Source organism: Mercenaria mercenaria, chromosome 11 (genome assembly GCF_021730395.1).
Source record: "Mercenaria mercenaria strain notata chromosome 11, MADL_Memer_1, whole genome shotgun sequence".
NCBI lineage: Eukaryota > Metazoa > Mollusca > Bivalvia > Venerida > Veneridae > Mercenaria > Mercenaria mercenaria.
Window position 1 is genome coordinate 8619470 of NC_069371.1, and position 142868 is coordinate 8762337.

The 142868-nt window shown below is 34.6% G+C and overlaps 2 protein-coding genes across 11 annotated transcripts; both read right to left on the minus strand.

Annotated features, from left to right (window-relative positions):
* Positions 1 to 5078: 5078 nt before the first annotated feature.
* On the minus strand, positions 5079 to 99677 carry LOC123531429 (rho GTPase-activating protein 21-like). 10 transcript variants are annotated; one of them, XM_053518499.1, is made up of 22 exons: positions 99585 to 99677; positions 91174 to 91234; positions 58550 to 58693; positions 41723 to 41759; positions 36623 to 36864; positions 28756 to 30475; positions 26995 to 27159; positions 25969 to 26082; positions 25462 to 25585; positions 24592 to 24655; positions 23643 to 23756; positions 23241 to 23330; positions 22081 to 22128; positions 19061 to 19264; positions 17598 to 17787; positions 16160 to 16326; positions 15569 to 15694; positions 14151 to 14259; positions 13754 to 13917; positions 12976 to 13101; positions 11048 to 11162; positions 5079 to 10358 (listed from the first exon to the last, which is right to left on the minus strand). In XM_053518499.1, the coding sequence occupies exons 2-22, from the start codon at positions 91183 to 91185 to the stop codon at positions 8149 to 8151; spliced, it is 6285 nt and encodes a 2094-aa protein (XP_053374474.1). In that variant the 5' UTR covers positions 91186 to 91234; positions 99585 to 99677; the 3' UTR covers positions 5079 to 8148. The 10 variants fall into 10 exon arrangements, with proteins under 10 accessions (XP_053374474.1, XP_045168315.2, XP_053374473.1 ...); XM_045312380.2 differs by lacking the exons at positions 91174 to 91234; positions 99585 to 99677 and adding an exon at positions 88400 to 88543; XM_053518498.1 differs by lacking the exons at positions 91174 to 91234; positions 99585 to 99677 and adding an exon at positions 68034 to 68087 and having other exon boundaries at positions 19061 to 19261.
* A 32937-nt stretch (positions 99678 to 132614) lies between these two features.
* LOC123532313 (plasminogen-like) lies at positions 132615 to 140877 on the minus strand. The gene is made up of 3 exons (XM_053518506.1): positions 140230 to 140877; positions 138756 to 139010; positions 132615 to 133718 (listed from the first exon to the last, which is right to left on the minus strand). Exons 1-3 carry the CDS (start codon positions 140516 to 140518, stop codon positions 133456 to 133458), a joined length of 807 nt encoding a protein of 268 aa, XP_053374481.1. The 5' UTR covers positions 140519 to 140877; the 3' UTR covers positions 132615 to 133455.
* Positions 140878 to 142868: the final 1991 nt, after the last annotated feature.

The following is a 142868-nucleotide window of genomic DNA, read 5'->3' on the forward strand; positions in this document are numbered from 1 at the left end:
CAGACCTTTGGATTATTTTCAACAACTATTATCTCATTGAAGCCAGCACTTTGAACTATTTTAGCTGACCATTATTTCATGTAGGCTAGAGATTTTAACTATTTTAGTGTACCATAATCTTGTTGAGGCAAAGGCTTTGAACTATTTTAACATTTCATGATTTCATTGAGGTCAGAGATCTTACTGAAGCCATTGCTTTAAACTGTTTTAGCTGACCATGATCTACTTGATGCCAGAGATACAAAATAGTTCAGCTCACCATTTCAGAGATTTGAACTACTTTAGCCAAACATAATCTTATTGAGGCACAAGATTTCTTTTTCAGCTGACGTCAGAAATCTGAACTCATTCAGCTCTCCATGATCTCAATAAAAAAATAAAAATGAAAAATACCGTATTTTCCCGTATTAACGCCCCCGGGGGCGTTACATTTTCCAAAGAGGGGGCGTTTATTTGAGGTAAAAAAATAAAAAATGAAAATTTTTTACAAAACTTAAAAACATCGTTCAAACTAGCTGTAAAGTGTTTCTGTGTTGTTTAATCCCCCCAAAACGTAATTATTTGGCATCCAATTTAATGCAGTGTGTCTTTTATGCATTTAAATACGGTACCTCGTGTATTCCATGTCTGGCTTTTTTGACACGCTCGCGACACTACACATTACGTCATGACCCAAACAGCTGTGTACTCCGATAACATTTTCCTTAGTACATGCGGGTAGCTAATTGCTCAATACACAATGTCAATGGTTTGACACGCTGCTGTGCCTGCTTTTAAATTAAACGTTCTTAAAACTGCCGAAGAAAAGGGTATATCGTAAACACATTGCTGCAAGTTTGTTTAAAGTCGGCAGGAAGCGTGTGCGCGAGTGGTGTAAAAACAAATCAAAAATGTATTTACCGTTTAATTTTCTGTTAAGTACCGTACTTAGTACAAATGTTTTGGACTTACGGTACATGGACTGTTTAAAAGTGTGTTTAATTTTTAATACATTGGACTTCAGTACTGTAAATTACTTATTATGTGGACTTATAAAAATGAGGTAGGTGATTTTTTCCCGTTCTTGTTGACTTTTTTCCCCTCCAAAATGGGTGGGGGCGTTAATTAGAGGGGGGGGCCTTAATTCGGGAAAATACGGTATGTAAGCTGAAGAACACCAGATAGATTTGATTCAGATCTGTTGAGAGCTGAGGTAATTAGATTTGATGGACAGGACTTAGAAGATCCGTGAACTGAAAGGAGAAAAGCATATAATATACAGTTTTGAGTCGAATGCTTTTCTACAGTGATACAAAGACCAGTTATTATCAAATGTCAAATAAATGAATGTACCCGTTAGTATGGTAAATACAGAAATTTGAGAGGAAGTAGTTGCCCCTTTATTCTTCCCAGTGCATGAGGTTTGAATTCACATGTAGCTGGAGTATATTTCTATTCTGTGTGATAAGTTGCAGGCGACTCGAGACATTTTTTGGTACTGAACCTTGCAAAGTTCTGTCTGCAGGGTACATACTAAAGCAGTTCAACATAAGTGAACAAGGATTTTGACCCATGATTCATCAATATTATTAAAATACTAAATTTACAACTTCTGAAGCAATTGTTAGTTAAAGGTATGCCGTGCTGAAGTACTGCAGTATTCATCTTGTGTGCAGTTTCATTTCAATCATTTCATTAAAATCAAAGACGAGGATCAAAAATTTCAATATTTGTCTTATTAACACTGTATTACAGACCAAGAAGTAGTAACTAATCTATCTGGTTGTGAAAAATGACAGATGTCCAAGTTCAAAACTTACAAAACTGAGCTTGAAAGACCAGTTTGAGAATGTAACCTTACCACTTGTGACCAATGATTGGTCTGTTTCCAAACTGTGGTTAAAATAAACAGAGATTGTTCTGTAAACTAAAGTGTTCTGACTTCAGATTTATAAAACCGATCTTTGAGATCCTCGAGAGCAATCTTACGATAAATCATATTAAACTAGATTTATGTAGCACCCTTTTCGTGGCAAACCATTCAGATGTGCTTTATATACAAAGGCAGCCCTGTCAGTGTGCCAAATTCAACCTTTAAAGAACTATATGACCAGATAGATAAAGCGAGAGGAAGTCCCCAGTACAGCGAGAAATCTTTTAGATACAGGCAATATTGTCTAGCTAATTTAGCCTAGCTTAATGCAAATAGACTGTCTAGTTCTTTAACATGCCAACTGTGTAGGACCTATATAGGCGAAGCAGTCTTTCCTTGGAAGAACCAGTTAGACAAGAGACTTGATAGGTCTCAGAATTTTCCAGCGCCTGTACCAGGATTATACTAAACAAGAGGGCCAAGATGGCCCTAGGTCGCTCACCTGAGAAACACACCATAACAGTGTAAACATGTTTGACCTAGTGATTTCATGGAAATAAATATTCCGACCAATTATCATTAAAATTGGAGCAAAAATCTTGAGTATAAACAAGTATTTTCTTTGATTTGACCTAGTGACCTAGTTTTTAACCCCAGACTACCCATATTCGAACTTGACCTAGATTTCATCAAGGCAACCAATCTGACCCAAATTGTATGAAAACCCAGTGTAAAATGCTGCCCCTACTGCATATACAAGGTTTTTCCTTGATTTGACCTAGTGACCTAGATTTTGAACCCAGATGACCCGTATTTGAACTTGACCTAGATTTCATCAAGGCTATCATTCTGACAAAATTTCATGAAGATCAGTTGAAAAATACAGCCTCTATCGCATACACAAGGTTTTTCTTTGATTTAACCTAGTAACCTACTTTTTGACCCTAGATGACCCATATTCCAATTCTATCTAGATTACATCAAGGCAATCATTCTAACTTAATTTCATGAAGATCAATTGAAAATTACAGCCTCTATCGCATACACAAGGTTTTTTCTTTGATTTGACCTAGTGACCTACTTCTTGACCTCAGATGACCCATTTTCAAACTCAGCCTAAATTTCATCAAGGTTATCATTCCGACTTAACTCCATGAAGATCAATTGAAAAATACAGCCTCTATCGCATACAGAAGGTTTTTCTTTGATTTGACCTAGTGACCTACTTTTTGACCCCAGATGACCCATTTTCGAACTTGGCCTAGATTTCATCAAGATAATCATTCTGACCAAAATTCATGAAGACTAATTGAACAAGAGCTGTCACTAATGGTGACAAATGCCCCCCGCAGCGCCTTGATCTTTGACCTGGTGACCCCAAATCAGTAGGGGTCGTGTACTCAATAAGTACTATCAGCATGTGAAGTTTGAAGGTCCTGGGTGCAGTGGTTCACGAGTAAAATGCCTTCATGCAAAAGGTTAACGTGACGAACGAACTAACTAACGAACAGACGGACAATTGAAAACTAATATGCCTCCCTTCGGGGGCATAAAATTACAGCCTCTATTGCATACACAAGGTTTTTCTTTGATCTGACCTAGTGACCTAGTTTTTGACCCCAGATGACCCATTTTAAAACTTTGCCTAGATTTCATCAAGGTTATCATTCTGACCAAATTTCATAAAGATCAGTTGAAAAATACAGCCTCTATCGCAAACACAAGCTAAATGTTGACAAGACGACAGACGCCGGACATCAAGCGATCACAAAAACCCACCCCGAGCATTGCTCAGGTGAGCTGAAAACAACTAATCAGATGTTAGATTTTAGTATGCCTCTCCAAACTTTTTTTTTTGACTGCACACTTCTCAAACGGCTTCGACACCCTCGAGAGCAGTTGTGATTGGTTTATTTTAACATTGTACACAAAAACGACCAAATGCTGAATTTTAATACTGGCCTCCCGACCTAGAGCTAATCAGGGAGAGCTCAGACCTACAGATTGCAGGGTTACCTTCTGATATCATTCATCCTCCGTCCTAAGTCATGTGGAGAAGTTGCCAATTACTTGTAGAGAACAGGTAAGTACTGGTGTAGAGAACGTACTGGTGTAGAGAACAGGTAAGTACTGGTGTATAGAACGTACTGGTGTAGAGAACAGGTAAGTACTGGTGAAACATAGGAACATTATTTAGGTGAACTCCATGCCATTGAAGAAGTACTGTTAAAAAACGATGCTAAACCTAAAAGATTCCAGAACTTTAAAAGGCTTTGTGTACCATCTCTGACATTAAGTATTCAGAAAAGGCTTTGTGTACCATCTCTGACATTAAGTACTCAGAAAAGGCTTTGTGTACCATCTCTTGACATTAAGTACTCAGAAAAGGCTTTGTGTACCATCTCTGACATTAAGTATTCAGAAAAGGCTTTGTGTACCATCTCTTGACATTAAGTACTCAGAAAAGGCTTTGTGTACCATCTCTGACATTAAGTATTCAGAAAAGGCTTTGTGTACCATTTCTGACATTAAGTACTCAGAAAAGGCTTTGTGTACCATCTCTGACATTAAGTACTCAGAAAAGGCTTTGTGTACCATCTCTTGACATTAAGTACTCAGAAAAGGCTTTGTGTACCATCTCTGACATTAAGTATTCAGAAAAGGCTTTGTGTACCATCTCTTGACATTAAGTACTCAGAAAAGGCTTTGTGTACCATTTCTGACATCAAGTATTCAGAAAAGGCTTTGTGTACCATTTCTGACATCAAGTATTCAGAAAAGGCTTTGTGTACCATCTCTGACAGTAAGAACTCAGAAAATGCTTCGTGTACCATCTCCGACATTAAGTATTCAGAAAAGGCTTTGAAAAGAATAACAAGAGTACCGTCTCACCTGCTGATACCAATGCACTTCTTAAATGGCAATGTGCAAGAAAAGTGAATGGTTCTTAGTATTGATCATGAAAAGTTTCTTGGTTCAAAGTTATAGTATGTAAGGGAAGTGGACCTAAACAAAACAAGAGGGCATAGAAGGCCCTGTGGCACTCACTTGACTTAGTTCTTGCCCCATACAACCTAGTATTTAATTTGGCATTGATTTCATTAAAACAAAAAATGTTATGTAAGGTTTTACTACGATTGACCTTGTAACCTAGTTTCTGATCTTAGATCATTCAGTTACAAACTAACTACACTTCACAGAAACAAACAAGAGCTCAAAACAAAGATACTTGTAACAGTGTAAGTCTTTTATTCCACATGAATTAGCACAATCAGTACTTTTACTAACAACAATCTGTAAAAAATGCCTTCTTGCAGGACTATTTGGATCTACAATAACACCCATTTCTTAACTTAATGCAAAATGGAAATCTAATCCACAACTTGCCAAAAACTGTAGATTTGCATTTTAAATGGAGACAAATTGATACGAAAAATTTGAGTTTATCATCCAGTTCCCAACTTAAATTCCGCCACTAGAAATGGGTGTTACAGTGGATCCTAAACCCTCGACCAAATGAGGAAATATCTAACGTACAATTTCATTCAATTGCAGGGACCAATTTTGCTGCAGGCAGTTACCAGTAATGTTGTCCCTGCACTTGAAATACAAATAGGACATTGCGGGTTGTAACGAATATGTGCAATACAACCAGAATCTTTTCAAAAAGTTATTTAAATATTACTTACTTTAGATGACCAAGTAGTTAACATTAATGCATGTAAAAATTCAAAAAAAAAAATAATAATAATAAAAATAAAATAAAAAACGCCAAATTTGAAAAAAAAATTCCGATATGTATCAGAAGTAAAATGTTCTTTGCAATATATTTCTTTCAACCATTTTTAGGTAAAACCAGATCTCAAGTAATCTTAAAATTTTTTTTACAGGTAAGCAGATTTTCTGGACAAATGGAATAAAACAAGGTATTATATGTATGTGCATATGGAAAAAGCTATTTGGTGTCAACTTATTAAATCTGCCAGGTAGGGTTTCTTTATGCTAAATATACTCTGTTGCATACCACTGCAAATTGACATGCAGACATGTAGATAAATATAACAATACAATCAAAGTGTCATGTCTTTAATACTATTAACATTATTTACATTTTGGCATTTAGACATGATAAATATACAGTATAAAATCGGCAAATTAATCCTGACGAATGCTTTACCACATACAAGGTTCATGTACAAAACTCAACATTATACATGATAATCCTTTTTTTCAAGAAAAATACATCATTCACAATAAATACTGCAGCAAGAAAATTGGCATCTGATAAAAGCTCCCTGATAGGCTGGTTTCATTTATGTTTCCTTGCAACATAACCAAATCTCAGATCAAGCTGTCTCTAAGCTGGTAATTTAGATGCTGTTGGGATGGATTTTTTTTTTCAATCAGTTTTAGTTTATTTGTTATGATGAATTTACATGAAATATCTTTTAAAAACTGTTATTCATAAATATAAACTGTTGTTAAAAACTACTGAACATTTACTTACAATGGTGATGAACTTAATGGAGTATAAATTATAACTTATATGAAACATTTATCTTTAATATCACACATGGAATTCCCAATGTTATATCCAACATGTGTTCTTACCAACAGGGTACATTTTCTGTATATGTGTCATGCTCTCTGTCTATGACATGTTCAAACATATGTTGCTATAAATATTGAAAAGTGTAAACTTCCTTACACTAATAACTAGAATATTGTACAATATAATGAAGATATGACGTTACTGTTGCCTAGCCTTACTATGGTTCGAAAATAAATCGCTTAAAATCAAGTAATACAATTACTTGATTTAAAGCTGTACGAAATAAGTGTGCAGTAAGGCTAGAATTAACTAAAATATTCATAAAACACTTCTACACATATGGTTAACAAGTCTATAAAAAGTTCTAACACATATTTCCATATGAAATAGCCTTAAAACTTTAAATGATTCGTCTAATGCATTTAGGTAGAAGTGAGAGGTTGTTTTGAAATCAACAAACTGATAAAAAATATCAATAAAAATAAACTGTCCATAAAACTATTAAGCCTAGGGAAAAATGGTTAAAAATCCAATGTTAAAACACAAGTGGAAATGGGAGAGAAGTTTGCAGTTATGAGAACTGCAAAATCCCTGACAAATTGTATTCCAGCAATCAACAGGTTTCTCTGCCATCTTCACAACCCCAGATACCTGTAATGGAATCTTCCAAACTTCTAATAAATGCTGTAGGGGAGATATGGTTCATCTACAATTGTATAATGGAATTTTCCTAACTCATGGAAATTTAACAAAATGAAATTTGCAATGGAATCATCATAGGATACTTTTAACTTTAGATGATGAACATATTAAAAAAAACCTACATAATTTGTTTATGGGAGTATTCATCTGTATCATTAATGTTCTTTTTTTCTTAGGTAAAAAAAAGGATGAAAATGTTAAACTAGTGCTGTGAAATCTTCAATCCAACATTCTAGGATCATCTAATGACTGTCTGGAAAATAATTCCAACCTAGCAGACTTTTAATATTTCAGTCAAAGCAGAGTGTTCTAAAGGAGGATGTACAATTTGTGTCATAAAATCTAAAGACTAGACTGAAAGTTCGCTGTTGTAATAATAAACTGACACACAGAATGCCCTATTGGTTGATACATTAGAAAAAATTAATATTATAACAAATTATCTAATTAATCATAAAAAATCATGTTAACTTTAAAAGGCTTGGCATATAAAACATACGTAAAAAAAGTTAATCTCTGTGTTTGGTAAAATAAATTGCAAGTGTGAAAGGCATATATTCCATGTCATATCATAGTATACTAAATCATTAACTATCAACTAAAAAATTACAAAAATGGTTTACAACCATGTGAATGGAGGTGGTTAAGTTATTTTGATTGTCAATGTATTCAATAAAATACTACTTTAAAATACTCTGGAACCATTTCCTTGGCAGGAACTTATGTGGGTTCAGCCAGAATGGCTATTTTAAGGGGATATAACTCTTGTTACTACTTGTTAATTCAGGTTCCATGAACCATGAAATCCACTAAAAAGTCCCCACAAATATTAATGGTTTCAGTGGGTGAAATTATATGAAAACTTGAAACATAGATCTCAAAGTAAACTGACAGTGGGTAAGACATGGTTATATCTGCTAAAAACAAAATTACTGCAACCTCTGGTATGATAAATCACCTTAATACAACAAAAATACATTTTCTTAAAAAACTATAAGCTAAAATATTCACGAAACAAGTAAAAATAATATAAATATAATGTTTAATTTCTGTTGCCATTGCCTTTCTCCCTCCTTGACATAGAGAGATCTGGGGAGCTGCCGCGGAGACGTTCATTTCGAAGCCATGTCAGCATACTACTGTTTGGTCCGATATTGCTATGCTGGCCAACATTCGGCCTCAGCTGCTCCCATGCAGACCTTCTCTGCTCTTCTTTTGGAAGAGCATCAGATATAGCTTTAATGTGTTCACCATCATTTGTCCCACCTACTGTATGACGCCTACGCTTCTTTTTCTCACTTCTTTTACGATTTGAAGGTGGCGGGGAAGCTGACCTAGACTTTGAACTTTGGGGAATGTCTGCACTATTTGAAATTTTGTTTTTATCTACAACAGTCTGAGACAGTTTGACATTAACCTCTGTTTTTTCAGCCTTTGATATTGGTCTATATTCAGTACTATTTGAAGTATTAGGTATATACGATTCCCATTTTGGAATAATGTTCGACTGCGATGACATGACAGGTTTAGAGACATACTGCGGGCTAGAATATCCAGCACTGTGTCGACTGTCCGCAGACATCACAGACGGGCTTGAAATTACAACCATTACCGACGAAACACGAGAATCACCATCTTGTCTATCTAAAACTCTATTACTTCCACTAAATATAGCACTATCAACTGAATATGTTACATCACTTTGTAAGCTCTCTCCATAGTTACTTCCACTCCTTGAAAGAGCATTTAAATTTGGTTCACTATTCCCTTCATATAACGGATTATGAGTAGTAGATCTTTCGAATCGTGTCGCCAGACCAATTTTTGTATCAGGTTTTGGTGGAGTTCTATGTAAACTGGGATCTCTATACTGTTTAGATGGGAAATCAGCAGCAATATTTTGCCGATTTATGACAGACGATAACGGCACTTGTGGTGGGAGTCTATGCTGTGCTATTTGTGACGGGGAATCCCCAGAATCTCCGGTGTTGGTAGTACTTAAACTAGAGTTGCTAGAATAATTTGGCATTCTCCTTGGAGGGGGAGGGGGTACTGTAGGTGACTGGGATAGTTTTGGACTAGATAATGTTTGTAATTTCTGATCAAATGTTGAGGTAAGGGTAGTTAGTAAATCAAGCCCTTCATCAGAATCTGTCGAAGCCCATGACATTCTACTGTCTCTTTTCTCAATAAGATCAATTAAAGAGTCTAAAGATCCTCTTCTAACAGAACTACTTCTACTGAAGCCATTGCTTCTATGTTTGATTTCTGCAGAATCTCTCTTAGCTCGATCTTCCCCTTTTCTGGCCCTGACCTGTGCCAATGGTCTGCCCTGACCCTTCTTTTGTCCATTAACCATGTTTTCTAAGGAGCCTGTCCGTTTTGACTGTGCAACCAAAGATTCAACACTAGTTTGTTTAGGAGGACGCGAAGGCCTTGAGCTGGGAGAGTTCCCTTTTATTACAAAGTATTTACCACCGCTTGGTGACTCTCTTAAATATCTACCACTATTTGATTTATTTTTATCACGAGAATTTCTGTATTCACTAGAATCAATTTTACGTTTATGTGAATAATCTTTACTGACACCAAATTTTGTATAATCTGGTGCATTTAACAAATCTTCGATACTATGCCTTTCCTCAATTTCTAACTCTTGCCGAGTTTGTAAGATATCCTGCTCAATCCTCTGTTTTTCTAATTTTCTTTTCTCCAAATCTCGTTGTCTACGTTCTTCGCGTTCCCTCAATGCCCGCGCCTCCATTTCGATACGTTTCAGGCTATCAATAGTTTCTTTACTTAGCCTACTATAACTGCCACTCAATGTACTATGAGACAATTCTAACTCATCATTTCTATCTAATAACGATTCATCGGAAAAATATCTCGTTGTTGGAGTCAAATAAGCACAAGAACTTTCTTTGTCTGAATCAATGTAATCGAAATCTTTAAACTCCCTGTCACCAAACTCTTGTGATTTTGCCATACGTCTGTCTGTTGATATATCAGATGAAGATGTTTTCAAGACCTCGGCAGATCGTTGCATTGCTGCTAGATTTGGACTACTCCTTGATGTGTTGTCAATTTTTCTGGTTCTCAGAAGTATCTCTTGATCAATGTTTCTTTCATTGAACTTTGGTGATACTTCCGACACAGAAACACTCCGTTTTTCTACAGTTGGCGGATGCTCTCCACGTAACTTTCTATTAGCTGCCTCCACTATACTGCTAACAATCTCTTGTGGATTTACTTCTGAAATTGAATATATAGACTTGGGAAGTCAATATATATAATATAAAAGTCAAGGTCAACTAAATGTCAGCTTGTTTGGACATACAAATATAAAATCAAACAGTGCATTCAAATACTTTTTCTATAAGTATTTATACTCATACTTCAAACATAAATTCTTATCAATTAACTTTCTATTTATCTTGACATGAAAAAGTGTAATTTTAAATATAATAACTTAAAGATCATTTCAACTTCACAACTAAAACAGAGTCCAAGGTTATGATACAAAATTTAGTAGAGACTAGTGTCAGACTGCAGGGTCCCATTGGTCAATCTCAAGATGGTGCTCAACCAATGGGATGCTTGAGTGGTCTCCAGCATTGTTTTATAACTCTGAACCATCCATGCTCTGAAAGGCTGAAATTCAAACTCCTACAGGCATTATTTCATCACCTTGGTAGAACTGTCAACCTTCCATAAGACAGCTAGACTGATTCCTTATATGGAAGAATTCTACACCCAAAACAGGGTTTTGAACCAAAATTATTGGTCAGTAACCTTAATGTTTCAGCCACAGAGATCCTTTGATAGGATTAAATTTTATGGATTGTTTCAACTACAAAATCTATGAAAATGAATCCCCTTGAATAATAGTAACTTTACAGCAATTGTTAGAATTTGTAGAATTCAATAGAAGACATGAATACCTGTATCATCTTTAGTACTGGATGTGACAGCGGACATCAAGGACACACACTCTGTAGCATCATCATCGGTTGGAACGTAACTGTCATTCTCCCAAGAACCAAAGAACCATTCATACTGCAAAATTGATAAAATTTACTAAATAAAAGATTTAAAATAATGTATTTCAGTAAGCTGAAATCATGTCACAGAAGAATAATTCAATATGAATTTCATAAATTTCCCTTCGAACTGATTGTTTACAAAGCACAAAGTTTTGAAGAATGTCAATATATACCTACAAAGCATAAATGTCTTTCTTAAATAACTGGTAACTCCTAAACGCACTCCTTCACCCACCGCATGTGTAAGAGGTAAAGGACAAATGACAGTAGGTTAATGACTGTAACCCCAATGTCTTTAATCAATCATCACAGAAATATATGCCTTGCCTGGGATTCAAACCGTAAGAAAGAACATACAGCTGCAAGCCAAATCTTCAGCCTCCTGAATGAAAGTACCCTACCTACTGAACTAACTTGGCAAGCTAGAGAACATATAATAACCTGTACAAGCTCTGTACCAGCATTCTCCAATGTTTCAAGTCTGAAATTTAGACTTGAACTGCTAATTTTTCATTTTGCCCCGTTACTGTTAAATTCAGCACAAAATGAAATGAAATTTTGCAAGGAGTGTGTCTTCTACAAAGTTCTAGTGGTATCAATTCACTATAAACAAAGTTATGGCAAATTGAATATTTGGCATTTATGAGTCTGCTTTAACGTTAAGACTTTAAACTACCCGTAGATACCCATGTATAATGCGCAGTTTTTTGACCCCCGGGACCACCCCCGAATCGTGGGTGCGCATAATATACAGGTATAGACAATTTTCCTACTTCAAAACAAGTTTGTTACCGATGTTCGCCATTTTGGTAAAGGGAAACTACTCCCCGCGCTTACTGTCTCCGCTAAAATCTAAGATTGCCGTTACGTTCCGTAAAAGATCGAATTGTTTATTTTTCTTTGAAACAAAATTAATTTCATATAAATTTAAAAGTATTTTGACGAAAGAAATGTTTATAAATCACAAAAATTATGATACTAATTAAAGATCGAGAATTATCTTTAACCGAGATCAAACTGTGAACAACATAATTGACACGAGGTGACACGTTAATTGCCGGTAATTACTGGCTTTATGATCGTGACAAAAAGACTATCACACCTTTTGTTATCAAATTGAATTGAGAAGCTCATGTCATTATGAAAGATACCATTCCCAAATATTGAATCAGCTGCTATTTATTTATTCAAAATAGTGAATTAAAAAAGGTAAAACAACAAATATAACAATAATTTACTGGTTTTATTTTCGAGAAAACAAAAATCGATAGTACCGTGAGACTGATGCTGCTCTCCGCCGTGGAGATAAAATTTATTACCGGTGTCGATGTAAACTCTACTTTTGTTTTCCATCCACCTCAAAAATTGACCCAAAATTTTTTTTTTTCCCCCAGGATTTTGGACTAAGATCAGGGGTGCGCATTATACACGGGTGCGCATTATACATGGGTATCTACGGTATTTAAGAAATAACACTATTTATGCACGATGGGTGGTTATACGTCGGGTGTAATAATTTCACAAGGGCGCAGCTTGAGTGAAATATTTTGTACGACGTATTACCGCCCTAGTGTATAAATTGTGTTAAAACACTCTTTTGCTATAAATTATTTCGATTCTAATATGCCCTTAATCTAAAACAGTAGATAAAATATAGAAGCGCTCTTTCTTGGTCGCAACAAAAACATTGATGTCACCGCATGTTAACATGATGTCATTCTAGCGTAAGTGTTTTAACAGAGAAAAACAAGTAAGAATGATGAATACATACTCCAGTGTACAGGTTTTAGCAAATATTTTAACTTGTAAGTGTATGGAATACTTACATGAAGTATAATGCTCTCTATGATCTTACAATGGTCAGACATGTCTGTTACCATGGCAACCATATTGTCGTCTGCTTTACGTATCAATGTTGGTCCAAATACAATGGCAAGATTTTTGGCTTCCATCTGAAATTTTATCAATTCAATTATCATAAGTTGACAATTTTCATCTAAAAAGTCTTGTCATAATGTTTGAAAACACATCTCACAAATTTTCATTATTAAATTTGAAAACTGTAATCTGTTAATTTGTTTTGCCACATGGTACCAGGGTACTGCTGCCGACTGAATTACTTAAACCTTGCCTCTAGCAGGTTCCTTTGGTCATCATGTTAAGAAGTCATCCAGGTGGCTAGCAGAAGGTCGGTAGTTCTACCCAGGTACCTTCCTATGCCTGAAATAATGCTCAAAATGGGCACCTTGGATCTCCCTCCATCAGTACCGGCACCTTGGATCTCCCTCCATCAGTACCGGCACCTTGGGTCTCCCTCCATCAGTACAGGCACCTTGGGTCTTCTTCCATCAGTACCGGCACCTTGGATCTCCCTCCATCAGTACCGGCACCTTGGGTCTCCCTCCATCAGTACAGGCACCTTGGATCTCCCTCCATCAGTACCGGCACCTTGGATCTCCCTCCATCAGTACCGGCACCTTGGATCTCCCTCCATCAGTACAGGCACCTTGGGTCTTCTTCCATCAGTAACAGCTAAAAACTGTCATATCACTGAATGGCATTGGTGTAACTTATAAACAACACAATCTGATTGTTAAGACTTACTCTGTTGATATCTCCGTACTGGGCAACTTTATTGAGATGTTTAGCCAGGTGTTTGAATGTTTCAAAGTGGTGTTCTGGCAGTTCGTGTATGAGACGCTTCAATTTCAACATACGTCTCTCTGGATCCTCAATTCTGTTAGCATCAATAAACGGTTGGTACAAATCTGAAAAAAAATACCATAAAACATTTACCCAATTTCGTTTTAATAGATTCAGCTGAGGAAAAATTTAATATTTTAATTAAGATGGCCAAATAGGATAAAATTATCTACTAGTTTCTATGCGAGAAGGACCAAAATTCAAAGTGAAGAAAATGCTATTATTTTCTGGTACTGTGTACCCATTTTGTACTCATTTATGGCTAAACTCTATTTTATAAATAAACTTAAATATGTACCATCAGGTATGAGAGGCTCTGGCAGTTGTCTGAAGAAAGATTTCAGTAGACTGCTGATCACGTTCACATCCGACCATTTCTCATGGTCCAAGTTCATTGCTTCTATACCCTGAATGAATAAACAAATATATCCAGTGATTTTATGTACAGTCACTCTGATCAATGAAAACAAATGTTTGACTTATGTGGTATGTTTAACTACTGTTCAGTAATAAAAAATTCCAATACCTATTAACTAAAACAAGAGGACCATGATGGTCCTGAATCGCTCACCTCTTCCCACATGACCCAGTTTTGAGTATGACGTCGTTTTTTCCATTATTTAGAGAGGTCACAAGGTTTTTCTATTATTTCACCTACTGACCTAGTTTTTGAAGGCACGTGACCCACTTTCGAACTTGACCTAGATATCATCAAGATGAACATTCAGACCAACTTTCATACAGATCCCATAAAAAATATGGCCTCTAGAGAGGTCACAAGGTTTTTCTATTATTTGACCTACTGACCTAGTTTTTGATGGCACGTGACCCATTTTCAAACTTGACCTAGATATCATCAAGGTGAACAATCTGACCAATTTTCATGAAGATCTCATGAAATATATGGCCTCTTGAGAGGTCACAAGGTTTTTCTATTTTTAGACATACTGAACTAGTTTTTGACGGCACGGGACCCAGTTTCGAACTTGACCTAGATATCATCAAGATGAACATTCTGACCAACTTTCATAAAGATCCCATGAAAAATGTGACCTCTAGAGTGGTCACAAGCAAAAGTTTACGGACGCACGCACGGACGGACGACGGACACCGCGCGATCACAAAAGCTCACCTTGTCACTTTGTGACAGGTGAGCTAATAATTTGATTGATTTAGCTGAGAGGTTCACAAACCAATGAACTATTTTTATCATTTCTGTATTCATGTGCATCAGACACTGATAGCAGTAAAATTTGAAAAACAGCAATGACTTTTTTCATTTCTAAACGAAACATGTAAGCGTTTACACTCTTTCTTAGTAAGACCCTTTCCTATCCAACGAACATGGCATCAACTCAAAATTTTTGATGCAGAGCAAAATCATAAAATTTGAAAAATTGGTTTGGAAACATGTTAACTTGGAATTATAAAGGATTAAAGTTATTTTTCTGGTGTTCATGTATCTGCAAAGCGTGGATTTAACACAAAATTTAACAAAAAGCCCTTTGAACTTTATTAAATGTGTACATTTTTCAGAATGTTATTTGGTATATTTACCCAAGAATATAGTATAAACCTAATTTACTGAAGAGGAATGGCTGCTTTTCTACCAGAAATAAGGTAAAGACTTACATTTTTTACATTGAGATATGGTATAGACTGAACCTGTAGAACAGTAATGGCAGCTTTGTTACAATGGATACAGTTTAGACTTACTTTGTTGAATTCTTCTTGTAGAAGAGTGACAGCAGCCTTGTTACCAGGGATACGGAAAACACCAATCATCTCCAGCCCCCTCGCTTCAACAATCTGAATACACAGGTCAACAACAAGGGGGACGAACTGCAGAAAATAGCATAACATGTAAGTATATAGGGAAAACAAAGACTGTGTTGCTGTTGAAAATTCATGGTATCACAGCAGAGTGTAAAGATACAGAGTCATTATTCTGTCAACTTTGTGCTACTGTTTGTGCTTTAAATGAAACAACATAATGCTTTGCTGATTACTATAAAAGTAATGTATGTCAAGCAATCAAATCAAGAAAGTGTTTGACAATTTCAATGGGACAAAATTCCATGTTCTCACACTTTTACCAAGTATGGCTCTATCAATGTTGAAAAAATACTAATATTAATAGGACAGTAATTGTACATCACAAATAACTTCCACCAAGTAACTGTTTTTCATCAAGCTATTCAAAATCAAAACAGAACTAACTGTATGGCTTAGTACCAGCGCTCACCATTATAAAACAGCTTACAAAGCTAAACAAATGATGACTTTTACATTTAATGCACAACATACCTCGTTGTTAGGTGATGGTGTGCAGTCTTCAAGCGGAGAGCCAAACATGCCTGCAGACTCTGGGACAGGTGTAATTCTGTCCACGTTGGATGGACTAGGTGCAAACTGTTTCTTAAAACTCTTTCCTAACTTCCCCTTCCATGTCTTTGGTTTTCCTGACTCATCAACTGTAGTGAGTACAACAGCATTTAGTCTTAAACACCCAAAACAATTGTTTACATAATACAGACTGTTAAGGTATATACTGGGTAATTTTTGCATAGGATTTACTTACGGATTTCATGGTAAGCAGCCTTGTGAAGTTAATCATTCACAAAACAGGAGTATTTCAGTTCCAGGACATGCTGCCAATTAATACTCACAAATATTTAGAAATCAGCCAGTGACATTATTTGCAAATTTAAGCAAAAAAAAAAATAAAATCATCTCATATATCACCCTATCTACAGTAACATTCAAGTACAGTGTAAATGATATATCTAATGAGCAGAAACATCCATACATAATACAGTCAAACCTGTATACACTGACCAAGCCTGGGAAGGTCACAGTGTACACTTTATTTGTATGTGGTGTGTATCTGTGTGTTAAATTGGAAACAGAACTAGTGGTCTATACAACTTGGTGGTTTTTGTTCCCAGGTGGTCTTCGGAATAATTGCATGCACTAACTTAACTAACTGTAAGAAAAATGTTTTCAGTTTGGGAAACAGATTTTAGTTTTGCGTGCTTTGTTGGTAAATAAAACAAGGTTTTGAGTTCAGATGCGTAGTAATATAATCATGAAGGCCAAATCTTTTTCTAACACATTCGAATTACACCAGGAAGGGATACTAATCTGGATTAAAATGCGGTTTTAAATACGAGGGAGTAAACCGGAATAGCCAAAAGTAGGTCATTTTGCGAAACCTGTTCTAATCGACAAGACAATACACGGTAAAATCCTTCTTTGTTTATATAAAAGAAAATCATAAAATTGTTAGAATAGCTTACAATACTTAATATAAATTCATTTTTTCTCTTCCTGTTAAAACCCAACACAAGAGGAGTCTTACTGAGAAAGAGTGGTTATGACCACAATAGGGTTTGAACCCATTACAGCCATGTCTAGACGTCTACATTATTATGTACCCATATAAAATGTTATTGTTGTGGCCTAACACAGGACCTCTGCTGTCAAGGAACTTGATAAGGATTTGTGAGACAGCTTATATCCCATATCCCATATAACAAACAAACCATGTACTGATTTAATCCCGCTGACTACTGTTTACTTCCATTTTTGTCTAAACTTGCATATTTCTAAAGCAGCAACAAAATCAAAATCACACCTGAGATGAAACAACTAATCAGATATGAAATATATCAGATATGAATGAGACATCTCTTGACCAACAGATATGGCTAAAACTTGTAGAAAGTGAAATAAACAGCAATACCTTTCTCTCCTGAGGTAGTTTTTCTGCGTTTCAGACTAGGTGAGTGTGGTATCTTCTGTTTTATAGATAATACTGACAGTTTCTTTCCCATTTTTTGTGTCTGCGGTGGGGACGTCTTGGTGGATACTGATGTCTCCACAAGCTCTTGACTCTTGCGTATAATCAGTTCTGAGCTTGTCACTCCACTTGACTGAAAGTAAAGAAAAATTTACATTTAATTGTCCGAACAAATTTTATGTCTTATCAAGTGAGTATTGATTTTTGTTTGTCTTACATTTGTATTTGTTTGAGTTCTAAAAATTACTTCACTCATTATCATTTTAAGATCAAGTATCTTGAAATCATAATTATTTTTGTGGATTTTGTGGTTTTGGGAATCTACGAACAATAGACAACATTCTATTCCCATTTACTAATATATTATCTTTAAAATTTGGTATCCATTAATTCATTTCCCCTTGAATCTATATTCATGGGACTAATTTTTATGGATTCCATTGTCCATCAACCCTCAAAATGAAATCCCAATGAACAAGAAAAATTGCTATTCATTGTAAAAGAAAAGCTATAATGCATAAATTCACTCCAAACAAATATCCGTTTTGGACTGAATGATGAAACTTCATGTCTAGGAAATGAAATGATTTTACAGCAGTCATATTTAACTGAAACCACAAAGTATAATGTTCATATAAACAAATGGGTTCATGAGTTCACAGTCTTGTTTCAAATCAATAGGAAACAACTATTAAAAGTATGTATCAATTAAAAATAAAAAGGACCAGTTTAGCACCAAGTAGTCCCTATCCTTATGGACAGCTGTTTTATTTGTGTAACCAGTTCTGATGTATCAAATGCTATGATCTGACCAATGACTCAATATGGTATATAAAATTAACTTTTCAATAATCATGGTTACCTAGCTTTGAAGCTACTAATATACCCTGTGAGTACTAAACTGCACAAGTTTGTTCAGAGTGATATGAAACATTGTAACCTTTCTAATCCATAGAAGGGAACCTCTCTTACCCATACTGGGAACCTCTCTTAATCCTTACAGGGAACCTCATCTAAACCATACAGGGAACCTCTCTAATCCTTACAGGGAACCTCATCTAAACCATACAAAAACCCCTCTTAACCACACAAGAGAACCTCTCTAAAGCATCACCATTACTTAACCATACAGGGAATCTCTATAGTTCATACAAGGAACCCCTCTAAATAACACAATGGAACCTCTATAAACCATTCAGGGAATCTCTAAAACATTTTCTATAGCTAACAAAGAACCTCTCTATTTCACACAGGGAAGCTCTCTAACCCAACCAGGGAATCTCTCTCAACCATTTCCAAACTATACAAGGAACCTCTCTTATCCATATAGGGAACTTCTATAAAACATACTGGGAATCTCTTTATCCTGATATAACAAAGCTAAGAGTAAGCTGTATTACACTCACATCAGAGTCTGGGTTATTGTTTGACTTGATTTTCTCGATCCACGAGATCATCTCCTCATGGTCTTCTGCCTGCAGCAGATATTCCGAACCATTGTACGTCTTCATGCGAAACACGTTCTTCCGCTTTGTGTAACTGTGAGCTATGTCCACGATACAAGACTTGATTGATATTGGCTGCTCATCATAAGAGAATATGTTCGTCTGCTGAAACAGAAATAACACAGTCTGACACAAGGTAAGCATTCAGGGTAAATTAACTACCTAACATGATTTTACCCAAAGAAGATGAATTTGACAGAAATATAATGCATTCATTTTATTCAACACATCCTGTTCAAACAGTTTTAACTACTATTTCAAAATCTTGTAAATATAATTTTAAAGTTTTACCTGCTTTTTTTATTTAAATTACTTTTTCTGTATCTGAATAAATATACTTTTGATGAGAAACAAAGCTGACATATTATATTTTTAAAACACAAAAGAACAGCAAGCTCCACTATTCAAAAAAACCTTGTTACTCAAAACTACTGAAATAACACAAACATAGTCATAACCAGGTAGGTTTTGAGTCATAAATCTTTCCCTTTTATGCTGCTTAATAAGATAATAGACTCCACCAAGAAAATTGGTAAGTTGAAAAACTGGTGTAACTTTGTAAAAAAAGAAAACAGAGTTATGGGATCTCTTCTTGCATGTCTTATCATCACTGTGAACAAGGTGTAAAGTTTCAATCCATTCTCATTAGCGGATACTGAGATACTAGCTTACACTCAAAACTTTACTAAAAACATTATTAGTTGAAAAAGGGGCATAACTTCATAAACATGCTAAAGTGAGTTATGAGACCTGCACATCTCATGTCACTGAACATGTGTGTGGAGTTTAAATCCTTTCTTATAAGTGGTTACTGATATACCAGCATACATAGTTACAACTTTAACCAAAATGCGACATGGACACAAACAAATGGGTGAGTGCAATAACTCAACCTAGTTTTCAAAAAGTAAAGCTTAATATTCTGTTTATCATTACTAACTAGTTTAAATTTGCTTTCTCTATTTATTCTGTTCCTGAAAACAAGCAAAAAGCAAGCACAAATTGCTATCATCAACCCATCACCAGTGTATACCTCATGTCAAAATTAGATATACCTTATAGATACATAAGAGAAATTCAGTCAATATAAATAAACTGAAAGAACAAAGAAACACAATATGCATTGCTGTATACCATTATTCATATTGATGTGTCTTTCCATATTTAAAATGTCATCCTAGAGATTTCATCAAAAAAAGTAGAAATCACAATGTCTTTACAGAAAACTGACCTTTACTAACAGTAGCTTAAAATACACTGAAAAAGGTAACATTTAAACGGGAGCCTTTATAAATAATGTGTAATTATTAATATTTCTAGGGGACTCATTTTCATGGACCCCATGGTTGAACCAGTTCAAAGACTCAAGCCCAACAAGCAAGTGAATTCCAATTAACCCTAATCATGCTGGATACGATTAGTTCTGCCTTTGCGACCAGTGTAGATCTTGATCAGCCCGCACATCCATGCAGTCTGATCAAGATCTGCACTGTTCACTATTCAGTCTGTTTTTTTGTTGTTTTTTTTTTTTTGGTAAGCAGCCCTTTTAACAGTCAATGGTACTGTCCAAACTGAAAGATGGATAAGTTCATTGTAGAACTTTAGCAGGGTAAGGGTTAATTTTATGTTCAAAAGCTGAAATCCTCAAATTCATATCCTCAAGAAATTACTATTTTGACCCAAATCATGAAATTTTGTGTCCAAGAAATAAAACAACTTTGCAGTATGTGACATGTTTGTAAAAAAAAAAAAGACTGAAATACACACCATGTTTATTAAGTACTAATAACTTTCTAAGAGAATTGTTGGGTTCATTTTCAAGACAAAGCAAGAATTTTTTATGAAAACTTGGTGCAATATCTCAATGACGACATTTAAAATACAACACATGTAATATAAAATACACAGCACAATAATGCATCTATTCTCATTCCGTATATAAACAAGTAGAATCTTTACTCAGAAACTTTGAAAACACATATACAAGAAGAGTACATTTTTCTCTCAAATAGTCTGGAAGTAACTGTATGCAAAAATTATGATACAATTGAGAACATCATATTGAGAACTTGCAAATAAAATGAAACCATGACAGTTCACTCAGAGATAGCCACACACAAATGCCAACATATTCAAAGTGTCTTATATGCAGTACCCCTTTTTTATACAACAACAGATAAGCACATTTGATTTGTTTTGCTGAGTTCAACACTATTTTTCAACAGTATTTCACTTCTATATATCAGTCATAACACCTGACCGACTTCCTAACAAGTATTAACCTGGTCTCTTCAAGTAACAGACAACTTCCCCACAAGAATCAGATGTAGGGGACAAATAACCTTAGTCACATTGCCTTCACTGATTTCAGTCAATCAGCAACATAAACATGTTCATCACACGGGTTTCAAACCTACAACCTCCTGACTGGACAGCTTGTGTTTTAACAACTCATCTAACTAAAAAGCAGCCTTTTCAAAACATCATTTGCATTAATTTGTATCCATCTAGCTTGCTCAATAGCTTTTTTATATACAGGTACACCTATCTTTGTACTTGTTAAGTCTAATAAAGGTAAAATGGTGGACTTTACAATGGGATAAATTGTAAATTGCAAAATTTTCTATAAATCTAGCAAACTAGCTACAGTTAATAAAAATTATATTCAATTTTTCTACACTGTAAACATCATTGAAGCATAAAAAAGCAGACTGGATCTAGCAAGCTTGCGAGTTTTCTTGAAATTCCTACAGTATATTAGTTCAGCTTTAAATTATTTTTACTTTCAGTTTGAAATCTTGATTATGACTTTTCAAAAATGCAAGCAAAAGAGTATAATAAGCGAAAAATGGAAAAAAGCTCTGAAATCAGGGGTCACAACTCTGCAAAAAAGGGACACCACTCTTGATTACTATACACACCTGTGAAGACCCTGCACGCACTTTGACTGATAGTGCATGCACAACATACTGTAAAAAGATTTAATTTAAGATAATTTACAGAAATCTAAATATTAAGATTCCAAGCATGTAGTAGTTGTCAACTTGGTAAATTCTTCCTATGATTAAGACATCTAACAGTTCCAATGGGCACGAAGACATTATTTTGGAATTACTTCAAGTGTAAACATTTTCATCATTTTTTGATCTTCAGAAAGAAACTTGTGTTGCATTTTTTTATAAATGTACACATGATGATATTTGCATGCTTTCAGTATACCAAGTTCAGGCTTTATTCTTACACATCTGGAAAAACAATGTTACACCTGTGACCAGGACTTCCTGTTTTTCAGATATGCAGAACTACCTAACTTAAGACGTTTTTTGTTTGTTTTTGTAGCAACATAAAATTGTTTACAGAAGATACTAAAAAACTACTTCATGATAAATATTCAAAATAAAGAGAACAACATCAATACTATATAATGAGAGAAAAATAAACAACAGTAATATAAATTACAACACCATTAGCATACCAGTATGAGTACATAGATCCTTTTAACCCTTACCCTGCTAAATATCTAAAATGGACTGGTCCATCATTCAATTTGGGCCATACCACTTATTATTCAAAGGGGTGTTCACTGAAAAATTACTGAATGAATAGCGAACAGTGCAGACCATGATCAGACTGCACGGATGTGCAGGCTGATCTTGGTCTGCACTGGTCGCAAAGGCAGAATCACTTGCCGCCAGCAGGCTAAGGGTTAATTAATACCACCACACAATATATATAAAACTGCAAATTTTGATCAATGTTCAAGATTTATCCAAAACTTTTACTTTACTGGGAAATTATGACAAATTTTCCTTATGAAACTTGGTATATCTCTGTCCTTTTTTGATAACAATTTATTGACCCTGATGTAGTTGAACTGTGGGTTACAGGAAGTTAACTATTAACATACTTACAGAGTATCTCCAATGAAACAGCAAAAAAATAAATCTTACCGAAAAAACTTCAGGCTTAACAACACTTAAACAGAGGAATATTCCAGTTTATCAAAACTTGGTGTGATCAAATTTTGCAAACATTAATTTAATAAGGTCATTAGAGTTATCTATCTTGAGAAACAACATACATTGGCTGGATCCCTTCTCTCCTTGCACAGGTACAGGGCATGGCCTCTCAAAACAGCCCAGACCGGGCGCCATGATCTGTCACTAGCCCTCTGTAACAGACATGAAATGGTGATGAAATTGTTCTTAAAATATTAAGCAAATCAGTTAGAATCTTATATAAACAGGTTCCTGGAGTTCATCTACCAAAATCAAATATAGTATGAATGTTCTCTTAAAAGGTACGCAAGGTTTGTTGCCCGATAGAATTCTATAAATTGTAATTGTAACCCTGCCCTTGTCTCCAAGAAAGATCATTCATATTTCACAAGAGATTTTTGCGTTAAGATTAAATTCAAAATAACATTATTATAATATAAAAAGAATTTCCTGTGTATTTCTATGCTTTTGGTTTTTGTTCGTACCTTTCCATCAATCATGTCAACCTTCACCCCCAAACTTCCTTCCTTTGTCACCTGCTGTATAGGGCTGGCAGGGTCAGGGAAACGTCTTTCTGTTGCTTCCACTATCTTTGGGGTCTGAAATTTGTACTGTTTATTAGAAACACCAGATTTTTAAGCATAAAACTATGCAGTTCTGGAAAGTTCTACACAGTGGTTAAAATCAGCCAAAATAATTATATGTACAGTTGAAACTCGATCTCCAACTTGCTTACTGGTATCTTAAAACTTTGGCTACCTCAAAGGTATTTTCAAGTTCTGTCCCAAAAACATGTGCACAAAATATCACTTTAAGTCGAATTTCAGTTATATCAAAGCAAAATGTTCGATCCCTCGGAATTCAAGATACTGAGTTTCAACTGTATACATGTATGTTCAGAATGGACATTCATTAACGGAACAAAATAATGAACAGATTTACCCATGGAAGCTGCAGTTACTATTTGCAGCCCCCAAGGAAAAGGTTAGAGGCATAAAACGAAAATATTAATCCTCTGGTCAATTTTAACAAGGGAAAATCACACTTTTGATGACGTTTTCACATACAGATAAAGCTCCAAAATGTAGATTTTAATGAAACTTTTCATAGCTGTAGATTTACCTAGTTTCAGTTGCTGCTAAATAAAATGTATAGGTCCATGCGCTTAATTTTTCACACTTCGCCAAATATCATTAGGTGCCCTTACATTGCTGCTTATTTCATGTTAAAACTTGAAATACATAAAACCTTTTTAACACCTCACACACTGGGACAAGATAGATTTCCAGAAACATTTGTGCTACCCTTATAACAGCTACCATTATCCTTGGTTTTCCTGACTAATCATTCTACACCTTCACTTCCGGCTAATAAAGCATACAGAACTACCTTAAGACCAATCATCTCAAAAAAAAACATGACAATTCTGCCTACCTTTTCCCCAAAGAAGTCTTTCAGTTTTCTCATACTCTTGTGTTTGCTCAGTGTTGCAGGAGTGCTGAAAAGACAACAAACACCTCAATTGTTTCATGTACAATAATCTGAAAAGCAAAAAAAATCAAATTTCGGAGGAAAAAATATCATTATTTATAAGAGTGGACTAATTTCCAGTGGTTTTCAATGGTGTGACAATCTACAATATCAAATCTCATTAAATAATTCAATTCCCATTTATTTTATCATTCAAATTTGAAATAAACTAATACTTTTATTAATGGAAATCTTAATTTTGATCAAAACCGTGAAATTATATGCCATTTTACAGTATTTAGCAATAAACTTGGTCAAATTAACATTAATGCCTTTACAGTACTGGTAAAACACAATCAAATCTTCACCAACTGTGCTGACTTCCTGAATAGCAAACATTGAGCAATCTCAAATTTTGTTACTATGATAACGCACTTTCTAATTGTAGTGTGATGGCTTAAGATGTACTTCACCCACAGTGACTGTATGAGAAAGCCCAAGGACAAAATTAAGAAAGACCATACCAGATGCTCACCCCAACCACCTTCCCACCAGTAACCAGTCATTATTATTCAGCTATCTTGGCTTGATATATTTTACATGTGCTGAGACAACAGTCAGCTTAAAAGCTATCATTTTGATCAATATCTTTTTTTTAAGTTTTAATATGACATTGTGTTAAATATCTATATATTTCAGACTGCACCGTTTGAATAGTGGCCAAAATTTTTAATGGGGGGCATATCCTAGTACCCCCCATATAAACTGTAACCCTCTAAACCAAAATCCTGATCTGCTCTTGAAGCCAGTTTATATCATCAATATACTACTTACTTTGGATCAAGAGGTACAGAAACTGTTGGAGACATTTTCAGACTAGCAGCTGATCTGTCTGGAGCTGTTGCCATTAGATACGATGTTCTTCGATGTAACTTTGTCTCAAAGTCTTCTGCTGAAACTAAAATGTCAGGAAATCCGTTGTTATATACTTGGAAATTTTACATTCAAATGCTTGACTGAAAATGTCTAGTAAAATAATATGCATGAATGTTAGTAAATTTTTAACTGAAAAATTACAAGGGGGGAGATAAAACAATTTAAACTGGATAAAGGATTTGAAATGCTTTCCTGCTTGGTTAGGCAAGAACAAATAGATTCTGTGCCTTTAAGGAAAAATCTCATGAATTACATGTACTTCCCTTGAAGCAAAAGAGTTGCTATTTTGTTTCTTTCATCTGTTATCCAACAACTTTAATTTAAGACCAAGAGATGCATTCTTTCAGGTTTATGAAGGGAGATCACTCTGGTGTATTTGGTTTATATATAGCTGTAAGAACTTACTGTCTGGTTTGTTGCGCAGTCTCACAGTTGATGTTGTTACAGGAGACACTGTTATTGAGGAGGAGGACATACTAACAGCACTATTCAAGGCACTGGTATTGGTCGGCGACATTGCTGCAATATATATATAATTTTTAAGATCCTTCTGCAATGATAAATATTACTTAAATACTTTTATGTGTTTTTGTTTGTATTTTTTGGGTTTAGCAAAGTTTTTTTAATGGTATTTCAATTATGTAATGGCCGGCAGTTAACCTAAGCAGTGTTCCTGGATTCTGTACCAGTATTTACCTGTTCATCACAACGAACTACCAACTTCTCTATCAGGTGTATAACGAAAGGAAATATGATGCTTTTTTATTAAATTGTTATGGAGAACACATGCTTCACCTGGGGATCAAACTCCCTATCCCATGATCTTTAGATCCATGCTCTTCCTATTGAGCTAAGTTGGCAGGCTCCATTTTACTTCATGTTCTGCATATCTCAACTCAGTTTTCCCCAACTTCTATCAGCCTAACCAATTTCTTTTATCAAGTAAATCACTGAGCTGTCTTCTACTGACCAAAATTATTATGGTTCTTTAACGTTAAGTAAATACTGATGAAATTATTACAATATTTTGGCTGAAGTTATACAATTTTAATTTTGAGAGGATGAAACTGAAATATTGCTAACTTCATATCAAAATGTTCAATCTGTTTTTAAAACATAAAAATATTTTCACAACACTAAATTTTATGATTAAAAGAAATTTCATACACGATACCATGTAGATTGGGTACTATTCACATCACTTTTCAACATTTAATTAAATACAAACATTCTAAACATGTTCTAAGGCACTTTCACACTTTCATATTCTTTAGGGGAAAATGTTGGTTCACATTCACAAGTGTTTTGAACTCTTGTTTCACTGTTTCTGAATGTCTGCAGAAATAAAACCATCATGAAAATTACCAAATCTACATTACACATGTATGTGTTACTAAAAATAGACAACAATCATGCAAATACAACAAGTACCCCGTGCTGGGCTGGGAGTTCGACCGGACCACTGGAAATTAGTCGGAGTTGCACTTCCTTCCCGCAAGTCTCGAGAAACACTCTGTTTCGCTGAAAATGTACGCGACGATTTTGGCGTGACATCACATTCTGGGGTCTCGTTATCATACCCTGTTTGAGGCAGGTCTAAAAATAGCACAACATCATCACAACACCAAATCACAACAGTAACAAAGGAAAACTGGGTACATTTCTGACTCTTGCAGGTCTAGTAATCAACCATATCGCCAATTAATGAACAATTCAATGTTTCAAAGACTTTTGAACAAAAAGACTGAGATATAAAATATACGGTCTGACACTTTATGAAATAAACAGCAGAACCTTGTTTTCTACACACTTTTTTTGTTCCATCACGGACTTCTCCAAAAGTACATAGACATGGCAAGGTCAGGATATACAACTTAAATTAGATACATAAATTATACAATATATACACACAATATATCCATAGAAGAGGATAACAGAAATATACACCCCAAATTAATTTATGGACCAAACAAGAGCTGTCAGTGGACAGCACGCTCGACTATTCTCAGTGCTTGATAGTATAATATAAGCAATGAGTAAAACTTTAACATTACAATAAGCATATATTCTAAGTCGAAAAGGGGCCATAATTCAGTCAAAATGCTTGTTAGAGTTGCCTCCTCCTTTTTACAGACTGAGGTCATGATGGTTAACAAGTATGCAAAATATGAAAGCAATATCTCAATGGACTTTGAAAATGTTTGGGGTGGTACGCAAACTTTAACATTTATTCTAAGTATAAAAGGGGCCATAATTCAGTCAAAATGCTTGATAGAGTTGCCTCCTCCTTTTAACAGAATGGGGTCATGATGGTAAACAAGTATGCAAATTATGAAAGCAATATCTCAATGGACTTTGAAAATATTTGGGGTCGTATGCAAACTTTAACATTTGCGTGACGCTCACACTCACGCTGACGCCGGGGCGAGAAGGATAGCTCCCTTATTCTTCGAATAGTCGAGCTAAAAAGGAAACTGTGACCGATTCAACATCTTTAATAGTATTTTACATTAATACTGTAGAGAAAGGTGTTAAATGAAATAGGTTATAACTTATAATGAGAATGTATGAGTACTACCAGCAACAGCAATAAAGCCAGAGACTGTGTTCAAATTTCACTCCTTTCAGGAACTTAAGTATTCAGATGCTCTACCTCTACACCCTTGTGCCCCACTTATCTGGGGAATTGGAATTTTGCCTGCCATTCAGTTTCATTGTATCTGTTTCATCAATACTGCTGAAGTTATTCTGTCTTATCATAGTAGATTTTAAGTGATGCAATGATAAGTCAGGTAAAACACGCCCATATATCTAACTACAATGTCCTTTATTGTTCACCAAAGAGTTATCATGCTTTTTAAATAAACTTGCAATACAAACAACATTAGGTGTTTCCATCCAGTAACATGCACCACTTCAAAAGTAATTAAGAGCAGAAAGTGTTTTTACAAGATAATTTTTGCGAAGTTTTTGTAAAGTTTGTAAAGGTGGTATTTAAAAACCAAGGAGATTTGATAATGTCTGAAGAGCTATTTATTCACAACCAATATTTCACCCATTAGTAAAAAGTTGCAGTGTGTCTTCTAGACAGGAGTAGGGATTGTATTAAGGAGTATTTTACTTATACATCTGCTGTATGATGCATTCACTGCAGACAGGAGTAAGGATTGTATTAAGGAGTATTTTACTTACATCTGCTGTATGGTGCATTCACTGCAGACAGGAAGGAAGCTTTCCTCACTGGTTTCTGACCAGACTCAGAGTCTGTCTGATCCCTTAATTCTCTCGGAGAATCTGTCTGACCGACATATTGACCTTGATTTCTAGATTCCGGTATCTCATGCACAATTTCCACAATTGGAGACCCTGAGGTGTTTGAATTTCCTTGAGAGACATAGATTCTGATTGGCGCAGAATCGGGGAAATTTGATTGGCTGCTTCCCTGAGTGTACTGAGTATTAGAATTTTGATGAGGCTCTGGTGACCTCACACGCTCCTGTGACATAGGTCTTGATTTACTGATTGGTTGAGCAGACACTGGTGTCTGAGATCTTGATCGCACTATATTTTCTACATTACTATTGTTTTTTTCATATGTTGCCAGTCTAGCTTGTATTCCATCAAATTTTCTAAATGTAGTAATTTTTTCAATCTCACTTTTGAATCTACTACTGTTCAAAGCACTAGGAGTGACTGGTGGGGGTGTTACATCTTTTCTTTCTTCAAATTGTTTCTTTCTGTGAGAAACTAGAATTCTTGGTTCCCGTTTCTGTCTAATTTCAATCTCAGTAGAAGCTGGGGACCGTGTCAATGCAAAAGCAGCTCCATAAGAATGGTTCCCAGCTTGATTTTGAGTAACATTTGGAGTGCTACTTCTTTCATGGTTATCACCTATTTTCACTATAAAAGTCCTACTAGAAGAGGGTTGATTTTGATTTTGTTGCTCAGAAGAATGAGAGTTATTATTGTATGAGGTTCTAAGATGATGTTCTGTATGATAAATGTTTGACCTAGGATCTATACTATCAACACTACCTGTTATTTTTTGACTTTTAGAAATGGGGGACTCATTGATAACAGGAACATACTGTCTTGATGAATTATAGCTGTCCCTTTTATTTCCTGAGCTTTCCGGTGTGGGGGTGCCATGATCAAACCCATATGGACTACTTGTTTCACTAGTCTTCCGAGAAGGAGAGGTCCAAATTTGAACCCCTGAGTCCGGAAAGCTGTGGCGTATACTGCTTCCAGACCCATAGTGACTTGATGACCGCCCCTCATGATCACGTGTTAACATCTCCTGTGAGCGGAACCTTTCTGCTTTTTGGTCTGGACTGCCACTATGTCTGTATTCAATAGGCACATTACGAGTTCTGGAAGACTGTAGTTTTGAAATATTTTCCTGTGAATCAGTTGATTGTAGCACACTTTCTTTAGACCGCCTGATCATTACTGATCTTGTTAAATTCTCAGCACTATTCACTCTGCTTTCCTTTTTTGGAAAGTACAGACCAAAAGAGTATGTTTTCGAAGCATTTGGATTAACATTTTCCTGAGCTGCACGATTTTCAAACTCCCGTCGGCGATCTAAAAACACATTTTTATTCATATTTTCTTCAGGCTGTTGCTGATCACGATAAACACTTAAACCAGAGGTATAAGAAGTAGACGATTTTAACTGTCGTCGCTGTAAAGGTTCGTGATCAAAATGAGGAAATGTTTCCGATCCGTCAAAGTAATGACTATCAAGGTTGCTAGTGGATAGAACTTTTCTATCACGATCTCTACAAGAGCTTGATATGTAAGTATTACTGTCCATTGACGACTGACGACTATACGGATTCCTGGACTCTCTCACCGAGGGCCCGGCTCCAAAGTCCGAGTCATAGGACTGACTTGAGGTCTGATATGCCTGGAATGGAAAAAGAAATAGCAAAATTTATAATTAAATAACATTTTCATTTTTTGTAAACCTGCAAAATGAATTTGCACTTTACATTACAACACTGAAATTTGGTCAAATTATCACACTGAGTTCTGAAATCATTATAACTGTACTGGTTGGAGACCAGTCTCATAAGTCGACCATGCCATTGGTCGATTTCAGAAATACTAAGAAACAGCCAACCACACACTTGAGTTGACAGACTGGTCTGCAAATTCAGTTTTATAACTGTAAAAAGCCAAATCAGACTATCAGACAAAATGATAAACTGCTATAAAATCATAAGACAGCATGCAGTTCAAAGAATTTCACAATCACATGAACACATCAAATATCTAGCTCATACTTCATAAATACATTAACTGTAACATTTCTGGTGTGCTGTATTATAGTCACTGACATTAAATAGTACACAATTTCAAAGAAAATTGATAAGATACCATTATCCAGACATGCTTTTTGGAACATTGATTTCAACTGATATACCGGTAACCTGACGTCATAACTTAGAACATGGTTTCAAAGATTATGAGTACCATAATGTTTCAATTAATAGAGACAGAACAATCTTTTAAATCATTTAATATTCAAAGTTTCAAGTACTAATATTTAAATTATTTTGAAATAAAACCTTCATCATACATGAATGAAATCTGATAACACTTGTGTAACAAGTTCCACTGATGTCTCACTGATACATTCATTGAAATCTCTACAACTAATTTTTTAAAAATTCATTCTGATAAATCTAAAAGCTCTACTGAGATTTAATATTTTTTGGAGGAGATTAATTTTCACGGAATTCGGGCTTATATCACTCCAGAACACTAAACCCCAATGAAAAAATTCTATTTCCAATTATTTTATCTTTAAATTCAGCAATAACAAATTTATGTATTAGGCCTAAAAAAAAAATATGTTTGTTTCCTGTAACCCGACCGACCGTAAGTTTTTACCGCCGACCGCAATTTTTTTATGGGCTAAAATTCGAGATTCTGATCATATCTTTATTGATTATAGGGATAATTTAGTTGCACCCGACCTCGTCGCGCATAGTCACGAACGTTCCTGGTTCTGTCGACATGAAACAACATGGCGAAAAGCCTGTTTGTCGGTAGACTCGAGGTTCCGGGTTTTCACCCGCGAAAATCGAGAAGTTTTCTTTGATTCATATCGAGTTCAAAAGTTCTGCCCCTAGTCAATCAAAAACTCGGTGAATTTCAATACTGTTCGCCGCCACAAGCGGAAGTATGGCAGTAGGCGGAGCGTCATATACTAATTAGCTACTGACAGATGTCAATCACGCCACGCGCCGACTGACACGTGGTTATCTCGCGGTTTGTATTTAGTACTTCATTATGAAAGGTGTTTATTGATCAAGGTGTAAACGTTAATTGATAAACAATTCGTAGAAGAGCAGTCTATTATCATGTTTGTACCACTTGTTCAGGGGTCACGCTGTCGGTAGCACTTGAGCCATTTGCGACAAAAGATTAATTGTGGCCCCGAAAATCTCTTATTGGCAAAAATGGCCCGAAGCTATGTCTGTCTGCAAAGCTATGAACTTTGCCTGTTACACAATGTTTACTGAACGAAAGGAATCAGTGTAGAAAAAAAACTTGCATGAACAACATCTGTTATTGAAAGGCGGGAGCAAATTTTCAACAATTTTATTTGATTAGTAATTTAATTTATACAGGCCTCGACCTTAGCGGTGGACCGTTGGACCGACGCAACCAAAATCGGCAGGTCCACTATCAAAAGTTGGGTAGACCGACGGTCAACCAATTTTCAGTCACGGTCTGCAAATAAAATAAAACCCTTAAAAGTGGAAAAATACGGGTGATGGGGGGTGGGGGATCGTACCCATATCGGCGAATTCACAAAACCAAAGTTGATTTTGCCTTAGTACGGCATTCTACAGTTATAAGCATTGGCGAGTTAAAGTCAGGCTAGCACGAATGGACTACTCCACCGATCGGGTGAGTGGTTTTTACGTGGTAACTTTACCAAATTGAGTAATTACATCAGGCAAAATTACCTGGATTGACTGGAATTTACCCGCGAATCGTAAAAATATCAAAACGTCATGCTGGTAATTTTCCACGTGCGCCCTATCGTAATACTTAATTTACATCGCAGTTACTTTTGACACAAAAAACGCGCGTAGTGCATTCATTTTTTAATATATTCGCTTCAGATATTCAACACCGCTTGAGAACTAATACAGTTTGAATTCTATAACAATTTTAATAAGATATCGACAGGAATGTAGGCAAAATTTTTTTAAAACGATCAAATTTTCATATAATGTTTTGTAAAATTTCAGACAGCGCGATCTTGATTATTTATTTCCTTTTTAAAGTAAATAAACGGTACATACTATGGTAATAAAATTCAGACTTTTGACCAGAAAGTACAAAAAACACAATTAAAAAATCTTAAATAATGAAAAAGCGGCAGCAATTTAAATACATGGAGTAAAACGATTTTTTGGCAAACAGATTTCTGTTAACACGGCAGAATAGGTTACGTGACCTCATGAACGTAAATAGAAATGTGGTTTTAAAATGATGCAGTATGATGTCGTTGCGATTTTTAATAAGTTTTAAATGAGTCTTCGTACATATATTTTTTGACACAACACTTTGTTAGATATTCTTCTCAAACAATAATGTAAATTTCTTGAGGGCAAATAGGTCAGTATCGTTCACGATCTAACACATTTACATGTCAGTTTATTCGGGATATTGCACATTCGCTTTTTAAAAAATTAAAGAAAAAACTTTTTTACTGATTTCTTCTCAACAATTGAAGGAATCGAGAAAGTACGATCAGACAGTGATGTGTCACATGGCGCGAAAACATGACGTAATGCAATGACAATCTCGTGGAAACTATACCGCTTTGATCTCCACTGCAGATGCCACAATAACCGACACACTTCTTTTAGCTCTTTGAGGGGGTGTTAATTGATGATGAAAACGAGGCCAATTACTTAGTTTATCATCAGAATGATTACCGATAATTGTTGATGTTTTTTTTTTTTTTTTCACTTTCAACACTGGTGCTGATTGTGTCCATATTTTGGGACACTTTTCAAAATAATTATTTTTCGGGATAACAGATTGCTACAGTCTTCCATTTTTAATTATTTAGAAATAAGTCCTGTTTCTTTGAGTCATATGAAGTTATGACGTCTACAGCATCACAATTTATGAGATAGAATTGGAGGTCCACTAAAGTCTGAGCAGGTCTACTAGATTTTAGCAGTTGGTGAACCTGCTGGCAACTGCTGAAGAAAGTTTAGGTTGAGGCCTGATTAGGCAGTAAATTGGCGATAATAAGGTTACTAAACACTGAAATGTTCTGACACCTACTAAAAAAAAAAAAAAAAAAAAAAAAAATTCCCTACCTACCGACCCCCATTTTTTTCAGCATGTTACAGGAAACAAACATATTTTTTTTTTATGCCTTAACAAAATATCCCTTTTGGCCGGAACCACAATGTTGTTTGTGTACAAAATTAATTAGGTAGTAAATACATTATAACTACAAAACAAGAGCACCGCCTTGCGGGTGCTGACGCTCATCTGATTTTTTTTTGTGTAATAGAAATATTGTCCTACTCATGATTTTCTAAGTCTAAAAAGGGCCATCATTCTTGCAAAAAGCAGGATAGAGTTATGTTTCTTGATGTTCAGTGTCCACTTATGATGGTGAAAAACTGTTGCAAGTTTTAAAGCAATAGCTTTGATAGTTTATGAGAAAAGTTGACTTAAACATAATACTCAACCAAGAAAATGATTTTCTAAGTCCAAAAGGGGCAATAATTATTGCAAAAAGCAGGATGGAGTTATGTTGCTTGCTGTACAGGGTCAGCTTATGATGCTGAACAAGTGTTGCAAGTTTCAAAGCAATAGCTTTGATAGTTTAAGAGAAAAAGTTGACCTAAACATAAAACTTAACCAAGAAATACTGATATTTTCTAAGTCCAAAAAGGGCCATAAATCTTGCAAAAAGCAGGATGGAGTTATGTCTCTTGCTGTACAGGGTCAACTTATGATGGTGAACAAGTGTTGCAATTTTTAAAGCAATAGCTTTGACAGTTTAGGAGAAAAGCTGACCTAAACATAAAACTTAACCAAGAAAACTGATTTTCTAAGTCCAAAAGGGGCAATAATTCTTGCAAAAAGCAAGATGGAGTTATGTTTCTTGATGTACAGGGTCTGCTTATGAGGGTGAACAAGTATTCCAAGTTTCAAAGCAATAGCTTTGATAGTTTAGGAGAAAAGTTGACCTAAACATAAAACTTAACCAAGAAATCTGATATTTTCTAAGTACAAAAGGGGCCATAAATCTTGCAAAAATCAAGATGGAGTTAAGTTTCTTGCTATACAGGGTCAGCTTATGATGGTGAACAAGTATTCCAAGTTTCAAAGCAAAAGCTTTGATAGTTTAGGAGAAAAGCTGACCTAAACATAAAACTTAACCAGGCAACGCCGACGCCGACGCCGACGCCGACGCCGACAACCGCTCAAGTGATGACAATAACTCATCATTTTTTTTCAAAAAATCAGATGAGCTAAAAATGAAAACAGGCATTTGATTTTTGTTAAAACGTGTTCAATGTTGATTTTGTTCTTGACATTTCAAAAGCATCTCAGATACTTTACCCCTTTTGCCAAAGTTTGAAAAACATCATATGTTGTTTCAATTTAAGAACATGTCTGTAACCGATTCCGTTTACTGAAGTGTGAACTAGTCCATTTAAACCTACATAAACATCAATTTTCAAAAAACTTTTTAGAAACATAAAAAAATGTCAGTGCATTATGTCTGCTTAATTTCTTATTACAAATTACATCAACATTAAATAAAACTTAAAACTTGTCACAAAGTAACCTTTTTGAATAACTGTCTAATATTTCTATCGTATTCAAAACAACATTACAACGAAGTATTCAAATTTCATCAAACAATTTCTATTGGGAAAAAAATCTTTGGTTTACAACATCTTATTATAATAAACTAATTTGTGACTATTTACGAGTAATTTAATCACATTTAGCCATTTAATCACATTTAACATACAAAGGTAAACTACATTTTTACCTGTAATGTATGATTAAGTGTCTTTACACTCAATTATTTGTTACATTCAAATGGGTCATAAATGGCAACTTTTATGGATATAATTTGGTGACTTGTCCAAAAATTCTTTAAAAAAATGTAAAATATGTAACAAACATGGCAATGAAAACTACTGCTTTGTTTACACGGACAATAAAACATTGTTTCCTTTACTACATGATTGTAATCAAACAATTTTATCTATATCACAATCCTATTCAACTGACAGTTTTGTATCAGTACTAGATAATTATGCAAACTTTGTAACTTATACAGAACTATGAGTGACTTGCACAGAGTATCTGCATTTTATGTGTACAAATTTTCAAAATACATGTAAATGACACTTTTATAACCAAACGTAGGTATACTGACAGACATCACTACAGCAATTGCATATATTTTTCTTTATTCAAATGAAATACATAATTACGGGACCCTTACATACAAAGAATTTAATCTTTCTTTCCTTTTACTATATCCACCTTGCACCATGTGAAATAGAAATTACGTGATACGTAAAAAAATCCTTACACTAACAGACACATAATTTCAAATAAGTCTAACAGACACATAATTTCAAATAAGTTAATACTTTTGTCAATCATAATGATGTCACACGAAAAAAATTGAACTTTTCTAGAAAATTTAGTTTTTGAGTAACAGACAAGTTTCCAGGATTTACACCACTGCTGCAAGACTTGTCTCACACTCTCGGTAACCATCTATGCTTATTAAAATCTCATTTATTTTATTTCTTACATTATTTGCAGAATAAGGAAACAATAAAAAACAATCTATTACTAGCCGAGGGGTGAACAGGAATTTCTGGTGCTTGGGTAACTGTTTTGGGGATAACTTGAAAAAGCCTGGTCAGCAAATAAACAGTTACCCTCAAACCGCGTTCTATCTGCCCTTACAGCTAGTGAAAGATTCTTATAGTCCCAACGATGAATCATGTTATAGCTATAAATTACTAACCAATTGTAAAATATCTTCTTCTTTTGGAACAACCAGAATACTAAGATCTTTGGAAGTTTGTTGTATCAAGTTGATTACTTGTCCATACGACTTCCCAGTCACTGGTTCCCCATTCACTGATATGATCCTATCTCCAGGGTTCAAGCCCGCCTTGTGTGCGGGGCCACCTTCTTTGACATTTTTCACGAAAATTGTATCGAGAGGTTCAAGGCTACCTTGTTGCACACGTTGGAAGAAAAGCTCTGAAAATAAAACAATCGGGATTAATTTTTATGCACAAAATATCATTTTTGTCTGGCACATCTTTAACTGAGCATCTCTATGTCCTCTAAGTAAACATGAATACATTTTAAAAAATTATGTTTAGAGGTATTATCAGGTAACTTATATATTTCTTTGAAAAATGTAACTTTTTCAAATAACTTACTTTCCCACAGACTTTTGTTAGTCTTTCAATTAATCAATTTTAATGATTTTCCTGACTTTTTCACTGATTTCTTGAAACAAAACAATGCAATGTCCCTCTCAAGGTCTTAAAACAGTAAGTGCTGCCCCCATTTGATATGGAACATACTAACAACAACATCCAATATTATGATAACAAACTTATAGGGCCTGTTATTTCTGCACCACCAAAACAGCATATTCATGGCAGATTACATATTGACATTTTAAAGATGAAAAAACATGATAAAATAAGGTGAAAGAATAAATTCTAAGAAGCTGAGATGTGTCATGTATATAAAGCCTTCTGTGTGGTCTCTCACCACAGTATCAAATATTCTACCAGGCAGGCCAGAGGCAAACAATTATCTGCATTGCCTCTCTAGTATAGATAACAAGGGAATAATATAGCTACTGTCTTCATCTCTAAATTGGCTTGTTTGTTTGTTTTTGATAGATTTTATGTCACACCAATATGATTTAAGTCTTCTTTCCTGACTCAGTGCTGGGGCTACTCAGGAAAGGGTGGTACCTAGGTACCATAGACCTTCAGCAAGCAGACTGGCTGAATGATAGAATTCTACATCCCGCGCAGGGTTTCAAACCCACAGACAGCAAGCTATTTCAAGTCAGTTACCTGTACTACCACAGACAGCAAGCTATTTCAAGTCAGTAACCTGTAGTACCTCAGACAGTAAGCTATTTCAAGTCAGTTACTTGTACTACCACAGACAGCAGACTATATCAAGTCAGTTACCTGTACTACCACAGACAGCAAGCTATATCAAGTCAGTTACCTGTACTACCACAGACAGCAAGCTATTTCAAGTCAGTTACTTGTACCTGTACTACCACAGACAGCAAGCTATTTCAAGTCAGTTACCTGTAGTACCTCAGATAGCAAGCTATATCAAGTCAGTTACCTGTACTACCACAGACAGCAGGCTATTTCAAGTCAGTTACCTGTACTACCACAGACAGCAGGCTATTTCAAGTCAGTTACCTGTACTACCACAGACAGCAAGCTATTTCAAGTCAGTTACCTGTACTACCACAGACAGCAAGCTTTTTCAAGTCAGTTACCTGTACTACCACAGACAGCAAGCTATTTCAAGTCAGTTACCTGTACTACCACAGACAGCAAGCTATATCAAGTCTGTTACCTGTACTACCACAGACAGCAAGCTATATCAAGTCAGTTACCTGTACTACCACAGACAGCAAGCTATATCAAGTCAGTTACCTGTACTACCACAGACAGCAAGCTATATCAAGTCTGTTACCTGTAGTACCTCAGACAGCAAGCTATTTCAAGTCAGTTACCTGTACTACCACAGACAGCAAGCTATTTCAAGTCAGTTACCTGTACTACCACAGACAGCAAGCTATATCAAGTCAGTTACCTGTACTACCACAGACAGCAAGCTACTACCACAGACAGCAGACTATTTCAAGTACCACAGACAGCAAGCTATATCAAGTCTGTTACCTGTAGTACCTCAGACAGCAAGCTATTTCAAGTCAGTCACCTGTACTACCACAGACAGCAAGCTATTTCAAGTCAGTCACCTGTACTACCACAGACAGCAGACTATTTCAAGTACCACAGACAGCAAGCTATTTCAAGTCAGTCACCTGTACTACCACAGACAGCAAGCTATTTCAAGTCAGTTACCTGTACTATTTGACCACCAAATTTAAGCCCATTTTCTATCCTTTATTTGTCTATAGTCTAAAACATCTTCATTGCCTTAAACTTGAATCCTAAACTTCACACGATTTTCATATTAAAATTATTTCCTTGTATAAGTGTTTCAAAGTTATTAAATATTAAATGACGCCACTTCATCAAACGCAGCTAAAAGTACTGTGTCCTCGGAGCCATTTTAAGGAATTCATCTTAAAGTCCTTGGAATAAAATACTAAACGCTATTAAAAATTTGACTCCTGATGCCCGCTTTTAACTAACCTTTCTTTGAAAGAAAAATATCAATAAAAAAAGCCTCAATGTTTACACTGTAATTGTTATTAATACTCCTTTTTTTTATTATATTTTTTTATGTCATAAAACAATTTGTTACCTTTTGATGTTTGTATTGTGTCTGATAACTAGCATGTAGTACTGTTGTGACATTAACCAAGATTGACCATGTATCAACCACCGACAATTACCACTATCTTATCATTCTTATCGTGTGGTCTACTGATCATTTAAGATAATGTGCCAGTTGAGAAGATCAATACTAACAGGCTTATTTTCCTTTATTTGATATGGGTGAACATGGCTACCATTCTGACAATGAACTGTCAATAAATAAAAATGTATACATTTTCCTGATACAGAGCTTTCAAAGAAAAGTGAGAACAGTTATAAACATAAATAGACTGATGAACCAATCGGAACATATACATTATTTGAAGGACCAATCAGACAAGGCAAACCTAGTAACAATATTGTCAATAAACTTTGAAAGAAAATTAACCCTTATCATGCTGGACACGATTTATTCTGCCTTTGCGACCAGTGTAGATCATGATCAGCCTGCACATCCGTGCAGTCTGATCATGATCTGCACTGTTCGCTATTCAGTCAGTATCAAGCACCCCTTTTGACAGTTAATGGTACTGTCCAAATTGATAGATGGTCAAGTTCATTATAGAATTTTTGCAGGGTAAGGGTTAACTAACTGGTTCACCCATGTCAAATGACACATGTTTTTATTTCAATATCAAACAAGTAAACTGACATGTTGTCCCTAACGATCAGTATAGATTTTATAACCCTTGATAGTAAACATTAGACACCAAACTATCTGTAAATGACACTCGTATTACATGTATAGTGACAAGTGAATAAAAAACGCCGAGCAAGGAAACTATGTAACTTCAAACAACAAACATTTTTTCATAGCAAGTCTGCAATGTATACCCTCGCACCAAAGACGGCATTCTTTCGAACATAGATGCAAAACTACTCAATTAAACAGAAACATTGGCTTTGATTACTTATTTTGAAGACAGGAATGCAAATATAAAAGCTTTTATTTTTTCATCCTCAGTGCACAAAATGTAACAACGATGAGAGATTTTTTCCATGCAATTAAGATGCCAAAAGCTGGATAGCAAACTGCTGCCGTCAATTTATTGCATGTGCAGACAAACTGATTAACTGTTACCTTGTAGGTTTCTGCTTTAGCACTATTTAAAAGATTTTTTCAGTAAACTTTGGTATATACATTTTGAAAGTGAAGTAAACCACTGATGAGAAAAAAAGAAACAATTTTGGACACTTTTGAAAGGAAAATCAACATTTTACAGGAGATTTTATACATTTAATGTATTTTTATCTCTTTTGTTACATTTAAGTTGAAATTAATTTATTTTAGCTTGATTGTGATTATATGAACTACTCCGGAGTCCACTTCCTGTAAAAACAAGTACTTAGAGTCATACAAGAAGATGTGGTCGTGAACCAAATGGGGCTTGAACCCACGACCCCCAGGCTGAGTAGCCGACACCATCACTCCCCTTTTGTTACTTCTAATGTCAGACATTTAACTTTAGCCTGCTGACGGCAAGTGATTCTGCCTTTGCACGCGACCACTTGCAGACCAAGATCAGCCTGCACATCTGTGCAGTCTGATCATGATCTGCACTGTTCGTTGTTTGGTCAGTAATTTTTCAGTGAACACCCCTTCAAATAATAAATGGCACTGCCAAAATTGCGAGACCAGTTCATTTTAGAAATTAAAAGGTTACTTTCCCAGAAGCTATAAAACACTGATGCAAAAAAATACAACAGTCTGGGTTCATTTCATTTACAGTTCTAATGTTAACATCAGGCACATTGTTTAATGTAATGCACTCTGTTACACTAAAAAACACTACACCCCTACTGAAATGTAACATAAATTGTTACGAACAAATTAAGTTTCGAGTCTGTAAGGTCCCTTTTAATGGTTTCGAGAATTTAGCAAACTAAAATTTTTGGATCTCATAAGTTTCTCATAACATTAATTTTAGTACTGTACTTGAAAAAGGTTAATAAAATCCAATCAATCATTACAATATGATACTGATTGAGTAAGATAGACAAGTTATAGACAGCCCCAATCACTTTATCATACAAATTGTTACACTAATTAAGACCATTAATTATCTAACTGTGATGATTTGATAGTTCAAGTCATAATCAATCTTGGAACAAATACATAAAATTTAATGTACTTAATATTTTTATTCATAGATTTCCCCATGTTCATAATTATATATGAATGAATATAATTTTTCATTAAGACATTTTTTCATGTTTTATTTTCTTTTATTCAGAACATGGTACTTTTCTTACATTATGAATTTGGCTGACAAAACATTGACATGTATATTGACTGTGCATCTATCTGCCTGTAACAAAGCCAAGTGACTATAATCTTGACCGAATCCTTTCACCCAGGCCCCCACCCCATTCTCATTTTCTCGGTTGTTGCTTGGAATATAAAAACTAACCACCTTACTTGGGAAAGGCGTGTGGTTCATGTTCACTAAAGCTTGAAGTTGTACCAAGAAGGGTGTCTAACAGGTCTTCCTTCACCATCAAAACTGGAAAGTTGACATATGATAAAAGTTTGTTTGAGAAAAGGAAACATGTTTACATACCTTCAGTCTCATCATCATCACTGGCGTACTCCCTCTCCTGCAAAATATAGAATAAAACCTAACTTTAGGTAGCTCAAACACTGAAAATCCAAACCTATCCTTTAACCCTTATCATGCTAAACACATCATGATCTGCACTGTTTGCTATTCAGCCAGTATTTTTTTGGTAAGCTGTACCCCTTTCAATCTGACTAAAGTACTTGATCTTCTAAACGAAGATCTGAGAACAACCCATTCACATTCATCTTCTGTATCTTTTGGATTTCCAAGATTGCTATTTTTAATTTCGCAAATCTATTTCTGTTTGAACCAATCAGACAACTTGTTCGAATGTCAAAGAGTAAGAAAAAATTGCAGTTAATCCAGGGCTCGAACCCAGGACCTCTCGCTTACAGAGCATGTGCGCTACCGACTGAGCTAACCGGCTATCTGACATCTTTCGACATAAAAATTGTTGATATCAAATACCAAGGCTTTTTAAAGCTTGCAGAATGTTGTAAGTTAACTTTTGATTGGCTAGCGGAAGGGTTGTCAGAACGAGGCCATCAATAGCTCGTTGTCAGATCCTATGCGTAGCGTAATAAGAGATGTACTTTAGTCAGATTGTACCCCTTTTAACAGTCAATGGTACTGTCTATTTTCAAAAATGGACAAATTCATTATAGAAATTTAGCAGGGTAAGGGTTAAGGTAGTGGACGTGCAATGACAATTAAGCAGGTATTCTCGGATTCTCCAAAAGCAGTATCACTGAGCTATATATATTGCTGAAATAACATAAGAATATGTTAGCTGACTTATAAACACAGGTCTACTAACCTTAATATTTCACTATTTTAATTTCCAAAGTTGTGTTCACTGTAGGATTTTTAGCATTATGAGGTTTTCCACTTGTTATATTGCCTATATTGGTAGGATTAACATTGGACATTTATAAACCTATCCATCATTCTTAATGGAAAACTGAAGTGATGAAATCTTGACTCACCAAAAATAATGTACTTAAAATTCAAAAGTTATATTGTAAGATAAAAAAAAAATGTACCAAACAAGAATAAATCTAAATAAAATCAAGACACTGTCTTCCTTAAATAAAGCATAAAAAACATATCATTAATTGAAATTTGTTTTTTTTTTTTTTTTTTTTTTTTTTTTTTTTTTTTTGGTACAAAGAAATGGATCATTACTATTTAATAACCTATGTAGATGAAGAGACAGAATGTAATATTCAATGATTAAATAGACATCACTGATGATATTCATATCTTCAGGCAAAACTTAACTGTCGGGTAAATGTCTTGTTATTCTAAATTTTAGATAGGGACTGAAAACTTGAATTTATTAAAAGTAAACATTTTTCTATAGTATTTTACAATAAGGTGACATTAACTGTTGAAATAATATGAGCTAAAGAAACCTAAAAAAACACTTACCATATTTTATTTAATAATCACAGAAACTTTTAAACCTTCTGAATCAGTAATTTACAAAGAAAAACTCAATTCCACAATTTACGAACAATTTTCTGACAGTCATGTTTTATCAACCACTTTATATACAAGATCCCGAAATATCTCCAAAATCCATCAGTAAACTAAATTCGTAAAACACAGGGAAAGAGTTTTGAATGAATTCCAAACAAATCTCCGAAATCCTATCTCCTGAAAACACACATGCATCATATGAACGAATCCATCCTGCCTTCTGTGCCCAAAGCAGCGTAATCAAATTGTGAATTAATGATTACATCTGTACCTGTATAAACTTATATTCTTGTACCTGTTTTATTATGATTTCACATTTTTTCACATTCACACACACACATAATACCCATCCTTTTTTCCAAACCACATTCATTCAACAATGAAACTGCATTTATTCAAAAGGTTACATACAGTTGAAATACGATGCTACTTGTTACATCATATAAAACAATTGAAATACCTAGCATTAAATGACCCATTTCATATTACCATATATAAGGCAAAACATGATGTATTAAAGTACCTATATGTATAAACAGATTTTACAATGCCTTTTTCACCTTTGGCATAATCTCATTATTTATAATCAAACTTGGCATATACTTGATGCACCAAACAAGCACCATCAAAGTGTTTATGTTTCACTGTGATGAATTGGGAACCAAATTACAAATTTGCTATTTTAGTTTCCCCACCTGTATAAACAACCAGGGATGATTTATAAAGAAAATTAAATGTACTCCTTTTATAACAATATTTGATTGATGAAAAAAGTGCAGTCCAGCAGAAGCTGTGTTATTTTCTTCCCCTCCCTAAAACAAACGGCTACATTGCAACTTAGTAATATATAATACAGCTTTTAAGACAAGTTAAAAATGCCAAGAGCAATTATTATTACAAACCCATTGTTGAAATGAAATCAATGTCTATATGGTTCCATTTCAACTTTCTGTTTATGTAGTCGCCAACAGAAATGATGCGGCTTGAGGCTTTGCAAATTAAGTAACCGAGAGCTAGATTTTCTGACCCAAACCTACAACCAGTGATTCTAAGAATCTTTTCCTTGCATGACATATTCAAATAATGTAATATCTTTATTGTACTTCTTTTCTTAAGTAGCATACTTAAAACAAAGAGCAGGAAATAAATGTTTTTAAACAGAAAAGAAATTGCCATGATGTTTCAACTGTGAGCACTGAACTCAATGTGTTTACGTACTAAATAGAGAAATATACCACAAAGAACTACTTTTGATCAGGTACACAAGAAATATTGGGCCAACACTTCTATTACACAGCTACATCTAATATGTTTTGTTAAAATAGTTTATCAAGTCTGAAGAACATAATTTATATACAATTTATATGTGTACAGCACGTATGTAATAGAATGATTTTTGCTATTTGCATCCAGAAATATGCATACATTCTTCTGCAGATTAATACTACACTCCTAGTCACATACTCTGATGCAGAACTAAACGTGCATATTTTCCCATACAGAACAGAACATAATTCACTATAATTAATGTATGGATTATCAAACTAAATTGTTTCCATGGCACTGTTTATGAATTAAAGCCAATACATAATACATTTATTTACCTAAAATGTTTTTTTTTTTATTATTTCTGAATCTATTGTTATCTGATGAAAATTACTACATATATTACCATATTTTCATGTTCAATAATTATAAGGAACTTACCGCTACATTTGTCTTGATGTTGTTTGAAGTAAAACAAAATCCAGTACTTATTCCTATTGTTTTTTACTGACTCTGTTAAAACTTACAATAAAGGCTATTTACCTCATCAAAGTTTACCTCATCAACTTCAACAATAACATTAAAATTTTATGAGGGGGATGATTATTTGACATATAACATTAAAAACGTCATTAAAGAATGACTGTTCATTACCAACAACCTCTGTATCATATTGTAAATTGTACTAATATACTATTACAAATACAATTTGTCATCAGAAAGATATTAAGGTAACTGTTTGTGCTATCTAATGTTACCATATAAACAACCGTGCGATCAAATGCTATTCAAATGGGAACAAATTCTGATGTGACAATATCATGATAAAATTCCCTTAAAAATCTTTCCATTATTTCAATTTCACAAAGAACAATAATTTGTTCCAAAACCTTTTGCCAACCACGAAAGTTTACCCACTGAGGTTACTCAAAACCTAAAACTGTCCCTCAACTAAAGAAACAGTAATTACGTATCATCAGAAAACATCAGTAAAACTGTTAAATGTCGCATGTCACAGAACAAGATAAAAGCATCAACATTAAAAATCTACGAAAAATAAAGCTTACACTATTTCCATATTTTATTTGACGTAATTAGCCACTTTCAAGATAGTCCGTTCTTTGTACTAATGCATGCAAAGGTTTGAATTCCTTTACAGCAAATGCACTTAGACTGATTGTAATCTTGGAGCAAAAAAATGTATGAATTGTGAAATGATTGCTCAGATTTTAAAAATACGCTTAATTTGTACATGCAAAACCTCAAATAATTCTGATATCACAATCATGATAGAAAAAAACATGAAATAAGGTTAATACAAACAGCTTTAAAGGAGAAATAACACACCTTTAATTCTCTACGTAACAGCAAGCTGAAACTACTTTTTGATTTATAATAAAGAAGCGCATTTAATTCATGAACAACTGCAAGATTATAATATACTATATTAAATGTTCAAAACAACTTAAAAGCATTATGACCTTTAAACATCAAAGCACCTGTTCATCAAGGTATAAAGTTTGACTTTAAAAGGCTAAATTTTAATTTCCCTCTGGCACAGGCTGCAAGGAAACCTGGATTTTCATTCTGCAGTTAATGAAATTCTCTGTTAAATTTCATGGCAAATTAAACATGTAAATGCTATTTGTAAGCTTCAGTTTCAGACAAATACAGGCCAAGATTGAGATGGCCATTACTTCACTATCCATGTTCTTGTTTTTTTTATCTTATCTAATACAGTATCATCTATAAATACAGTAAGTGATATATATGTAAGATAATGCTCATAAATCATTATTTTGCACTGAACATGAAAGATAAAATATCAATGGTAAAAACATTAAATCATCTTACCAAATCTAGATTACCAACAAAAATCCAACAGACTAGTGTATTAATTCACTATCCTATGTCAAATAATATTGTTGTTTGACCTGTGCTCTGGACCCAGAGCCTCCAGCTGCCCATTTATATCAATTAATCTTTCTTGACCAGGAGGAAAAACCATTAAAAACTGGCAAAACAATGATGACCTTTAACTGTATATATCATGTCTATACCAGAAATATGATGAAAATCTAAACAATCCCATCTACAGTTAAACACTGCAACAGTGACACATGTTTTCTCTCAATAGGTAGAGCACAGTATTAAAGGAGAAAAGATTGCAAACCCAGGTAAGGCACCAATGCACCCACCTAAGGTCATTCATCCCCCATCTGTGATACACGGAGGGAAGTTGTTACTTGCAGGGAACAGATCATCTCTGATACATGTAGGGAAGTTGTTACTAACAGGGAACAGATCATCTCTGATATATGTAGGGAAGTTGTAACTTACTTGCAGGGAACAGATCATCTCTGATCTATGTAGGTAAGTTGTAACTTACTTGCAGGGAACAGCTAGACCATCTCTGATACAAGCAGGGAAGTTGTAACTTACTTGCAGGGAACAGAGCATCTCTGATCTATGTAGGGAAGTTACTTGCAGGGAACAGAGCATCTCTGATCTATGTAGGGAAGTTACTTGCAGGGAACAGACCATCTCTGATACATGTAGGGAAGTTGTAACTTACTTGCAGGGAACAGACCATCTCTGATCTATGTAGGGAAGTTGTAACTTACTTGCAGGGAACAGAACATCTCTGATCTATGTAGGGAAGTTGTAACTTACTTGCAGGAAACAGACCATCTCTGATCTATATAGGGAAGTTGTTACTTGCAGCAAACATATTAATACTGTGGAAAGGAATCCTGATGAACACAGTGGTTGGATTTATAAATGACTGCTAACTTTACATTTTGCACACATTTTTCAAATTCAGTGTATATAGTTATCATCTTTTTTTCCATTCTTTTCTGTCTTTTTTTTGACAATTGAGAATAAATTGTTTTCAATGGCAGCAGGCACAATATGTCAAGTCAGAAGGTAATTTATTGTAACTGTAAATATAGGCAGTAGCAAAGATAGTAATCTTTGTAATGCTGCTGATGCAGAAAACGAGATTCATTTTTTGTGAATATATGCAGCTTGAGCATCTTTAAATAACTGCTGAAGGTAATTTACACAAAAACATACTAGCTTTAAAATTTAAATGATCTTTTTTTCTTGCATGTATTATTAATAGATACCTGAAGCTGAATAAGTAGGAATACATAAATCATTTTGCATGGGAACTTCAAAATAAAATAGATACAATTTTTAACATAAATAAATTATGTATTACAGAGTGAAGAACAAGAAAAGAAAAGAAACATTAGTTCCAGAAATAATTGCTACAATCACATAGCATCATTAAATATTCTGGAAATGTATAAACAGTAATGCTATTACATTCCAGGAAATGACCTTGACATTCATACAAGTAGATGTTACTGTTGCTACTGTTTCCACTGTGTGGGTGATCTTTGTGCTCATGCCTGGAATGTGTTAATGTTCTTTTCATATGTTAGTTCTCTCTCACCTCTGGCTGTGTAACCAGGCAATAAATCTGATATGTGACATTTTTTATCTATACTGTATACATACACATATAAACCCTTGACTGAAACTCTTGGGTTAAAGCCCCATTTGCCACTGACTATATACAACAAATGTAGGGTTAACGCACGTTTTTTTGTGTAACAACATCTGCAGAATCCCAAGGGATTTGTTGGTGCACGAGCCCGTAGGGCGAGTGCACCAACATAGCCCGAGGGATTCTGCAGATGTTGTTTCACGAAACAAACGTGTGTTATCGCTATTCTTGCATAAAACACAACTAAAGTGATGGAAATATCGAAAAAACAAGAGTATTTAGCTGACATTAGCCGATCGAAGTCGGCCGTTTCAGGTTGTTATGGACACATGTTTTATTTATGCATTTCCAGGGTATACAGAAACAGTGCATATTTTATACATGTCGAACGGACATTCTTGTTGTGTTAATTTCTTTAATATTAAATATATGTAAAAATAAGCATGACTTCCCCTTTAGCTTTAGAGGCTCGGAATTATGTTAAAAGGGCATACACGGCATCCTGTCTTTACACAATTTGCAGGTGAGGTGCCAACAGAACACAATTCTGCTCGGTTTAAATTAATAGTCTGTCCCTTACGCTTTTTAAATGTAAATATTATCGTTTAATAGAAACTGGTATCGATACCTATATTCTTCATGTCGTTAAAAATGAAATCTCTAGGCCTATAACTAGAAAATTTTGCTTTGCACCCCACCCCATCGCGATCAAAGTTTGATAAACACAAAAATTTGAATTTTTCCAACATCGATATAATCAACTTAGATTGGATTTATAAACTCAAACATGGTTGGTGAGATCTACAAATAAATTGAAAATATATATAATAAATACCGTCTGTTCATCAAATGTTCATTAACTATGGAAAAATCCTTCAAACTTTACGCTTCGTCATGTTTATGCTTTACATTACACACCATCACTACATCAGTAGACTGCATAGATGTGTAAAGTAGACACAAACATTTCTTAAAAGTTTTAGTGTAAGATTTAAAGTTAGCATGTCAACTTTCTCGACTCAAATTAATTTGGAAAACGAAATTGTATTTTTGTAAATGTTGTTTGCCTATCATTTTTAGGGATTAAATCGCGGCGTGTAAACTTACTTTGAGTCTAATACGCGTAATAATACAATAATAAGGAACGTCAATTCAGTCGCGTATCAAGAGAGGTAGCGCTTATTACAAGTTAAAGTAAAGTTAGGTTGAAAAATGATATTTTTAATAAAAATGCAGATGAAAAGATTTCATAAATCTCGGACCTTTCGACTTCGGCCAAAACTGATTCGGGATCCATAATTTGCTTACGTTGGACCTGCAACAGCATATTCAAAACGTTCACCAACAGCGCGTGCTCACGAGAATCTCCTTGTTTGTACACGTTTTTTCCCTGTTTGTGCATGCCCGAAATCGGCAAAAAACAAAGGTTTTATGCAAGAATAATTAACACTGAATAAAATAAATCACAATGAGCTTCAATCATAATCCATATTATGTCTTCAGTCAAACTGTCACAGAGAATATACGCTGTAACCCACAGGGTAACCTCTCAATTCAGTCTTGCACCCTACTTTCTGAGTTAGCCAAACTGGCTTCTACTGCAAACAACACAAATGCACAGCAAGGAATGAAGCAAACATGACCAGGGTTGGTAATTTGAATCTTTCTTCCTTAAATATTTAAATCATCAACAATACCCCATTCTCATCTACCAGAGGTTTGAAATAGTCCTAATAGTAGACAATGGTAGACTTCCAGTATACATATATATACAAGCAACTGCAATCACTAGAATAAAACGAAATTGAAACTACGTACAAGACTGTTGACTTTCTCACTCCTCCTCAACCTGCATTAATGCATGTTTTCTTTTGAATCTTAGATGTTTTTTTTTTTATTTCTTTATATTTAATTTAAAAATCATATTCCTAAAGTCTCTCATCAATTTTACCAGATTGTCAATAAATCTATATAAATTGCCACTTGCAGGGCATTTATGATTTAAAATAGGGAGGCATCAAAATAAATACATACCATTCCAGCCCATTCCAGCATCTCTAACTCCGGTTCTGTTTCATCAAATTCTTCCACAGAATACATCTTTACTGTTTCCCGATTAAATTATTCACTTTAAAATTATTGTGCATATACTCCGAAAAATATGATTTAAAATTTGCCTTTTAACAATCTTTTTCATGTTCCAAGTTGAATATTTCTAAACAGTGCTCCAGATACTGTATCTTCATTTAAACAGCAAAAAATCTTGAAATAGTACTCTTATTTTCAAAAGTATGCATAATAAGACAATTCAACACAAGCACTTACATGTCAAGAACTATACTTTTCCAAGCAAAATATTCAATGAGAAAAAATATATTCTAAACACTCCAAAGATACTTCAAGATGAGTAACGAACATGCTTTCTTCATTAACGTGAAATTTTAAGTGCTTATTTACGTTCCATAATCATCATTTAATGTTTCAATATTATGTTTTCCACACAAATCAACCGCATTTACATGCAACCTTTCCCTGGGTGGTTAATACGTTACATCTGAAGTTCAAAATGAACAATTTCTTTAATCGACAGAATATTCAGAGTTAGATTTATGCAATTATGAATATCATCTACAAAATCAGATGTAAATTCATGCTCAAATGTTAAATTCTTAGTATTATCATTTTTTCTTGTCAATGCCAGTGAATAGAAAGTTGAAAATTGTAAGTTTAATTGGACTAATTTCATCTTATCTCCGCTAACTATTTGCAGTTACCTTAGAAACTGAACAGAATTGTCACTCAAACTAAATTTAGTTTCACGAAATGATGACACTATTTTCAGTGAACAGTTGGAATGCAAAAGATGCCTCTTTAACTGCATTTAATGCCACAAGTAACAGTTCAGGGTTCCTTTATATAAGAAGTATACCAACATGCATTCATTTAAACTTCAAATTCTTAAAACTACATTTAAATTTCAAACTTAATAAGGTAGTCCAGATTTATCAAAGCTTATTCATTATGCTTCACTGTCATCCCCTGCACAATTTATCGCTGCAGGAAATCCAACAATATTCTATCCGAAAAAAGCACGAAATGCACGAGGGGAAAATATCCAAGGTGGTTTTAAGCTATCTGCAAAACACTACACGAAAATAACACAATCCTGGAAATTGCTTAGTTTTTTTTTGCAGATGGAAAATTTTTCAATGACAAAAGTGTTATCTAAAATGTTTGTTTATGAGTTTGTCATAGACTGTGAAATCTCAGTACTCAATATATGATGTAACTTGGCACACTGCCTCAATCATCAGAGGCTCTGCCTCTGTTTTTTTTTTCCTACTAATTATATATGTATATCTGCCATATTTTGAAAAATATAATATGCAGCTGTGGGAAGGACATGCCATATGTCCAGCAATCATCAATAAACCTAAAAATTATATATTCCTAATGTGGAAAAGAAGTTTAATGACTTCTTAATTGGAACAAAAAAAAATACTTTTTGAAATGTAGAGATAACAGTTATCTTGAGATCTAAGATCTATACTGTATAACTTTGACCTTAGCGGTGACCTTGACCTTTAATTGTGAAACAGAATGTAAATGATCTGACAAAGAACCTTACGAATCATTCAAAACTTGTCTCTAATAATACCTAACATATTTCAAAGTAAAGACCTTTTCCTCCAATAGTGACCTTGACCTTTAAGGCTCATTCCTATGTAGCAGTTACAGTTAAAGCAAGTTTGAGACACTGATTTCAACAATCTTATCAAACTGCACCAGAAATTTGATGCTGAAAGACTCCATCAGTCAATTATATCCTTTTAAAAGCAACAAGAGTTGCAGACTGTCACAAAATACACCCATCATCGAAATTGGCCTAATTCAAGGGCCATAATCCAAGAGTGCCTGGGGCTATTTGGCTGGTTATCGAACATGGCCGACATATTATGCCCACAAACATTGTCAGCAAGTTTGGTTACGATCGGATGAAAACTGTTCGACTTAGAGAGCGGACAAAGCTAAATTTGCAGTTTTTCGAGTAATTCAAGGGCCATAATCCAAGAGTGCCTGGGGTGATTTGGGCGGTTATCGTACTTGGCCAAGATATTATGCCCACACACATTGTCAGCAAGTTTGGTGAAGATTAGATGAAAACTGTTCGTCTTAGAGAGCGGATAAGGCTAAAATCGCAGTTTTTCAGTAATTCAAGGGCCATAATCCAAGAGTACCTGAGGCGATTTGGCTGGTTATCAAACTTGGCTGTTATATTATGCCCACAAACATTGTCACCAAGTTTGGTGAAGATCGGATGCAAACTGTTTGACTTAGAAGGCGGACAAGGCTAAATTTGCAGATTTTGAGTAATTCAAGGGCCATAACCCAAGTGTCTGGGGCGATTTTGCTGGTTATTGACTTTGGCCGAGATATTATGCCTGCAAACATTGTCACAAAGTTTAGAGAAGATCGGATGAAAACTGTCCGACTAAGAGAGCGGACATGCTTTTGGACGCCGACCGCTCGCCCGCCATGGGTGTTCACAAAATACGCCCCGCTCTTTCAGAGACAGGCGTATAAAAATGGAGGACTACTTATTCCAACAAAATGAGTATTTTGAAACCCTATAACGAACCTCATTCAGCATTAACCCTCGCAATAATTCCCGTAATTCTTCTAGTCAGGATACAATGAACAATAAGCAAAAATAATAAGAACCAGTCAGGGAAAAAAGATCAGCATAAAAACCACCTTGCCATAATGATCAAGAAATCTTGGCAACAATTATTATTTTGTGTTACTGAATACCTTTTGCATTAATATTCACCACTGAGGTCGTAACATTCTGCGGAAATTACAAATATCTTCTGAAAATTATGATGCTGATGATTTTTATTACATTCTCTTTCAGTGGTTATAAAAGTATCTCCACTCAAGAAATTATTAAAGGTTGTATTGGCTGATATAACAATTTTTTTTTACCTGTGTATAAAGACATATGTTACTCTGAATTTACTACATGTTACTTGTTGGAACAATTTTTGCCATTTCTGTCTTAAGCTTAACTAAGCTTAAATAATCTTATTTTAGTACCATTATTCTCGACTTGTTATGAAATGTCAATAAATCACTAGTGCCAGATCTGAACAAACATATGTTTTACTGTTCTCTGTTTAGTAAATGCCAATAAAGCTCTTTCATTCCATTAAAAATCAGCAGTTTTCTAAGAAGTTTGGGGTTTATGTGCTTTTATTGCTTGCAATTATTACCCCTTAGTTGTTCTTTAATTGTATCAGAACAAACAGGAACTTTTGTTTGGATTATTTATGGCAATATCAAGTCCACTTTGACCGAAAAGCATAACACAATTATAAAATACAGCCTGGCAAATAAAGGGCAATAACTCTGCAGAAAATGCTCAATTAGTATTACACTGTCTGCTAAAATAAGCCTACAACTTTGTTGAACATGTTCTGCCAATAGTTTAACTGTCTGGCAAAACAAGGGCTATAACTCTGATGAAATACCCTCAGATAGAATTGGAAAGGTATGTCTGGCAATCCAAGGACTATAACTCTAGTGAAAATGTTCTATAAAACAAGGACAAGTATTACAATGCCTAGCAAACAAAGGTCTGTAACTCAGTTGAACATGTTCAACAATAACCTGGCAAAGAAAAATATCAATACAATATAACACATGTTATTGTTTTAGTTTGAATGATAATGGTATCATTTGATTTTCTGTATTATTTAATCAGAGTTGACACTTGATTTATCAAAGTCATTCAGACAAGTAAAAAACAAATTACAAGTAAAATTTGAGGTTCACAAAGTAACAATTAACAAGAAATAACAGAAACCAAAAGTTTTAACTAAATGATTTGGACAAAGTTTGATATTTCAAAATTTGAACATTTAAAGTGAATCCCCATCACTGAATTAAGTAATCAAGTTCATCTACAGACAGTGATTACCAGGGTCTCCAACCCCCAATCCCTACAAAAAAAGTCAATGACAAACAAGTTACTAAATAACAAGGTACTTATATTACAGGAACAAAACAGGATCTGATGTCATAGAAGGAAAACAACATTTGTGCCATATAATAAATCATTCCATAAGCACTAGGATACCCCCCATCTTTATTAATGTCATTTTACATAATGCTGCCAAATTCCTGTCATCTAGAAGAAATGCTAGCAAAACAACAAAGCACTCAGAGAGAAAGAATCACCTACACTTGTACTTTAATGTAAGACAAAAAACAAAATAAGACGGATACAGGTAATCAATACAGAGACAGATGAGCTAATCAACTGAGAAAAACTAAAGCTACCCACCTACAGTAAATATGTAAGTGAAACAAACAAATACACAAAATTCTTATTTCTGAAGGCCCTATTATGAAGTTTTTCAAGACAAATGTTTTTCATTTCCAACACCATCTGAGTTACAAAGCTGACATTAAAATAAGTATAATATCAAGGTGTTTATAAGGACAGTCTTTGTAAACAGCCAATAGGCTGTTTTACAGCACCAATGTATTAATCCATGGAAAATGTATCCTTCATTTTAAGAAGTCCCTACTTGAAAACCTGTAACAGGATTTTTATTCTTTCCTTTACTTAGCTGTTGTAAATTTTATAGCACTGATGATACCATAAAACAATACCAGTACAAGTTCCTGGAGCAAACAAGCAAACATGCATTTTCCTTGCAGCAAGATGTGTATTTCTGGTATTTTATCATGATAATGGATCAACTTAATTAACTGCAGGTGAGAACATAGATGATTTAGGCATGTTCCAGATACAATTAATAATTTCCTCCTATAATACATTTTTGGCAGTGGGAGGGAGAAGGTGAATGGAGGCTAAGGATGATCAAGGATGCTTGAAGAAGGACCGGGTGGGGAAAGGATGGGAGGTCTGAAGTAGATTGGGGCAGTGATGGTGTTGAGTTATATTGGCAAGTGTCAGCTGTACCATTTACAGACTTGGAGTTTCGAAACAAAAGGGGTTAAAGCAATTAGAAAAAATCATGATCCACCTCTTTTATAACTTCACAAAAATGTTGGAAATATTCTTAGTGTTGTTTGAAAGGCAAATTTCAACAACAAGTATGTTGCCAACAAAATAAAACTGAAGTGTTTGGAACAAAAAACTTGTTTCATTTGAAACAACACATCTTGGGGAGAGAAACATTGTTTATACAGATGACATTTTTCATGTCATACCTTTATCAAACAATTTGGAAAGACTTCATGCAGGAATAAATACATTTGTAACAAAACCTTCAAGAATACAAAACTATTAGCAAAGATATACAGGAGATATAGTGTGTATGGGTTACAATAATACAGGTAACAGTCGTCTAGGTAACATGTTGCATCTGTCTGCACTCGTCAATCCTGTTACATTCATACCATCTATATCAATCACTCTCACTAACAGATAAATTTATCTCTGCAATCATTTGTCTTCTTTTCACTTCCTTTCTGTTTCAAAATCAGGAGGTAACAAGTCATTTTTGCTGACAAAATACAAACGGTAGATTTGATGCAGCTGCTAAATATATAAATAACTGTAATAATGTCTGCAGCAGCATTTATTCTTCATCATTTAAAGTTGAACACCATAATTTTGCTTTTAAAATGGTAGCAAATTACCAGAATCTTAATACTTTATTATTTCAACTTCATCTTACTTTCACATCAAACTTTCGCTGCATGTCACTAAATATTTCACTGGTTTTACCTTTTATTTATGATATTACTGATTAATGAAAGTAAAAAATTATTTTGCATAGGGAATTCCAGTTTAGTTTGGGTTAAACAATGAAAATCATCAGTCGAACTGTTACCTTTTCTAAGCATAGAAAAAGGTAAATTTGATCCTGAAATTTACAGCTTGGATTGTTCAGGTCTAGATGAAGGCCCTGGTTAAGTTATTTCCATCTGCATACCATGACAAATTCCGCAAGATGTAAAAAAAATCTAAGAAAATCATAGAAATTTCCTCTGCTTAATCCATCATATAGACACAACAAGTCAAGACTAAGCATTCAGAAAAGATAAGCCTGGATTTCCTTGGAAAGAAACAACTTAAAATAGCAACTAATTCTGTAAAAATACATTTACCACCTGTCGGCCAGAACAAATCTTACCTTTACATCTAACCTTTTGCCATTTGAAATCACTAATGGAGATTCACAAACCAGTCATAAAATAACAGTAAACATCATTATAAAATAAACAACAGGCTCATGTGGTATTAGTTATAATAGTTTCCTATCTACTCATCAATGCCAGTATTTTTCTCTTGTTTTAGTAAACGAGTTTTCTCAGTAAACAATGTAATTAGCACTAAAGCATAGCATGCAGTACAAAACCATTATTTTGTCTATGTTCCTATCTCGGGTAACAAAAGTTCATCTTGGTACTTATGCTTGATTCTAAGAAAAGAACATTTATTACAAAATTTTACATAAATCTACCTGATATATATTATAAATAAATAATCTGAATACAGTGATTACCCAGCTTTGGCACATGCAACTAACAGGACTGATTAATTGCATGTTTATTCTATGCAGCCTATAAATCATTTTCTATTCATTGTGCTGTAAAACTATCAGAGAAATCACTTAATTCTTACACTAAAAAATTTCAATTTTATTTCATTCTCGCAATATAATTATTTCAAACCACTTCTCACCACAATATGCACTTCTAGCAATTTAGTTCAAAACAGACTTTTTTTAAGTACTATAGTAACCATGAATAAGAGTGACCTGAGCGCTTCACACAATATTCTTTTGGTTGTTAATAGCTTTGATCAAAATTTTCCAACAGTATTCCAGTTATATAATTATGGTAGTCAGAGTCCTTGGATTCTTAGTACCAGTCAATAACCTGTCCCATACCTTAATACCAGTCATTAACCTGTCCCATACCTTAATATCAGTCATTAACCTATCCCATACCTTAATACCAGTCTTTAAACCTATCCCATACCTTAATACCAGACAATAACCTGTCCCATACCTTAATACCAGTCACTAACTTATCCCATACCTTAATACCAGTCATTAACCTATCCCATACCTTAATACCAGTCATTAACCTATCCCATACAAGTCACTGACAACTTCTCCACATAATAAGAGTGACTTTCAACACACTATCTCCAGTCAACAACGTGAACAGAACTCAATCCTATGGCCACCTGATTGGTAGTCTTGTGCTATATCTATTGAGCTTCTACTAGGTTGTAACCTGAAAAGTTCTAAAAACACTACCAATGTATAATGATAGAATTCATTTTCACACAATTTTACCTATAAGCATTTCTGGACAAATCTGTTTACCATTAAATGTCAGATGAACTAAGAGAGATAGGATCAATGACAGGGTCCTTGACCAGTCAACTGTACAGTAGTATCATTAGTAAGTATTTACTTTAATTACCTATCAGAGCAATGCCTCTGACATTTTATACCATACCATAAACAATATCATTTACATCATCAACATCCAGAATTGTGTGGGTTTTATTTTTATAAACATGACTGGTATACATTTTGCAAGATTTCTTTCACCCAGAATGTAACAACAAAACAATGTTCAAATCAGTATCCCCTAATCCTTGGATGGATAGACGAATGAACGAACAAGCACCAGACTGTTTCTACGTAGGTGGATGCTGTGAACCACTGCTCTACAACAATTTTTTCTTCTCAAAGGAAAAAATGTAGACAAACATATCTACTCCAAAGGTAAAAAAAATAATTCCAAAGTCATTAAATCTCAACAAAGTGAGCACAGGTGAGAACAGTTGGGTTCATTAAGTTATCAATCAGGAAGAACACACCTGTTTTATTTATGCCATAAACCCTGGAAATTGGCTCCTATTAACCAACTGATCAGCTATTTATACTGGTGCCATACAGATTATCAAACAGTACAATCTCCTAATAATCATTCAGTATCTGACCAAAACTGCCAGACATCCACTCAAATAAGCTCCTTTTGGCTGAACACGATATTTGTCTTTACAAAAAATTATTTCTGAGGAAGAAGTGAGAAAATTTGAGAATCTTACAAAAAGAAAATCTAACAGGAGCACGACTGAATACAGGGTGTAACTATGAGCAACCAAGAATGCCTCTGCCCAAACCACTTGGTAGACTTTTTAGCAATGCCCTAGTTCACCTTCAAGTAATTCCCACTTTCTGAAAGGCCCATCATGCTTTTGCTGAAACTGTGTAGCACAAACCAGATAAGCAAATGAACCTTTAACTCAAACGTACTAAGTCTTGTCCCTAATAGCTTTGGTGGAGGTGATTTTTCATCAATTTGACAAACCCATTTTAAGTATAACTTAATTTTCCTAATTACCTCGTTCTACATGCTCTTACCTAGTTTATCCACTGATATTTTTGATAGAATGCTTATATGAAATGCTGAATGGTTATATGTTTTTGGTCACAAAACTGCAGATTAACCTTGGCTTTGAAAAATCAATTTTTACAGGACGAAATATAAACAGAACCTACCTTTAGAAAGTCTTTTGGTTCTGGTGGGTAAACAATAAAATGTCTGAGAGTAAATCCAAATCCTCGATCAGTCCTTGGAATGGTCACTGTTCTTGGACCCTTAAGTGGGGTCACGCGTCCTTGGGCCAAATGCCAACCATCACTCTACAAGTAAACAAAAACATTTTATAAGTACTGTTGTTAGACGATGCACAGACCTATGGGACAATGCTTAAACAGAGCTAAACCAAAATCACTGCAGCAGTAAATTTATGATCTTGTTACCAATTGAACTTCTTCATTTATTTGGAGTTTCTTTCTTCAATTTTCCTTAATTATGATTTACAACATCACTATTGATCTATAACTGATCATTCTGAAATAAATGTTTCATATAATATTATATCTTCACTATCACTAAATCAATCCTACAACATTATGCATCTTATCAATAAATTAAAATCTATAATGGTACTTCCTGTGTTTTGGGGAGTTTTTTTTGCTGTTTTAATCATTAAATGCATTTCAGTGGTATTTCTCTACTTTTGAACATACTCAGCTCACCTGTGAAATAGGTTCATGAATTTATTCATGAATTTGTAAGAATTCATGAATCATGAATTATCAAAAAAGTTCATGAACTACAAGGAAAAGTTCACTTACTTAAATTCATGAACTCTCAAGTTCAAGAATATTACTTTCATTTCATGAACTTGTAAATGTAGTTCATTAACATTTCAGAAAATCCATTAAATAATTTAAGAAATTCATGAACTTGAAAATGAAATTCAGATAATGATTGAAATTGTGATTCAGGAACTACAGGGTTATGGTTTTCCCATGTAAAAGATTTTCTAGAACTAGTATTAAGTTCTTGAACATTCCAGAACTTCTGAAGAACTTAAAGAACTGTTCCTGAACCAGCATTACAGTTCTTAGACTGTGGTTCTAGAACAATGATTGTTCTTGACCATTGGTTCAAAAACTGCAAAAGTTCAATAACTTACAGAACTTTACCAGTTCCTGAACATTTACTGTTGGTATCAGACTTAGAACCAAAATTGTTCATGAACACAGTTTCATTAAAAGTACTAAAATTCAAAACCTTTTTCTAGTTGAGTACCAGATCTTGAACCCAATTGTGAGTTTCTGAACTGTTCATTCATTAAACATAAACTTAGGTTTATTACCTTTTGCAATAATGAATAAGTTCATTAACTGTTCGTGAATGTTCATGAACATTAAATTCATAATGTCACATGATCAGTTTCCATTATTTTGTTGCATGCTTAGAAATTTTTTGCACATGTGATTTAGCAATTTTTGACAAGTTTGTCCAGCAAAATAAGAAGGAAATATTTATCATACTACAGTTAGGAATGGTTTAAAAGGAACATGAGTATACAGAATATCAAGTAAGTAATTATGGTGTTGTCATAAATCGTTCATTTTAAAAACTATAAAATCCTTTTAAAATGTCACAAGTTTTCACGACCCTGAAGCAAAGCTAGTATCTTAATTTCAATCTTGATATTAAAGTAAATTATACATTGTTGAACTAATGTTTTTGTATTTTATACAGCAATTTGTTACTTCTTATTAATACGCTCCCAATCCCACTGTAAACTTAGTTTACTGTTTTTACTCAACATGTCATTTCAGGGGTTTTTTTTATTCTAAAGCAGAGGTCGAATATCGGCCTCGTCCCCCAGCCAAGGATTTCCCCCACAGCCAAGGATTTCCCCTACCGCAGTCGAAATTCCCCTACGTCCGAAATTCCCCCTCAAAAATCGTAAACAAAGCAATGGAGATTACTCCCAGCGATTTTCCCGACCGAATATCGGACCCGTTCACAATTGCAGACGGTCTTTCACAATTTTCAATGGGTGTGAAAACCTTGAGAAATAGTAGAAAAATGTTAGAAGAGCGTTCAGTGGACCCGAGGTTCCAATTTTGACCAGCGAAAATCGATAAAAACTCGTATCTGACCCGCACATAATATGCCGTGGGCGTCTGCTTGTCTTGCGGTAATACTCTTTGATGCGTAACGAGTTCGAAAGCTCTGCCCCTTGTCAATCAAAATCCCAGTGAACTTTATACTGTTTGTCGACACCAGCGTAAGTATGACAGTAGGCGGAGCGTCGTATGTTAATTAGCTACTGACAGATGTCAATCACGCCACGCACAACTGACACATGGTTATCATCAGTATGTAATATAGATGATTGATAAACAATGCAGCGTCAGATTATCGTGTTTGTATCTCTTGTTAATTAGCGGTAACAGCTTATAATGCTGTATTGTGTAATATGTGTTGTTAATTTAAAGTAATTATTTCATGTGCTTGATTCGATTAAATAAGCCAGTCGGCAGTTACGCAAATTTTTGCCGAGGTAATTTGCTAGAGCAAAATAAAATATAAATGTTTTAAGTAATCAGATATTATAAGTATGGAATAGTTCTGGTGAAAAGATGAAATTTAAAACGGGTATTTTATCAAGAATTTTTAATGTTTGCTTTCGTTTTTTCATATTTGTCACACGTTTTCGCGATCGTGATTTTCGGACTTTTTTTATCCTTTCTTACAAGATTTTCTAGTACAATTGAAATAAAAAGCCAACAAAAGTATGCATTTAATAATAATATGATGACTCTTGCAAAAGCAACTCTTATTTTAAAGCGTTTTTTGTGAATAAAAGCATGTGACCTTTAAATATTCAATGATTTGAGCATTTCAACTCTCCCCACCCACCTTGTTACAATGATAAGTGAACATTAGTGCAAGTCCATCTATTGCTAAGTGACAGTGTGTATAGTTGCTAAAAGTTGCAAGAATATGTAATAAAAACATAGTTTAAAGTGTTTATTATGCATAATTGTAAATTCCCCCCTGAGTGAAAAAATCCCCCAAAACTGCTCGCCGCGCGCTATTTTTTTCCCCCAATGACAGGCTGGGGCCTCTTCCCCCAGTCGTAAAAAAAAACCCTGCATTTGTTGAGGGTGGAATGACACCAATGAAGGGAAAATAAATCTTTGTTGTGAACCATAGCATTCTTCAGTTTTGTAAATTGTACTCTTTGAGACTCTGTGCTTAGTTAGAATGTTGCAAATGGTCAGTCGCCAGTTCAGAAATTTACTTTTAGCTTACTTTGCACAAGGTTGAGCTAGTAAGGATCGCTGTGTGTGTTTGTCCTACCATTTCTTTTAAACAACACCTCTGAAACTACTAGGCCAATGTATTAATGAACCTTATATACAGGAATTTTTCTTGTATCAAGATCTACCGAAACTGTTCAAAGAATTCCATCACAGACAGATCTCTCATGTTTCATAGTGTTACACTCCTACCAGGTGACCTGATGTAAAGCATAACAAGAGCTGACTATAAGACAGCACGCTCAACTTTTCTAAGTGCCTGACTCTCAATTAGAGCTTTGCCAGTAAAAACTTTACAACACTTTAAACCAAAATATTCTACGTTAAAAAGGGGCATAACTCTGTCAAAATTCAAACCAGAGTTATGGGAATTGTTTCTGCTTCTGTAGACTTTGATAGTTAATAATTATTTTAAGTTTCAAGTCAATAGCTGTGTCAGTAACAGAGATATTTGACTTCATCAAAAACTTTAACAATGGCAATGGAGATGATAACACTGGGGCAAGTGCAATAGCTCTTCTTCTTCTTCGAAAAGTCGAGCTAAAATGAGTCCCCGAAGAAAATTCAATTGTACCTAACACACACTAAATAATAAAATATCTGTTTGCATTACAAACCTGACTAATTGTAAATGCTTAATATCCAATTATTGTAAGTAACTATATATTGATAAATAAGAAAATCCACATAGGCAAAATGTAGAATGAAAATTATAAAACATCACTGCTATATCCAAAACCCTTATAAATTACAGTCAGTTTTTTAATTAATACAATAGGAAAGAAACAGGGAATAACACTTCGAATTACAAAATCCGCACTCGGTGACATAAATGTCAGTGAAACAGTGGAGATGTGACCAAAATCAATGTAAAAATATTGTGACAAATTACATTGTAAGATGTGACAGGTATAACAAACAAGCACAGAAGAAGGGTTTAATTAGGACAGAAAATTCAGTACTTAACTGTGATCTTTGCCAAAGGGGACAAGCATATTGATCTAAAATCGAAAACAAATTTTTATGTCTGAACCTTCATGTAGCCTTAAGGGCGATATATGTTATATCTGTACTCCTTAAAGAATGTTTAGTGCCAGGCATAAGTAATTTAACAAGTTTGTTGTTTTTCCATTTGACTGTGATTGCACAAAATTATCAGAATCTGTAAAATATCTATCTGGGTAGAAATAACAAAATGGCATATGGTTGTTCCCATCTATTTCAACTTTTCACAGTCATTTCAAAATGATCTTTTTGGCAATTTATGCAGTTTATTAGTTAAATTTTATCCTTGCAGACATTACCATTAAGTCAGGAGATCTTTAGATATTGGCATTAGCTGAAATGAGGAGAGCAAAACTAAATACTGTAGATAACAATCTATCTTGGACAGTAAATGTCCCTCAGAAGTCATGACATTAACCAACTGTGAACAACATGGCTATATATTTCTGAATATTTCCTTAATGGGCTTAGCCTGCTAAATTGCTATAATGAACTTGTCCATCTTTCAATTTGGACAGTACCTGTTAACTTTTAAAAGGAATGCATACCTAAAAGATACTGACTGAATGGCGAACACTGCAGACCATGATCAGACTGCACGGATGTGCAGGCTGATCTTTGTCTGCACTGGTCGCAAAGGCAGAATCACATGCCGCCAGCAGGCTAAGGGATTCTTCAACATGACCTTTATATTTCCTACAGCCCCTACCCCCTCCCTACACCAATATTCCCAGCCACATAAAAAATTTGAATGAATTAATTAAAACTAATACACAAACAAGCACATAATTTTATAAATAAGAACATATTGCAGCTTGCAGAACAAAAAATCTTCTTTTTCAATACTATATATAAGCATAAAATACAAATCAAATAGTGTGTGAACCAACAGATAACATGTATTACGTCCACATTAGTATTCAAATCACAGTATACAGGGAATTCTTGTTCATTTGTTGTTTTTTTTTTACATTGACTCATGTTAGAACATTGGTTAAACTGATTAACAAAAGCAATTTTCTAGCTGCTTATAAGTTCAATGAAATTGTTTAAACTACAAAAAAAAGAAATGTTTCATGATTGATTAAAGACAAGTCAACTGTGAAAACATTTGTTTTTTCTACTTTCTTTTTTAGTTCACTTACAATGCATGTAAAACAAATCGTATCAATTTCTGTCAGAAAATGTAAAGTAAGTTTAATGTTTTTAAAGATGAGTATCATTTCTAAATCAAGTCATAAAGTTATAAAATAAACTATGTAGTTATGATATATTCTATGATTTCTGTGTCAGTTTGTAAATCATTTTGAGCCGCACCATGAGAAAACAGGGCATTTGCCACCAGCATGGATCCAGACCTGGTGCAGCCTGCGCATCCACGCAGTCTGGTCAGGATCCATGTTGTTCGCTAACAGTTTCTCTACTTGCAATAGGCTTTGAAAGCGAACAACATGAATCCAGACCAGACTGCGCGGATGCGCAGGCTGACCTGGATCCATGCTGGTCGCAAATGTTGGTTTACTCATGGTGTGACTCATTTTGATTTTCAACTACTCAAGAATGTTCTGTCTGCTTCATGTTGTAGGATAGTCTGGCTACCGACTAGATAATCTTTTTTATTTTAGAAAAAAAAAAAAAAAACAAGAGCTGTCTCCATAGGATGACACATGCCCCCGATGGCACTTTAAATGAATAGTTATGGCCGATGTTAGAGTTTAGGACCTTTGACCTACGGAGCTGGGTCTTGCGTGCGACACGTCGTCTTACTGTGTCACACATTCATGCGTAGTTATTTTAAAATCCATGCATGAATGACAAAAATATGGACCGGACACGCCCATCAATGCACTATCATGAAAAATGACCTTTAAAGGTCCATTACTAAGGGAAAGTGAGTTGGCAATTTTTTTCATAGCCAGTGCATAGACTTCTGCAAGACACTAAATAATGAAGATTGGCAGGTCAAAATTTACAGAAGGTCTTTGGAACTCAAAGAAATGTATGTGTATTATGTTGAAATTTCAATGAATCGACAGAATGACCCCCCAGGTCTTTTTAACTTTCTTCATACTTCATAGAAAAAATAATTGTACATATACTGCGATTTATTTCGAATTTCTACATACCAGCTTTCATTTTCCAATAAAATGAAATAGTTTCTGTGCTTTTTAAAAGAAATTAAAATGTTCACTTTCCTTAGTATTGGACCTTTAACGTCTAAGTGTGACCTTGACCTTTGAGCTACGGACCTGGGTCTTGCGCGCGACATGTCGTCTTACTGTGGTACACATACATGCCAAGTTATTTGAAAATCCATCCATCGATGACAAAGATATGGACCGGACACGCCCATCAATCCTTTAATGTCTAAGTGTGACCTTGACCTTTGAGCTACGGACCTGGGTCTTGCACACGACACATCGTCTTACTGTGGTACACATTCATGCCAAGTTATTTGAAAATCCATCCATTGATGACAAAGATATGGACCGGACACGCCCATCAATGCACTATCCTTTAATGTCTAAGTGTGACCTTGACCTTTGAGCTACAGACCTGGATCTTGCGCATGACACGTCGTCTTACTGTGGTACACATTCATGCCAAGTTATATGAAAATCCATCCATCGATGACAAAGATATGGACCGGACACGAAAAATGCGGACAGACCGACAGACCGACAGACTGACAGACAGACGGTTCAAAAACTATACGCCTCCCTTTGGGGGCATAAAAATTCTGACTTCATCAGTCTTGGCTCTGATTATTTATGTTTTGAGAAGACAAGGGACATAATTATACAAAATCTGAATAGCCTCAGGAGTTATCTCCTTTGAACAAATCATACTGTCTGAACACAGACTAGTTGTAGGAATTCACACTATAAAGCTGATTATACTTTCCGAGGTAATGCTGATTAATAATTTTAAGACTACTTTCAATTAAGTTGAAGCTTATGGTAAAAATGTTTGAAGTATTAGTGAAAATAAAAACAACCAAAATATATCCAAATCAACAACAACGTTAAGATGAATTTTGCTGATACTTTCATACTTTGTGACAGTAAAAGTCTGAATTCTGTAATGTGCAATGTATGAAAATACTGAATATAGAATGTTTTATCTCAGTTCAGATCCTTCACCGTGTCAGACATAATACGCCTGATCATAACAACAAAATCTGCAAAAATCTTGTTACAAATTCGGTTTTTAAAATCTTACACAATTCTAGTAAGTTCCACAGGTAGCTTCATCACAATGAATCCCTCTGAATGTGAAAATGTTCCATTAGCATGATCAACTAACTTTACACAAATAATGATATGACAAAATATCAAATTATTTTTCTCTTGTCATGCATGCATGTCTCTATTCAAAACTAAAAATCAATGTCTCCCAGTGCTGGCAATTTAGACACTAGATCGCCTTTAAACACTGACACGGTAACCTTCAAACAGTAGCGAGCAAGGCTCTGCAGTTTCACAGGATAAATCACCCTCTCTAATGATAGCCTTAATGTGCATATATCTATAAGAAATTTGATACAGAACATCTAAATGATATGCTTGACATATCTAAAACTGACATACACTGACAGCTGCTGTGCTAAATAATACATACCAGCCATAAAAACGCAACACAAAATCTGCATGTGCAACAGTTCAGAACTTGTTACCCCAAGATAATATGAATGCTTTAATGAAAATTTTATCATTTCCTGTACTTCATTTCCTTATCAGCCTGTCATACAGTATGGACCTGGGATTCACAAGAGCTTACAGCCTTTCAACACTGAATCTATTAAAACAGCCTGTCCAATGTTCCTGCAAAGGAAATAATGGATCTAATACCAACATTATATTTCATTCAGATGTTAATTATCTAAGACACAACAAGAGCACCATATGCCCAAAGGTATGACCTTTGACCCCTAAGTGTGACCATGACCTTGAAGAGAGCCATCCGAAACATGTGCTCTGATGACATGTGAACATTTGTGCCAAGTTGCTTTAAAATCCTTCAAGCAGTTCAAGAGTTAAAGAGGGGACATGAAACCTAGTCCTATGACCTTTGACCCCTAAGTGTGACCTTGACCTTGAAGCGAGCCATCCAGAACATGCGCTCTGCATGTAGTCTGGATGTGGTGATCATTTGTGTCAAGTTTCTTTAAAATCCTTCAAGGGGTTCAGGTATGACCTTTGATCCCTAAGTATGACCTTGATCTTGAACGAGCCATCCAGAACATGCGCTCTGCACCTCGTCTCAATATGGTGAACATTTATGTCAAGTTTCTTCAAAATCCTTCAAGGGGTTCAAGAGTTACAGAGTGGACACGAAATTGTTAACGGACAGACACACACCAGGGGTATAACATAATACATCCCTTCAGATGTATAAAAAATCATGGTCTTTTCTCTTTAGAACCAGACAGTCTGTATGTAAGTTTGACAGTATATACAGTCAAAGCTGTATTGAGCAGCTAGCCATGGGAGCGATGCTATCTCTATTAATGTTCCGACAAAAAGTCAATTACCGGCAAGTTAAAATCTGGCTGCTTAGAACAAGTTAGAAGTAGAACAAAGCCAATCTTGGGCATTCTAAGCTGACTGGCTTTTTAAAACAATTTAAAATTAGATTTGTTTAAAATTAGAATAAAATCAATCTGGAACAGCGGCTAATTGGCTGCTTAACATTAGAACAAGGTCAATTTGGGACATTAGATGTCTGGCTGCTTCAGGCAAGTTAAAATCAGAACAAAGTCAACTGGAGACATTAGCTAACTGTGGTGACTGCAGCAGACATTAGCTAACTGTGGTGACTGCAGCAGACATTAGTTAACTGTGGTGACTGCAGCAGACATTAGCTAACTGTGGTGACTGCAGGAGACATTAGCTAACTGTGGTGACTGCAGCAGACATTAGCTAACTGTGGTGACTGCAGCAGACATTAGCTAACTGTGGTGACTGCAGCAGACATTAGCTAACTGTGGTGACTGCAGCAGACATTAGCTAACTGTGGTGACTGCTTAATGCAAGTTCAACTGTATCTTTCAGTCACAATGAAAACATGTAGCTTAGTCAGTCTTGCATGAAGACCACAATCCCTGAGAAGAAAAAAAAATGTATTTAGTACAGGTTAAAATACACATTTGAGAGACAAATTTAGTGGTCTTCATAGGCTGTTTCTGTTCACAGGTGGTCTATAACTGAACATAATGTATTTGATATTTAAATATCTAAGTTAGAATTAAACATCATAAGTTTACATTACTGTTATTCATAAAACTGCAAACTGTTGAAAGGAAATGCACAAAATCTACATTATAATGTGGACATCTACTTACATGACAAATAAATTCATTTCCTCTTAATTTGAATAACATATAATGCACTAATATTAACCAGTCTTCATCATCACTGTACCAGCCACTCAGGCACTGGAAAGTTCTAAAACAAATTAAACAGGACCTCTTCTTTGAAATCTTGATTACAATCTGTAAAGTTTTGGAGCAAACCGTAGTTCACATATCATTCCTTTATTTTTAATTTTGCAAAATATAGAATGAGAGTGTTATATAACTGGAAATAAAAAGATTCTGGTGTACTACTTTGTGAAATTTGAATACTCCAGCTAGCAACTGACAAGCATAATAACAAGAGCTGTCAGAGGACAGCAACGCTCGACTATTCAACAGCCTTGTCGATTGAATGAATACGAAAGTCGAAAAAGGGGCATAATTTAAAAAAAGCAAAATAGGGTTATGGAACCTGCATAGTGCTTATCAGCTCATGACAGTGGACAAGTGTGTGAAGTTTCAATCCATTCCCATTAGAGGGTACTGAGATACCAGCTTACATATAAGAATTTAACCCAAAACTCCTAAGTTTAAAAAGGTGCATAATTTTGTAAAATGCAAAGTTGAGTTATTGACCCTTTGCACTGCATGTCATATCATGACAGTGAACAAGTGTGTGAAGTTTCAATCCTTTCCCATTAGTGGATACTGAGATACCAGCTTACATACAAAACCTTAACCAAAAAATTCTATGTCGAAAAAGGGGCATAATTTTGTAAAAAAGCAAAATAGAGTTATGGAACCTGCTTTGTGCATGTCAGATCATGACAGTGAACAAGTGTGTGAAGTTTCAATCCATTCCAATTAGTGAGTACTGAGATACCAGCTTACATACAAAACCTTAACCAAAAAATTCTAAGTCAAAAAAGGGGCATATTTTTGTAAAAAAGCAAAATAGAGTTATGGACCTGTGCAATGTAAGTCAGTTTATCACAGTGAATAAGTGTGTGAAGTTTCAATCCATTCCCACAAGTGGTTACTGAGATACCAGCTTACATACAAAACCTTAAACAAAAATTTGAAAGTCAAACAAGGGGCATAATTTTGTAAAAAAGCAAAATAGAGTTATGGGACCTGTGCAGTGTAAGTCAGTTTATCACAGTGAATAAGTGTGTGAAGTTTCAATCCATTCCCACATGTGGTTGCTGAGATACCAGCTTACATACAAAACTTAACCAAATCGGGACGCGGACGCGGACGCAGACACCGACGCCGACGCCGACGCATGGGCGAGTGCAATAGCTCTACTATTCTATGAATAGTCGAGCTAAAAATGAAGTGCATATTAATCCATTTTTGTACCAAATTTCACGAAAAAGACATCTTGTACTTTCCAAGTTATTGCAGGATATAGACTGTACTGATGGACAGGCATTTGAGGTAGCTACTCCCCTGTGAAAAAGGTTCATGAACTTCATGAATTTGTAAGAATTCATGAATTATTTCATGAATTATCAAAAAAGTTCATGAACTACAAGGGAAAGTTCATTAACTTAAATTCATGAACTTTCAAGTTCAAGAATATTACTTTCATTTCATGAACTTGTAAATGTAGTTCATGAACATTTCAGAAAATCCATTAAATAATTTAAGAAATTCATGAACTTGAAAATGAAATTCAGATAATGATTGAAATTGCGATTCAGGAGCTACAGGGTTATGACCCTGTAAAAAATGTTCTAGAACTAGTATTAAGTTCTTGAACATTCAAGAACTTCTGAAGAACTTAAAGAACTGTTCTTGAACCAGCATAACAGTTCTTAGACTGTGTTTCTAGAACAATGATAGTTCTTGAACATTGGTTCAAGAACATATAGAACTTTACCAGTTCCTGAGTAGTTATTGTTGGTCTAGACTTAGACTAAGAACCAAAATTGTTCATGAACACAGGTTCATTAAAAGTACTAAAATTCAAAACCTTTTTCTAGTTCAGTGTAACCAGTTCTTGAACCCAATTGTGAGTTTCTGAACTGTTCATTCATTAAACATAAAACTTAGGGATATTACCTTTTACAATAAATGAATAAGTTCATGAACTTTTCCTGCATGTTCATGGACATTAAATGTCACATGATCAGTTTCCATTATTTTGTTGCATGCTGGGAAATTTTTTTGCGTATGTCATTCAGCAATTTTTGAGAAGTTTGTGCAGCAAATAAGAAGGAAATAATTATCATACTACAGTTAGGAATGGTTTAAAAGGAACATGAGTATACTGAAAATCAAATAAGTAATTATGGTGTTGTCATAAATTGTTCGTTTTAAAAAAATAAAATCCTTTTAAAATGTCACAAGTTTTCACGACCCTGAAGCAAAGCTGAATTTCAATCTTGAGATTAAAGTAAATTATACATTGTTTAACTTAATGTTTTGTATTTTATACAGCAATTGTTTACTTCTTATTATGCTCCCAATCCCACTCCAGTTTACTGTTTTACTCAACATGTCATTTGTCGAGGGTGGAAAATGTCATTGTCACATTGTCTCAGCAGAGACTAAAAAAAACAGTCTCTGGTATGGAATGATATTTAGGTAAATATTACACAATGCCTGCTGACTGTTACAATTTACTCACTGACACTCCCATTGTGCTTACTGGTATAGTAATCATGCATGCTGACACCTTTAACACTCTTGTTGACAATGATACCACGCTTGTTGGCAATGATACCATGCTTGCTGACAATGATACCATGCGTGCTGGAAGTTACAACTTCTTTGCTGCTTAGACCCTGATGTCTATATCATAATTTCATTTGGCAAAATGACAGTGCTTTGTACCGTATTGGAATATTTCAACATGCTATGGTTATACTGGTTAATCTGGTGCATCCAAGAACAAAATTCACGATGTGATCAACCAGTAAGGAAAATGTAATCAGGCACTAGGCAAAATAGGAGTAAGCATAATGTCATTTCAAAAGTATATGTCACCTTTTGATAACAGGAGGCGCTATGTTCAAGTGGTCGTGTTTTTTAATCCCCCGCCACAAGTGGTGGGGGTTATAGGAATGGTCTCCGTCCGTCCTTCCGTCCTTCAGTCCGTCTGTCCGTAACACTTTCGTGTCCACTCCATATCTCCTAAACCCCTTGAAGGATTTTCATGAAACTTGTGTCAAATGATCATCTCATCAAGACGATGTGCAGAACCCATGAGTCAGCCTTGTCCGCCCAAGGTCAAGGTCACAACTCAAGGTCAAAGGTTTGAGCCTTCCATTTTGTTTCCGCTCTATATCTCCTAAATCCCTTGAAGGAATTTTATAAAACTTTGGTCAAATGATCACCTCATCAAGATGATGTGCAGAACCCATTAGTCAGCCATGCCGGCTCAAGGTCAAGGTCACAACTTAGGGTCAAAGGTTAGAGCCTTCCATTTTGTGTCCGCTCTATATCTCCTAAACCCCTTGAAGGATTTTCATCAACTTGGGTCAAATGATCATCTTATCAAGGCAATGTGCAGAACTCATGAGTCAGCCATGCCGGCTCAAGGTCAAGGTCACAACTCAAGGTCAAAGGTTTGAGCCTCCCATTTTGCTTCTGCTCTGTATCTCCTAATTCCCTTGAAGAATTCATTTTAAACTTTGGTCAAATGATCACCGCAAGGCGACGTGCAGAACTCATGAGTCAGCAATGCTGGCTCAAGGTCAAGGTCACAACTCAAGGTCAAAGGTTTGAGCCTTCAATTTTGTGTCCACTCTATATCTCTTAAACCTTTTGAAGGAATTTCATCAAACTTAGGTCAAATGATCACCTCATCAAGAACTCAATAGTCAGCCATGTCAACTCAAGGTCAAGGTCACAACTCGAGGTCAAAGGTTTGAGCTCTGTATCTCCTAAACCCCTTGAAGGATTTTTATGAAGCTTGAGTCAAATAATCACCTCATCAAGACGTTGTGCAGAATTCATGATTCAGCCATGTCAGTTCAAGGTCACTATCCATAGCAGTGGCGGGGGATTTAGCTCTCTTTCAGACTGCCTTGTCCGTTCTTTGAATAATTATTTGCTGGAAAGATTATCGAGGATATCCGAATATGTATAGAGATCTAACAATAGTTACTTTCCCTTTTTGCAAATCGCCATTTGTCTTAACTTTATCTATTTTTAATGTTGCGTTTATTCACAAGTGACGTGTTATATAAATGGAAGACTTACAGTCTGAAATTCCTGAGAGTTCACAAATTAAACTGGCTGTTAAGGACAGAATTTTGAAGATTGCTGATAATGTGTCAAACTGTCATTTTGAACATGTAGAATATGAACTTGAGTCAGTGATGACTGTTTTGACACTTAGCCAAGAGCTAATTAAAATCCGTTATAGGCCGGATATTCCCGTTACCTTTCGTGAAAACTACGAACTTGCGCCCCCTGGTATCAAAATGTGACGTGCAATGTTGCACTTTGCATTATGCTTACTTTCAATTTGCTTAGCGGCTGATTGCATCTTTCATATTGTGTGTTCACATCGTGTATTTTCTTCTGTGAGCATTGTAACTGTGCAATGTTGCTTATATACAGTCTCGGCATGTTGAAATATTCCAACACGGTCCACGGCACTGTCATTTTGCCAAATGAAATTATGATATAGAGCAGCAAAGAAGTTGTAACTTCCAGCACGCATGGTATCATTGTCAGCAAGCATGGTATCATTGTCAGCAAGCATGGTATCATTGTCAACAAGCGTGGTATCATTGTCAACAAGCGTGTTAAAGGTGCCAGCATGCATGATTACTATACCAGTAAGCACAATGGGAGTGTCAGTGAGTAAATTGTAACAGTCAGCAGGCATTGTGTAATATTTACCTAAATATCATTCCATACTCTGGCCAGGCTAACTGAACAACTCTTTGACCTACAGGATTTCTTCTTGTATCAAGCTCTACCGAAATTGTTAAAAGAATTCCATTACATGCAGATCTCTCAGGTTTCATAGTGTTACACTCCTACCAGGTTTCCTTGACTAGTTCATGAAATTTCTTCTTCTTCTTCTTTTGTTTTAAAAAAGGTTCATGAATAAATATTCATGAGAATCAAAATTTATGTTTCATGAATTTCAATATTCATGAACAAGTTCATGAATATCGAGTTCATGAATAAAAATTCATGAAAATCAAAATTTATGTTTCATGAATTTCAATATTCATGAATTTGTGCATGAATTAAAATTCATGAATAAATATTCATGAGAATCAAAATTTAGGTTTCATGAATTTCATTATTCATGAACTTGTTCATGTACAAGTTCATGAATACCGAAATTCATGAAACACAAATTTTGATTCTCATGAATATTTATTCATGAACTATTTCATGAATAAGTTCATGAAGTTCATGAACCTTTTTCACAGGGGCAAGTCGGATGATGTGGTGCTAAACCTGTCATGATCCTTAAACCTTGATTCAGCTTTTGCGACTAGTGCAAACCAAGATCAGCTAGCCTGCACATCCGTGCAGTCTGATCATGGTCTGCACTGTTTGCCATTCAGTCACTATCTTTTTGATAAGCACCCCTTTTAACAGTTAATGGTACTGTCCAAATTGAAAGATGGACAAGTTCATTATAGATATTTAGCAGGGTTAAGGGCTAATGAGTGAGAAAAATGCATATTTGTTCAGCAAAATTAAGTTCAGCGCATATATTACCTGATGAACAGTATTTATACATTCAGGCAAAATTTTCCTGATTTTTGTATATCTTTCTTCAAAACTGACTGGGCAAAAATATACATCACCATCATAAATCTTAATTGAAGAATACAGTCTGAAGTAAAATTCAAAGCAGCACTTAAAAAAATATATGAAATGCACTGATGTTATCTTTTTGATTTAAGTTTTTAGTTTTTAAGACATGCATAGATCATATCTATAAAATAAGAGATTCATTGGGAAAGAAACTGACAACCTGTCAGAAAAAAAATCTGGCATTTTTTCTCATAAACTTTTTATTTTCTTGTTTTAGAACCAAAATATCAGAGCAGGATTTTATCACATCATGCAGAAAAGATTCACCTATTCCAAGACATTGTAAATACTTCCATAATTCTATATCAGAACAAAAGTTAACAATTAATTACATGTTTTTGATAAAAAATTGAACAATTTGATGACCAACTTGCAGGTGGTCTGTAACCAGTTCATGTATATATACATTGTAATCAACCATTCAAATCTACAAGATTATCAAAACAAATTATCCTTTCACAAAAGCTTTCTCAAAACAAAATTTACTGGTTAAGAAAACAAGTGGCTTTTGTGACGACATAGTTTTATGAGAGATACCACCTCAGACAATGATATATCTGTTGTACTTAAATTCTCTTGGACACCTTAAATTTTAGTTAAAACATTTTCATCTTTTACCACACTGGAAGACCCTGGTGACAGCTGCAAATATTTTATATTTTGTTTTGTTTTGGGTTTAACGCCGTTTTTCAACAGTATTTCAGTTATGTAACGGTGGGCAGTTAACCTAACCAGTGTTCCTGGATTCTGTACCAGTACAAACCTGTTCTCCGCAAGTAACTGCCAACTTCCCTACATGCATCAGAGGTGGAGGACTAATGATTTCAGACACAATGTCGTTTATCAAATAGTCACGGAGAACACACGCCCCGCCCGAGGATCGAACTCGCGACCCCGTGCTCCGTAGACCGACGCTCTACCTTCTGAGCTAAGCGGGCGGGTTGCAAATATTTTATATAGTAATATCCTGATGATACCCCTTTTAATTTCTACGCAGGAAGGCTGATGTTTATCGATCTATAAAGAAAACTTTTAGAAAAACAGAAATCATTATTGTATTACTAACACAGGTTTGGCATTAAGGCACTGACCTCCAGATTTGGCTAAAAAAATCTTTCTTTCAAATTTGGTAATATTATGAACATTAGAATACAAGTTTTAGTTTCTAAAATATTTATAAAATTCCAAATCAAGAAAAAAAAATGACCGCGTCAGGAATCGAAACCCCTGACCTCTGTGGAAATAACTGCCGTTACCAATAGCGCTATAGCAGAATAAGTGAATTATGACTTCAAAATATAGATATTTATAACTGAGACAGTTAACTTGAGTAAAGTGTTACAAACGCTTTTCGAATTTCATCGTAAAAGGTAGTAAAAAAAGCAAATTTTCACGTGTTTCCATAACATATAGTTTAATGTCAGTAATTAAGTTTTAAAGCCTTCTTACGAAATATAGCATTTATTTCCAGACATCTAAAAAAAAAAAAAATTTGTTGTTGTTGAACGATCTGGAGGCCAGTCCCTTTAATGCAACATGGATACAAAAATGATGAAAGGGGTTAAAGTCTTGGCTAAACCAATCAAATTGCTGTAATAAATCCATAGATACTGTAATTATAGGTTTCTAAAAGGTCAGTATATGATATAAAGATGATATAATAATTGTGACCTTACATTACTGTACAAGGGGACAGCTTGAAGACAACAATTACCAAGTAGATTTCAGATATAAACTAATATAAAACTTTGATCTAAAGTCTAGCATACTTTGGTTTATATGCTACAATAAAACACAATTCAGGAGTCAGTAAATTTATGTCAAATTTAAAATGACAAAACATAACAAATTTATGATGGTCTTGTTCTAAAATTACCATATTTCATGACGATATTTTCATTTACATATTTTATGAAGACTTGTTATCTTTTATGACCTAGCTATTCAAGCTTTACTATTTTCCATGCTTTATAGAAGATTTTTTATACAATGTGGTATACACGGTGCACAATCACGTGACTTGTGACATTTCAACTGGGGTATCACGCCAAGCAGAATTCGTAAACAAAACAGTGTTTTTGAAGGTACAGTTTTTAAAAATATATTTTTGTAAAATGACACCTAGCTGGTGCAAGTCCTAATATATTAATGCGTACCTCCGGTGATATAACATATGTCCGTGTCTGCTTTAGTTTTGCTTGTAACCTGGACAAACCGCAATGCTTCCACAGCAAACATATTTCCAAACAGCTTGAAAACCAAACCCAAGCTACTGTTCCTTGATAAATGACCAATTTGTTGTCACCGCTGCGTTCTGTTTGATATCTAAGATCAGTTTGGTAGGATTTTCGCTCAAAACTTGGCATATTTCTGGATAGATCGCCTAACTCGAAAAATGTCCGTTCTAAAGTCCAAATGCTATCACAAAAAGCACTATTTTCTCGTTCCTCTTGTTGAATGCAATGCCACAATTAATGCAGGTAACGTTTTTCCCTACCAACGCAATACTTTGCACAGTTAACTGCAGTGGATAGTGATATTTTTAAGAAAATGTGGGTAACTCAAAAACATGCTCTCGCAGCCACTTACTTAAGACAAATGCTTTCACGTCAAGCAAAATCTTTAGCGGACAGTTTAACCACTTTCTACTGCTAATTTTGCCAAGAAGATAAAGCAAAATGATTCCTATTTGACAAAGAGTTATTCCCAATTGGATTTCACATGAATTTAGTTGTATCTAGACAACACTTGAAAAATCAAAAGATATAACGCAAATACTTAATTTGCTGTTAACACGTGGTCAATACCACAGGAGTGTCATGGAAGGCACGTGCAGTTTTCCAGCCAAAATGATTGAAGAAACGTCTGCTTTTCATTCCATTTTGAAATCCTGTATGGCGTATAAGATTCTCCGATATTTACGCATATTTAAGTCGTGTTCTTTGCTTTCGGTTGGCCCCTTACAACTTACGCCCCAGTTCAACCAAATATTCGGAAAATCTGCTGGTCAGGTGACGAAAATATATAGAAGATCTATATTGATCTAGCATAATTTCTACAGAAATACAGTTTTGCAAAAAGTCCTGTTGAGCCAACGGCATTATTTTAAAGTTTACATGTATTATGCCCCGACGCCGACTAGGCTTGTCATTTCATTGGACATGATTTATTGAAAATTAGTCACTAGATTTTAGAATATCACGAGATACATGTTTTAGTAAACATATTTCATTGTATTTCTATAAAATGGCTAAAATGTGAAATTAACACATTGTGATCATTTTTGGCCACATACTACCTTAACAAATAACAGAAATTTATAAGACGGATAATGCTTCGGAACGATATCAGATAATTCGCAAGTCACAATTTTTACTACATTGTTAAATCGTAAAACAGCTGACTTTGTCAATAATAGTTTAAAGCAAAAAAAAAAAACGCTGCAGGGCTACCTATTAATAGCTTTTATCACGAAACAAAATATGATTTGAAACTAATAAAAGGTAAATTCACCCTGAAAATAATCAATCATGAGAGAAAAAATGATGTTCTTATTTTAGAGTTTACCTTTACACTGATACATATCCTTATTAATCCTTATTGATTTTGGCAATATAACCAAACAATACGACAGACAAAACACGTGCGCAACAGCTTTAATACGCTTTGCACAGAAAGAGAGTAAACACTGCAGTCAGAATGTTTGCTGTTTTATAAACCGAGGACTGTCGAGGATCATTATGATACGGGTTTCCTAGCAACTTTAAAAATTGTTTAAATATAAAAACGTTTCGGAATAGGCTAGTGCTTTCACATATATACAGAAATTCCTGTCTATGGATGACGATGATAATTATGTTACTACTGTGGTTTTCAATCATACTACGTCGCCACCGGATAATGAAATGGGTACAAGTGACTAATGAACATGCGAATCATGAAGATTCTGTACAATTGTTTTTCTATATTGTATTTGTATTAGCAAAGAAAAATTCGACTAGTTTTAAGGAAAAGTGATCTTTATTAAGAGAATTTGTTCTCAATTCAAGCACGTTTTTGTTTCAGCTTCGTTTTCATTATTGGAACTCTCGTTAGTTGCAAATGCACTCTATTTCTTTTCCTGGTTCAGTTTTGGTAAGTATGAAATGACCATAACATTGAAGTAAAGAAATTATTGTTCGAAATGTCGACATTACATAAAAACGGTTTTACGGAACTATTATACATGAAGAAGAATGTCGAATAGTAGAATAGTTTTTCAAGAAAATTAATGACAATCATGATAAGTGTGCCTGTTTAGTTGATATATAAGAAAAAAAATGATATGGAAACACAGAGGACTTGATCCTACAACTACTAGATGGATCTAAAGTTAATAAATAAATGTATTTATTGTATTTTCAAGGATTATCTTTAGGTTCGCACACCGAAAATTAGTAACGGACACATATGGAATATTCATGAGTACTAGATCAATGCATTATAAACGCAACGTGCCAGTTGAATCATTGCAGGAAAATGGCAGAATCAATCTGTCTCCAAGGATTTATCGACATCTTACACAAGTGTGAGATACAGTAAATAATCGGTGGCTGATTCCATAAGAATCATTTTACTTTATCTTCTTGGCAAAATTAACAATAGAAAATGGTTGAACTTTCAGCTAGAGCTTTGTGCTTGATGTGAAAGCATTGTTCTAAAGTAACTGGCTGTAAAAGCATGTTTTTGAGTTACCCACATTTTCTTGAAAATATCACTATCCATGTGTAGTAAACTTTAAAAAATATTGCGTTGGTAGGGAAAAATGTAACCTGCGTTAATTGCGGCATTGCATTCAACGAGAGGAACAAGAAAATCGCGATTTAAAATAGAGCTTTCTGTGAGAGCTTTTGGACTTTAGAACGTACAATTTTCAAGTTCGACGATCTATCCAGAAATACGCCATTTTTTTAGCGAAAATCCTACCAGAATGATCTTAGATATCAATCAGAACGCAGCGGTGACAACAAATTGGTCGTTTATCAAGGAACAGTCACTTTAGTTTTCAAGCCATTTGAAAATACGCTTGCTGTGGAAGCATTGCGGTTTGTCCAGGTTACCAGCAAAACTAAACCAGACTCGGACAAATGTTATATCACTGCAGGTACGCATTGATATAAGGACTTGCACCAGCTAGGTGTCCTTTTACAAAAATATATCTTTAAAAACTGTACCTTCAAAAACACTGTTTTGTTTACGAATTCTGCTTGGCATGATACCCCAGTTGAAACGTCACAAGTCACGTGATTGTGCACCGTGGTATAGGTTAAAGTACATTTATAAATGCCATTCTAAGACACTCAACACTGGTGTCAGATGGTACTTTCCATAAATGTTGTTGCTTTTGTATCTTGGATAATATAAAAGCTGCACACCTTTATTTACCAGATTTATGTAATTTTTTTCAAAATTTAGAAAACCCTGTCTTAAGTTAGTAATTGCAATAAAACAAAAATATTAAGTTATTATGTGCATTTTAGGACCTTTTTTCTATAATTATTAATAAAATATAAAAATTATAGAAAACTCTCAAAGCATTTGTCACCCTATTGAATTTAGATGCAAAATAGAAAAAAATTTCCAGTAATTTACATGAGACATATTAAAATATCCCCTAAAACAATACAGGTTTATCATTTTTGATATCTAGTATCACTTGTTACCTGTTTTTACAAAATTGTAATTTAAATGCTCATCTGGACGCATGTCCCTTAATATATGTATTTATTTTGTCTTTGGTTTTACGCCGTTTTACAACAATATTTCAGTTATGTAACAGCGGGCAGTTAACTTAACCAGTGTTCCTGGATTCTGTACCAGTACAAACCTGACTTCTCCGCAAGTAATTGCCAACTTCCCCACATGAATCAGGGGTGGAGTACAAATGATTTCAGACACAATGTCTGGTAACAAGTCATCACCGAGAACATCTATTATGCCTCGCCAAGGGATCGAACTCACGACCCCAAGATCCGTAGATCTGTGCTCTCCCTATTGAGCTAAGCAGCCAGGCCTTCATATATATGTAAAAATAACTCAAATAATTCTAAATGTCTCCACTTGAAACAGGTTTGAGGAAAAGTGGAACTAGTTATTGAGTGGAGATCATCTATCCATGCAATATCTGACTAAATGTTATGAGACATTTTACACCTCTGCACCGAACTGAATGAATTATAATGTATTATCTCTTTCAAAAATATAGTATTACATTTTTTTTCCAAAAAACTTCATTTGAAATAATAGTGGATATTTCACTATGGCAAACTCCCTTAATATAACAGCACAAAACTCACCTAAATATAATTGGTCGATCTCTTGATAGTCCAAATAAAATTCAAATTATACTCCAGATAAATTTGCTATTCTCATAACTATCTTTGATATGTGCACAATTTAAGCAATTACCTACAATTAGTGTCTATTTCCTTGACTGAAAAACCACAAAATATTCACACTGATCTCAAGCATTCATATAAAAAAATTGAAAATATTTTCCGCACACAAAACAACAATTCTTAACCTTCACAAAAAGCTACTGTACACAAAATATCCAATTATAAAATTGAACTTAAACTTTTAAACCCTGAAATGTCAGGCCTTGCTTGTCAGAACAACTTAAACTGAATATAAACTTTTTATATTTTACAAAATAGGGAAGACAAACTCATATAGCCACTGTAATGAAATTCCAATATTCACCGTTGGCCTATTTAAAATGTCGTAAGTACAAAGTGTTTGTATAGTAAAGAGCTAATCTTTGTAGAAAATCTTAACAAAAACCCTCTTTACATGGTTTGTGATCAAAGATAGAGTACGGCTCAGATGAGCTGGATTAGGCTCTCTGTATTAAATAAACAGAACAAACAATTTATGACTGATGGAATGCCGCCTATTACCATGTTGGAATGTACAATGTCCATTAATAAATCTTACATTAATATTTACTTCATGTCCGTTAAAGATTAAAACGAGGAAGGCCATATATATATATATAGCTTTCTACTGTATAATCACACATTCTTCCATAAATTTCAAAATGTATCATATCATACAGTTCTATGCGGTAGAATTTCTGCAAGAATACAGTCATGCAGCAAATATAACAAAAATAAATAAATTGCGAAAATTTCTGCTTTTACAGCAAGTTAGTTTTTTTCTGTAACATTAAAGGTAACTTGTTTACATATAAACTAACATGTTCCTTTTATAATAAATTTGTTATAATGAAAGATGAAGTCTGTGTAACATAAAAGGTGTTGTATATTAAATAAAACTTTTTGTTGCTCTAGTAATTTTCTATACCATTATTTCCATGATTTAAATGCGACTACAAAATGAAACCTTTTTATTCTCAATGCAATTAGAGCATAAAGAAAATTTGTATTATCATACAGTGTAATAATGCAGAGTCAGTATTAAAGTAAATTTTCTAGATGACTCTCGTCACTTGATCACTTCTGGGCAGAAAAGTTATCCAAACTTCATAATTATGGCAGTATTATGACACTATTATTGTAAAATCATTTTATATCTGTGAGGGACTTAAACTTTAATTAAATCTCAAAAAAAAAACATATAAATTCCTGTTCATTTAATGCTCAACCGCTGAAATACAAAAAAGTTATTCCTACAAGACAGCTGTTTTGGCCAAAACCATGACATTTCATGGCCTGTGACATATTAAAAAGATTTTACAGTAGTTAAATTGTCTTGCCAGTTCTGACACTGAGGTAATCTAAGGGTTTAACAATAAAAAAATATCAAGTCACACATTTGGTCACATCGGAGCCCCATCGGAGCTTGCATGTCCAAGATGACCATGAAAATTCTTAAAGTAACTAGACTAATCCAAATTAGCTTAAAACTAAAAGCAAACAATGGAATTATTAGATTACAATCTTATGACAATCCCTTAAAATTTCAAGTACTGATTATAATAATCTATCTCTACCTGACTATGGACATAAACAGTAAAATGGTCATCGAGAATGTTGACTATGGCAATTATTTAAGGACCGCAAGCTAATAAAGTCTCCAATATAACCTAATTATGACCCACACATCAGGTCAAATGGTACTGCCTTTTATTATTAATGCTAAATTTGAAATATTTTATTACTCTATTTTTGAAGAGCAACTTCCTGCTTGTAAATAGCCAATCTTCACTGAAACAAAGAAGTTATACCTCTATACAAGAAAAAAAGTTCCTGCAATATAAACATAATAAACCTTTGAAAAAAGTGCTTTTCTCCCCATACTACTTCATTTCAATGTAAGTTAGTGAACATGGTCTCATAATTTATTTCACACATTTGTGCCATCCTATAAGGCAGTAAAAAACTAGAAGGTGCTTTTGTCACAAAAACATATGTCTTCCCCCTATGTATACCTTTAGCTCTGGCGACCATTCTGTGCAGCTAAGCAGAACGTGTCGGAGATATGCAAAACTAGGCTTGGTACTGATCACTCCTGTGAAGTTTCATTTAAATCCAGCCAGCAGTTTGACCTGTGAAAGCCGGACATGCTTAATGTGGACGGCAGGACAGACATACAGGCATCAAAGGCAAAAACAATTATGTCTCTCATTGGGACCTATGGTGGAGACATAATCACTATTCTGAGATGGACCAGACTAAAAATAAACTGTTTCTCCCAAAATTTTGGAAGACATAAAGCATAATGCTTGATTCACATCTTATGTAACAATGATTTTGGTAAATTTTCATTTTTTAAGAATTCTCAAATATGCATTCATTTAACACACTTAGCTAGAATTTACAATCACTATAAGTCTTGCTTATAGTAGTCGCAACTTGACCGCGATGGTTGACCTTAGGCTGATTATTCATATCGATTATTTTATTGTAGAAATATGGTGGGCATAGGGTAGCCGTGTATTTAAATTTATGAATGCAATGAGATGAAGCGTTTTACGTACACTCCTTTTCAATAATAGGTTGTGCCTCATTATGTATTATAATACAAAGGTCAACCATCGGGGTCAAGTTGCGTCCACTATACTCAAGAAGAATTTGAAAAATGTTAAATTTGGGCAATAAAGAGAGTAATTAAGATTTACAAATTGGCTTGATAAACATTAGACACTTTCGATGTCAAGGTGGACCGCCCAATGTGTCCGGGTGATAGACTGAAACCTAGATAAGTGGTTGTCATTTATCACGGCAGGAAATGAAGAAATAATTTCCCTGGCAGATACCCAATATGGTGACACTAAAATGTACAGTAATAGATGATGTCCAAGGCTATAGCCGTTTAGTCATATGAAAAACATTGCTTGGTAATGAAGTACATTTAAAATATTTAGAATTCTTCCAAGAAGAATACTGGTCAGTACTGGTCAATACTGGTCAAAACTTCAGTAACACTCTGATTAATGAAATGGCTATAAACTGAGTTTGTAGAAAATTGAAGTCACTACTGTAAATTAAGGTAGTACACCGATATAACTACAATCAGCATTTAACATAGACTCTGTTAGTCTGGCTATCGACTAGATAACCTTTTAAAAAAATATATATATTTTCTCTTATATATTCTGACTGATCTTGAGAAGAAAAGGGACATAATTATACAAAATTTGAATAGCCTCAGGAGTTATCTCCTGTGAACAAAACACAGTCTGTACTCTGTATGCTATTTCGGCATTTTCCAGTAAATCTTACGGAAAGCCATGTGCATGTTGACATAAATTCACAACCAAAGAATGTCAAATGGGTTAAATCAAATAAGTTATCACTCCCAAAGCTGCCGAGTGTCATTACCTTTCTGCTACCTTAAAGCACAGAAACTTACAGACCAAAAATAAGCAGACATCATTACTGCCATATATACTTTAGTACAGAACTTTCTGGCCTAACACTAAATCTCAGACTGCAAACTTGTATTTATAATATTGATAGGACTTGAATTTTTTGTTTCAAATAAAGTGAACATGAAACTAGCAAAATCAACATATACTTACCTTCTATGATTTTTAAATCACTCATCTACAAAAGATATGCTCAACAGTTTTATATACATCAAAATGCTTTATCTGAAGCTATGATTATTATTACATACAGTTTGTGCTATATGTCCAGTCTGTATTCAACACATTTTTGCTTGGCTATAGTGTCAATCTGTGATTGCATTTTTTCTGATGCCATGTAATAAAACACTTACTGAATGGCCTACTGGTTTACAGCTATTCACCAGGCGCATACAATAATATACAGTTGCTTCAGAGAAAAAATGAAGTTAAAACATTAACACCCATCACAACATGTGAAAATAAATATATACCACATCATTTTGCCAAAATGCAGTTACTAAGTACTGTTAAATGCAATGTCTTTGAACTACATTGACAAAAAGAAGTACAAACACTATTTACTTAAGACAGAGTTACTGCTCTTGCTATATAACCTTCCTTTATGGTAAAACTGCACCTTGTTTTATGGAAATCCCTACATGACAAAAAAGAATCAGTAAATGTATAGCTGGACAAAGATGAATTTTAAAATTCAATGGATACAACTGCAAAAGCATGAATACAACACTGACATAACAAAAAAATGTAAACTTTAAATAAATTATCCAAAAAAAAAACTTTGACACAGAAATTCAACAATTTACCTGCCTTTATGTTATAATCATTCAATTAAAGTGTCACTTAAGATATATTCTTTCAACTGTAAGACTTTTTGCCAGGTACATCAAATTAATCTTCACAACATGACATTTATCAAACTTATTCAACATTAATTTTCTATGAATATATCCCTCTACTACCTGTCTAGTGAGTGAAATGTTTCTAAAATCTGTGAGAGATTCTAGTCCAAACTTATCTATAAATGAAATGAGTTTCTTATAAGATTTTGGAAGTGATGATATTCCACTGTATCATATGATAATGTAAATACCGTCAATTTGTCAGTGCTTCCATTTTTCAGACAATTTACACCAGGATAAATTTCAGTGAGACACTTTGCCCTATCATTATTTTATGGTATTACTGTATTGTATTTGTAAGAAAAGGTAACATCGACATAAAATGACTAAAATGATCATAAATTTTTATGTAAAATCACTTTCTATTCCAAGGATTGACTAAAAGAGTTAGAATTTTCACACACGAAAGAGACAACAAACAGAGATGTAGGCTGAAGCACTGACTGCCAAAGAGGAGAACTAAAACTTGACCTAAAATGCAAACTACATCAGAAAACAACAGTTACTTCTCTTCTAGCTCACACATTGTATAGTCACATTTTCTTATTTGTTTTATCTTTGTTGCTTTCATTTGTTGCCTCCACATCCCAAGGTACAAGGTTATAAAAATGTGTTTGTAGACCAGTCTCAGCAGGCAGTTTTGCCATTTGTGCTCAGAAACAACCAATCAGAGACTGGAGTTGCCATTTGTGCTCAGAAACAACCAATCAGAGACTGGAGTTGCCATTTGTGCTCTCAGAAACAACCAATCAGAGACAGGAGTTTTGAGACTGGTCTTTAAACTCAGTTTTATAACTTTGGGTCCAATGCTAATTACATACAGTAAAGGTAAAGGCAGAAGAAACATTAATCCCAGTGCAAGGTTCCTTTAAAATTACTGTAATAGCTGAGAACCTGGCAGCATTAGTGTTCTAAGATTATAACAGAGATGTTCACATACACACCATGGGAGATCTGTGTAAATCTGACAGAAACATAAGCTTTTTTGGATGTATGGACCAGCGTAAATCTTTACCCCTCCCACTTATTGTCAGCAGCTACAGAAACAAGAATTCACCAACAGAATCTGCATTTACAGTACCAGTACATAAAATGTTATCATGGCAGAAAACTTTAGCAGCAGCTACCCAAACTGTTCACAGTGGTTGAACATCAGATAATCTACAATCTCTCCCCTGATAGCAAAGTTAATCTACTGAGCTCCGGAAACATTAGAACAACTTTAAGCACACTTTAAACATAACATTTCTTTTTGCTAATTTTATCACTAGATCTTAAGGAAATAACTATTCTGTTGATTACAAAAAAAGAGATCTTGCATATAATCTTACGCAGATCAAGTACACTAAATAAAGTGTTTGTAATATTTGTGTCAACACTTTTGAAAGGACCAGCCATTTTGACACTTTGCGGAAACTCTTTTTTACTTTCATGTTAATAGGATAAAGGCAGGATGGCAGTTGAAAACTGGCCCTATTCTAATGGTTTCTAATGGGGTTTGAACCTCAAACCTTCTGTTTTCCCAAGCAGATGCTACACCTTGTCATTGTGTAGTTTTGGGCGAGAAATGATTTATTTTAGTCAGACCTATTCTACAACTTCAAACATGACTTGACCTATGGAGTTCATACACAAATCAAAAGGTTTGTTTTTCTATTAGACTCTAATCTGATGCATCAAAGACAAAAACACATACTGCTAATGATGATAATCACTAAGATCTAAGCTGTAATTAACATAATGAAAATTGATGGCTTTGTGAAATACACTTTCTTTCATGTGATATTTAGTTCTTTCGCCCTGTATTGCAATTCCAGGATACATTGTCAGTCTTTTTGTTTCAATTATCTTGTATCGGTAAATAACAAATGTTTTTTTTTCGCCTTTTTTTCAGTACTTACTGAACTACTCAACTACTTCAAAAACTGAATAAAAAAGAAGTCAACAATTTTTCTTTACCTATTTTTTATGTGATATACCAGTGTATCCCTTCAACTTTAAAAGAAAGATTGTGTATTATTACAAAAAAATACATGATAGTGTGTGGTCTTCTCTGTTTGACTTTATGTTGTTTCAAGTTTAATACAAAATTTGGCGTCACAAAATGAAGAAATAAGAATTCAAGGACACATAGTGGTAATAATACATTTTTGCATATAACTGAAATAAATGATATAGCATATATAGAAATTATATGCTTGTTCAAAAAGACTTGTTTGTATAAATAGCTTTTTAACATAGCGGGTAAATACTAAACAAGAGCACCGCCTATGGGTGCCATCACTCGCCTGCAAGTACTGGTCAATATGTAAGAAAAGAGTTATAGTTCAAATTTTCTAAGTACAAAATGGACCATAATTCTGATAAAATGCATAACAGAGTTATGGGTCTTTGTCTACATTATGTCCCCTGATGATGGTAAACAAGTGTGCAAAACTTAAAAGCTGTAGTTCTTACAGTGTTTGACAAAAGGTGGACCTAAACAAAACTTTTAACCAACGCCAACGATCAAGTGACGACAATACCTTCTGTTTTTTTTTTCAAAAATCAGACGAGCTAAAAATGTTCTTTATTTTTTGTTTGGGACAATTAAATCTTCATGGATTTCACTGTTGCATCAATCCATGAAAATTAAATCTAACTGAAAACATATTAATTTTATATTCAAGATTAAAAATTCATGAACACAATCATGCCCATAGAAAAAAAACTGTTTTAGCTGAAACTAAACAATTAAATGCCTAGCAAATTATATAACTTTACTGTATTGTGATAATTAAGTTTGACCCTGGGTGGGGAGCACCCAGTAACAAGGTTACAACTAAAATGCAGCATGAATCATGAAGCAAGAATTTTAACAAAACCATCTGTTTTATGCTAGAGGTAATAAAATAACTTTTACTTTATCAGATCAAAATTCTTAAGCAGGATTAAAACTGGAATATCTCTATAAAAGATCAATTCAAGCAAAAGATTATCAAAGCCATAGACGTTCCAGATCAGTGATAAATGATTGAAGCGGTTCTTTATTTTTTGCAACTTTCAGCTTTATCTCCCATCTCTTGTCATCAATGTTCAGGTGAAAACCTGTCTGTTTCCAGCAAACACTTTATGTAATCTTTATGTTATAGATTGCTTATGTCATGTTGTTTTCTGGGGTAAGAGAAGAAAATTGGTCTACACTTCATACAGTAGCTACTGACTGGCTATTAGACAACCAGGCTCTTTTCCGAATTCAAAGGCTTCCAAAACTATAACATGAATTGTAAAGTATAATTCCAAAATCAAAACAACATAGTTATGCATTCTCTTTTAGTAATATTTCCCACAACTGTTGTCAATATAAAATTCGTTATGATTTTATATGTTCACTGACTTGATATCTGCTAGTTCTTGAAAACTGATGAAATCAATTCATTTTCTGTCAGAACAATAATTATTGTTAACTTTAAGCCTGCTAAATTTCTAAAATGGACTGATCCATCATTCAATTTGGGCAATACCACTTATTATTCAAAGAGGTGTTTACTGACTGAATAGCGTACAGTGCAGACCATGATCAGACTGCACCGATGTGCAGGCTGATGTCGCAAAGGCAGAATTACTTGCCGCCAGCAGGCTAAAGGTTAATACTCCTCTCGGTGCATATTCATCATATTTTTATGCCAAAAAACATAGGAAGTTTCTTTTATTTGATGTTCAATTATTCGTTGTCATTCAATACTTTCTATTAGTACTTAAGTTTTGTAACTTCAACTTGAACATAAATTCAGATTTCTACTAAACACTATACAAAAGTACAACAAATATAATTAAACATTTATATAAGTTACAATTCATACCTCATTTTCATCCATTGTTTTAAATCCAAGAGTATCGACTAACTTTAAAGATACATCCAACCCCCACTGTAACTTTGAAAATGAGACTTGAGACTTATAACAATACACCAGGAATTTGTAAAATGTCAACTTTTCATTTTTACTATAAATATTGCAAATTAAACATGTAGTACACCTAGTGGCTAGTGCCCAAAAATAGACAATTTCAAACCAGTGTAGACACTGATAAAAGAGAAACTTAATAACAGAGGATAATTTAAGAGATTATGCAATTTTAAAGAAACAAATGTTAAAAATACGTTTTTTTATTATTATCAACTGTTCCGGAAATTTTCTTATATCATTTCCGTTAATATACTTTAGGTACTTGAAAATCATTTTCCTCATGCAGGATTTAGGAAAATAACATGCAGATGCATTTGCTACAATGACACTTAACACCTTTCTAACAAAATTATGAACTTGGGAAATTCTGTCAAATGATAAAAAATTTTGAATAATATTTTTTTTGTAAATGGGATAAAAAATCAACCCAAAAGACGAAAAAGAACTTTGTCAAACAATAAGCGGGTAAATACAAGGTCTTAAAACTTTATGAAAGCAGCTGAAAACAAGTGACAATATTCCTTTGACCATATCTTACGGATCGTTAAACAAAATAAACACCAGTGAAGGTCTTAACTATATGACTAACGATTCCGTCTACAAAAATCTACCTATCGATCTTTTTTTATAAAGTGTGTTAAAATTGCAACCATTCGTCATTCTCTTTGTGACATGATTATTTAGAACAAAGAAATTCATTTAATTAAATGAAAGATATGACAGTTAGGTTATAAAATTAATGACCACCCTTTGCATAATAAGTTTCAAATTAAAACACAATGCATGACTTAATAAAAATTGCATAATTATTCATTTTGTAAAATAGTTTTATTTTAATATCCACAGGAATTGTTCTTTAATGTTGTTATCACACTGTATATATGACAGTGTTTCCGCCAAAGGCCTTTACCAAGTTATATGCAGGCACCAGACATAATATTTTAGAATAACATAGCAATTCTAATTATGTGGCTTACAAATATATGAAATAATTTTGAATAAATAGATGTAAAACATGGAGCTGCGTTCAATAAACGCTTGATGCCCCCGGTGGCATCCTTGTCGATACAAAGCAACCTAAGTCCAAAATGAGGTCAAGGTCAAACTGAGGTCAGGTGATGTTTGAAGATGAGGAATGGTCACAGGTTACATCTGTATTAGTATCAATGCATTCTTGTCAGCGGTACTGATGCTAGACAAAACGGTTCCATTTGGTTAACCAAGAGATGGCCTAAGTCCAAAATGAGGTTAAGGTCAAGGTCAAACTGAGGTCAGGTGATGTCTGAAGATGAGAAATGGTCACAAGTTACATCTGCATTAGTATCAAGTCATTCTAGAAAGGGGTATTGATACTAGACAAAGTGGTCTCATTTGGTTAACCTCGTACGGACGGACGAACGGACAGGACAATCACTATATGCCTCCCGCATCAGTAGATGTCGGGGGCATAATAAAAATGATGTTTATCAGGTGAACAAAATAAGCAGTATACTTTTTTGGCAAAACCTCCGTTGTTTCATTCCTGTGGAGTATACAACATGTACCTATCAGCCAAGACCGACATTTCTTGACATGCTCAGAAAATGGAGGACAAAGAAAACTTTCAAGACTGATAGAAGGTATTCACGATGAAATTCTCCACGCTTCCTCTTCCGTTTTAACATATATAGTAGGCTGTGATGCCAAAGGAAATATCTGAGATACATTAAAAGATCTGCTATCATTAGAGTTAGCTTGGACAAGGGAGATAATGGGAAAACAGTACTGACATGCATTTCAGAATTATCTCCCATTTGTTAAAAATTACATATTCCATAGAAACGAGTTACAAATATGATACAAGGTGTCTCTATCATGACAAGTTTTTACAAACAAGAGTCACATTTTCAGAGACCCAAATTTGTCAAAGAAAAGAAGGAAAATTCCTTCAGTTTTGAAAAATTTCTTTCTGCCAATTCAATATATAACATTTACCCGAGCCAGCCCTTAATTTGCCTCAGTTAGGGATGGATAGCTAATACTGTATGGTTAATACCTTGTGTCTAAGCTTTGCTCCTTTGAAGATATATTTAACCTTTAGTCTGCTGGTGGCAAGTGATTTTGCCTTTGTGACCAGTGCAGACCAAGATCAGCCTGTACATCGGTGCAGGCTGATCATGGTCTGCACTGTTTGCTACACCCCTTTGAATCATAAGTAGTACTGCCCAAACTGAATGATGGACCAGTCCATTTTAGAAATTTAGCAAGTTAAAGGTTATGTAATGCTCATGTAGCTTTATGTGAAGCACTGCCCCAATTTTGGGCTGAGGGAACCTACATGTAGCTTGGACAGACTTGGAAGGGGAAACATTGTAAGTTAAACATTATATATGTGTCTAAGCACCCTACTTTAAATTAACCTAAAACCATAAATGATGAACAGAAGACCGCCTGACCCCTGTTGTACATTCACAATAGCTCTCCTGTAAGCTGTAGCTTATCTAAAGTTTAACTATGTCTTTAAAATGCTGGACAAAAAACACTAAATATCAGCAGCAATACCAAAATCCTGCTGAAATAAAAAAATTCTCACATTATGAAGTCCTTACCTATGTCCTTAAGCTATCTGAAAGCATTGCTCAAACATTTACTTGTGTTAAATTTATTACACTGAGCTGAATATTACATACCTGACTTTCCATCAGTTATATCAGTGATGTCAGCCCATTTTTAGAAGAAGAATATCACAGTCTGAAAAACAGAAAGAACTAGAGCTATCACTAAAGGTGATGAATGTACCCCCCGCATGCACTGACACAGTACATTGCAATTTGACGCACACAAGATGGCATAATTATGTGGACTGTATATATATAGACTGTATGTATACAGTATAGTAACAAAAAACAAAGTCCCATAACTATGCAGAATATTTATCTAAAAGAATGTAACATGCACCATGCACAACTAGGGTTGGTACTGATCACTTGTGTGAAGTTTCATTAAATTGTGTGCAAGGGTTTGGTAGATTAGGCACGCACAAGATTGCATATGCAGACTTATGTACATAGTATGTTAACAAGAAACAAAGTCCCATAACTCTGCAATTTTTGTCGCTGAAAGAACCTAACATGCCCCATGCACAACTACTGTTGTTACTGATCACTTGTGTGAAGTTTCATTAAATTGTGTCAAGGGATGAGGAGAGATGGTGCCACAAGATTGGTCTACGTAGAAGAAACGACAAGTACGTAACTCTGACAAATTCTGAAAGAACCAACTGCATGAAACACTGTTATTACGACCGTTACATAATTGTGTCAGGGGAGAGATGTGCAAAAGATACATAAGTATAGTAACAAAAAATAAAAGTCGAATAACTCTGCAATTTTTTTCTAAAATAACATGTCATGCACATTTTGTACATCCTTGTGATTCATAAATTGTGTCAAAGTGACTGACTTCTAGAACCACAATGATTAGTCTTGTTATACTATAAAACAAAAAACAAAATATAACCTGAAATTTCAAAAACTAATAGCAACTTCTGTTGCTATAGACACTTGTATGAAATTCATTTTAAAGTTTAATGGGATAAGGATGATGGTTTGCAAAGATCTTTCTTTTCGGCACGACCAGACGGACAGACAGACAGACAGACAACCTGAAACCAGTATACCCCCCCTTACAACTTTGTTGTCGGGGGGTACAAAAAACAAAATATTAACAAAAGTGAATTAATAAAGATGGAGATAATGATGACATAATTTTCAAATACAAGTTCATTGACATTTTATACATGCTATGCACAAAATTGTGTCGAAAACTGACTGATCTTCTAGAACAACAGCACCTGCTATATAGTTTGTTATACCCTTAAAACAAAAACAAAATATATAACCTGAGCATTTCAACAATAATAGCAATGTGTTGCCTATAGAACATTGATATGAAATCATTTTAAAGTTAGACTGGATGATAAGGATTGATTGTTTGAAGATCTTTCTTTTTTCCGGCCACTTAGCTAAGAGAAATCATTCTAATATCTCTGTAGTTTTTAAAGGAGCAGTCATCCCAAGTTTCAACTTTTCAAAACGATGAAAAAGCAAATCTTGTTCAAAGACAATTGTGCGTGGACATTAGACAGGCCAAAAGAGAGTGAGTGGTTATAACAGCTCAAAATGTACACCAAGAGCTCTAGTTAGGATAACAAGAGCTGTCCGTAAGACAGCGCACTCCACTATTTGGGATTTGACAGTAAAATGAATACATGACTCAATAAGAGACCTCTACTTTACAAGAAAGATACACCAAAGGGCACAATTCTGTCAAGAACACAAATAAGAGTTATTGGGATTGTTACCACACATGCAGATGATGATGGTAAAGATATATTTTGAGTTTTAAGTCATTATCTTATATAGTACCAAAGTTATGTCCAGAAAACGAAGTTTGTCAAAAAATTTAAGAATGAAAGGGGCATAATTTGGTCAAAAATACAAATCAGAGTTATGGGGATTGTTACCACATATGCAGATGATGATGATAAAGATACATTTCAAGTCATTACCTTATATTGTACTAAAGTTATATCCAGAAAGCCAAGATTGCCAAAAAAATCTTAAGTATGAAAGGGGCATAATTCTGTCAAAAACACAATAAGAGTTATGGAGATTGTAACCACACATGTATATGATGATTATAAAGAATCATATTTAATTTCAAGTAATTATCTTTTAAAGTACCAAAGATATGTCTATAAACGAAGCTTTTGAAAAAAGATTAACATGAAAATAATTCCAAGTATAACAACTTTGTGTCCTTGACCTTGGGAAAATGGGCCCAGCCTTTGCACACACTCTGTTTGTATGCTAGACAATGTTTATGTAAACTTACAGTAAGATATAAGCAATAGTAGCAAAGATATGACAGAAAAACAAAGGTTGCCGAAAAACTTTAACCTTAAAAATAACCTAAGTATAACACTTTGGTGACCTTGACCTTGGGTATAATGGGCCCAGCCCCTGCACATATTTTGTCTGTATGCTGGAAAATGTTTATGTGAACTTACAGTAAGATATAAGCAATAGTAACAAAGATATGACAGAAAAACAAAGGTTGCCGAAAAACTTTAACCAAGAAAGCTAACACTAACGCCAACGCGAGTAGAATAGCCCCACTATTCTCCAAATAGTGGAACTAAAAATGATATTGTCTTCCTGGTGTCTTGCATGTCCCAGTGCTATACACTGGGCAGGAAGTACATGAAGAAGTAAGGAAGAGGTTGAGACAAGAAATTGCAAGAAACACTGGAATAATTATATTCGTTCAACGCTGATATACTGCTCCAAAAAAAGAAATATGACCCTTACAGCGGATGGCTCTGCAGCTTTATAAGTACCACAAAGTGTCTCATGAACAATACCAACTCATGTTAATTTAGTGGAATAATACCTGTTTCGAAATTGAAAGTACCAATTGATCGGCGGCAGACGAAAAAATATTTCCCGCCAAATATTGTCATTGTAATTTTGATTTATTTTCATCATAATTGTATATTTTTGATTTGTATCCTTATAAATTTTAAATGTCTCTTCTTAAAATTGAAAGATTATTGACATTTGTAGTTTCTCTGTATGGGATAGAAAAAAGGTAACTTTCATTCAAAAAATGATTTTGATATGCAAATCATGTCTGTACATCTGGAACACCCTCGGTTATTACCATGCCACTATTCAAAATTTTCAACGGACTGCATTTATTAGCCGGATGATTTATAACAAATAAGGTAAAATATTACTTTTAATTGCTGCCAAAATCCATATACAGTTGAATATCGTTACCTCGATATCGGTTAGCTCGATACTCCGGTTAGCATGATGTGTTTGAGTCGGTCCTGATTTTTCCCTATTTATCTTAATGTAATTATTTATCATTACCTCGATATGATTAGCTCGATATTTTGTTTAGCTCGATGAGATTTTTCAGTCCCGTCAACTTACCTGTATTGTTTTTACACCTGGTTTCGTCGATATCACAGCTTGTCAAAAGATATCAATGTTATTTGTACAGTAAGGTGTGAAAATCAACCTATTGTTGTCCGGCGATGTATTAATCATATTCAAGTTAGTTTGTGTCTTTGTTTTGTTTGTTATTTAATCTTTGATCCAATTTAAATTTCAGGAAGTTTGCATTTAATTCCCAATAATTAGTGTTATAAAACACCGTGCAAGCATGAAAGCTGTTTTCAAATATAACAACTAATTTGGATGAAATATTTTCTGTTTGACGGAGGAAAAATCTGCCATTTAGCATACCTGTCAAGTCTGATGCTTGAATCCTTATTCTAACGAATTCAAGGTTTGATCACGATTTAACGAATTTGGAGCATTTTCTCACGCTTTCTAAAAAAATCGGACAAAAAAAATTGTGGACCACTTATTTTCTCTAATTTGCCATCTGGCATCGTTATTTCAAGACAGGATGAGACAACAATAAACAGAAAACACATGTCAAGTGTCATTTTTAATGTACTGATTACGTAACAGACCTGCCAAAACTGGTTCTGGCCAGTTTTTGCTTTAACCGAAGCTTCCCGAGAAAGATTGTACCAATCAAATTGATGCGTTAATTTCCGAATGACTACGAGCCAATTACGTAAATCATCGATACTGACCGACTGGTTACTATTTATGCTATTCGTGGACACTGCATTGTCGGAAAAGTATTAGAACCATTCGCGCACATGACCTTGACCGACACTAAAAAAACATGAAGATGCCAAAAAAAAAAAAGAATTGTTCATCAAAATAAAACAACACGTGGGAACTGGAATTTCCTTGGCTTAGAATTAAAAGCAAACAATGGATCTAGGTTTGCTTTCTGCAAACTATGCAGGAAGTAAGTTGTATGCACAACCGTTTTCCGGTGCAGGTTCAAACCGAAAGTACATTTCAAATCGAAAGTAGAATATGTAGGTCAGTGAGTCGTTTTGTTTGTATTAAACATTTAGGTCCATAGATATCACGGCTGAAATAAAAACTCAAAACAGTTTTACTGACAAAATCAGTTATAAACTTTGCATTATCAATTTTATTTGTTTTTTAGAAAAATAAAGTTTCTTGTAGATCTATCATGAAATAAAAAAATCAAAAAAAATCAGGTCACATGTGTTTTCCATATAGACTGTGTTAAAGCAAGGCAAAAAAGAGTGGACATGGAATTCATATTAATGATCTCATAAAGCACCAGAATGCATTTTTTCATATATACTTGAAATTTTCTTTGAGTGTCGGTGGGGGGGGGGGGGAAGATGGAAAGACCCCTCTAGCCCCCACCTCCATTTGTCGCGTGCCACGACTCGCAAAAATCTCACTCATTCATATTTTGGAAACTTGACAGGTATGCATTTAGGATTGAGTAACAAAACACGTATTTAACAGGCAAATTTTCGTTATTGAAGCACAGTCAAAATGACTATTCAACAAGGAACGTTACCGCTGCATTCACACTTGTTTAGGGAAGGAATAAAAATGCTAAGGCATAAAAAAAAAATAAGTTTGTTTCCTGTAACATGCTGAAAAAAATGGGGGTCGGTCGGTAGGTAGGGAATTTTTTTTTTTTTTTAATTTTTTTTTTAGTAGGTGTCAGAACATTTCAGTGTTTAGTAACCTTATTATCGCCAATTAACTGCCTAATCAGGCCTCAACCTTAACTTTTTTCAGCAGTTGCCAGCAGGTTCACCAACTGCTAAAATCTAGTAGACCTGCTCAGACTTTAGTGGACCTCCAATTCTATCTCATAAATTGTGATGCTGTAGACGTCATAACTTCATATGACTCAAAGAAACAGGACTTATTTCTAAATAATTAAAAATGGAAGACTGTAGCAATCTGTTATCCCGAAAAATAATTATTTGAAGTGTCCCAAAATATGGACACAATCAGCACCAGTGTTGAAAGTGAAAAAAAAAAAAAAACATCAACAATTATCGGTAATCATTCTGATGATAAACTAAGTAATTGGCCTCGTTTTCATCATCAATTAACACCCCCTCAAAGAGCTAAAAGAAGTGTGTCGGTTATTGTGGCATCTGCAGTGGAGATCAAAGCGGTATAGTTTCCACGAGATTGTCATTGCATTACGTCATGTTTTCGCGCCATGTGACACATCACTGTCTGATCGTACTTTCTCGATTCTTTTAATTGTTGAGAAGAAATCAGTAAAAAAGTTTTTTCTTTAATGTTTTAAAAGCGAATGTGCAATATCCCGAATAAACTGACATGTAAATGTGTCAGACCGTGAACTATGCTGACCTATTTGCCCTCAAGAAATTTACATTATTGTTTGAGAAGAATATCTAACAAAGTGTTGTGTCAAAAAGTATATGTACGAAGACTCATTTAAAACTTATTAAAAATCGCAACGACATCATACTGCCTCATTTTAAAACCACATTTCTATTTACGTTCATAAGGTCACGTAACCTATTCTGCCGAGCTAACAGAAATCTGTTTGCCAAAAAATCGTTTTACTCCATGTATTTAAATTGCTGCCGCTTTTTCATTATTTAAGATTTTTTAATTGTGTTTTTTGTACTTTCTGGTCAAAAGTCTGAATTTTATTACCATAGTATGTACCGTTTATTTACTTTAAAAAGGAAATAAATAATCAAGATCGCGCTGTTTGAAATTTTACAAAACATTATATGAAAATTTGATCGTTTTAAAAGAATTTTGCCTACATTCCTGTCGATATCTTATTTAAATTGTTATAGAATTCAAACTGTATTAGTTCTCAAGCGGTGTTGAATATCTGAAGCGATTATATTAAAAAATGAATGCAATACGCGCGTTTTTTGTGTCAAAAGTAACTGCGATGTAAATTAAGTATTACGATAGGGCGCACGTGCTTGTGGAATGGAAAATCACCAGCATGACGTTTTGATATTTTTACGACTCGCGGGTAAATTCCAGTCAATCCAGGTAATTTTGCCTGATGTAATTACTCAATTTGGTAAAGTTACCACGTAAAAACCACTCACCCGATCGTTGGAGTAGTCCATTCGTGCTATCCTGACTTTAACTCGCCAATGCTTATAACTGTAGAATGCCGTACTAAGGCAAAATCAACTTTCGTTTTGTGAATTCGCCGATACGGATACGATCCCCCACCCCCCACCACCCCTAATTTTTCACTTTTAAGGGTTTTATTTTATTTGCAGACCGTGACTGAAAATTGGTTGACTGTCGGTCTACCCAACTTTTGATAGTGGACCTGCCGATATTTTTGGTTGCGTCGGTCCAACGGTCCACCGCTAAGATCGAGGCCTGAATTTTAAATTACTAATCAAATAAAATTGTTGAAAATTTGCTCCCGCCTTTCAATAACAGATGTTGTTCATACAAGTTTTTATTCTACACTGATTCCTTTTGTTCAGTAAACATTGTGTAACAGGCAAAGTTCATAGTTTTGCAGACAGACATAGCTTCGGGCCGTTTTTGCCAATTAGAGATTTTCGGGGCCACAATTAATCTTTTGTCGCAAATGGCTCAAGTGCAACCGACAGCGTGACCCCTGAATAAGTGGTACAAACATGATAATAGACTGCTCTTCTTCGAATTGTTTATCAATTAACGTTTACACCTTGATCAATAAACACCTTTCATAATGAAGTACTAAATACAAACCGCGAGATAACCACGTGTCAGTCGGCGCGTGGCGTGATTGACATCTGTCAGTAGCTAATTAGTATATGACGCTCCGCCTACTGCCATACTTCCGCTTGTGGCGGCGAACAGTATTGAAATTCACCGAGATTTTGATTGACAAGGGGCAGAACTTTTGAACTCGATATGTATCAAAGAAAACTTCTCGATTTTCGCTGGTGAAAACCCGGAACCTCGACAAACAGACTTTTCGCCACGTTGTTTCATGTCGACAGAACCAGGAACGTTCGTGACTATGCGTTTTATATTATTTCTTCCCCCTTTCAAACCCACTGAAAAAAAGCATTGGATACAATGACAATATAGACGTCCAACACAAGTACAAAGAAGTCCCAGATAGTCGATATTGTTACGTCGAACTTCGGATACGTCAATGCACTTTTTACAGTCCCTTGAATATCGAGGTAACGGTATTCGACTGTATATGATAGTTCTTCACACTCAACGTGAAAGTTTCAGTCATTTTTGCCAGAAAGTCGTTAAAAAACCTTTGGATCAAAATTCAAATCTGAAGTGATTTTTGTGCTATATGTTATTTCAGTTCGATGTTAAGACCTGACATAATATTGGAAAATAAAAAATGTAATTTTAATATCAATTAAAATGAACTTATGAAGTGATATGAGTTATGTCAGGTCTTATATTTAGGACTAAATGACTACTAGTTCTGGCTACCATATCTTAACTGACGCTGTTTTTATTTTCCGATGGTCGCGTCCATTAACTTATGGCGAAACCCCATTTTGTTAACTAACCAGTATCAAACCGCAACATCTCGCACAGTCTCTCGTGAGAAACGGTTGACGTCATGCAACAGTTCAGAGCACATGGTTATTTTTGAAAATCAAGATCAAAATTTCACCTATTTATGAATTTATTTTAATCATAAACATAACCATTTTTGATAAAATTCATAAAAAAGATACCTTAGAAGGTTTAAGTTCTCAGAAAAGATCAATAAATAACGATTCTATACCGCCTATTGGTTTTCAAATGAAGAGTACCCTGCCGATCAGGTGACAACTGCAATGGCGGACAAAATATTGCAGACAGGGGTACCAATTTGAAACTTGTGTGTACAACTTGTGTTCAAATTATGTTGCATGGATTACTTTATGCCGGATCAAAAGAAAAATGGAATAAACATTTTAAAATAAAAGGTGAGTTCATTGCATTTCAGTTGATGAAATTATAGCGTGACAGACTTCTGGCACAATTCCTGGTTAGGTTTCAGTATGGGATTCGTTTCAGCTGAGAGATCCGTAACAGCATATAAAACGTTGCAACAAATTATACTATTTCGGTCTACATGTAACTTATTTTTAGACACAGAATGCTACATATTATATAAGCAATATGTGTGATGTTTATACTTATTGACTGCTTTCATTTATCCAAGGGTAAAATGTATTTTTCGAAGTTTTGTTTATTTACACCCTCTATTCTTGCAAATTAACTTTGATAATGAGATGTAAAAGTATTTTTGATAGGTCGTTATGAAACATGTCCACCAATCAAAGACCGCATTACAAAGAAGCAATTTATTAACCCAAAGATCTTAAATTGATCCACGAAAATAAAAGAGCCCAAAGAACTCCAACTGTATTTATTCGTGTAGCGTCTCACAGTCAATAACATGCATGATATAGTTTAGCTAGAGCTTTGTTTCGTGAATTGTGGAGTTATTAGCAAGTTAAACTAAATCTACATTATTTTAAAGGTATGCATGGTGGTAGTAGGGTCATTTAAATTTTTGAGATATCCTTGAACATTTACTTTGCCTCTCTGGCACACGAAAAATGTTTTGAAATTATCTGATGTTTAGACTGAAATTTTGGGCTAATAGCTATTCATAGCTAATTTTGTCTCTTTATGTAATGGATAATACATCTCTCATCCTCGAATTTGACGATAATTCATATGCAATCAAAATACTGAGTTTGAAGTCTTAAAGGATCCTCGGAGTTATATAAAATCATTTATGATAGGTATTGTCTCAAAGATAAAGAGAAATTAAAAACGTTTTTACGGAAAATGTGGATCAAACGCAAGTCTGTTTGTTTGTTTTGTTTTTAACGCCGTTTTCTCAACAGTATTTCAGTTATGTAACGACGGGCAGTTAACCTTACAAGTGTTCCTGGAACAGAGTCTATACCAGTACACACTTGTTGTCCGCAAATAACTGCCAACTTTCCAACATGAATCAGAGGTGGGGGACGAATTATTTCAGACACAATGTCTTCTATCAAATCGCCAAGGAGAGCATATGCCTCACCCGGGGATCGAACTCACGAACCCGCGATCTCCCTAATGAGCTAAGCGGAGGGTTGGATCAAGCACTAGGTATTGTGGTTGTGTCGGTTGTATCAATTTACTACTATTAAGTTACTACACCCCTTCAAAAATTTGAAGATAATGTGTAGGCGATGATTTGTACATGTGCCAAACAAACAATAAAACGTCACGAATTTTACATGAATAAAACTCCGTACATTAATTGCTGCTCATGCAGAGACTGAAGGCAGAGATTGGAACAGGCACAGTGACGATAGCTTTCAAGGAGTCAACTTTAGCTGCTATGTGTGTGACAGGGGGCAACATATTCCACTGACCTAATGTTTTAGAGAAAAATGAATATTTATAGGAATCGTTGGATGTGCCAAAATGTGTCTAAAGCTGTACGTATTACTGTCCATGCCTTGTTCTTGAGTAAGTTGGTAATAATAAATTGTTTTCCGGATATATAGCTACTACATGATGGACATTTTTTATAGTTCTATTTTTTTTCTAATGTTTATCACTTCGAAGTTGTTGCCTCAAGTTTAGTCATGTGACCATGATTTTAATCCTACACTTAGCCATGTCTGCTTTTCTTTACTACTATATACAACACAAGGAACGTACAATTCAACACATGTAACTGTGTAAAACAACCAATGGTACAGCCGCCGGTGTACTAACGGAAGTCAGAAGTAGCCCTAACAGTGACCGTTTAGAAAACCAGTGGACTTCGTGGAGTCCCGATTTTTCATATCCCTACGCTGAACGTGAGGTCTGTCAGGCGAGGTACATCACCGCCATACCAGCCTGCATCTAAACGAAATGCAATGGTTTTATTCAAGAACAAATCACTAGCTGATACATATTCTTCGATTCTAATACGCTATCAAGGATTATTATTAAGGGGACGCATATTGCTACATTCATAGTTCATACAGAAATGCGGAAGGGGTGCATATTCAAGAAATCGACGGTGGGAAAAAAAATATTCCTAAACTGATATAATACTGATGGACACCTGTAATATTCAGTATTTTGTGGATAAGGATGTGGTACTATGAATGTAATAGGAAAACAGAGGTCTTTGTGAAAGTACATTCAACACAAAATATTAAGCTTTTGTATAAGGAAAAAACAGGTTTTTTACAATAACAGTGTTCCAAATAATGTTGAAGGGATGAGATTTTCTTTCTAACACACCAGGTTTGCTTAAACATGTAAAAATTTAACGCCACATCATTTCAGCTCGGGATGGACGCCATATTTCTCATTGATAAAAATGTAAACAAAAAAAATCAGAGTGGGATTAGCACTGCAAGGGCATAACATGATATTCTACACAATGAATACCTTAGAACAGATATCTAAGATGCTTCACAGGTCAGGCGGGTTAAATGCATAATGGCGATCACTTGAAATTCATCTTGAAAAGGTGGTTAATTTTAGTTTATTTACATGGTTTTTAATTTTCCCACGACTTCTCGGCGATTCACTGCAAATGTATTACTGCGCCGGACGAAAGGTAACTCTAATAAACAACGGGAGACAACTTAGGTGTCAGCACGTGTACGATTTTTAAAAAAAAACATGTCGATGATTATAATTTCTTATCAAATAATGAATCCTATTCAGACATTCGTTTTTAATATCAGAAAATTATTAATTTCTGTGGACATTTGTCAAAAAATATTACTTACATTGGACTACTTTGCGCATCAAACTGGTTTCCGCTTCAGTTGTGAGGCACTTCCGTTATACTTTTTGACAACAATAACAAAACACAAAATGAATCAATAAAGTCACTTATAACCGACTGCTACTTAAATCAGTGTAAGTAAAGTTGTTGTTACAACATTATACATGTTCGTTACGTTATGAGATAAAGTTTATCTTGAACTGCATAATCCATTAATTACGTTTAGATGATATTGCATTTACAACTTATTTGACCCCATTTTTTACGTGAATGACAGCATTCTCGTGCAACTCGTGCAAACAGAGTATGAAAAGTATGGTGGAGAATTCAAGGACAAATTATAAATGACATTAAAGTGAGGATAACTGTATATTCGTCCAGTTTTGATCATTGACATGCCTGCTGTGTATTAGTAACCTTGTGAACAAGATTAGAATGTTACTTTTGCACATATACACATTGATTGGACCTCTCAACCAAATTTCATAACTTATTTTAGGGATTTTTAAGACAATACATTTTCAAAAGTTTGTTGAATGTGTTTTGATATTTAAGTGCATTGTAGTTCATGAATACCAAGTTAAAAATTAATAATGGCAACATTTCAAGGCCCTTATTTTAAGCCACTAGACTTCTGTAACGATAAATGTTTAATGTATTAAGGGGAATATACTCTTTTAGTTTTGGAATGTGGCATTCCTTGACCACCGTATCTTTTCTTATGCACTACTTTGTAAACAAACTAAATAATGTGTTTTAGCTTACATATGCCAAATGAAAAGCAAGACAGTGACCATATTTCACATTCTTTCTTTAAATTAGAATCTGTAGGACATTGATAAATGTTTGGACAAGGTGAAGCACTATTATTTTCGCACCAAAAAGTCTTAATTGTTGACTTTGAATGTACACAATAAGTCTTATGTAATTCAACAATAACTTTCTTGTTTCAGTTTTCTCATTTTTATTTTAGTGAGCAATCCTTTATGTACTTATAACAGTTGAAACAATATCCATTTCATGTACCAAAACCTTGTACTTTTTTGCAGGTAAATTTTATCATACCCCACCCACTTTTTTTCTAATTTCAAAGTATGCGTCCCCTTAATATCCTTGAAGACGCCCGCCAAGTACTTGCCTGATTAGTATGGGTTTCTTTTAAAGCACATCACCATGACGTTTGACGCCATGTCATACTAATCGTGACGTATAAACAGTGGATTGAACATAATAACATACACATTTTAGTCTTCTTTGTTTAACAGGAAAACAAATCTGGTCATGAATTCACAGTAACGGCACAGTAGATAGGACTGTTTGAAAAAAATCCTGCTCGGTGGTTGAGAACGACTTGGCTGCTTGATTTTAGGTCTGTTCTAGGTAAGGCGGACAAAAGCACCAAACGTTCCACAATTGTACCTTATATATTGTAGCTAAAGTTTAAAAGGGTCACTTTAATAAGTCCCTGTGAGCAGAAAGCCTTTTATAACAATTTCAAAGTGGCCGCCATGAAATATTTGTATACAACAGACCTTCTTCAAAAGAACATTATAAATGTCATATGCATGTATATTGTTTTGTCGACATTACACATTATGTGCAGTTTTGCATTAATTTATTGAACGAAATAATTTTTTATGAACTGCTGCTATTCAGTATAGATTTTCCAGATGACCGCCAACACAGAAATACACGTATTTCAAAAGAAAAGAAAAGCGGGCACCGATATATTTCAAACAAAATACTTTGGAGGTACATGCGCTCTGTACCTTTCATGTATCTTTTTTCTTGCCGCATGAGGTTAACTCAAACCTTAGAGCAAAAATCCATCTCTCCAAAGTGTCCTGTTTAAATAAAATGGTAAGGGGGTCAATCACACTTACGCAAAATTTTATAACATTTTTCACTTTCGTATATATTTTGTTAGAGATTCACTTAAGAAACAAAATGACACATTACACAGAATTAGATCCCTTTTGGGAGTGTGTGTTTTATTATTATAGAAATTATGTTTTATCATTATCTTATTCAATTTTCTGATTACATCACCTGAATATAAAAGCACTTAGTTTTTTTTATTTCATTAAAATTTCTAGTTTTACAAATGAATTTAAATAGAGGATATTACACGAGTGTCTTTTCTTATTGAATTCATTAAACGAGTTGAATAAAATAATAAAATGCGAGGCTCAATTTTATTCAACGAGTTTAATAAATTCAATGTGGAAAATCACAAAATTAATGTAATATTCTTTTTATCACATGTTAGCTTTTCCTGCCAAAACAACAAAATTTCTACTTTCTTTACGTCAATCAAGTGACCAACGTTTCCCATACTATAAACGACGTGTTGGTTTTGATAAGTATATCACTGATGACGCTTATCAAAAGACAGATCGAACAAGTGTGTTGTATGTCTGTGGTGCCTTGACGTCCTGCCGGCAGCTCTTTATGTTCTATATAAGGAAATGAACTGATATAACGCTCGGTTAATGTGGCCTCACCGGGACAGTTAGTTGCGAATGTGCATACCAATGTATTAGCTGCGACGGAAGTCATTAAATTGTGACCATAAATAGTTCAACAGGATGTCCCGTTTTCGTTATTCCAATTCCGATGACTTTTGAAAGGTCATGAAAAGTAATTTGTCGCTTTTCTAAGGACGAAATGTATTTTCGAAGTTTGGCTACATCAATGACTTGGTGGGTGGTTTTGTAAACGAGGTAGACTTCAGGAAAGAGCCACAATTGTGAGCTAACTGTGCCTGGGGTCATTAATAAACGCTAAAAAGATCAGTGAGCACATGATTGCTCCTTTCGTTATCTCTGAGAGTTAATGTGGAATACTCTATCAGTTTGTTGCTAGACACTTAAATTGGAAGCATATAGCAAAGCTTTTGCCTCAGTTTAGATTTGTAGAAGTTTGGAAAACGACATCAGCTTACTTACCTTCAGACATCTTCTTGCCAAGGTTTGGACTGTGGTTACAAACTGTTTTGCACATGACCAAGTTGAAACTCAGTACGGATGTTCTGTTTCTGGAAGTGTCCCATGATGTTAGAATGAAGGATATGTTCCGTCGCATTAGAACATAATGGAAGTTAGGGAGGCAAGTCTAAATTTACTGATTTATTTTTATCACTCTTCTTCAATATTGGAACCATGTTGGCCATATATAAAATCCATTGGGACTTGACCTTAATTCAAGGAGGGCTGGTATATAAAATCGAGTAACAGAGAGACTATAGGCCATACGGCGACCAGCTTAGATGGTGGATGAAGGCACCAGGTGCCCTTCCCTGCATTCTTTCATTACTGGCGGGAACCTGGTGGACGGATAGCTCAATGGTTTGCACACTGGCCTTCCAATCCTGAGGTCGGGGGTTCGATCCCCGGCAGCTACTCAGGAATTTTCAGAAACGCTTTTTAGTGTTTCCCAACCAACTAGAGGTGTACTGGTCAGGAACCCAGGCAATCCTTGCGTGTATTAGTGCTATACACTGGGCACGTTAAAGAACCAGGCTGTCTATTCGCAACGAGCTAGGCTTAGTTAGCCGGACAAGCCTGTATCTGAATTCTGATCTCTCTGTCGTGGGGGCTTTGTCCACTCTGTCCCTCTGGTCAGATCGCTCTGTGTCTGTACTAGTAGAGGATGAATTATGTGCCCTGTGTGGCTGCATTTGAACTATGTAAAGCGCCTTTGAACGTGAAATTGATCATGAAAAGGGCGCTATATAAATCTGGTATAATAATAATAAAAATAATAATAATAATGATAGAACCTCTAATCTGCCTTCTGTAAGCTAGCTGGATGGCCGAAATCGAGGCTCGAAACAATATAGATGAGGGGCAAGTGATTTCAAGTCGGCGACCTTAACAACTCGGCCAAGAAGGTCCCCTGTATTGAATCTTGACCATTCCGTCAAGGAATAAACGAATACAAGTCATTCTACCTCAACGTCATTAGATTTCCATGAAATTCACGGGAATATCTGTTGTTGTTTTTTTTTTCACATTGACGTCATTTCATTTGAATTATCCGTTTTTGGACCGTAATACGTTTACGCTTTGCCACGGAACGCGTATATATAAAAAAAGGTGTTACAACAGCACGTGAGCTCTGTTAACACACGTTTTCTCTCTTGTTGAAACACCCCCGAAAAGTGACAAGAACAACAGTTTTATGCTAGAATATAATCTTGTATACAAACGGAAAGGAAATAATATGTTAATATAACAATGAATTATCTAAAGTTAGAATATGGTTTTTAAATAAGAAAACGGGTGTTTTTAAGTATTTTTTTTCTGTGACGTCATGTATATATTTTATCTTCGCTTGATAAACAAAAGAAAAATAAACCTACCGCTGTTTCTGTTTCTATTTCCCAGCGAGACATTCTCACACAATATGGTCTCATTTGATTACCATAAACCACGCCATGTACCCGGATAATCCTAACTCTGTTCAGCGACCCTAACTCTGTGCCAACATGGCTGACAGAAAGACCATGTATGTAGTTAATTTCCTGGTCTTTTTTCGTGTTTTTATGTGAGTATGCACTTGTTAGCGTAAAACTTTTGATAGTCATAATATCCTGTATTGATAACATGTTTTGTGTACTAAATATTTCAATCGAAATGTCACGTTATGTGGCTGGAATTCATTAAAATGTACTCAAAAAAGTCTTCAAAATGAACATGTTTTATGTTTCTAACTGTTTTTAAGTACCAGAAATTGCAGTAAGACCTTACTTATTAAATGTATTAGTTCCATAAATATCTCTTTGACAATGTTTAACAGTTTCAAAGTTTGAAATCGATTTTTATAGCTTAAAAAAATTGTATTGATTGGGGGGGGGGGGGGGGGGGGGGGTTAAATTTGCAGATAATTCCTAACTGGTATAGGAAACAGTGCTGGATAAATACGAACTTAGAATGGATAAACACCTAACCAAACGTAAACGGCTGTTCGTCTGTGCTTTTTTATGGACTGTTGATGCTCAAAGTTTTTTGATCTACCCACCCCTGCAGGGATGTGGGGTTCCTATGTCCAACTCGTGATTTTTTGCCAGCGGACAAGTGCATTTTTCATTCTGTGTGTCCGCGGACAAGCATACTTTTTCAGGTATTAAATGAGAAAACATAAAATATCATTTAGATTGTGTCTTGCTTCAAGTGTATGGAGGTGATAAAGATAATGGGTTCTTTGACCAGGTCTCGCGCACACTGTAACTCGGTGACTATGATAAAATATCAGAAAAGATTTAGATACAAGCAGATTTATTTAACGTCGGAAAAGTATGAGCATATAACACTAGCTTAAAGCTATTTTCCGACAAACACATGTAAATAAGCTCAACATAAGTAAAACAGCTGTAATAAAATGCAAATATGACTGTTAAAGCACATTAAAGCAAATAAAGCATCTGGCTCTAAGTAGATAAGAAACAAATCACAAATTATCACATACATGTTACAGCGCATTAAAACAAAATAGCACATAGGTACTAGCAAATAAAAGGAAAAAGTAATTTACTACATACAGATTTAGCACATTTAAAGCAACATAAAAGAATTAGCTGACACTACACAAAAATAAGAAGAGTCACATTTTACAACATGCATTTAAAAAAAAACATAAAAGAAGAAATCATATACATGCTAAAGGGAACATAAGAACTCCTTAAAGTAGCTGAAGAAAAATATTTGCTTCATTAGCATAGCATTCTGTAACTAAAACTAAAAAAGGAAAACAAGGGTTACACACAGAGAACTAAAAGGACATTTAAAGACACCAGAAACGTAAACAACTTTAAAAAAATATTATGACAAGTTTGTAAGTAGAATTCCAACTGCTGAGACAATAAGTCACTGTCGAAGGAAATATTTGACCCAGTAGTCAACCAAATTAAAATCAAAAGCACACAGAGATCGTAAAAATGACTAAAACAAGTCGGAACGTTTTAAGAGTCTTTCTCTGAATTCCTCTGGCTTTGCACCATTGCGTGGACAGTGTTTCGGACATGACCTCAAAAGATCCCGAACACTGCTTACGCGATTTCAGACTTTTATAAACGTTAAAAGGCGAATATTTCAACAGCTTATTTTTTACCACAATTACTTTGATATGCTTTTCTTTTCATCGTCCTAAATAAAGAACTCGATCTCCAGTCTATTTGCGCTTTCATGAAGGTTTAATATTACAAATCAGAGCAAGTGAAATTTGATTATGGACAAGTGGATTTTTAAGTGTCCGTGGACAAGTGAAAAATGTAAGGATACCTACACCCCTGTCCTGTCAGTCCATGCGTCACTCCCCCCACCCCACCACACCACACGCACATACTTTTCTTCCCTATTTACCGTCTAAAAAATATCATATTTAATAATTAATCAAAGATCTAATCCCATTTAAACAATATCAAAAATATTCCATTAACACCTCTATAAAAATATCTTACACTATACGATATACAAGATTTGAAACAAACACAATTCTTCTGAAACTCTCTCTCTCTCTCTCTCTGTGTGCGTGCGTGCGTGCGTGTGTGTGTGTGTGAGAGAGAGGGTTTGGGACTACAGAAGTTCGAACATCGGTGGTATTAAATAATTTCTTATATAAATATAATAATTTTGACTTTTATACTGAGTTATTTTTTAGGGTTTATCCAGATTTTTCCAAACATTGCTATTTGCATAATATTAAAATTATGAAAAAATATTTGACTGTAGTGGGCATACATATAACATCTTGTAAAATTAATGATAAAGTTTGAAGACAAGCTTATAAAGTAATGTTTACAATAATCAGACCATGTACATGATCAACTCATTCATTTCTATAGAATACTAGTCAGTTAGGTGTTTATCCGTCACGCAATTTCGTGTAAGTTTGGTTTTTATCCATTCTTCATGTAAACTGAGTTCGGTTTTAATCAAATCAAAGTTATGTTTTTATCCCTTTTCTCGCTGTCAGTACATTTGAACATGTATTGTGTCAACATGAAGTGGGTTAACAACATAGTGTAAAAGGGCCAATAAAGTAGTATATCTTTGCTTTCAAACAACAAAATAGTCGAGGCATCAAAAGCATAGAAGTATTTTGAAAGATTTTTTGTAAAAGTTTTCATTGAAAAAGTTGCCTTGTTCGTCGTTTTTCCACCTGAAAACACAAGGGTTGATATATTTAACATGATACATTTTGAAATAAATATACACTTGATCGATGGAAATAGATATAACAACAGAAACATTCCTTTATACATCGTAATTACACAGAAAACAAAGTTGTATCGGCTTTACATCCGCGGTGTTGGCACTGAGTTAGGGTCGCTGAACAGAGTTAAGATTATCCGGGTACATGGCGTGTAAACATGGTCAATGATGAGCCATTCCTGCATGACACTCTTCCACGGATGAGCCATGCCTGTATGTATGACTCACTTTCAGGGTCCAGTCATGCCTGCATGACTCGGAGACACCGATAGATGACTCACTTCTGTAAACGAGCCATCCACGGATGACACTTCAAGACCCAACATATATGTAGGTGTGCCATCCATGGATGACTTACTTACAAGGTTGACATTCAAGGGTAAACGCACTTTCGAGGGCGACATCCCTGAATTACTCAACTACCACCAGTTATCAATTGGTGTCCTACATGTTGAGTGATGAGCCATGTATGTACATGTATGTCTCAATTAAAGCATCTCTCTTTATTTTTAGCAAGGTTTGATATGAATTTGGAAATACTGGAATTGAAAAGTTCAGGTGTTCTATGATTATACCGATTATAAGGTTTAAAGAAAAAGAATCAAATTATTATCAAAGTGTTATTATAATCAATGTTTACCTCATCAGACAGAAGACTATTGATGCAGCGGATAGACTGACTTGTTATAACGTAGTGGCCTCATATCTTGTGGGATTTCCTCAGACTGCACAGTCCAAATTCTTTCACCTCTGGAAATTATTTTCACAAACTTTAGCTAAACAACCATTACTTTCAAGGTTACTGATAAACAGAATTATGCAACGTTTCTTCAAAGTCTTCATTAAGTTAACATCTAATAAATCAGAATACTTTCAAGCAGCAATAGTATATTTTACAAGATTTATCATTCTGTTGCACAGGCGTTCTTTCTTTTCATATTTCATGAAGAAGCTAGTATAATCTTAAAGTTATCGTATAAAATAAATGTTAAGTCTATTTAATAATACTGAAGAGCAAAATATCTCTGCTATTTTTGGACAGAACCCAAACAAATACTCTCGACTTATGTGCATTTTTTCACACAATTTGGTTTAATAATCAGGGTTGTACAATGTTATGCTGTAATTTTATGTTATTTTTCAATGTAGTTATAAACGACCAAGTTTTAAATATACAAAATTCGTAATTTTCTCCCTTATCTTACTAATTATTTCAATTCAGGCATAAATAGGTGGTGCGTCATTTATCACTTACTAGGTCTTATAAAAGTATTTAATCAACAGGCCCTATCAAGTAACCCCCATGACATATATAAATACTTAAGTCTAATCCTTATCATACTGGACACGATTGATTCTACTTTTGCGACCATTGTAGATAATGATCATCCTGCACATCCGTGCAGTCTGATCATGATCTGCATCGTTCGCTATTCAGTCAGTATCTTTCAGGGAAGCACCCCTTTTAGCAGTTAATGGCACTGTCAAAATTGGAAGATGGACAAGTTCATTATAGAAGGTAAGGGCTAATTATGTCCCATTTGAAAAGCCAGAACAGTATTGTCTTCCTTCACACACAGACAATGCCCTACAATTATTCAGGTTTTATCCAAATATAATGCATGAGGAATTGCGCATATACGCAAATTACTTAGTACTATCAATTACAAATGTGCAAAAAGAAATGATCTCTCCTTTGAAATGTCAAACTAGGATTACCTTTCTACATGCACATCTTTTAAGTTAGAAAAGATCCATTAAAGTTTAGTAAGAGTTATCGATTACTATTATCCATTACTATAATTTTCAATAATTTCCAATCAGTAAAAAGAGAAGTTCTCTTGACTATGAGTTTGAACTGGATTTTCTTCCTTCATGCACATATATATTGCATATATTAGTCCAGAAAAACAGCAACAGGAGCAAAATATATAAGAACAATGTAAAAGTAAATAAGTTCTATATAGTAATGTATTATTACTATTATAAGAAAATATAATAATATAATTTAACTGTTTAATTTATAACAACATAATAGTTTTAAAAATAGTGTACACAAAAGTATGTGTACAACAGAAAGTCAAGATCAATAAGATTCAAGAATACTACTGATAGGTGGGTCGATGGTCTAGTGGTAACACGCTTGACTGTCAATCCAGAGGTCCGGGGTTCGAATCCCGGTCCAAGCACTGGAAATTTCTGAGATGCTCTTGAGTGTATTATTACTAGAGGCCTGTACTGGTTCTTCCCAGAAAAGACGGCTTCGCGTGTATCGGTGCTATACACCGGGCACGTTAAAGAACCAGACTGTCTATTCGAAAAGAGCTAGGCTCAGTTAGCCGGACACGTCTGTATCTGAAAAGTTCTCTCTGTCTGTTCTGGGGGCTGTATCCCACTCTGTCCCTCTGGTCAGATCGCTTTGTGTCTGTACTAGTAGAGGGTGATTTCGCGCCCTGTAAAGCGCCTTTGAACGTGTTTATCATGAAAAGGTCGCTATATAAATCTGGTATAATAATAATAATAATAAGGACTGCCATAAAAGCAAACAATAGAAATACCAGTAATAACTGAAATGCTTATTACATATGCATGAAACAGCTGTTGATGTCTTTTTTTTTTCGACTTAGAAAGTGTACCCGGTCGAGATTTTCCGACGGACGGCTGGCCCCTTGACCCTGACCGTAAAAAGTCAACCGCAAAAAATCAGGAAGTCGAAAATTCCAAGTTCCCAAAATAATGCACTTTTTTTTAGAATTTCACTTTTCACCATCTCATTTTTCAGCTCTTAGACTACCAAATAAAATTATTATTATTATTTTGATTATTATTATTATTATTAATAATAATATTATACCAGATTTATATAGCGCCCTTTTCATGATAAATACGTTCAAAGGCGCTTTACAGCAACTGAAGCCACACAGGGCGCGAAATCATCCTCTACTAGTACAAACACAGAGCGATCTGACCAGAGGGACAGATTGAGATAAAGCCCCCAGAACAGACAGAGAGAAGTTTTCAGATACAGACGTGTCCGGCTAACTTAGCCTAGCTCTTTTCGAATAGACAGTCTGGTTCTTTAACGTGCCCGGTGTATAGTACCGATACGCGCGAAGCCGTCTTTCCTGGGAAGAACCAGTACAGGCCTCTAGTTAGGTGGGAGACACTCAAGAGCATCTCAGAAATTTCCATAGCCTGGACCGGGATTAGAATCCCGGACCTCTGGATTGACAGTCAAACGTGTTACCACTGGACCACCGGCGTGTTATCATGGATTTTTTCTAGACGGCTTAAAATGATTGACACTCCCAGGCAAAACCAAAAAGGGTTACGCAGTCGATATGCAAAAGATTGAGGTCAGATTCGAACATTTTCCCTCTCACCCCTAGGGTCCCGGGTGTCGGATATGTCCCTGATATCGAATTTTTGAAATTGAAATTAAAGTGTCAAAACCTGTATTTTTCTCGTAGGGTTTGACATTTTAGCTAGATATTGTTAAATACTACACAATAACAGACATTCAGAACCCCCTGTTTGGGTCAGACCGGTCTCTAGAGGGGTTCGGGCCCCGGGCCTGAAATCAATTTTTAAAAAATGGTCATTTTCGATCAAATTTCACGACAAAAGTACTAAAGATATCTAATTAAAGTTACGTGTCTTTGTAGATTTTTCCAATAACTTTTTCATAAAGGTACACATAGAACAAGGATTAAACCCGATCCTAAGGGTCGCCCGGGCTCGAACATTGGTGCCAGGTCCAAACGTAAAAGGAAACACGTAAATATACCTTATATTTTTCAACACATGAAGTACCACGGTTTGGATGATATCTATTATTTCTATGGAAATAAATAGATTGAGGTACGTTTCTTCAGTCTATACGATATGTAGACTTGCTATAGGGACCGTATAACGGTAACTTTTGTCACATTTTTTTTCGAAAATTTCATCAATTTCATTTTATTATAAAAGCGTTAGGAACAAGATATCAAATTGAAATTTCTTTAAATAAGTAGATGGAACTATCATTTAAACGAATATGAAAACAATTTCCCCGATACGACGGACACGCCGCCGGGACCATTTGCTGAGCTTTGGCATTTTTGGCTTGTAAAATATTAGCCGTAAAATAAGGAAAACATGCTTATATAACCTTTTTATTTTGCGTTAATAACTAGAAATAAAAACTTAAAACTTGTTTTTATGAAAAATATGATATCTGAAGGTTGTTAAAAAAATCTGCTCGTCCGTCTGTACGTAATTTAGGATAAAGGATTTTTTCCGTACTTTTCCGTACGGAAAAAATCCGTGTTCTTCATTAACTTCAAATTATTGTAGAATGTTCCAAATACAAGATATTTCAAAGAAATAACTTTTAAAAATAAAATCTAAACATTGTCTGGAAAGGTGTTAATTTGTATATATTTACCATCGAACCGTCTCAAAATGTACAATTTTTCGTGAAAATATGCATACTTCATATATTAAATTTAGGAATGGACCTTGTCGGATTGTCATATCTTCATAATTTTAATAAATGATACCTTGTTGCATAGGCAAGCAGTAGACTACAAGAAAGCATCCCCAAATCGGGTCCGAACCCCGGATTCGACTATTTGGTCAAGTATAGGTAAATAAGTCAGGTAATTTTATTTTCATAATAATAGACATTTCAAACATTAAAGGCTGTCCATGAACACATTCTAGGGCAATCTCACGCTCTCCGCTGTTACGGGCATGCCTTACTTTGGCCAGAAATCCTATCGCATTAAAACAATTGTGGTCCACATTTGGCAAAGGCATCAAATGAACATTTGATAAGTAGTTAATTTGAATATTAATAAGCTTACACATCTGAAAACATATCCATATTACATTTAGATAGGTAGGTACCCGGATGTAGAGACTCGAACAAAAGTCAAAATCTAACATAGTGTCAATATCAACTGAAATGCCGTACTTCCATGTACTTGAACATCGTGTTACATTAAATTGTAGCCAGGACCCATACCTAGTCGACGATGCATAAAACTGGTACATGTTTTGGCCAAACGGGATTCAACTGGGTCCAAAGCATTCCATGGTAAAAGGGCGTATTTTCTATGTTGGAGGCATATCTTGTAGCTATATATGACATGCCCTGACCTCTAGGGCTATCCTAGGTACTAAATCATAGTCTCAATCGATAACCAAATAAGAGACAACTTCCCCACAAGAATCAGATGTGAGGGACAAATAACCTTAGTCACATTGCCTTCACTGATTTCAGTCAATCAGCAACATAAACATGATCATCACACGGTTTCAAACCTACAACCTCCGGACTGGACGTCTTGTGTTTTAACAACTCATCTAACTAAAAAGCAGCCTTTTCAAAAAATCATTTGCGTTAATTTGTATCCATCCAGCTCGCTCAATAGCTTTTTTATATATAGGTACACCTATCTTTGTACTTAAGTGTAATAAAGGTAAAATGGCGGACTTTACAATGGGATAAATTGTAAAATGCAAAATTTTCTATAAATCTAGCAAACTAGCTACAGTTAATAAAAATTGTATTCAATTTTTCTATACTGTAAACATCATTGAAGCATAAAAATGCAGACTGGATCTAGTGGTCCGAGAGCTCACGGACTTTTATTGCAACAATTGAGGCCAAAAGAAGTTTATACATTTTTGGAAACAATATTTCATATCCTCCATGAAAACCCATTTCTTAAGTGTCAAAGCCGTGCCTATCTACATTTTGTTCACTTATGTTTGTGATATGGGAGGTTAAACGCACTTGTAAAAATTTAGGGGGCAGGGTAAAGTTTACGTCTACCAGTTTTTCACTGTTTAATTACAGTAGCTATTTGATTGTCAGTAAATGTATATATGTCAACCAATGTCAGCAAACAGAAATTCATCAAAAAGGAATGAAGGGTAAACTTGATATTTAAGGTCAAAGGTCAAATTTATGTACAAATCACAAAAATTGGCATATTTCAAATTTATTTTCTTCTTAAAAATTAGTTGGTTATCATAGGTCACTCAGCTTTATATATATAATGTGCATATATCAGTCAAAGTCAATGTGCATATATCAGTCAAAGTCAGAAATGCAAATCTTGTTGCAAAACGTCAAGGTCAACCCTGATAATTGAAGGTCAAAGTTCATTTTCATGCAAAAATATGAAAAATGTTACATTTACTTTTTCTATCATTTTTGATATGTATTCATATTGTTAGTCACCGAAGTTAATTTGTTTTAATGTCTGTATGTCAGGCAAAGTCAGCAGTGCAAAGGTAATCACAAAACTGCCAAGGGTAAAGCTTATATCAAAGGTCAAAGGTCAAATTTTTGTGAAAAATTGCATAAATAGCTTTCTGTTTGAAATATAAATGCTATTTCACATCATTATTTGTAATTGCACGTAATTTATTTTAAGGTATATATGTCCCACAATGTCAGTTATAAAGATATCGACTAAAATAAGACAAGTTCAAATGTGATATTAAAGGTTAAAGGTCACTTTCAAGTAAAAGAATGAAAAAATAGCTATTTAACATTTCTTCTTGTTAATGGTATTTTGTCGATATCAATCAACAATATCAGTTCATTTTAATGTATAAAAAGTAAGTGATGTCTGGTATGCACATGTTATACCAAAACATTCAAGGTCAACCATAATTTCAAAGGTCAAAGGTCAAAAAAGTGAATAAAATGTTGCAATAATATCACCTGTTTGTAATATTTTTCATTGTTTAAAAGTATTTGTTTTGCCATTTTAGTAACTGATCGTTTTTCGTTTTACTGTATATATGTCAGACGATGTCATGGAAGAGAAAATAAGTCAAAGTCGAACCTGGTATTAAAGGTCAGGGGCCATTTTTATGTAAAAGATCAATTTGTAGCATACTTACTCATAACTTTCTTCAAAAATATTAGCTCTTGTTAGAATTTTCTGTTGGCAATTAATTTTAATCTATACATGTCAAGCAAGGTCAGGAATGTAGGTCTTATCCAAATAAGGCAAAGCAAAACCTATTATCAAAGGCCAAAGGTCAAATTTGCGTGAAAATTAGCCAAAAAAACAGTATTTTTGCAACGATTTTTCATTATTTTTTAGGGTATTTAAAAACTATTAACTAATTATTATTCATTTTCAAGTATTTATAACAGATGATATCATTCTTGAAATAATAATGAAAAATTAGTCAAGGTAAAATCTGACATTAAAGGTCAAAGAAGAGGGCCTATAAAAAAAACTCGCCACTATAAAAAAACTGGCTGGAACAAGTTGGGGAGTAAATGCAAAGATCCCCTGCAAGTCTACACAGGCAACGTACGGTACATAGGAGAGTACGCATCAACCTCATTGGTACCTGCTTCCAAAACCAGTAAAGATAAACTAGACACGGTTAAATTTAAGGTCTGAGGATAATCCCGGGGAAATGAAAACAACTAAAATAAAATGAATCGGAAAGCCAACCCTGAACAATTAGAGACACGACAAGAGTATAAAGCTTTTGTCCATGCAGAGAAGGCAAAGAGACTACCATCTTACCTACTCCACTCAAAATTCGAGAGCAGAACCAAGAACAAATTGAAAAGACAGAGTCTTATCCACATCGTCAAAAAACTGCAAAAATAGAAAGCAGCAGCACTGGACACAGAGGCAGAGCCGCTCGAGCCCAATAAATTGTTTCCCAGACAATGCGCTCCCAAGATCAGATTTGAGGTACCAGGAGTAGAAGAAAAGGGAAAGCAACATCAGGCTTACCAACAATCTCTTACGCTAGAAATGATCAATATTCGCTATCCAGCACACTCTTGCATCCAAGAATATACCAATGGATCAGTGGAAAAGGCAGTTCAAAAAGCTTGGGGTTGTGCCTACATCAAATTTTCAGACAGCTCCTCCTTCATACTCTCTCATATAGTCGGCAAGAGATGCTCCAACTACAGATCCAGATGCAAGCCCTCACATCGGCGACACTCGAACAGTATGAGCGAGGAGAAAAGGGACAATATATTCCTAACAGACCCCAAGTCAGCTCTTCAGGCTGTCTCAGCAGGTCCATCAGACAACTTAATCAGACATCAATCTCCTGCCTGAGAACAACAATGTAGCATTTCGATAGATTGCTGCACATGTGGGCATAACTGGAAAGCACAAACTTGCAAAAACAGCAACCAGACAAATACAGCCCAAACCTCCAACTTCATACAGAGAAGCTCAGACTCTGTCGAAGAACAGCTTTGCGTCAGACTGGAAGAACATAAATGGAGGTTACCCGCCAAATCAGGACTGTCTACACAAGCTAAACAGCCAATTAACTGTCTTCCGTCTGCGCACTGAAGACTGTGGCCTGGGAAAACATATGAAGAAGCTAGGAGTTGCAGAGAAAGCTAAATTTCAGTGCGGATCAGAGGAACAAACACCGTTTCACATTCTTCAGAGCTGTTCCTATCTGGAAGAAGCCACGCCAGAAAGTTTGGCCAACAGACATCCCATTTGAGACCAAGCCGTGGAGAGATATCAGCGACCTGCAGAATACGGTGCAGTTCGTTGCCGCATCTAATCATAAAATATAAAACGGCCATTAAAAGATGGAAGGCAGTAAGGAAGTAAGGAAGTTAAGGCTAATTTTAAAACGAATTAACATCAAGCTATAACAATATATGTTTGAACAAAGAAATAAAATTATTACCCGAAAATGAATTTTAAACTTTAACATCTGGGCTGATCTAGACTCATGTCTTATGATATCTCCATTGTAGACATTGACCCATATATAGATATATACATGTATGAGACTTCAAGGAATAACCAGAAGATATTAATAATGACAAAATACTTTTAAACAATGAAAAGTATTGCAAAAATGCTATTTTTTGCGATCTTTCACGCAAATTTCACCTTTTACCTTTGATATAAGCTTTAACAATCACTGTATTTGAAATTAGATCTGCATTGCTGACATTGATTTACAAATTAACATAAGACAAAATTGCTTTCAATGAACAAAATGACAATATAATTTGTAACGAAGAAGGAATTGAAAATGCTGTATTTTGAATTTTTACATGAAAATGACATTTGACCTATAATCTAAATGGTTAGTGTGAGTGGATACAGGTTGAATAAGAATTGCTTGTTCATTGATTATTCATCCGCACTGTGCATGAATGGGACTATTTTGTGTAGCACATGAACATCTTTTGGATGTGATTCGGAATAAAATAAAGATGCTATGATAGTCAGAAAAACCCGCAACCAAAAATCATTGCAAAATTCTTGTTATTTTGCGAATTCTTACACAAATTTGACCTTTGACCTTTGATAGTAGGTTTGCCTTTGACTTATTTGGATAAGACCTACATTGCTAACCTTGCTTGACATGTATACATTAAAGTAAATTGCTAACAGTGAATTATAACAACAAGCTATTTTTGATCAAAGTAATGAGTAAGTATGGTAAAGGTTGTGATTTTTTATTCAAAAGTGACCCCTGGCCTCCAATACCAGGTTTGACCTTGACTTATTTTTTCTTCTATGACATTGTCTGACATATATACAGTACAATGAACAACGATCAGTTACTAAAATGACAAAACAAATACTTTTAAACAATAAAAATTATTACAAATAGGTGATATTTTTGCAACATTTTACTCACTTCTTTGACCTTTGACCTTTGATATTATGGCTGACCTTGAATGTTTTGAAATTGTATGTGCATACTAGACATCGCCTAACATTTATACATTAAATGAACTGATATCGTTGACTAATATCGACAAAATATTATCACCAAGAAGAAAAGTTAAAGAGCCATTGTTTCTTTCCTTTTACATGAAAATGACCTTTGACCCTTAATATCACATTTGAACTTTTCTGATTTCAGACGATATCTTTATTACTGACATTGGGGGACATATATACATTAAAATAAATCACGAGCAGTTACTAATAATGATTAGGAATAGCATTTATATTTCAAACAGGAAGCTATTCGTGCAGTTTTTCACTCAAATTTGACCTTTGACCTTTGATATAAGCTTTACCCTTGGCAGTTTTGGGGTTACATCTGCACTGCTGACTTTGCCTGACATACGAACATTAAAACAAATTAACTTCGGTGACTAATAATGTGAATACATATCAAACAGATTAAAAAAGTAAATGTAACATTTTTCACATCTTTGCATGAAAATGAACTTTGACCTTCAATTATCAGGGTTGACTGTGACGTTTTGCAACAAGATTTGCATTTCTGACTTTGGCTAATATAAACACATTACATAAGTAAAACTGAGTGACTTATGACAACAAACTAATTTTTAAGAATAAAAATAAATTTCAAATATGCCAATTTTTGTGATTTGTACATAAATTTGACCTTTGACCTTAAATATCAAGTTTGCCCTACATTCCTTTTTGATAAATTTCTTTTTGCTGACATTGGTTGACATATATACATTTACTGACAATCAAATAGCTACTGTAATTAAACAGTGAAAAAACTGGTAGACGTAAACTTTACCCTACCCACTAAATTTTTACGAGTGAGTTTAACCTCCCATATCACAAACATAAGTGAACAAAATGTAGATAGGCACGGCTTTGACACTTAAGAAATGGGTTTTCATGGAGGATATGAAATAATGTTTCCAAAAATGTATAAACTTCTTTTGGCCTCAATTGTTGCAATAGAAGTCCGTGAGCTCTCGGACCATAGCAAGCTTGCGAGTTTTCTTGAAATTCCTACAGTAAATTAGTTCAGCTTTAAATTATTTTTACTTTCAGTTTGAAATCTTGAATATGACTTTTCAAAAATGCAAGCAAAAAAGAATAATAAACAAAAAATGGAAAAAAGCTCTGAAATCAGGAGTCACAACTCTGCAAAAAAGGGACACCACTCTTGATTACTATACACACATGTGAAGACCCTGCACGCACTTTGACTGATAGTGCATGCACAACATAATGTAAAAAGATTTAATTTAAGATAATTTACAGAAGTCTAAATATTAAGATTCCAAGCATGTAGTAGTTGTCAACTTGGTAAATTCTTCCTATGATTAAGACATCTAACAGTTCCAATGGGCACGAAGACAGTATTTTGGAATTATTTCAAGTGTAAACATTTTCATCATTTTTTGATCTTCAGAAAGGAACTTGTGTTGCATTTTTTATAAATGTACACATGATGACATTTGCATGTTTTCCGTATACCAAGTTCAGACTTTTTTGTGACACATCTGGAAAAACAATGTTACACCTGTGACCAGGACTTCCTGTTTTTCAGATATGCAGCTGTTTTTAATACCAAATTTTGATTTAATTCAAAATGCTGCTGACATTACCGTATTTAGTCCATTTTCTCTAATTTGGCGGCCATCTTGGTCGCCATCTTGGATTTCTCCAAAGTAATGAAAATATGGAGCTGAATGCTTTCAAGACTGAAAACACAAAAATGTTGCACATAACAATGAGCATTGATGTTGATTTTCTCGTAAAGTGTTAATTTGATACCCAATGTTAATAGCAAAAAAATCAATATATTTGACCTTTTGACCTTGAGTGTTTACTTTACTTTGAGGTTGTATATATCTGTAAACACATTTTCTGTGGACTTGAACACTGTAAATACAATTTAAGTTGTTTTCAATACCATGTTCTGATTTAACTGAAAATGCTGCTGACATTACCGTATTTTGTCCATTTTCTTTGGTCGCCATCTTGGATTTCTCCTATTTGCAAGCGAGAACAGATGGCCAAACTCACTTTTCATAAGTAGTGGACCTTCCCCTATAACATGGTGCAGAAATATTTTGTATAACATGCCGGACACAATTTTTCAAAATTTTGGACCACGGCTCCCGGACTATCATAAAACATGCTTCCTCTTTTTTATGACACCATTTTTTTTAATTGTCTTTGTTTGAAAACAGAATGTAAAATTTATGATTTGTGATACGCCGTTTTAGATAATTTATCCCTTTTTATACAAATTATTCACAAAGTAAACTTTCTTTAACATTTCTTAAAATAATGTAACTTTGAGAAGTTCTACAAAGCCCAATTGTTTTGTCACCAAATTATTAGAAATTTAGAAGAGGGCAATAAAAGTTTAAACGTTGCTGAACATGATCAAATTATTTTTAAGAATTCAAATGTCCTAATGATGACGTCATAAAAGTTTGCCCAGCCTTTCATGGTTAACTAATTCGAGTGTTCCATATCCAGAAATTATCTTCTGGTATTGTTATAAAGAAATGTAGACGTCTATTATCTTAAGTCTCTACCAAAGTTTGCAAGGTTCGGCCATATTTTAGGATATTTAAGCCGGGCTATAATACCAGCTCGCCTCAGCGAGCAAGCCGGTTTAACAGAGTGAGAAAACAACATGAACACACTTAAAACTCCGAACGTTCCGAACAGTTAGGACCAACCTGGATTCCAGCTTCACCGTATCAATAAAACAAAAATACAGAGACCAAATATTACGCTTTGCAAAGTAATCAATAGAAGTCCATCTTACAGAAATGTTTCTTATCAACTTGCCAAGTTTCATTGTGAAATTTCGAGATTTTAGAGAAATATAGACAATTAATAGAAGCCACCCCCTACCAATTTACTGGGCTAAATTTTGGCCCTATGGTCCTTTTATTGTATATTTTGGTAAAAGTTTCACTCGCTTGCATTGTTTTTCACTTGGATTCTGAAATATCAATTATTCCGTCATGAATAAGACCCAGAAGGATGCATTTTGTGCATTTTCTGACATTCCGGAGACAAAATATTGGCTTTTTAATCCCAGAAATCGCTGCTGAATAGGCGCATCTACTCAAAATATGGTCAAAATTAAAATTTTTCAAATTTCACTATTATTTTGCATTGGAAACACCCTTTTATATCATATACAACCGATCTATGACTATTAAGACTAATTGCGATGTGTTTCGAGAAAGTCTTATTTCAGCCCTTATAGGTTAAAGGTCAGTAATTCAAATCCTTCTTTGTTTCATATAAAAAACGACAACTTCAGGTCGTCTTTACGTATCTTTAGAGAACATCATTTTTTCCTACACCTATTTTTCATGAAAGTTCTATCACAAATTAACGAAAAAAATGAAAAGAAAATAGGGGGTTATGTAGTTCCTAGTGAAATGCCAGTCAGTTGTGGTCTGCTACCCTAAAAATGGCGCATATTTGCTCTTGTCCGCGCAATAAACACCTTCTTCCGGTTTCGATCTGCAAAACTTGCCATGTGGGGTGTATGAACATGAAAACCGTCTCATTTCATGCAGAATGTATTCTAGTAGTGAAAAATGGTGATTAAAGCACTCGTTCTACACGACTGATTTGCGCAAAAAATGGGAAAATTAGGATCTATTTATTATGGACTTCTTTCGACTACACCACGGAAGCACATTTTCGACCGAATTACTGACCTTATTCTTACAAAGCATAAATTTATCCACATGTTAGGCGGTCATAAGTTTAGTAACCCAAATATGTCTTTGAAACGAAATGAGACGTTATAAGATCAAAGCACTGAAGGTACTGATAGGGAGCCACGATTAGTACATACTACACTTGAATTCGATTGAGTCACACATGCAACAGAAAACTTTCTAATTTAGGACACAAGTGATTTACTTTGCTAGATAAAATGACACTGGTAACATTACTAATGTGTGATTATGAGCCAATACGCAATGCAAAACTGAGATAACTCGGGCTCTTTTCCTTTCGTTTCGCGTCTTTCGGGTTTTTAGACTGAAACAACCAAAATTAGTCAGAAATCATATCAATGCTTTGTCTTTCCTTATAAAGCATACACATACATATTCAGGTACCCATTTCTGCACAACGGTTTTGTGCATATGCTGTGTACATGTCCACATCTTACTTGATAAAAAGAACGGACCGAGTCAATCAAAAGATATACATAGCTTATGTTTGATATGTTATATTATTTACCGACAATAAATAAATATTGAATTGAATTGTCATCGGTATAACGAAGTTACTAGTATTCCAACAATTTTATTATCAAGGTGCCTGCTTTAATTAAGAAGCAATTATTAATCGGAGATATGGTCTGCATATGCTAATGCATGTTGATTGATTGATTGATTGATTGATTGATTGGTTGGTTGGTTGGTTGGTTGGTTGGTTGGTTGGTTGATTGATTGATTGATTGATTGATTGATTGATTGATTGATACACAAACATTTACATGATAAAACTAATGTAAAAGGGACAGTTTTTTATTTCTCAAGAACGGATTACAGCATATTGCATAGAATATATGATATAGTCTATAAGTAGGAGGTTACAAAATAAGTTATTTTGTACAATTAGCATAATACAACCTATGTTCATATTACTTGTCGTTAGTACATTATAAAAAGGATCATAATTAATACCTTTAAGTGATATCATAGTATAGTACTATTGTTATGCACAATGATCCAAACTAAATAAAGGGAAGTAACTCCTTCAAGTAGAATACGCTTATCATAGCACAGTTGCTCATCTTTCTCATTTGTGATACCTACTTCTTCTAAACTTAATAAAAAAAATAGAAGATACCAAATCGGCATGAGAAAGGTATGACAGAAAGCTAATGACCACAAAATCAATAGGGATCATCACTTTGTAAGTCCTTTATAACCCTATGAAGTTTGAATGTTCAGGGTCAAATGGTTCTCAAGTTATTGGTCAGAAATGGTTTTCCAATTTCTGGATCCTGTGATCTTGAACATTGATTAAGTGACCTTAAAATAAATAGCGGCCATCTACTCTACATTTCCAATCATCTTACGAAGTTTCAACATTCTGGGTCAAGTGGTTATCAGGTTGTTGATCAGAAACGGTTTTCCGCGTTCAGGTCCCTGTGACCTTGACCTTTGATCGAGTTACCCCAAAAATAATAGGGGTACTTTGTACGTCCTATCTCCCAATGCAGTTTGAAGGTCCTAGGTTAAATGGTTCTCCAGTTATTAACGATGAAGTGTGAAAATAAAGTGTGACAGGGATATGGCCCCTGTGGCCTTGACCTTTTTTTGGAGTGCCTCCAAAAGCAGGTGTCATCCACTCTTTAAGTCCTATCACATTAGGATTGAAGGTTCTGTGTCAAACAGTTCTCAAGTTATTGATCGGACATGGATTTTCATGTTCTGGTCCCTTGACCTTAAATAAAGTGACCGCAAAATCAATAAGGGTCATCTGCTCTGCAAGTCCAACCGTCCTATGAAGATTCAACATCCTGGGTAAAGTGGTTCTCAAGTTATTGATCGGAAATAGTTTTCTATGTTCAGGCCCCTGTGAGCTTGACCTTTAACAGAGTGACCCCAGAAACAGTAAGGGTCGTCTGCTCTGCATGTCAAATCATCCTATTAAGTTTAAAAATTCTGGGTCAAGTGGTTATCAAGTTATTGATCGGAAATGGTTTTCCATGTTTGGGCCCCTGTGACATTGACCTTTGATGGAGTGATCTTAAAAACAATAGGGATGGTCTTCTTCATAAACCCTACCACTTCATGAAGTTTGAAGGTTCTAGGTCAAATGGTTCTCCAGTTATTGATCGGAAATGAAGTGTGACGTACGGACGGACGGACAGGGCAAAAACAATATGTCTTCGCCAGTGAGGGGGATGGGGGACATAATTATAGACCCATTCAACAAATATGTATAGTGTATTAAAAGAGTGAATAAGTAATGATACATAAGATTAATAATACATATTGCATATATTTTCATAAGGAAATATTTTTACAGTTTTAAATTCTGTGTCTACAGTAAGTTTGAATGCCTGAATTGTGTGTATTGTATGTCAGAATCTTAGCTAGCTTCTGTATTCTTGAAAGGCTTTTTTTTCACTTTCATTTTTAAAGATGCTTTACATTATTATATTCTGTAACCTTATCTCTGTAATGCAGTTGTTGTATTTTCGTTTTTCAGTGATGAAACAAATTTAAGAAATAGTACTTTATGAATATGTGAATGTGAATGAAACAGAAAGAATTAATATGTTCTAATGAGCAACCAGTTGAAATCATGCCTATGGAATAGAGTGCATATTATAAACGTTGATATTAGCAGTAGCTCTATATTGTACAAAAAAGGTCAAGTTTCCTGTCCTCACGCCTGAAAAGGTTAAACATTTTGATTTAAACTACAAATGTGTTTCAAGAAAAAATAAGACTGTCAACTGTGTGAAATATTTGATTATGTTGGTTGTTTTTTTTGCCATGACAGATGTGAAGTGGCTTGAGAAGCACACTATTAATTGTTCTAGCACTACAGAATTTCACTTTATAAACTTCAAAAACTGCATAAGTGAAACACTAAGATTTATCTGTTGGATGAATCCTAGTTTTTAAGAAACTACACTATGTGTAACCTTAAAATATAACCTTTGGAATAAACATATTTTACAATAAAAAACTGCCTTGCCAATGTCGGCAAATTTATTTTCAGGAATGGACATGACAGAAAACTTCCAATATTGAATATTTCCAATATTTTGCAGAAATGGAAAAAGTCTGTTCTGTTGACAGGTGGTATGTCAATACAGGTTCATTTACATAATTTGAAGAAATAGTGGTGACTTCTATTAGGAGGAGGTCTTTGGTATAGGTTTGACTGACTGTACATATCCCTTGTATTAATTCATCTCCCATCTTAATTTTCATTGTGAATTACTCTGTGGATTTAACTTCACGTCACCGTTCAGTTCTAACAAGTCGAAAGATTTCCTGCGGCCAGAAGTTACACAGACCAGAAATTGTTATGGATGTATGTGTGACCACTCAGCCTAAAAGTAACTTACGGGTGAAAAACGTACTTGTTTTTTTTAATAACCATTACGCTTAAATGTAGGAAATATTATTCCATTCTACATGATTTACAAGTAGATCTATGAAATATATATTTCTTAATTCTTAAAGTAATTGTTTTGAGCAAAAATAATTATATTTCCTTTCATGTATAACATAACTTTTAGCTCAACTGGTCACATTCCTTAACTATATTGAAATACTTTACTAGAGCTTTCACAAATGTGATTCATGCCTTCACCTGGACTTACTTGACAACACAGGACCATATTCCAGGAAACTGAAGAGCAATTAACACAAAAACCCTTGTGCACAACTAGGTATCAATACTGATCATTGCTGAAAGTTTGAATAAATTATATGAAATAATGAATGAGGAATTCAGGTCACAAAAATTTCTCTATATATCATACAGAGTGCCAGCTATATTGCAAAAACGGCGTTCCATAAACGCGATAAGCCAATCGCTTATCGGTAAAAAGTCACGTGAAATCACCCAGTCCCCATGTGCTACACTACTTGTTGTATTCCAAGGTAATCAGCCGGGTAGGGCGCTCGCTTTGAATGCAAGTGGTCGTTAGCTAGGAAAATGGTACCAATAGCTTCCTCGCTTGACGCTCAGAACTAATAGAATAGTTCTATACTTGGTCAACAAGGTATAATGTGATTGTGTGGGGTTTCATGTCACGTGTTTAAAGCGTGATGTTCTAGTGAGGCAGCACTATTAGTGCATTGTGCTCACTGTTACAAAAAGACACGGTCGTTAATGACATCGATTGTTTTAAAAATGACTCTTAAACAGAACTTCTGACCTAAAGGAATCCCCATTTACTTCAATTATTCTTATATAATGTACATTTCATTTGAAATGTTGAAAAGGCGAAATTTAGAATTAAAGGAATATAGCGTTTAATGACATATCTTTGTCTTATCTCGCAGTATAACGTAGTGTAATACGCCATTAATCCTATCCTTTTCGTGTGGTGGCTGTAAAATTTAAACAAGTACAGGGTTAGTGTTGTTACATTTTCTCGTCCTTTGGAATCATGGAGTCCATTCAAATTTATTGTAATAGAATTTTGCTTAAGCCGGTGCTACGGGGCGTGAGTGAGGTGGCGTATTGCTACTATTGCATTACCTCTCATAAACAGACGCAACCAATTCTAGTCAGCTATATTTCAGCTTGTTTGCGTTCTATGTTTGCTTCCAGATGATCATCTAACAGATTTAGTTTGAACCATTTTTTTTCTGTCTCAAAGAAACTACTTTTTTCAAGTTGCGTGTGCATTCAGTTATTTTATTATACTTGATGTGTCATTGGATCGTGCATGGGTAATGTCCAATCGTGGCCTCTTTTGTTACGAAAGTGATCAATGGTGTCTTCATTAATTAACAACACTTGTTTTGTCTGCGAAGTCCCTAGGCTCTTTTCAACGTATCTCATGTTATGGGACCGGTGAGGATGAGACACCCCGGGTGCTGCATTTGGGAGATGCTCCTGCACAACATTTTTTCCAACTTAATGATGTGGATTATTGTTCAAACTTTCTTGTAAAACATTGTGTATATTTGTTATACATGTTTGTGGGGTGAGAGGCGGGGGGCTATATATGAGTCAGTTTGGCATGTCCCGTCCCGTCGCGTCGCGTCGCGTCGCGTCCCGTCCGGGACATTTTGTCCCGAAATCTAAATGCCTGGAAGGATTTAAATTTAACTTCACATTATTATTCCTCAAGACCAGTTGACATGTTGAACACATTACCTATCCCTGATGGTCAAAGGTTAAGGTCACAATTCAAGATCAAAGGTTAGATATTTGGTTGTTGCTCCATAACTTATACATGTATGTGCCTGGAAGGGTTTTATTACTAAATGGATTTGATTCAAACTTAAGATAGTTGTTCAACATCATCACCCATATCATATGACACAAGGGCCATAATTCTTGCACCAATATTTCATAAATTATGCCCACTTTTTACTTAGCATTTCAGGTTAAAGTTTTAATACACTTGCACTCTATCTCAGTTATTACTAAATGGATTTGATTCAAACTTAAAATAGATGTTCCACCTTATCATCCACATCATGTGACACAAGGTGCATAACTCTGACATCAATTTTTCATGAATTATGCCCCCTTTTACTTAGAATTTAATTTTAATTTTGATGTATTTTCAATATATCTCGGTTATTACGAAATGCATTTGATTCAATCTTAAAGTAGTTGTTCCATATCATCACCCACATCACATGACAAAAGGTGCATAACTCTTGCACTATTATTTCCTGAAAAAGATCCCCCTTTTCGCTTAGAATTACACTTATGTAGTGTTTTGATACATTTTATCTATACCTCTCACCAATTATTTATGTAGTTATGGCCCCTTTCCAACTTAAAATTTGCCAAACTCATGGCTGCCGGACAATAACTCACGAAAGGCTTGACTGATTTAGATAAATTTTGGTACACAGATGTAACATCATAAAATACAGGTCAACTTCGATTTAAATTGCACCTTCTTGTGGCCATGTCTTTCTTATGGTTACCATTCTTCTGTGACAAGACCGTATTGTGGGGGTATTCGTTACTCCTGTGGCAGTTCTATTTGCATTAAAAATTATGTCCAGCCGCAAAGTACCTGTGATTCAATTTACTATGGTATGGATTTAACATGGAAGAGGATGTTTTCACATAGGTTGAACTGCCAGTCAGTTTATTTTTAATCTTTGTAGATGTAAAAGATCAATACTTTATTTTACTAAAGAGGTATCAATAACTATGTTGGTGGGTTTGAAAAGAAGTTTATGTGGTGGCACCACACGCCTTCTTGTAGGTTGCATAGACTGAGAAAGTCAACAATATTTTTCGACACACACAGTTTTATTAAAAGATAAGTACACAAAAAATAAGAAGATTTAAAAACATCAGCTTCTGTACATATTGCGTTCCATTCCAACCTTGTAAGTAAGATATTTTTCTTTATGTTGAACGTTCAATTCAACCAAAACGCGCTTTATTCTGTTCCACATTTCCAAATGTCCAGTATCTATTTTTTCTTTCTTAGTATAATCATTTATACCTTTCTGTAACACATTTCCTTCTTCCTGCAAGTCCTACACGTTTTTCTAGACCTGCTTAGCAGTAACTTGTTTGCAAGTAGTTCAAAAGATGCATATCCGTTTCAAAAAGATGTCAGTCAAAGCTTTCATCATGTACATATATAGCCGTAATCAACAGATGCTGAAGCATTCACTACTGTGTAGTTTCGTAAATAAATGATATGTACAGAATAAACAAAATAACTAATGTCATATCTAATAGTAAATCTCTCTATTACTATGACTCACTGTGCTAAGCTTGAAAATAATAACACTTTGCTGAGTAAACAGAGTAACATTTCTGAGTATTTAATGTAAGATCCATTGATGAAATAATGAAGGCCGATAGTTTCCTTTGAAACCTTGCCATATCTGAGCAGTTGCGATAGTAAACAAAGTCATTTGCGTCAAAATTAAATTGGTATAACATCCCGCTGTAACAAAATTTGTTAAAAAATAATCATCAACAGTGACAAAATAATCAGTATTTCTACACACTTTTTTCTGCCGAAAACAATACCGGATTGTTTAATATCAAACTGTTTCTGCGATGTACCTAAAACGATGATTAATTATCTGAAAGCTGACCTATGCGTTTTCTCATTGTGTTACAAGTGTGAGAGGTCTGGGCTGACCGACACGGTGATCTACCTAGCCTGCTATGATTGACACATCGTAAATTCATCAGCGCTGAAATCAATGAAATCAGTCTTGTATTGTATTCTTAAGTGATAATGTTGCAAAGGCCGCTAGAATTTGACCGATGATAATGAAATGTCTTCAAAGCACACAGGATCCATACAACGGCAACAGGAAAGCTGGATGGGCTTATGTTAGGATTAAGGAAATGGAAGACTGACAGAGCAGTGAAAGATGTGGAGATTTGTCTCGGGCAACAAACTAAGGCTAAAGTGGGAAGGGATACAACAGAGAAAACCAACATAGAGTGTCATCTGGAATATGTAAGGCAATACAAGTAGTTCTCAATCGAAATCCATCTACAATGTGTGCTCCAAACTCCAACCGGCCAGTCATCAAATCTATACTACAGCAGAGAGCAGAAAACCAGAAGAATGTCCTTACTCCATGCAAGACAGCTCTATCAGATTACAGGTAAATTTGGTGCCAAAAAAAGAAACAAAGCAGAACGTCTAATATGTATTATGCCCGTTTCTGTGTACCATGTGTTGTATTGTCCACTACTTGTATACTATAGAATAAATGTCTGTTTTGAATATCATAAAAAATATTATTTAAGATTTCTGGCAAGACTGCTAAATTACATTTAGTTTGGAAGCATATTTGTCAAAAAAACGTTAGGTGTCTATATTCAGATCAAAGCTGTCAAAATCCAGAACATAGAATATATAACAAAATTTATACACACATTTTATCGGCATTGGAGTTAAAGGGGTTTGAACAAAAAGGTATGTGTATCTCAAAGTCAGAAACAAGAAAACTATCATTGGGGATTCGTAAAACGAAAATGAATTCACAACGTTGCTGCAGATGGATGGAATACTTAATAAAATATCAATATTTGCTCGAAATTCATAAACACAGCAGTTACTTATAAAACTTTTCTTGATCTGCTTTATGATGCAATGCAAGCACGTGAACTTTGGTTTAATTTTTTTTTCAGAATTTTTCCATGTATTGTATATGGAACTTAAGGTTATCAATCATCAATAAAACTTTATGTTGGAATTAGTTTAAGGTTCTGTCGTTATTTCTAGTTAACATTTTCAAGGTTTGTGTAATATTTGAATTGTTACTTTTCTTGAAAAATTTGTTATTGTTAATAGTTGCTGGTTTGTTTTTCTGTTACCTTAGGTATTGGACGTAACATATCAAAAATCATATCTGCCAGGGGTTTTCCTCATACATGGTTTCAATGGATATTTGTGATTTGAAACTGCTTGCCTAATTTCAAAATAATATTTTTTACTAGTACAACAATGTTCATATGGAAACCCTCTTAACATGATCAATTTTCAATTTAAACGGCTTTATATGTTAAAATATCGATTAACGAATATTTACAATTTGATAATGCTTGATTTTTAGAACAAGATTCTTTTCAATGAACATATTGACTTTACAGTTTAAAGTATGCCATGTTTTTGAATAGCCGAAGTACATATATTTTAGACAATGTACATATTTTGGTCAATTGAAGATGAATAAAATAGAGCCGAGAATTTAGAACTGTGGAATAAATTCTTAGACCTTAAGATTAAAGGCCTAGATTTTGGCAGTGGGCCAAGGGATTTCTGTCTTCACCTGCACAGTTGGGGGCTAATGACCATCACAGTATGGTTCCAGTAAACAAGGGTCATTGTTTATTGGAGAGTCAGTCTACCTTACAAGTGTATCAATTAGTGAGAAGTGGAAACAATGTTATTTATTTTAAATTAATGAATAATTGATAACTTTTAAAGTTATACTTGTTTTTTGTTTTTTGTGTTTTTTTTTGGCATTTCTATGTGAAGAAAAACATTTGATGATCAAACACAATAATAAAATAATCAGAAACTTACTTCCACAATAATGAAATAATGAGAAACTTGCTTAAAGAAATATGCAAGTTTTTATTTTTTCAAATTCTGTCTGGAGAATTGTGATATTTCAGAAAAATGTGACTTTCACTCATCTAAAGCTTACAGAATACTGTAAATAACATTTGTCTAAAACTGAAAACAGAATGTGCATTTCAAAGTTACAAAGCAAAGCATGAAAAAAGTCTCCTTTGGCAACGTACTGAAAATCAAAATTGAGTATAGATGGAACACAATAATTTTATATTCAAATAGTGTTGATTACATGAATACAAGAAAATCAATTTCCAATTGGAAAAATATTGTTTGTCAGCACAAAGAACTCACGAAGTTTTCACTATACTTGTGTTTTATTATCATTATTATTTTCAATATCATTACTGTATATTTTATCATCCTGTATATAATAATAATAATAATGATAATAATTATGATTATTATTATTATTATTATTATTATTATTATTATCTATTATAACATTAAAGTAATAGTTTTTTTATATAATATCATTCCACATTCACTGAAGAAAAATTAATTTCTTTCAACTCCACTGCACACATCTTCATGGTCTAGTTGGGGTCCCTGCTGTGCTAATTGCCCTCTAATCAGTTACTGTTACATAATCGCTGATAAGCAGCAGATAAGATGGGAGTTGTATATTGGATTTGGGGGGGGACACTTATATAGTAGTGAATCTAGGCCTTTAAGAACTAAGCACAACAATTGATTCTTGCAAAACACAGGCCATTGAAAATATATTGTAATTCACATTCGAGGGGTCGGCATTACTATAGGACTTAAACATATGGTGGAAGCTTTCGAGTCCCATGTTAGCAATTTTACCTTGCTTTCTGTGCAAGCAACTGCATTGGCAAGCTCAGAACAAGCTATTGCAGTATATTAACCTAAAGAGCTCTTTCTAAATGAAAGTTTAACTGGTCGAGGTATACCAGGACAAATCTTCGCTGATTGTTCGGTCTTAGTTATGTTCAACATTAGCATATTGAACGGGCCACTGACTAGCTTTAAATTTTACAAAAAGCTGGCACATTGCCAGACCCAAACCACAAGTCAAAGTCTAATTTTCAATGTCATTTTAGTATCAAGTTAAGATATTTCACATAGCCAGAATCCTTGGATTCATGTCATTAATAAACTTAATAAATGGCTTTTTTTTTTAAATGAAATTGATAAGTCATCTAAATATCCAAATGGCCTTAATTTGCAAGAATCAGTTGTAGCATCTTATGCTCAGTTTTAGTTTCTAAGTTTTTGCCATAATAAAAGAGCAACAAATCACACAAATCGCGAAAAAGAGGCATGTTTGTTGATCAGTTTTTATTTTTCAGTTCTTTGCTAAATAGATGTCGAAATGGTCATTCTAGATTTTCATATAGGAATCTGATCGCAAAGAGGTAAAATAATGTATGCTGAGACAGGATACGTGTAATGAAAGCTTTACAAAAAGTATTTCTATTAATATTACAAAATTATTAAATTGATTGTAAATGAATATCAGTTAAATGCATTTCTGTTTTCTTCGTTGCTGTTTTAACATTTCCAGACAGCACACCAATCCCATTTCTTCTCCGCGTCTGTTGTGTAACACCATGGTCTACCAGACGAACTTGGATCTCGGCAGTAGTTGGCGGCATCACTGACCGAATTATCGGGAAATTTCAAGGCCATACTTCCGTAGCTGTGTCTGTGTGGGAAAGTCGAGTCCCACCGCTGGCATTCTCTTCCGGTCTCAGTAATCATCATTTGACCTTGATAGTTCCTGGACACGTCTTCATAACAATAATCTTTCGGACCTGAAATATTATTGTAATATCGAGTGCATGAGGTATTATTAATAATTTTATAACTCTAATGTTCTTTAGTAAGAACATCAACCTAAAATAAAGATTTAGTTGTAAGTACATCGATTATATTATTATATCAATTTGATATAGCTGTATATACAATAGGAAACATATTTGCTACGTGCCAGAAAGATACAAGTACTAAGCGTATGAAATATAAAAATCATACAGTAACACTAGCTTGTACGTACCAGACACTGATAAGGTCTGACATGTTCTTGAAATACAAATAGCAGTTTTACCAGAAAGACATCAAAATAAGCTTGTGTTGAAATGAAACAGTAGTTGTACCAGAAAGATATCAGCTCTAGCATGTGTTTGAAATAGATTAATTGTGGTCCTAGAAACATATTTACGCTTGCGTAAAATTATTTTAATATCGAGTCAGCATTTTCTGACAGGAAGATCTTTTAAACTATTCACTCTATAAACTGGGGGCGGGGAATGATCACACACTCTTACTGTCATGCCTTTAATGAATCAGAATATTTTAAACAATCTGTACATGGTCACCTACGGTGCCCGTAAAGTGACATGTGAAACTTTTTTTAGATCGTTTTTACGAAATAACATTCCGTTTTTTCTTTAAATGAGACAGCTGTCGTACCAGAAAGATATGAGATACAGCATGTATTAGAAATAAAGTATCAGTCTTACCATAAAGATATAAGCTCTCGCACGTATTTGAAATAAAACAGCTGTCACAACATGTATTGGGAATAAAGTATGAGTCTTACCAAAAAGATATGTAAGCTCTCGCACGTATTTGAAATAAAACAGCTGTCGAATCAAAAAGATTTAAGCTCTAGCACGTATTGGAAATATAAGTAATATGATAGCAGCCGTCAGTGTCAGGAACTTTTGAGTACATGCGTATGAAGAATGATAGCTGACACAAAATGCGAGCATTTAATATGAGAAACATGATTACCGCTATTTATGCGTGTCACGCATGAGTACAAGTGTACGCAAAATGATAGTTGTGGTTAGCGCCAAATGCCTTATGGAAGAATATAATTGAGCCGCGCCATGAGAAAACCAACATAGTGGCTTTAGCGACCAGCATGGATCTAGACCACCTGCGCATCCGTCAGATATGAGAAACATGATTTCGCTTTTTGTCACGCAAGGTACAATTAGAAAATGATAGCGTAAAGTGGTTGCACGCGCAATATGACCTATGTAAGAAATATACACATTGATGCCTGTAGCACATACGGAAATGATGCAGAAATAGAGCTTTGTCGCAGTTATGCAGACACACTAGAGTACAAGAATATGTAAAAAATGATATGGCTAGTGACACGCACAAGAGTCAAGTACATATTTAAATATTATGATAGCTGTCAAAGTGCTTGCCACGCGACATAAGTATACCTATGTAAGAAATATTACAGCTGTCGTTACTGCTTAGCACATACGAGTAAAAGGATATGCACGAAATGCTAAAGCTGTGGTTAGTGCCAGGCACATTAGACTACAAGTATATAGGTGTGGGATGCGATAACAGTCGTTAGTGTCATGTACACATGAGAACAAGTATATCTTCTAAATATAACTGCTGTCATTAATGTCAAGAACACCTCAGTACAAATATATGCACAAGACAATCGTCTATAGTGCCAGGCACATATGAGCACAAATATGTATTAAATATGACTTACATGTATTTCATTAATGCCAGGAACATATGTGACAAGTGTATGAAAATTGATAGCTGTGGTTAGTGAAAGGCGCATGGAGCAAGAATATATCTAAAACGTATGATAAATGCCGTTAATTCCAGGCACATATGAATAGATGTTTGAAATATTATTGTTGCTGTCAGTGCAAGGTATACATGTGTAAAAAAAACTGATAGTCAAGGTGAGCACATGATACAAGAGACAAGTATATATCTAAGAAATATGATAGCTGTGGAAAACAGCGGGCACACCACATAGTTATATCTGTAAGAAATATGATAGCTGTCGTTAGTGTCAGGCACTTATGACAACAACAAGTATATGAACGAAATATGAAAGGGACGGTTAGTGGCCAGGCACTCATAAGTACAACAATATAGGCATGACGTGAAATACAATTATTTAGTTCAAGGCACACACGAGTAAAAGAAATTGAAGGTACAAGTTATTTGTACCGGAAACATGAAAGATTCAAAGAATTTGAAATAATACCGGTATTTGCAAAGGAAAGGTTTACCAAGAACACAGGGAATAATAGATAATTATTCATTTATTCCCTTATTACTGTGAAAATAGCATCAAACGGACTAAGAATTTAACTGGATATCAATAGAAACATGATCTTGCTTTGTTTCCTTTATTAAGTATTTATATGTTCACATCTAATACCCGATATCCGGAACATGTATTCTGTTTTGCTTTTTGGATGTAACGAATATCAGGTCATGAGAAATTAGTTTTAGCTAGAATTTTTTGGACGTTTCATAGTGGTGGAAGAGTTTCCACAATCTCCTACGTAGTGTTCTTCCCTTACAGTAAAGAGGCCTACCCCCATTACAAACTTTTTTTATCAGGATTTTGATTAATCGTTCATTTCATCATTGTTCCTTCTCTTGAGAAGGAACACTTTGAGTTGGGAAGTCACACTTGACTGAGCAACCGACCGAAAAAGCTGTTGTAATTATAAGCTGGCCATTCAAACTCCGTGACCTTAGAAATAACCTCTGACGTTAAAATTATTTTTTCCTAATTCAGGCGACTCTCTAACTGAACGCGCTCCGCGGATTACATATTACTAAACCCGAGGATGAAAAAAGTGGCTTTCAAACATGCCAAACATACGTCGTTACCTTCGAATTGTCAATATGTGAAAACAAACCTCATTGCCACCCTCTAATTGTGCACAACAAATTCACGCATCGAATGGTACACTACATGTGGAAATTGACTGACCAGTTATCTGGCTACCGACAAGATAATTTATTTTTAGAAAGAATAATTTTGTTATATATTCTGACTTCATCTGTCTTGGCTCAGGTTATCTATAAACGCACCCTTGATGCAGAATGTAACGCTCCCGGGGACACTTAAACGTGGGGATATGGAATGTCAATAAGGTAGAATGGACTTGTCATTGTGTCCGATCCTCGGGTTCCACACACTGATAACCAATATTTAAAACAGACATTGCAACCAAACTTTTACAAGATTATCATTATACATTTATACAGATGTGCCCTAGAAGGAACTTTTGCTATGCTTTAACTTGTTTGAGTTCAGACTTTACTTATCGAAATTCAGTACTTTAAGAGATTGAATAATAATGTGTATGATAAATTGAAAACAAACTCGAAAGTAAGATAATAACATTTGAATTCCTTTTCACTGGTTATGTGATTTTTCATGATATTTCTGACCGCTGCTAGGGGAGATAATCGCTACTGGCAGACTGAATATGGCATTTTTACTGCATCCCATCTCGCATACTGGACGATAACTTAAACACAGTTAGTTTTCTTTCGTTTTCATGTTTCGGCACCCAAGGAACTCTGGATCCATTCTTCTCATGGATGTCAAAAATGATAACAATAAACACACTGTTTGTTATGTGATTGTCTTTCTGTCAGGCAGTCTTCAATGATGCCAATTTCTGTCAGTGACAGCATGAACTGCTAAATCGCTGCTTATATCAAATTACTCCTATCTCCACAGGTAGAATGGAAACCACTAACAAATGTAACCGATAAATATCTACACACATGCTAAATCAAATACTCTTGTACCTAATTTCGAAATGATAAGAATGGCCTAAGACCACAGTTATTTTTATTATATGTTCTATATAGGCACTGGACACTATAGCAATTTTGCATGCATTCCAACCCCTATAAAAATACCTGAACTCAACAGAACTATCCAAGAGAAAAAATTCCAGCCAAAGTAAACATTGGGTTGACCGGCTCTTTTTTCGACCATTTTGAACCAAATCACATGCGTATGAAGAATACTCTCTAGATGGCCACAAACAGGCAAAACAGGCCCTATCAAAAAGTCATGTTATGCATATTCTGACATTTTCATTCTGTCAAATTGTACATGTACCTACTATTTCATATCTCCTCTATTAAATCATGCCATTTATTGCAGGTCTTTCACTCAAAAATTCACCAATATTCACCATCAAACAGAGGAACTATTTTCCGCGTAACCACTTCCGTATTGTGGTCAACCAAGGGCAAATAACTGTGGTCTTGTGCCGAATACTATTGCGCTACATAGGTCAACCAAGGGCAAATAACTGTGGTCTTGTGCCGAATACTATTGCGCTACACAGAGATTTTAAACAGATCAACATATTAGGGAAATAATGTTCTCGTATATCTATATACACTGGAGACTGAACCTCCCGGCATTTATACACCATTATAATATTTTATTTCAAAAACAAAAACACCGTCACAATCTTTCTCATGCGTGACGTTTTTGTGTAAACCAAACATTATCTATTCTTGCCAAAGGTATTTCCATTTTTGCAAATGGTGGTTTAAACCAAGGAAATTTACAAATGTCGTTTTGACTGAAAATTTTGATATACTACGTTGGGTTCAATTGAAGCACTTGTTGCAAACGCACCAAGAAGAAAACATATAACAGTTCTTCGGACATAGCAAGGAACATGTACTTATCATGTTGAACTGTCCGGGATTGTATAGCCTCAACAGGTTCATATTCAAGACTTAAATACCTTTAATATGATAATGATACTTATTTTGCGAAAGATACATGCTCTTTACGTCTTTTTCTTGTAAAAGCTAACGCTTTCGTTAGATAATTAATGATGATGCTAAATTTGCTAGGAAAAACGTTAATCAAAACTTATTTCAGGTCATTAAATTATTTGTATCGTAATTATTCTGTCTTGCAGCAATAAAGCTTTAAAGCTACTATAAATTACTGACAGATTTTATTTAATATATATATACTTTTTCTGGCTTTCCTGTAGATATATACAGGTACTCACATTGTTTGATGTCGCAAAAGTCCCAGCTTTTATTGCCATCCGTATAACACCATGGTTGATCTTTTCCTCGTGGGCTGCGGCAATAGTTATTTGCCTCTGAGAGGGAAGAGTCCGGGTATTTAAAGTCCCATGTCCAGTTGGTGTTGTTTGAAAAGTGTTCCCAACGCTGGCATTCCAACATGCCCTTTGTGACATTTGTGTTCCCTTTATATAGCCAGGGGTATCCTTCCTTGTAACAGTCACTGTTGGCAGAACCTACAAAGAAAACCGTGTAAATGTAATTTATTTAAACACGGTAAGTTCAAATCATCGTCTATAGGAAAGACTTTGTGCTTTTTCCTGTATTTTACTAATTTGTTAAGTCAGCTAGGCCTTCAAAATCACATGGTAACATTATTTTATCGTCATTATTTATGTCGTCATCTTAATTTCCGAATGGCTACCTTAAACATGTTATTATCCTATTTTCAATTAGCTTTCTGTAAAATTCAATGTATGCATGTTGCATATTACATAAATGCGAGACACAGTCAAACATATTTAAATGGAACAATAAATGTTTTCTTGTGTCCTTAAGATACGCTTAAAGGGAGGTAAATTTCTTGTAATTTTACAGATTAAGTATAATTTGCTATTCTTTGAAACACTGACATGATATGAACACAATATATTCAGTTAAAAATGTCTCCATTACCCATATTGTATGTTTATAGGGTAATATATACCTTTAGACATATATCTATGAAGAGATCAAGACAAAAATAAAGGGAGGAAAAAACTAAAAATTTACTTTTGCTTCCTGGCATCATATATTACAAAAATTATTTAATTATCAGTGAAAAGACTGCATTAATTATATAAAAAAAAAGTCAAGGTAAACTTTTTGTGTTATAATCAATATTTAACTTTAGGATTTGATAGAAAGGGAGATACATATGTAATTACATAATGCAATAAGATATAGTCAGATATTTTAAAGTGAACATTCACATTGTACCCTTTATCTCCATTGCTGAGACAAATAGATCAACTGCAGTTGTGTTAATGCAATACATTGTTCTCAAACGTAACATTTATAAAATGAGTACACAATTGTATATCATTATCAAATTAATGGCGGCATATTCAGAGCTGTGCATGACTGAGTGGTTAAAGGTCATTGATTTTCGAAAGAACTATTTAAGTGGCGTAGAATTCTTTTACGTGTAGTAGCAATGCATGTGGCTTACTGAAGATTATTTGGTCTACCAACGCACCTGCCCATGCCTAGCCTATTATAATGCCCATAAGGGGCACCTGAGACCTTCCTTTACCATTCAAAGCTGGACAATCACAATATTCCTGCGGTGTTTTGTTGAGATATAAAGGCCAACAAAACTAAACTTCATGACCCAGTTTTTGAAGACACAAAACACTACTACATCCTTAAATAGATGTTGAGCAACACGGCTTTCGATAATTTCAAAGCTCTTACATTTTGGAATATCGCAAAATTCCCATCTGGTGTCAGGGTCAGTTGTGTAACACCAGGGTTTACCCTCTCCATCAAGGTCACGACAGTAGTTCTTCGCATCTTTCACTGAGTTTTCGGGGAAATTGTGTGGACTTAGATATATATCATTATAAGGTTCGTGAGGTTTCTTTGCGTCCCATTTCTGACATTGTCTACCTGTTTGCGTCTTATTTTGATGTCCTCTATAAAAATGCGCTAATCCAACGTCATAACATTTTCTGGGTTTAGCTGAAATGTATTCAATAAACATGGAACTTGATAATACCCTTTTTCTTATTATAATAGAAAACGATCATCAAGAAGAAACAATACATGATCATGTATGAACATGCCCATACTGATCACGCTGGACATAGTTGACTATAAACAGACGCCATCAAATGACAAGGCACGCGGTATGTACACACAATAAACGCGTCACAAAAGAATTCGAGATAATTTTCCTCTTCTCGTTAGATAATACATTCGAACTTATATGCCGTGCATAGATGCACCGTTCCCATAAAATATGTATTCTATCATGTTTACAAGAATATACGAAACTGAATGAATGCCATCAAAACCACTAGCAAAAACCATTAAACTGGAGCAAAATGTACGTCTTATCAGTATATTTCTAGTAACAAATGATAATTTTAAAGTATTTAATTTAGGTGTGACAGTCACAATGCAGTTTCACCGCCTCAAAAAAGAAAGTCTTTACATCTTGTTAAGGCTTTTAAAAATTCTACAATATTCAGTAAGCATAATATTACTTTTTTTGACATAGCAGTAAGTATTTTGTCCTGAAAATATTTTAGATAAATTAAATGAATCATTTTCATTGATTAGTCACAGAAGATATTTACTAGTGAAAATACAAACATAGGTACATTTTGTCAGGATACGAGTTATGTGACCCAGGGAAGTGCCTACGCCTTTAATAGCTTGAACAATGAAATGGGTCCAATCGCTAAGTTGACTATGTCTTAGACTAGCTGACAAACGATGTAGAATGTCCTTTGTAAAACCGTATAGCTAGTGAGACCAAATATCTTGTATATAAAATTTTCCTCTGGCTACCTTGCCTAAATGATACGTGTACCAATGATTCTTAAATGATTCCAATTATGAGCTAGATAATTATAGGGATCAGGCAACTCACTAAATGTTTCAAACTAATAATCTTCAATTAATAATAATTAGCTCAAACTCCTATAGGCTGGAGACTCTATACTTGACTGGTCTTTTTGTTGAAATTCCCGTCAGACAATGTAGTTGAATCAAGGACATACGAGTCCTATCGCATAGATGCTCGGCCTCTGTCCTCTTAATTGAAGTTGCAACCCTATATGATTGCCCTGACGACTGGATGCTCATTGCCTATATGCTATCATATGTAGCATTCAACTACCATAAAGGTATATCCCCGATGCCTCGGCTGTACTTCACCAATAACGCTGAACCGTCTAAAAGCTGGAACTCTCCTACTATCTCAGTAGATTACCAAACTCTGAGTCTCTTTCTAAAATTTCCGATGCTATATTTGCTATCGTCTATAGCATTCAACTATCCTTAAGGTAAAACTTCTATGCGCTGGCCCTATAGCTCGAAGCCTTGTTGAAACTCTGCAACTCTTCCTTAGTCTATGAACTTCAAACGTCTTCTTTTTAATAATTTATCCGCCCTGGCAGTGTAGTCGCAATAACTTCCTTATCAAGGTACTGGGATAAATTATTAGTTGAATCCTCAATGTATCTTCTTCGATCGCTGGATACAAAATGATCCCTCTGTCATCATCTAACTATTTATACCTTAGCAGTCGTGAGCTTTGATTGCTGCTATTTGTAGAACTTGTTTCTGACTGGTCCAAATTTATACATAGTATTTTACAACGAGTACTTGCTCTAACAAATATCTGGTTCCCTTTATCTATAACTGTATATGGCATAATGTGTGATGCTGGGATCCAGCTATCAACATAATGAACCCAAATCAGCTACAAATGAGCCAGATCGTATTATTAACAACAATTCAACAATAATTATAGCAATAATAGCATGAAAAGGGAGTCATGCACTATATGTGCTTATGTGTAACGTTATCAATATAGAAAATATACAAATTAGTCTGACACATTTTTTCATGAATACTCTAAAGCTACTGAAAATCATGTATTCAAATTTTGCATACATGTTAAATCATGCATTTACAGCACATCTAAGATGAAAACATTCTGATAAAATATACAACATGTATTGAAGAATATGTGTACGGTTTTACAACAACTTTGTTGCTATGCAGTAGACGGGAAAAAATATTTGTTTTAGCCCATAACTATATCAATATCAACCCGATACACTAGAGCTCGGCAGTAAGATGCTCTTTACGTCGCTGTCATCGAAATTGTTAACCAGTTAGATCGAAAAGAACTTTTTTTAGAGTTTTTTTTTCTCACTGAGGCAAATACGAAGTGTTAACTAAGCCGTCAACATGTATTGAGCCACAACTGAACTTTAAAATAATGACATAGGTATACGGGGTGTTATAGTTTGCCACTGATCTTTGAGTATTAGGCTGATCACTACCAAATAGAATGTAAGCCTCCGCAGGTCTAGTCA

Coding starts and splice junctions, on each gene's coding strand:
- LOC123532313 (XM_053518506.1), bottom strand. CDS start 140,518: ATGTTTATTGAATACATTTCAGCTAAACCCAGAAAATGTTATGACGTT. Junction 139,011..140,229: donor ATTTTGCGATATTCCAAAAT/GTAAGAGCTTTG, acceptor TTTTCTTTGTAG/GTTCTGCCAACAGTGACTGT. Junction 133,719..138,755: donor CTTTTGCGACATCAAACAAT/GTGAGTACCTGT, acceptor ATAATATTTCAG/GTCCGAAAGATTATTGTTAT.
- LOC123531429 (XM_053518497.1), bottom strand. CDS start 68,072: ATGTTATTCAAATTAAGAGGAAATGAATTTATTTGTCAT. Junction 24,656..25,461: donor TCTGTACCTCTTGATCCAAA/GTAAGTAGTATA, acceptor TTGTCTTTTCAG/CACTCCTGCAACACTGAGCA. Junction 19,265..22,080: donor TGCGTGCAGGGTCTTCACAG/GTGTGTATAGTA, acceptor TTTCTGTTTCAG/CAGACGAACATATTCTCTTA.